We start from the raw sequence: 102243 nt of genomic DNA on the forward strand, positions 1-102243 counted from the left end.
CCCACTCTGAAGTCCTGGGTTTGCGCGGAGAAGTAAACTGTGCATCCCACGAGGCCTGTTTCTTTCCCTCTCTCTTTCTTTTCCTTTTTTTTTTTTTTTTTTTTTTTGTTGTTGTTACGAAAATTTTTGTGGTTTTATTGTATCATGAGGCATTGAAACATTCGAACCACTCTGTCTGGGTGAGGCAGCTGCTTTCTCCTTCTCTTTCTTTGGGTTACTAGAGCAACTTGTCAGATTTTTTTTTTTTTTTTTGGGGGGGACGGAGTCTTGCTCTGTCACCCAGGCCGGAGTGCAGTGGCGCAATGTCGGCTCACGGCAAGCTCCACCTCCTGGGTTCAAGGGAGTCTCCTGCCTCAGCCTCCCAAGTAGCTGGTATTACAGGCATGCTCCACCACGCCCGGCTAATTTTTATTTTTAGTAGAGACGGGGTTTCACCATGTTGGCCAAGATGGTCTTGAACTCCTGACCTCGTGAACCGACTGCCTCGGCTTCCCAAAGTGCTGGGATTACAGGCGTGAGCCACTGCGCCTGGCCAGATTTGTGTTTCTAAAAAAAGGACAACCTTTTGCATTAAGTCTTTCCGAGGCATGCGCTGGTGCAACACAAACTTCTCCCGTCAGATGCAGCTAGTCTAGTGTCCAGACATCACACACAACACCTCGGTGGCAGCAGCTCACTGTGCCCTCTCCCGCCGCGGCCCTGCTCATTTGTGCATCATATCTGGAGCATCTGGAGCAGTGGGAATAGTTCTGGAAAGAGGAGGGAGGAGGAGGCAGCGCAAGGGCTGGGTGGAGAGGAGGTCAGCTGAAGTTGTGCAGGGCAAGCCTGAACATGTCATTGGTGGAAACCCAAACATCATTGCCTCACTGATGTTTGGTTTGGTTTGGTTTGGTTTGGTTTTATTTTTGAGACAGAGTCTCACTCTGTCGCCCAGGCTGGAGTGCAGTGACATGATCTCGGCTCACTACAACCTCCACCTCCTGGGTTTAAGTGATTCTCCTGCCTCAGCCTCCCGAATAGCTGGGATTACAGGCGTGCTCCACCACACCCAGCTAATTTTTGTATTTTTAGTAGAGACACGGTTTCACCATGTTGGCCAGGCTGGTCTCGAACTCCTGACCTCAAGTGTTCCTCCTGCCTCGGCTCCCCAATTGCTGGGATTACAGGCGTGAGCCACCGTACCCAGCAGATGTTCTTCAACAGGAATATCTGATGGAAACCCATGATGGGGTCTTCATCCACCACGAAGCCTGTTTCTATAGAAAGGGATAGTTCCGGTGGCTCTTAGGTGTGGTCCCTGAACCCCACACTTTCCACATACTTACACACCAACCTCCTTCCCCCAGGAAAACAGGAAGTCAGTCTTCAGGGTATTATCCTGTAGCTCTGGTTCTATATGTATTCTGTGCCTTTATGTATAATCGTATGTATTTGCAATCATGTCTGTGGCCAGGTGTATGTTGTTAATGAATGTTTGTGTTTATGTTTTGGTTTTTTGGGTTTTTTTGTTTGTTTGTTTTTGTTTTTGAGATGGAGTTTCACTCTTGTCGGCGCCCAGGCTGGATTGCAATGGCGCAACCAAAAAAAGTAAAATAACAGAAATCAGAATGGGCTTCTAATACTCTTACCCCTCTCTCCACGCTGGACAGAAGAGTCAATTTTATACTTTTGTGGATGTTCTAACTTCACCTCTTTATCTGAACCATCTTTATGATGCAGACTAATGTCTATTTTTCTGCTGTTACAGAAGTGGGAACATTTTCTTCTTATCTTTCTGAGGTTATTTACACCAGTGAGGAGGGCCTGCAGTTCCAAGGTTAAGCACCAGCATTCCACCGTTATCATTGAGAGCAAACGGCAGGCCCTAGAAGTGAAAACAAAACCTTTACCACAGAAAGACAAGAGCAAAAGATGATGTTCTTGGGTGGCATATGAAGATGTACACAGCCACCATCACATACCTATCAGATACTTATGTGTATCATCTCATCAACTCCAGGAGGCAGAGACTAAGAGACTAGCCCCAGTCACAAAGCTAGAAATTGGCCAAGACAAGGTTCAGTCTCAGGACTGTCAAATCCAGAACTGGAATTTTGTTTTGTTTTGTTTTTTGTTTTTTGAGACAGAGTCTCGCTCTGTCACCCAGGCTGGAGTGCTGTGGTGCGATCTCGGCTCGCTTCAAGCTCTGCCTCCCAGGTTCAAGCAATTCTCCTGGGATTATAGGCGTGCGCCACCACGCCTGGCTAATTTTTGTATTCTTAGTAGAGATGGGGTTTCTCCATGTTGGCCAGGATAGTCTCGAACTCCTGACCTCATGGTCCACCCGCCTCGGCCTCCCAAAGTGCTGGGATTACAGGCATGAGCCACTGCACCTACCATTTTCTTTTTTGAAATGGAGTCTCACTCTGTCACCCAGACTGGAGTGCAGTGGTGTGATCTCAGCTCACTGCAACCTCTGCCTCCCAGGTTCAAGTGATTCTCCTGCCTCAGCCTCCCAAGTAGCTGGGACTACAGGGTTACACCACCGCGCCTGGCTAATTTTTGTATTTTTTATACAGATGGGGTTTCACCATGTTGGCCAGGCTGTTCTTGAACTCCTGACCTCAAGTGACCCACCTGCCTCAGCCTCCCAAAGTGCAGCGATTATGGGTGTGAACCACTGCGCCCAGCTCAGAGCTGGAATTCTTTTTTTTTTTTTTTTTTTTTTTTTTTTGAGAAGGAGTCTCACACTGTTGCCCAGGCTGGAGTGCAGTGGCGCGATCTCGGCTCACTGCAAGCTCCGCCTCCTGGGTTCACGCCATTCTCCTGCCTCAGCCTCCTGAGTAGCTAGGACTACAGGCGCCCGCCACCGCGCCCGGCTAATTTTTTGTATTTTTAGTAGAGACGGGGTTTCACTTTGGTCTCAATCTCCTGACCTTGTGATCCGCCCGCCTCGGCCTCCCAAAGTGCTGGGATTACAGGCTTGAGCCACCGCGCCCGGCCTAAGAGCTGGAATTCTTAACCATTCTAGTGGGATACCATTTTTTAAGTAGAAATAAAAGTCTAAGGATGGCAGTCCAGGTAAAGATTGCTAATAGAGCTAATGGTGAGAACACATCCCACAGTTCATTGGGTGGGTCGGGCAGATGAGATATCCCAAACTGTGTTCCCCACAAATAAGCGATCACAGTCATGAAAATGTACATAGACATGTTTACATGGACATGTACAAGCATAAGCACAGCCAGGCATGGTGGCTCACGCCTGTAATACTAGCACTTTGCAATGCCCAGCCAGATAACTTGTCTTTTTATTTATGTGATGCTAACCCATCCAGAGACACACCCAAGCCTGACTAATAGGTCTGGCTTGGCCAGGAGCAGTGGCTTACATCTGCAATGCCAGTATTTTGGGAGGCTCAGGTGAGTGAATCACGAGGTCAGGAGTTCGAGACCAGCCTGGCCAACATAGTGAAACCCCATCTCTACTAAAAATAAAAAAAATTAGCCAGGTGTGGTGCACGTGCCTGTATTCCCAGCTGCTCAGGAGGCTGAGGCGGGAGAATTGCTTGAACCTGGGAGGCGGAGGTTGCAGTGAGCTGAGAACACACCACTGCACTCCAGCCTGGGTGACAGAGTGAGACTCCTTCTCAAAAAAAAAAAAAAAAAAGGGTCTGGCTTGACCCCAAGAACCTGGTCTGACCTCCATGAACCTGGTCTGACCTCCAAGAACCTGGGTTCTTGTTCTTGGGAAGCAAGTATGTTCTGTGTTCAGGATCTACATATTTGTGCTGTGTAACAAAAAGGGTAGACTGTGTCAGAGACTGCTAATGTCTGCCCACAGCTATCGTTTCCATCCTCAATAGTACAATGGAAATCTTATTTGGAATAGTAAAGCACCCAGCTAGCTAAAGCACAACGTGGAGACCCAGTCTCCTTTGCAATGAGAGGAAGCCAATGACATGGAAATGAACATTGTTGGGCGGAGCTTCCAGAAAGGCTTCGTCGAGGCAGGGTGCAGGGGCTCACGCCTAGAATCCCAGCACTTTGGGAGGCCGAGGTGGATGGATCACAAGGTCAGGAGTTCGAGACCAGCCCGGCCAACATGGTGAAATCTCATATCTACTAAAAATACAAAAATTAGCAGGGTATGATGACGCATGCCTGTGGTCCCAGCTACTCAGGAGGCTGAGACAGGAGAATCGCTTGAACCGAGGAGGCAGAGGTTGCAGTGAGCCAAGATCTCGCCACGGCACTCCAGCCTGGGCGACAGAGCAAGACTCCATCAAAAAAAAAAAAAAAAAAAAAAAGGAACAGAAAGGCTTCATCAAAGGGGCTGATTCAGCTGAAGGCTGCCCATTTCTGGTCTTCTCTTCTGCCCTCCTCCTTCTTAGAAAGTGGACGTGATGGCTGCAGCTCGAGAAATCATGCTGTGCTCATCAAGTGACCTTATAGCTGGAAGTAACACAGAAGGGCAGAAGAAGCCTTATTTATTTATTTATTTTGAAACAGGGTTTTGCTCTGTCACCCAGGCTAGAGTGCAGTGGTGTGATCATAACTCACTGAAGCCTCAAACTCCCGGGCTCAGGCCATCCTCCTGTGTCAGTCTCCCAAGTACCTAGGACTACAGGTGCACACCACCGCATCTGGCTAAGTTTTTGTATTTTTTGGTAGGGATGGTGTCTCATTATGTTGCCTAGGCTGGTCTCGAATTCCTGGCCTCAAGCAATACCCTCACCTCGGCCTCCCAAAGTGCTGGGATTACAGGTAGAAGCCCACATCCCAGGCCAGAAGCTCAATTCTTTTTTTTCTTTTTTTTTTGAGATGGAGTCTCACTCTGTCGCCCAGGCTGGAGCACAGTGGCGTGATCTCAGCTCACTGCAAGCTCTACCTCCCGGGTTCATGCCATTCTCCTGCCTCAGCCTCCTGAGTAGCTGGGACTACAGGCACCCACCACCACACCCAGCTAATTTTCTTGTATTTTTAGTTTCACCATGTTAGCCAGGAATGGCTCAATCTCCTGACCTCATGATCCACCCGCCTCAGTCTCCCAAAGTGCTGGGATTACAGGCATGAGCCACAGCGCCTGGTCTCTTTTTTTCTTTTTTTATTTTATTTTTATTTTTTTGTTGAGACAGAGTCTCGCTCTGCCGCCCAGGCTGGAGTGCAGTGGCCGGATCTCAGCTCACTGCAAGCTCCGCCTCCCGGGTTCCCGCCATTCTCCTGTCTCAGCCTCCCGAGTAGCCGGGACTACAGGCGCCCGCCACCTCGCCCAGCTAGTTTTTTTTTTGTATTTTTTAGTAGAGACGGGGTTTCACCGTGTTAGCCAGGATGGTCTCGATCTCCTGACCTCGTGATCCGCCCGTCTCGGCCTCCCAAAGTGCTGGGATTACAGGCTTGAGCCACCGCACCCGGCCACGTGTCACTTTTTAAATGTGCTTTTGCATTTTGTGTGTGTGTGTGAGAGATGGAGTCCTGCTCTGTCACCCAGGCTGGAGGGCAGAGGTGTAATCTCGGCTCACTGCAACGCCCCCCCCCCCTCACCGTTCAAGCGATTCTCCTGCCTCAGCCTCCTGAGTAGCTGGGATTACAGGCACCACTATGCCCAGCTCATTTTTTTTTTCTTTTTTTTTTTGTAATTTAGTAGAGCTAGGGTTTCCTAGAGATGGCCAGGCTGGTCACGAACTCCTGACCTCAAGAGATCCTCCTGCCTTGAGCTTGGCAGTGAGCCAAGATTGCGCCACTGCACTCCAACCTGGGCGACAGAACGAGACTCCATCTCAAAAAAAAAAAAAGATCCTCCCGCCTCGATCTCCCAAAGTTCTGGGATTATAAGCAGGAGCCACCTCACTTGACCTGCTTTTGAATTTCTTTTTTTTTTTTTTTTTTTTGGAGACAGAGTCTTGCTCTGTCGCCCAGGCTGGGGTGCAGTGGCCGGATCTCAGCTCACTGCAAGCTCCGCCTCCCGGGTTTAGACCATTCTCCTGCCTCAGCCTCCCGAGTAGCTGGGACTACAGGCGCCCGCCACCTCGCCCGGCTAGTTTTTTGTATTTTTTAGTAGAGACGGGGTTTCACCGTGTCAGCCAGGATGGTCTCGATCTCCTGACCTCGTGATCCGCCCGTCTCAGCCTCCCAAAGTGCTGGGATTACAGGCTTGAGCCACCGCGCCCGGCCTGAATTTCTTAATTTGGATATACTTTACATATCATAAGATGTACCATCTAAAGGACAATTCAGAGTTTTTCAGTATATTCACAGGTTGTGCAACTGTCACCACTATCTAATTCCAGAACACGTTTGTCATCGAAAAAGAAACGCCATTCTCTTTAGCCGTCATCTCTACCCACCGTCCCCCAGCCCCTCAAAAACACGAACCTCCTTCCTGCTTCTATGGATTTGCCTATTCTAGAAAATTCATACAAATGGAATCATATAATATGTGGTCTTTGATGTCTGGTTCCTTTCGCTTAGTATGTTTTCAAGGTTCATGCATGTCACACCACATGTCAGCCCTTCATTCCTTTCTGTGGCTAAACAACATTCCACTGTGTGGATGAACCAACGTATGTTTATCAATGTATGTTCATCAGTTAATGAACATTTGAGTTGCTTGCCTTTAGGCTATTAAGAAAAATGCAGTGGGCTGGGCACGGTGGCTCACAGCTGTAATCTCAGCACTTTGGGAGGCTGAGGCAGGCGGATCACCTGAGGTCAGGAGTTCGAGACCAGCCTGACCAACGTGGTGAAACCCCGTCTCTACTAAAAATATAAAAATTAGCTAGGAGTGGTGGCAGGCGCCTATAATCCCAGCTACTTGGGAGGCTGAGGCAGGAGAATTGCTTGAACCTGGGAAGTAGAGGTTGCGGTGAGCCGAAATCGCACCACTGCACTCCAGCCAGGGTGACAGAGTGAGACTCTGTCTAAAAAAAAAAAAAAAAAAAAAAAAGCCAGACGCAGTGGCTCACACCTATAATCCCACCACATTGGGAGGCCGAGGCGGGCTGACCACCTGAGGTCAGGAGTTTGAGACCAGCCTGACCAATATGGTGAAACCCCATCTCTACCAAAAATACTAAAATTAGCCAGGCGTAGTGGCGGGCACCTGTAGTCCCAGCTGCTTGGGAGGCTGAGACAGGAAAATTGCTTGAACCCGGGAGGTGGAGGTTGTGGTGAGCCGAGATCATGCCACTGCGCTCCGGCCTGGGTGACGGAGCAAGACTCCATCTCAAAAAAAATAAAAAATAAAAAAATAAATAAAAATGCTGCGGCCGGTGCAGTGGTTCACGCCTGTAATCCCAGCACTTTCAAAGGCTGATGTGGGAGGATCACTTGAGCCCAGGAATTCAAGGCTGCAGTGAGCCATGATCACACCACTGCACTGCAGCCTGGGTGACAGAGCAAGACCCTGTCTCTAAAAATTAAAAATAAAGGCCAGGTGTGGTGGCTTAGGCCTGTAATCCCAGCACTTTGGGAGGCCGAGGCAGGCGGATCACAAGGTCAGGAGATCGAGACCATCCTGGCGAACATGGTGAAACCCCGTCTCTACTAAAAATACAAAAACATTAGCCGGGCGCAGTGGCGGGTACCTATAGTCCCAGCTACTCAGGAGGCTGAGGCAGGAGAATGGCGTGAACCCAGGAGGCAGCGGAGCTTGCAGTGAGCTGAGATCGCACCACTGCACTCCAGCCTGGGCGACAGAGCGAGACTCCGTCTCAAAAAAAAAAAAAAAAAAAAAATTAAAAATAAAAATGCTGCTAAGAAATTCATGTGCAAGCTTTTGTGTGGGCAAAGGTTCTTGGCTCTCTCGGACATCCATCTAGGAGGGGAACGGCTGGGTCCTGTGGAAAGGCTTCACTTGTTGAGGAACCGCCAGGTTGCTTGCAAAGCTGTTGCATTTTCCATTCCCACCAGCAGTGAGTGAAGGTTCAGTCTGCCATACTCTAATGATTATTATTGATGACACTCTTTCAAGCAATGGCGTGTTGGTAATAAGAAGTCAATGAACCACGAGAGACCAGCCGCATATCAACAACAATAACATCAGAGAACCCAGCAGGTGTCTGAGGGAAGCGTTTATTTCAAGCTACCGAAGGGACTGACACTCCCAGGCTTCCCGGGTGGGTAAGAGCAGGCCACTGTCCGGGGCGGCGTCCTCACTTCCAGCGGCCTCCAACGCGGCCCTTCCCTGCCCCCTTCCGGCTGTAGAAGAAGGAGGTGGTATCAGGAAGAAGGGGCCCCTCCAGCCTCTGAAATGGGCCCCAGGCCCTCAATTCAGGAAGCCCATCCCCCAAAATATTAGCCCTGTCTGCCCAGAGGAAGCCGTGTGCAAAACAGCTGTCATCTCTTTTGGGTTCTACGACTGGGGGGCAGCGGCTGGTGGCCAAAGGCCTCACTGACACGTGGGAGCTGACATTTGGGGGTGATGCAGGGTGTTCATGGCGGAGCTGATGAATGTTTATGAGTCAGGGGCCAGCGTAGGGGGAGGAAGGGTTGGGTGATCTGGGCCTGGGTAGGTAACATGCAGGAAGGGCTGGGGTGAAAGAGACAGGAAACAGGAGAAAAGGAGAAGGGAGAGGGAGAGGAGGGAGGAAGGAAGACATCAGTCGAGAAACAGAGAGAGAGATTCAGAGAAGACCTTCTCGGCCGGATGCGGTGGCTCACGCCTGTAATCCCAGCACTTTGGGAGGCCAAGGTGGGCGGATCACGAGGTCAGGAGTTTGAGACCAGCCTGACCAATGTGGTGAAACCCCGTCTCTACTAAAAATACAAAAATTAGCCGGGCACGGTGGCGTGCGCCTGTAATCGCAGCTACTGAGGAGGCTGAGGCAGGAGAATCGCTTGAACCCCAGGGAGGCAGAGGTTGCAGTGAGCTGAGATCGCGCCGCTGCACTCCAGCCTGGGTGACAGAGAGAGACTGTCTCAAAAAAAAAAGAGAAGACCCTCTCAACCTCAGCACCATAGACATTTGGGCCAGATCATTCTTTGCTGTGTGGGGCCCTGTCTTGGGCATTGTAGGACGCTGAGCAGCATGCGGGTCTCTGCATTCTAGATGTCTGTGGCCCCTCTCCAGTTGTGACAGCCGAATGCCTCCCGACGCTGCCCAGTGTCCTCCGGGGAATGAGACTGGCCCTCCCCTCCCCGGCCGTGGATTTAGAGGAACATAGGAAAAGGGGCTGGTCGCGGTGGCTCAGGATTACACCTGTCATCCCAGCACTTTGGGAGGCCGAGGTGGGCGGATCACCTGTGGTCAGGAGTTCGAGACCAGCCTGATCAACATGGGGAAACCCCGTCTCTACTAAACAAATACAAAAATTAGCCGGGCGTGGTGGCGCATGCCTGTAATCCCAGCTACTTGGGAGGCTGAGGCAGGAGAATCGCTTGAACCCAGGAGATGGAGGTTGCAGTGAGCTGAGATTGCGCCATTGCACTCCAGCCTGGGCAACAGAGCAAGACTCCCTCTCAAAAACTAAAAATAAGAAAGGAAAAAGACAAAGGGACTGAGACCCAGGATTCCGAGAGCAGAGAGAGGAAGACGGAGAAGGAAGAACAAAGAGAAAGGGGCAGAAACCCAGAGGCAGTGGGGGATGGAGCCCACAGAGGGAGGAAAGAGAGGCCTGAGAGTCCGCGGGAGGGTGGGGACGAGAGCAAGGGCTCGAGACAGGATCACACTCACAACTTCTGGGCATGGCTGATGCGGTTGTACAGCACGTTGATCTGTGGAAGCAGAAAGCAGATGCTGGGACAGCCAGTGGGGACGTCGGGACGGGCCACCCAACCCTGCACAGAACTTGCTGGTCCCTCCCAGCCCAGCCCTACCCTTCCTCCCTGCAGAGCTGGGTCTCACCTCATATTTCTGCTGTTTCAGCTTCGCCATCAGGTCGAACTTCTCAGACTCCAGCTGGTGGATCCAGTTCGACAGCTCCTGGGCTTTCTCCCTGGTGGGGCAGGAGGGCTGTGATGGAGGCAGCCAGGCAGGCCAGGCCCTAGGCCCAGGGACAGAGAAGAACTTGGGCCCAGAGAGGTGTGGGAACACCCAAAGCCACACAGCAAGACTGTGAGTTCAGCGTTGCCGGCACCATATGTTATTATTGGAGGCCAAGAGTTTTACGATCTGTGCCCGCTTTCTCCATATCCGAGCTGGAGCTCTCGCATTTCCCAAGGGGAGAGAAGGGTGTCACGGTTAAGAGACCAGGCTCGGTGGCGCACGCCTGTCATCCCAGCACTTTGGGAGGCAGAGGAGGGCAGATCGCTTGAGGCCAGGAGTTCGAGACCAGCCTGGGCAACATAGAAGACCCTACCTCTGCTAAAAATAAAAAAAAAATTAGCCGGGCGCGGTGGCTCACGCCTGTAATCCCTGCACTTTGGGAGGCCGAGGCGGGCGGATCACGAGGTCAGGAGATCGAGACCATCCTGGCTAACACGGTGAAACCCCGTCTCTACTAAAATACAAAAAATTAGCCGGGCGCGGTGGCGGGCGCCTGTAGTCCCAGCTACTCGGGAGGCTGAGGCAGGAGAATGGCGCGAACCCGGGAGGCGGAGCTTGCAGTGAGCCGAGATGGTGCCACTGCACTCCAGCCTGGGCGACAGAGTGAAGACTCCGCCTCAAAAAAAAAAAAAAAAAAAAAAAAAATTAGCCAGGCATGGTGGCATTCCCCTGTGGTCCCGGCTATTTGGGAGGCTGAGGCGGAGGGAACCTGGGAGGTCAAAACTGCAGTGAGCTGTGATGGCACCACTGTATTCCCGCCTGGGCAACAGAGCAAGATGCAAGAAAGGAAAGGAAAGGAGAAAGGAGAAAGGAAAGTGGAGAGGGGAGGGGAGAAGAAGGGAGAGGAGGGGAGGGGAGGGGAGGGGAGGGGAGGGGGAGGGGAGGGGAGGGGAGGGGAGGGGAGGGGAGGGGAGGGGAGGGGAGGGGGAGGGGAGGGGAGGGGGAGGGGAGGGGAGGGGGAGGGGAGGGGGAGGGGAGGGGAGGGGGAGGGGAGGGGGAGGGGAGGGGAGGGGGAGGGGAGGGGAGGGGGAGGGGAGGGGAGGGGAGGGGAGGGGAGGGGAGGGGAGGGGAGGGGAGGGGAGGGGAGGGGAGGGGAAGGGGGAAAGAAAAGGCAGAAAGAAAAGAGCAAACCCAGGCTCTGCAGTTAGAAGCCCGTGGTTCAAATCCCAGCCATGCCATTCTCTGGTTTATGAATATGTCAAGTGACTTCCTTTAGAATCCTGTTTCCTTCTCTAGAAGATATGGAAATAAAACTGTGGAAGAGATGGCTGCTTGCCTACCTGTTAGCCCTTCTCCCTTTCTTCTAGAAATAGAATCTTGTGCCATAGGCTGAGTTGAAAAACTACTCTTCCCAATCTCCCTTGCAGGCAGGGGTGGCTGATGGGATGAAACTAGGTCACTGGGTGGTGTGGGAGGCAAGTCACCGAGGTGCCGAGGCAAGACACCGAAGGCACGGGCCATTCCAGTATAATAAAATAAATAAAATAGGAATAGTTATACTAGATATAGATCATAGATGATTATGTATGAATATCATTAATCATTAGCTTGTAGCAATTACTCTTTATTCCAATATTATAATAATCCTCGCTCTATAATCATAACCTAGGAAAAACCAGGCCATATGGAGATAGGAGCTGAAGGGACATGGTGAGAAGTGACCGGAAGACAGGAGTGTGAGCCTCTGTTATGCCCGGGCAGGGCCACCAGAGGGCTCCTTGGTCTAGCGGTAACGCCAGCATCTGGGAAGATGCCCGTTGCCAAGTGGACCGTGGTCGAGCGGTAGCGTCAGTGCCAAGGAAAAGCACCCGCTACTTAGCAGACCAGGAAAGGGAGTTCCCCTGTCCCCGGGGAGTTTAGAGAAGACCTCCACCTCTGCAGTTATCCGGAGGCCTAACCGTCTCCCTGTGATGCTGTTCTTCAGTGGTCAGGCTCCTAGTCCGCCTTCACGTTCCATCCTGTACACCTGGCTCTGCCTTCTAGATAGCAGTAGCATAATTAGTGAAAGTACTAAAAACCTCTGATATGAAGAAATAATGGCATAGGCTGTGTCCTCTCTCTCTCTGTCTCTCCTCCTCGGCTGCCAAACAGGGAAGGGCCCCCTGTCCAGTGGACACGTGACTCACGTGACCTTGTCAATCACTGGAGATGGCTCACACTCCCTACTCTGCCCCCTTGTCTTGTATCCAATAAATAACAGCACAGCCTGGCATTCGGGGCCACTACCGGTCTCCACGTCTTGGTGGTAGTGGTCCCCCAGGCCCAGCTGTCTTTTCTTTGTCTTGTGTCTTTATTTCTACAATCTCTCGTCTCTGCACATGGGGAGAAATCCCACCGACCCTGTGGGGCTGGACCCTACAGGTAGGGCTTCCAAAAAAGACTGTGTGGTTCTTCTCTTACATCTTCTTTCTGCTGCTTGGATCATAAATGTGATGGCTGGAGCTCTAGCAGCCATATTGGACTATGAGTGATTTTGAGGATGGAACTATTGGGCTAAAAGTAGTGAGTGAGAAGAAAAAAATAGGCCGGGCGCGGTGGCTCAAGCCTGTAATCCCAGCACTTTGGGAGGCCGAGATGGGCGGATCACAAGGTCAGGAGATCCAGACCATCCTGGTTAACACAGTGAAACCCTGTCTCTACTAAAAAATACAAAAAACTAGCCAGGCGAGGTGGTGGGTGCCTGTAGTCCCAGCTACTTGGGAGGCTGAGGCAGGAGAATGGCGAAAACCCGGGAGGCGGAGCTTGCAGTGAGCTGAGATCCGGCCACTGCACTCCAGCCTGGGCGACAGAGCGAGACTCTGTCTCAAAAAAAAAAAAACAAAAACAAAAAAAAAAGAAAAAAATAGGAGTCTGGGTGTCTGATTTTGTAGAATTGCCAAACCAGCCCTGGACTAAAACCTACTCCTTCCTTTCCTTCCTTTCCTTCCTTTCCTTCCTTTCCTTCCTTTCCTTCCCTCCCTCCCTCCCTCTTTCCTTTACTTTCTTTCTTATAGGGTCTCACTTTGTCACCCAGGCTGGAGTGCAGTGACATGATCACAGTTCACTGCAGCCTCGACCTCCCAGGCTCTAGTGATCCTCCCACCTCACCCTTTTTTTTTTTTTTTTTTTTTTTTTTAGACAGTCTTGCTCTTGTCGCCCAGGCTGGAGTGCAGTGGTGCAATCTTGGCTCACTGCAACCTTCACCTCCCAGGTTTAAGTGATTCTCCTGCTTCAGCCTCCAGAGCAGCTGGGATTACAGGCGCAAGCCACCACTCCTGGCTAATTTTTGTATTTTTAGTAGAGATGAGATTTCATCAGATTGGTCAGGCTGGTCTCGAACTCCTGACCTCAAGTGATTCGCCCACTTCAGCCTCCCAAAGTGCTGGGATTACAGGCGTGAGCCACCGCGCCTGGCTGACAATACTTTACATGCATCATGTGCACAGGAAGGACGGCCCACCGCCCCCGCAGAGGCCTTCCAGGAGCCTGCGGTGCACATCTTTTCCCGACTCCACACTCAGTGTCCTCATACAATAGTTTGAAAGGAGCAAGGTGGAAGTATTTACACCATGGGAATGGGCACGTGCTAAATCTAGACGTTTTGCCCCCTGGAGAGCAGCTGTTAAACATTTACCATCAAGCCACATTACAGCACAGTAGCAAAGAGTATGGACTATTGCACCAGACTGCCTGGGTTCAAATCCCAGCTCTTCCACTTGTTAGCTGGGCAACCCTGGAAGGGTTACCTAACCTCTCTGTGCCTCAGGCTTCTCACTGTTAACACAAGGATAATAATAGTATCTACCTCACAGGGTTGTAAACCCTCCATAGGAAGCTGCTGCTGTAATTATTTTTTTAATGATTGGGTCTCACTACATTGCCCAGGCTGGTCTCCAACTCCTGGCCTCAAGCAATCCTCCCATCTCAGCCTCCCAAAGTGCTGGAATTACAGGCATGAGCCACCAGGCCCAGCCTGTAATTATTATTTCTATCTCACTGCCCTTTCACGGCTCTGTGAGGTCGATTATGTAATTACATCCTTATTCTGCCAGTGAGGAATGGGAGCCCTAGAGAAGTCAGATAACGTGCCCAGGATCACAAAGTAGCGGACGGAGCTGGCACTGAGCCCCGGGCAGGGGCTTTCGGTGCAAGCGGCAAACCCGATCACTGCGCCACTCTGCGGTGGGTTGAAGTTTCTGAGCCACAGCCCAGGCCAGAGAACACGGAGATGCAGGGGGGCTCCTGAAGCAAGCCCCCGTCAGCCTGCCATCCTGTGGCTTATCTTATCATGAGGCAGGCGGTCCTGGCTCTAGAGGCGAGGGACGCAGCTGGAACATTCTCACCGCATTCCTAGCTTGAATTTAGGTGAAAGGCACAGCCCATCCTGAGCTCCAGGGCACATCACAGAGTTAAAATCTCCTAAACTGGGCGGGAAGGAAGTCATCTTGTCCAGCTTCCCCGGTAACACCTGTCAGATGCTACAGGCCACGGCAGCCACGAAAAGTGGGTTCTCTGTCAGTGACACGTTTCACAGAGAAGGCAGCAGAGGCCCAGAGAGGGGAAGCCACTTGCCCAAAGTCACACAGCACCGGAGCTGAGACCCGGGGTATCTGCCCACCCAGATGTGGGTGTGAGCTCCTTTATCCCCCTGTCTCACACCCAGGCCCCTGCAGCCCCGAGCCCCCCATAGCACCTACCGGAGCTGTTCCTCCCCCATGTAGTCAATGTCCAGAGGCTTCTTGCGCTCAGACAGGATGCGCAGCTTCATCTCCCGCCCTGTCTGCCGCTTACCACGCTTCTGTTCTGCCTGAGGGTTGGGGAGGGGGCACAGTAAACTGGGGGTCACATCCCACAGACCACCCCCATGTCGGGACCCACAGGTCAGATCCCACAGACCACTTCCATATTGGAACCCACAGGTCTGCACCCCAGGCCCTCCTCCCTCAGACCCAGGAGTCCAGACCCCAGCCCCTCCTCCCTCAGACCCAGGAGTCCAGGCCCCCAGCCCCTCCTCCCTCAGACCCAGGAGTCCAGGACACAGACCCTCCTCCCTCAGACCCAGGAGTCCAGGACACAGACCCTCCTCCCTCAGACCCAGGAGTCCAGGCCCCCAGCCCCTCCTCCCTCAGACCCAGGAGTCCAGGACACAGACCCTCCTCCCTCAGACCCAGGAGTCCAGGCCCCCAGCCCCTCCTCCCTCAGACCCAGGAGTCCAGGACACAGACCCTCCTCCCTCAGACCCAGGAGTCCAGGCCCCCAGCCCCTCCTCCCTCAGACCCAGGAGTCCAGGACACAGACCCTCCTCCCTCAGACCCAGGAGTCCAGACCCCCAGCCCCTCCTCCCTCAGACCCAGGAGTCCAGACCCCCAGCCCCTCCTCCCTCAGACCCAGGAGTCCAGGCCCCAGACCCTCCTCCATTAGGAACCAGAGGTCTGGCCCCAAGCCTCTTCCCCCTCAGAACTTAGACCTCAGGCTCCTGCAGGCTGACTCACCTTGACCAGGTAGCCGCCGAAATGGGCCCCCATGTTGGACAGCACCTTCTTTTTCTTGGCATCATCCTCTGCCCGCTTCTTGGCCTCTTCCTCTTCCTTCCTCATCTTCTCCTCCTGTGGGAAGGAAGGGGTTAACCTCATGGCTGCCCCTCTGGGCCTGAGGGAGGAGGGCCCTGGGACGGGAAGGACGGGGGCTCAATTCAGTGCTGAGTGGAGCACAGGGATCAGCAGGCCAGGGACATCAGAACCAGCAGAGAGACAGGTGTCTCCTCCTGGGGGCCAGGTCTCCCGTGTGATCACCTGTACGTTCCTTCCCCTGTCTGGGCTTTTTTTTTTTTTTTTTTTTTTTTGAGACCAGGCTGGAGTGCAGTGGCACGATCTCGGCTCACTGCAACCTCCGCCTCCCAGGTTCAAGTGATTCTCCTGCCTCAGCCTCCCAAGTAGCTGGGACTACAGGCGCACACCAACACATCCCGCTAATTTTTGTCTTTTTAGTAGAGATTGGGTTTTACCATGTTGGCCAGGCCGGTCTCAAACTCCTGACCTCAAATGATCTGCAACACCTCAGCCTCCCAGAGTGCTGGGATTGCAAACGTTAGCCCGGCCCCCTTCCTGGGTCTTAATATCCCCCCAGAAAAAAATGGAAATGAAGGAGAAGGAGAAGGAGAAATGCCTGCTTTTTCTGCATGCCTCCAACCTGAAACAGCCAATAGTGAACTTTGCTATGTGACCTCACTCCAGATGCTCAGCCTGTCTGGGCCGCAGTTGCCCTTAGTCTCAGGAGATGAGAATGTCTGTTTTAAGGGGGTCAAGGAAGGTAACTGGTGATAAGTCCAAGGACTGGAGAGATTAAAGAGGCTGATGGCGGCCGGGCGCGGTGGCTCAAGCCTGTAATCCCAGCACTTTGGGAGGCCGAGATGGGCGGATCACGAGGTCAGGAGATCGAGACCATCCTGGCTGACACGGTGAAACCCCGTCTCTACTAAAAAATACAAAAAAACTAGCCGGGCGAGGTGGCGGGCGCCTGTAGTCCCAGCTACTCGGGAGGCTGAGGCAGGAGAATGGCGTGAACCCGGGAGGCGGAGCTTGCAGTGAGCCTAGATCACGCCACTGCACTCCAGCCCGGGCGGCAGAGCCAGACTCTGTCTCAAAAAAAAAAAAAACAAAAAAAACAAAAAAAAAATAAAGAGGCTGATGGCTTCGAGCCTGAGGAAGGGGTTCTAGAATATTTAGCAAAGGAATTACAACATTTGAGAAACTCTTCATTGCATGTTCCAGAAATAGTGGCTTGTCCAGGCTGAGCCCCCTCTCCTTATGGTGGACATGAGGCTTTTTGTACACCCAGTACTCCGTACCTGAATTAGTTTCCTTTCTTTTTTTGAGATGGAGTTTCCCTTTGTCACTCAGGCTGGAGTGCAGTGGTGCAATCTCTGAGCTGCTCACTGCAAACCCCACCTCCTGGGTTCAAGTGATTCTCCTGCCTCAGTCTCCCAAGTAACTGGTATTACAGACATGTGCCACCACGACCAGCTAATTTTTGTATTTTTAGTAGAGACAGGGTTTCACCATGTTGCCTAGGCTGGTCGTGAACTACTGGCCTCAAGTGATCCACTTGTCTTCCAAAGCGCTGGGACTACAGGTGTGAGCCACCGTGCCCAAGCTTAGTTTCCTATCACTGCTATAATTTGCAAACTTAGTGGCAGAAAAACAATGCAAGCTTGTTATCTTACAGTTCTGCGGATCAGACATCTGAAATTGGTCCCACTGGGCTGAAATCAAGAACCAATTTTCTCTGGAGGTTCTAGGGGAGAATTCATTCCCTTCCCTTTTCCAGCTGCTTGCCTGCACGTCTGGGCCCGTGGACCTACCTCCATCTTCAGAGGCAGCCATGTAGCATCTTCAAATCTCTCAGTATGACCCTCTGGCCTTCCTCTTATAAGGACCCTTGTGATGATCTTGCCCCTCCCCACAAATATTCCAGGACAACTGTCCCATCTCAAGATCCTTAACTTAATCACATCTGCAAAATCCCCTTCTCGGCTGGGTGACAGGCAGGTGGCTTGTGCCTGTAATCCCAGCTACCTGGGAGGCTGAGGCAAGAGGATCACGTGAGCCCAGGGTTTGGGAACAACGTGGGCAACATAGAAAGACCCTATCTCAAATAATAATAATAATAATAATAATAATAATAATGGCCAGGCATGGTGGCTCATGCCTGTAATCCCAGCACTTTGGGAGGCCAAGGGGGTGGATCGCCTAAGGTCAGGAGTTCGAGACCAGCCTGACCAACATGAAGAAACCCCATTTCTACTAAAAATACAAAAATTAGCCAAGCCGGATGGCGGGTGCCTGTAATCCCAGCTACTCAGGAGGCTGAGGCAGGGGAATCACTTGAACCAGAAGGCAGAGGTTGCAATGAGCCGAGATCACGTCACTGCGCTCCAGCCTGGGTGACAGAGCAAGACTGTCTCGAAAAAAAAAAAAGGAAAAAGAAGAAAATGGAGAATCCAGGCTGGGTGCGGTGGCTCATGCCTGTAATCCCAGCACTTTGGGAGGCCACGGCAGCTGGATTGCTTGAGCTTAGGAGTTAAAGACCAGCCTGGACAACATGGCAAAATGCTGTGTCTACAAAAAAATTGAAATAATAATTAAAAAAAAAAATACCCGGGCAGAGTGGCGCATGCCTGTAGTCCCAGCAATTCTGGAGGCTGAGGTGGGAAAATCGTTTGAGCCCGGGAGGTCCTAGCTGTAGTGAGCTAGGATCACGCCACTGCACATCAGCCTGGGTGACAGAGCAAGACCCTGCCTCCAAATAAATACATAGATAATAATAATAGGTCGGGTGTGGTGGCTCATGCCTATAATACCAGCACTTTGGGAGGCTGAGGCAGGCGGATCACCTGAGGTTGGGAGTTCGAGACCAGCCTGACCAACATGGAGAAACCCCGTCTCTACTAAAAATACAAAATTAGCCAGGTGTGGTGGCGCAGGCCTGTAATCCCAGCTACTCAGGAGGCTGAGGCAAGAGAATTGCTTGAACCTGGGAGGCGGAGGTTGCAATGAGCCGAGATCGCGCCATTGCACTCCAGCCTGGGTGACGAGAGTGAAACTCTGTCTCAAAATAACAACAACAACAATAATAATAATAATAGGCCGGGGCGCGGTGGCTCACACCTGTAATCCCAGCACTTTGGAAGGCTGAGGCAGGTGGATCACGAGGCCAGGAGATCGAGACCATCCTGGCCAACATGGTGAAACCCTGTCTCTACTAAAAATACAAAAATTAGCCGGGCGTGATGGGGAGCACCTGTAGTCCCAGCTACTCAGGAGGATGAGGCAGGAGAATTGCTTGAACCTGGGAGGCGGAGGCTGAAGTGAACTGAGATCACACCACTGCACTCCAGCCGGGGTGACAGAGCTAGACTCAGTTCCAAATAATAATAATAGTAATAATAATAACAACAACAACAAAATGGGCATCTGGCTGAAGAAGTAACATTTGGACTCCCAGGGCAGGGCAGGCACCCACCGCCAGCTTAGCCTGACGTTCGCGTTCCTTCTCAGTTCTGAAGCGCTGTTGCTCGGCTCTCTCCGACCGGCGCCGCTCCTGGGGAACGGAGAAGAATAAAGGGGTGCAGGGACGTACCCCCAGTCATCCCTCCCCAGAGTGGGTGAAGAGTGGAGATAAACAGGCTGGAGTGTGGCCACCGACTTGGATGAATTCCTGAAAGCCTCAGGCTCAGCTCTGTACTAGAAGGAAAACCATTATCTGCATCTCCCAAGATGCAAGGGAGAGAGAGGAAGACTGGGGGGCACCCGGTCTCTCGGCTCACAATGCGCTCTTTCAAGGCAATCAGCTCCTCTTCCTCCTTCTTCCGCTGCTCAAAATGCACGTCGATGAGCGTCTGCAGCTCCAGCAGGTCTTTCTCCATGCGCTTGCGGTGGATGTCCTGCAGGACACACGGGGAGTCAGTCCTGGGAGACCCTGGAGAGGGCAGCGGCCTCCCAGCGCCTCCCCCATGCAGGACGGTGAACTGGACCGTTTCCCAGGTGGTGTCCAGCAGGTGGCAGCAATGCCTCGTGTTTGACACTAATCAGCTCTTGCAAAGACAGAGCTGCCCAAAGACGGGAGTGGGGAGTGGGGAGTGGGGACCTTTTCTCCCAGGCTGCAGTGAAATGGCGTGATCTCGGCTCACCGCAACTTCCGCCTCCCGGGTTCAATCGATTTTCCTGCCTCAGCCTCCCGAGTAGCTGGGATTACAGACGGCCCGCCACCACGCCCGGCTAATTTTTGTGTTTGTAGTAGAGACGGGCTTTCACCATATTGAGCAGGCTGGTCTCGAACTCCTGACCTCAATTTCCCAAAGTGCTGGGATTACAGGCGTGAGCCACCGCGGCCCAGCCCGGCGCCTTTTCATGATTGAAACAAAAGCCCCTTGAAGACTAGCAACTGCGCCTGGGGAGGGGTCTCTGACACTTACATCGAAGTCAACACGCTCCCCTTCGGGGATCTTTGGCGGGATCAAAGGAGGCACCACGGGGCGGCTGGGTGGACGGAAACATAGAGACCATGAGTGGCCCGACCTCCCTGAGCCACCTCCCACCTCCGGGATGCGCTGCCTGGTGAGGTAGCCGCCAGCCCCCTGAACGTGGAGGGTCCCAACTGAGGCAGGCTGTCAGTGAAACGCACAGAATCATGTTTTATGCTGATTACATGTTGAAATGATAAAAATTTATGTAACAGATTTTTAGAACTGTGCTATGAAAATTAAATTTTCCTATGTTGTTGCTGTACTTTAAAAGTATGCCTAGCAAGCTTTTTTTTTTTTTTTTTTTTTTTTTTTTTTTTTTTGAGACAGAGTCTTGCTCTGTCTCCCAGGCTGGAGTGCAATGGTGCCATCTCGGCCCACCACAACCTCCGCCTCCCAGGTTCAAGCAATTCTCCTGCCTCAGCTTCACGAGTAGTTGGGATTACAGGCGCCTGCCACCACACCTGGGTAATTTTTGTATTTTTAGTAGAGATGGGGTTTCACCATGCTGGCCAGCCTGGTCTTGAACTCTCGACCTCAGGCGATCTGCCTGTCTCAGCCTCCCAATGTGCTGGGATTACAGGCGTGAGCCCCCGTGCCCGGCCTTTAGTAAGAAATTGTAAGTGATGTGTGTGTCTTGCCATCTATTCTATTGGGTGGTGCTGCTCTGAGGTTCAGCCTTCAGCCTGCTCTGATTTCCTGCCACTTCCTTGGAATTCTCTTTTCTGGGTTTCTGAGACAACCAAGAGCGATTCCAGGATGAAGGGGACAGGACTTAGGGGTCGCTGGGCAAGGGGAGGGAGGAGGTGAGGACAATCCCCAGTGGTCTCTGGGCCAGGCAGCCAAGTGCACAGTGGGGCTACCATCTCCATCTTGGAAAAGTTGATGAGCTCCTTCGGGGCGTCATGTGTGGGAAGACAATACGGCTCACCATATTTTACAGGAATAAATACTGGCTTGCCTCCCACCCCCGGGGCTGTTCCATCCCTGTCTCCTGGCCCCCCACACCCCCGTGAGCTGCCAGGGAGCCTCCCTTTTCCCTTTTCTCATCATCAATGCCATTCACTCCAATGACTTCTGGTATCGTCAACTGCTGAGGACTCGCCAAGTGTCTCTGGCCCAGACTCTCTCCTAAGCCCCAGACTCAAGTTAGCAGGTATCTCCTGAACTTTTCCCACCTTCCCACACACGACGTCCTGATGGAGCTCACCATCTTCTCTGAGAAGGAGATGGCAGCCCCACTGTCCACTCTGTTCCCCAGCCCAAGAGACCCTTAGGGGTTGCCCCCATTGCTTCCCTCCCCTTGCCCCAACAATCCCCAAATTCTGTCCCTTTGCCTTGGAATCCCTGTCAGTCCATTCCCTCCCTCCATTTTTTTTTTTTTTAGATGGAGTTTCACTCTTGTCGACCAGGCTGGAGTGCAATGGCACGATCTTGGCTCACTGCAACCTCTGCCTTCCAGTTCAAGCAATTCTCCTGCCTCAGCCTGCCAAATAGCTGGGATTACAGATGCCCACCACAATACCTGGCTAATTTTTTTTTTGTATTTTTAGTAGAGACAGGATTTCACCATGTTGGCCACGCTGGTCTCAAACTCCTGACCCCAGGTAATCTGCCCCCCTCAGCCTCCCAAAGTGCTGGAATTCCAGGCATGAGCCACTGCGCCCAGCCCCATTCCCCTATTTTTATTTATGTTTTAGAGACGGTCTTGTTCTGTTGCCCAGGCTGGAATACGGTGGTGCAATCACAGCTCACTGCAGCCTCCAAATCCTGGGCTCAAACAATCCTCCTTCCCCAGCCTCCTGAGTCGCTGGAATCACAGGTGTGTGCCACTGTGCCCGACTAATTTTTAAAAATTTTTTGTAGGGATGCGGGGGATTTCATTTTGTTACTTAGGCTGGTCTTGAACTCCTATCCTCAAGCGATCCTCCCACCTGTCACTATGCAGGCAGAGGGCACAGTGTGTGCAAAGGCTCGGGGTATAAAAGCACGGCGTGGCTAGAGAACCATGAAATACTGTGTGTCTGTCAGTGGGGAAGGGAGATGCTGGAGAGCTCGGCTGGAGCCAGATGGGGAAGGCTTTGAATGCAGGCTAGTTGCTTTGACTTGTCTTAAGGGTAGTGGGGAGTTGAGGAAAGATTCTGAGCAGAGGAGGGGCGGGGTTAGCGCTGGTGTTAAAGGTCTCTCTGGAGTCATGGAGGAGGATGAGCCACAAGCTGGAGGCGAGGAGGCCAGAGAGGAGGCTGGGGTGATGGTAAAGGCGCGAGGGGAAGAGGGACCATTGGGTGGAAAGAAGGAAACAGACTGGCTGGCCATGGTGGCTTGTGCCTGTAATCCCAGCACTCTGGAAGGCCGAGGTGGGAGAATTGCTTGAGGATAGGAGTTCGAGACCAAACTGAGCAACATAGCAAGACCTCAGCTCTACAAAAAGGAAAAAAAAAAAAAAAAAAGCCAGGTGTGGTGGCACATGCCTGTGGTCCCAGCTACTCGGGAGGCTGAGATGGGAGGATTGCTTGAACCCATGATGTCCAGGCAGTGAGCCAGGATTGGGTCACTGCAATCCAGTCTGGGTAATAGAGTGGAGACTATGACGATGATGAAGGAGGAGAAGACGAAGGGGAAGGGGAAAGGGAAAAAGAGGAAGAGGAGGAGGAGGTGGAAGGAGGGAGAGGAGGTGGAGGGAGGAAGGAGAGGGGAAGGGGGAGGAGGGGGAGGGAGGAGGGGGAGGGAGGAGGGGGAGGAAGAAGGAGGTGGAGAAATGTTGACTGCTGTTTCAATTTCCTCCCTCCATCTCTGCCTTTCTCACACCCTATCTCTGGGGATAGAGGGAATATTTAGGAAGATGTATGGTTGGGGCCCCCCACCCTGTAGGGTCTCACCTTGGTTTGGGGCGCTCCTCTTCTGTTGGTGGTGGGGGATACAAAGAGATAATTAGCAAGAGTTTAGAGGAGAGGGACTAGGCCTGACACACCCTGGGGAGGGACCCCCCAAGCCTCGGCCCCCAGGAGCCCAGGGAAGGACTCCGGAGTCCAGTTCCAGAGGAGGGGCATGGGAAGAAGAAAAGAGGGAAGGAAAGTCAGGGAGGCTGTAAAGGAGGAAGAGGGTCACACGCATCAGATATACATTCAGAACTGGTGTGGGGACCCCCCACCGCCGCTGTCTGCATTCCCAGGAGTGCAAACCCCCAGACCCTTCTCTATTTATATGCCCAGAGGGCCTGCCCTCCTCCATTAAGACCCAGCAGTGCGGGGAGGGCCAACCTCTGTCTTTATTCAGTGACCCCAGAGCTCTCTCCCCAGCTGGCCCTCCACCCCCACCTTGGAGACCCTGACTCCCAGGGCTAGCCTCCTCTGCAATCCTAAATTCCAAGCCCCAACCTTTGAATGTATATGGGGGAGAAAATAACAGGCAAGGTCGGAGGCGAAGATGAGGGTGACGGGGTGGTGCTTCTCCGCAAACATCCAACCCTTCTATAAAGATTCCTCCAGACTGGGGAAGAAGGCTTGGGTGTCGGTCCCTTTAAGAAGGAAGGGAACGGGTTAAAGCCTGTCTCAAAAAAAAAAAAAAAAAAAAAAAAAAAAAAAAAAAAAAAAAAAAAGAAGGAAGGGAACGGGTTAAAGCCACGGCAGGGCCATTTCCCTTCCCGGCCCCGAGAGGGCGCAGGAGCTCTCAGAGGCTTAAAGGACCGGGCCTGGGGGCGGGTTATGGGGGCGGAGGGAGGGAAGGGTGGGCGTGGAGGTTGGAGCCCGAGGATATCGGGGGTCCCCCCGGGCCCCCGACATCGGTCTCGGGAAGCGAAGCAGCCGCGGTTACCTGGCTCTGCCACCGGCTCCGGCTCTTCGGGGGCTGGGGAGGGGCGGGAGGAGCAGCGAGGGTGTGGGGAGCGAGGGGGGAGCGGCCACGCCCGGGCGCGGCGGGGGAGAGAGGGAGAGACGGGAGAGGCTGTTAGAGGACCTGGAGCCGAGGCCGTCGGGAGCCCCGTCCCGCCCCCTCCTCCCGGGCCCAGCGTCCCCGCCCCCAGCCCCCCGCCCCCAGCTCCAGACCTGCGGAGTCCGGGACCTCACCTTCCTCCTCCTCCGCAGCCTCCTCTGGAGATGGGGGCACAGAAGAGAAAACGTTAGGAGCTCGGGCAGGGGTGCGGGGAGTGGCCAGAGACCAAGGTTCCAGCCTCTGCTGGACCGGGGGTCCCTCTGGCCTCGGCTGCGTTGGGCATGTGCCCCCTGGCGGTGCAGGGATGGCACGGGGAGACGCTCCAGACCCGGAGAGGGCGGGCGAGGGCCCGAGGGCTGAGCTGCCCCTTCCCCGCCAGGGTGACACAAGCCTCGCCTCCCGTCCCAAGAGTTCCTGGGGGTGTCTCCATCCCAAGGGGCCGGCCCACTCCCTACTCACCTTCCGGCTGCTCCCTGCGGACGGGTGTGGGGAAAGAGGGAGGGGAGAGTTAGACCTGGGGTGGGAGAGCCTCTCCACCATTGCACGCCCCAACCCCTCCCAGTGCGGCACTCACTCCTCATATTCCTGCTCCTCGGTGTCCGACATCCTGGTGCGGCCTAAGAAACAGAGAGAAGAGGCCCAGTGGGGTGGGGCCCCAAGGAGGGGGCGACCTAGACTCCTGGGTCTGAGGGAGGAGGGGCTGGGGGCTGGACTCCTGGGTCAGAGAGGAGAAGCTGGGGGCCTGGACTCCTGGGTCTGGACTCCTGGGTCTGAGGGAGGAGAAGCTGGGGGCCTGGACTCCTGGGTCTGGACTCCTGGATCTGAGGGAGGAGGAGCTGGGGGCCTGGATTCCTGGGTCTGGACTCCGGGGTTTGAGGGAGGAGGAGCTGGGGGCCTGGACTCCTGGGTCTGGACTCCTGGGTCTGAGGGAGGAGGAGCTGGGGGCCTGGACTCCTGGGTCTGGACTCCTGGGTCTGGACTCATGGGTCTGAGGCAGGAGGAGCTGAGGCCTGGACACCTGGGTCTGAGGGAGGAGGGGATGGAGGCTTGGACTCCTGGATCTGAGGAAGGAGGGGCCAGGGGCCTGGACTCCTGGTTCTGAGGGAGGAGGGCTGGGGGCTGGACTCTTGGGTCAGAGAGGAGGAGCTGCAGCCTGGACTCCTGGGTCTGGACTCCTGGGTCTGAGGGAGGAGGAGCTGGGGGCCTGGATTCCTGGGTCTGGACTCCGGGGTCTGAGGGAGGAGGAGCTGGGGGCCTGGATTCCTGAGTCTGGACTCCCGGGTCTGAGGGAGGAGGAGCTGGGGCCTGGACTCCTGGGTCTGGACTTCTGGGTCTGGACTTGTGGGTCTGAGGCAGGAGGAGCTGGGGCCTGGACACCTGGGTCTGAGGGAGGAGGGGATGGAGGCTTGGACTCCTGGTTCTGAGGGAGGAGGGGCCAGGGGCTGGACACCTGGGCCTGAAGGAGGAAGGGCTGGGGGTCTGGACTCCTGAGTCTGAGGGAGGAGAGGCCAGGGGCTGGACTCCTGGGTCTGAGGGAGCAGGGGCTGGGGTCTGGAATCCTGGGTCTGAGGGAGGAGGAGCTGGGGCCTGGATTCCTGGATCTAAGGGAGGAGGGACTGGGAGTCTGGACTCCTGGGTCTGAGGGAGGAGGGACTGGGAGTCTGGACTCCTGGGTCTGAGGGAGGAGGGACTGGGAGTCTGGACTCCTGGGTCTGAGGGAGGAGGGGCTGGGAGTCTGGACTCCTGGGTCTGAGGGAGGAGGGGCTGGGGGCCTGGACTCCTGGGTCTGAGGGAGGAGGGGCTGGGAGTCTGGACTCCTGGGTCTGAGGGAGCAGGGGCTGGGGTCTGGAATCCTGGGTCTGAGGGAGGAGGAGCTGGGGCCTGGATTCCTGGATCTAAGGGAGGAGAGACTGGGAGTCTGGACTCCTGGGTCTGAGGGAGGAGGGACTGGGAGTCTGGACTCCTGGGTCTGAGGTAGGAGGGACTGGGAGTCTGGACTCCTGGGTCTGAGGGAGGAGGGGCTGGGGGCCTGGACTCCTGGGTCTGAGGGAGGAGGGACTGGGAGTCTGGACTCCTGGGTCTGAGGGAGGAGGGGCTGGGGGTCTCGACTCCTGGGTCTGAGGGAGGAGGGGCTGGGAGTCTGCACTCCTGAGTCTGAGGGAGGAGGGGCTGGGGGTCTGGACTCCTGGGTCTGAGGGAGGAGGGGGCTGGGGACCTGGACTCCTGCGTCTGAGGGAGGAGGGCTCAGGTCTGGACTCCTGGGTCCGAGGGAGGGGGCTGGCTGTCCTAAAGCACGCATGAGGACAGACCTTGGTAGGTGTGGTCCTGGCACAGCCAGGAGGCTGCAGACCCTGCCCCCTCCTCACAGCTGTCCTCTTTTGTCTTATGACAAGTCCATGGGAACCTGATCCAGCTGGGATTAGGAGGAGGCATTTGAGAAGGGACAGTGGCCTGAAGACAATAGCTGCCCCACCCCCAGGAGCTATTTCGGGGGGATGTCATAGATGGTGAGACAGAGGACATTTCCTAAGAAGGGATTTGAGGAAGGGGGGCTTCTGGGAGAATTAGTCACCCTCATCCCCTCTCCCACTCACCCCTCCCCGCTGGCTGGCTTCCTCCCCACCTGTCTCCCCTTTCACCTTCCCATACATCATGCAGGGGGCAGGAGCATAAAGGGCACCTTCTGTCCACAGACCTCACCCGGACCCCTATATTCTTGGACCTCAAAGTCTTTGAGATTCCCTAGGCCACAGGGTGCCTAGCCCCAAATCCCAATACCCACAGATTCTGAGACCCCAATCTGTGATGCCCATGTTTCTGAGACCAGCGAGTCCTCACAGCTGTTCTTGATAGTCCAGATATGGGCCGGGACATCTTAAGACCACTCCCAGGTCTTGGGACCTAAATTCTGAAACCTCAAGAATATGAGACCCCCAAAATCTTGATACCTAACCTCGGAGGCCCAATTCATGATACCCAGATAATGACAGTCCAAGTTCTCGTGCTTTCTATCATAATACCTCAGATTCCGAGGCCTCCACTCCTAAAACCCCAGATTGTGAGACCCACCCCCAATTCCTGATACCCTCAGAGTCTGAGTCCCCAAATCCTGACACCCAGACTGTTTGACCTCCAAGTCCAGATATCCCTGACTGCTGAGATTTCCCCCAGATTCCCAGAACCCCAAGATCCTAGGAGGTTTTGTTCTGGGACACCCAAGTCCTGGCAACCCCGGGTTCGGATCTGTGTGACCCACAAATCCCAGTATTTTCCCCTCTATCCTGAGTCCCCCTGAAGTCTGAGCCTCTCAAGTTCCCAGACTTCCAGTTGTCTGCCCCACCTACCTCTGCACCATTTCTCCATACCCCACATCTTCCCCACCCACCTCCTGCCCCCTCCCGCAAGGACACAGTCTTTGGAGACCACAGGGCCCCGCAGAGCCCCTTACCTAGGCTGTGTCTGAGATGCTGGGAAGCTCGTGGCTGAGCCTTGCTGAGGGCACTGAAGCTACCGGGAGTTTATAGCTGGCCCTGGGAGGCTTGGCCCCGCCCCGAAGGGAGAGGGAGGGGGAGAGAATTCCATTGCTCAAACACAAGTCTGGGAGCTCAGAGACAGCCCCGCTGCCCCTGGCTCCACACTCAGAGTCCAAAAGCCTCCGCAGGCCCCTCCCCAACCCCATGCTAACCCCATCTGCACGGCCCAGGAGCCCCGCTCCCACCCCCACCCCACCCCCAGGTCTCATGGTGCTGCAGCTACCTCCCTTATAGCTCCCTGTGCTTTGACGTCCCCACGCCCGGCCCACAGTAGGTCCTTGGAGGACCTACTAATGACAAATGGGCTATAAGGAATGTTTTCTGTTTTCTTCTCTCCGTTCCCTCTTTCTACCGTGGTCTCTTTCTGGACCCCCGTTTCTGTTGTGTCTGTGGCTCTCCATCTGTGTATCTCTGTGTGTCTGTCTCCACTTCTTCGTCTCCCCCTCTGTCTCTGTCCATCTTTTTGTCTCCCCCTCCCCACCCCCACCCTTTTGTCTGCCACCAGGATTCCATCCTGGTGACAACAGGCACTAAAGCCGGGAAGCAGGTGTGGGGAGGGGGAGGGAGAGGGGGTGTCAATTAGGGTGAAACCTCCCCTCCCTCCCCACCTCCATCTAACACTGATCTTTTTGGTGTCCCCCTCGCGCTTCCTAGCCAAGCCATGACCTTGAGTTCTGGGTTCAAGCCGGCCCTGGAGAGCAGGCCTCCTCCCCTCCCCGCCTCGCCTCTCAGTACCTCTCAGTACCTCTGCCTCTCGTGGTCCGTCTCTGTGTTTCCTGGGGCCTCTCGCTGGGGTCTGTCTTGGGCTCTCTCTGCATCTGTCTCTTTCTGGGTCCCTCAGTGTGTTTCTTGGCATGTGTCTCTAGGTGGTTTTGTCTCTGCATTTCTGTGGCTGTCTCTGCATGTCTGCCCCTCTCAGCGTTTGTGTCCGTGGAGGCTCACAGTTTCTCTGTGCATTTCTGTCCACCTGTGACCCCATTTCTGTCTCTTTTTGGCTCTGGGTCTCTGTGTCCATGTTCATGTCTCTGTCTTTCTAGTTCTCTCCATGTCTTAGTGCCCGCAGTTCCCGCTCTGTGGCTCTCCATTTCCCTCTCTTATAGGGTCTCCACGTCTCCGCACCTTGCTGTGATTATACCTCTGCCTCTCTTTTCTCCTTTCTTTGCACTTCCTTCTATGCATCCATGGTATTTTCTCCCTCTCTCTTTGGGTCTTTGTCTGGCTCCTTCTCTCTCTACTCCCAACTCAGTCCCTCTGTTGCCAGTATGTCTCTCTGCCTATCTGTTTCTCTGTGTGTCTCTCTCTTTGAGCTTTAGTCTTGGCATCTCTGTGCACTCCACATGGGCCAGAGGTGCTGTGACAATAGAGATCAGAAGACTGATGGAATGAACTGTTTGTGGCAATAAGATACCAAATTATAAACAAGACCTGAGGCCATGCCAGGCAAGGGTTAAGTCACGCATCCCTACACTTATATAATAAACTATGTTCTAATTGCCACAAGGCTTTTCCTTTTTCTAGCAGCTAAACAAACACTGGCCTCAAGATATGCAATATTACAACAATTGCAGCCATCCATTGCCAGATGCTGACTAACTGAACCCCCTGTTCCACAACGCATAGCTACAACATTAGTTGAATGAGAGACTGATTTCAGTAACTTTCTCCTGATAAGATACCACGGACCACAGACTGGTTCTGACTTTTGACAGAGGCTGTGCACTGGGTGCCTTCATATGCCTGCTTCATGTTTCCATACGAATGCATTCAATGGGATGCACTTAAATATTAAGCCTCCACCACCATGTAAAATGCATAGTTGTCGTCAGTCACGATGGCTCACGCCTGTAATCCCAGCACTTTAGGAGGCCGAGGCTGGTGAATCACGAGGTCAGGAGTTCGAGACCAGCCTGGCCAACATGGTGAAACCCCGTCTCTACTAAAAATACAAAAATTAGCTGGGCCTGGTGGTGCATGCCTGTAATCCCAGCTACTGGAGAGGCTGAGGCAGGAGAATGGCTCGAACCCAGGAAGTGGCGGTTGCAGTTAGCTGACATTGTGCCACTGCACTCCAGCCTGGGTGACAGAGCAAGACTCCATTTCAAAAAAAAAAAAAAAAAAAATGCATGTTTGCTTGTCACACATGTGTGTGTCCACCTGTCCATGAATATTCATAGCTCCTTCTATAACCAGTTGAATACGTGCACGTAGCCAACCCACTCAGCGTAAATTCCTGCCTTGCCCTTCCCTCCCTTAAAGTGCCTGCTTCTGTTTTTTGGCAAGAAGCCACGCTTCCAGTTTGCAGGTTGTGATCTGCTTCTTAAGAAACAAAGCTCCCCTCTCCAAATTCATGAACCCTGGAATTCTTTTTGATAACAGAGCCAAGAGTGCTCCACATGGGAGATCCATCTGGTCCCCGACCTGCTGTGTGACTTTGGGGGAGCCCTGCCCTCAGTTTTCCCATCTCTCTCCTGCCTAAGCCCTGGGTAATAGACATGGAGTCACTTTCAGCTCAGAGAGAAGCTTTATTCCTCAGGGCCCTCCTCAGGGCGGGGGCAGTAGGTAGGAAGACTCAGCCCTCAAACTTTTTCTTGCGGCCCTCCATTCCACTCAGTGCATCGATGTTCTTGCGCCAGTCTCCCACCTCCCGGTTTTCCTGGAGGATGGCGATAGAGTCAGAGATTAGGGTCTCTTCCTGGTCTCCAGTCTCTCAAGAATCCCTGTCTTCCCTCCAGCCTGTGGGGCCACTCTACCCTGGATGCCTGTCTAAGTGTCTAGTTCTGGAGCACTTCCCATCTTTTCAAGATAATCCCCGCCAATTTTCCCCATAACTTCCTGTCTCCCTCATGCACTTCCTGTCCCCCTCATGCACTTCCTGTCTTTCCCCAGCACTTCCTGTCTTTTCTCATGCATTTCCTGTCTTTCCCCATGCACTTCCTGTCTCCCTCATGTACTTTCTGTCTTTCCTTATCCACTTCCTGTCTCCTTCCTGCACTTCCTATCTTTCCCCTACACTTTCTGTCTGCCTTATGCACTTCCTGTCTCCTTCCTTCTTATTGTAGTAGTTCATCCTTATCTGCAATTTTACTTTATGTGGTTTCAGTAAACCATGGCCCAAAAATATTAAATGGAAAATTCCAGAAATAATTCATAAGTTTGATGGATTCTCATAGGACATAGCCTAATGCTAGGTCACAATGCCTATGTCATCCACCTCACTTCATCTCAGCACATAGGCACTGTCATTTCACATCACAAGGAAAAGAAGGGTGACTACAGGGCCATAGGATATTTTGAGAAAGAGACCAATTCATATGAGTTTTATTACAATATGTTATAATTGTTCTATTTTACTATTATTATTATTATTTGAGACAGGGTCTGGTTCCCTCACCCAAGTTGGAGTGCAATCTCGACTCACTGCAGCCTCAACTTCCTGCGCTCAAGCTATCCTCTCACCTCAGACTCCTGAGTAGCTGGGACTACAGGTGTGTGCCATCATGCCCAGCTAACTTTTTTTTTTTTTTTTTTTTTTTGAGATGGAGTCTCCCACGGTTGCCAGGGCTGGAGTGCAGTGGTGAGATCTCAGCTCACTGCAACCTCTGCCTCCCAGGTTCAAGCAATTCTCCTGCCTCAGCCTCCCAAGTAGCTGGGATTACAGGCATCCACCACCACACCCAGCGAATCTTTGTATTTTTACTAGAGATGGGGTTTGACTGTGTTGGCCAGGCTGGTCTCAAACTCCTGACCTTATGATCCACCTGCCTTGGCCTCCCAAAGCGCTGAGATTACAGGTGTGAGTCACCACACCTGGCAACTTTTGTATTTTTTGTAGAGACGGGGTCTCGCCATGTTTCCCAGGCTGGTCTCGAACTCCAGAGCTCAAGCAATCTGCCCGCCTTAGCATCCCAAAGTGTTGAGATTACAGGCATGAGCCACCATGCCCAGCCTTCTTTTATTATTATTTATTGTTAATCTCTTACTGTGTCTAATTTAGAAATGAAACTTTATCATAGGTACGTAGGTTTGTATAGGAAAAAAATTATATATAGGGTTCAGTACAATCCATGGTTTCAGGCATCCACTCCTGTCTTTCCTGTCTTCTTCTTTAAGATAGGGTCTTACTGTGTTGCCCAGGCTGGAGTGCAGTGGTACAGTCATAGCTCACTGCACCCTCGATCTCATGGGCTCAAGCGATCTTCCTGCCTCAGCCTCCTGAGAAGCTGCATGCCACCACCATGACTAATCAATTTTAAAAAGAAATTTGTAGAAATTAAAACAATATCGTGGTGGTGTGCACCTGTAGTCCCAGCTACTTGGGAGGCTGAGGTATGAGAATCACTTGATCCTGGGAGGCGGAGGTTGCGGTGAGCCGAGATGGCGTCACTGCACTCCAGCAGCCGAGATGGTGTCATTGCACTCCAGCCCGGGCAGCAGAGACTCCATCTCAAAAAAAAAAAGGAAATTAAAAAAAAAATTTTTAAATCTCAAAGATTACAGGCATGAGCCCCTGCACCCAGCCCTTCATGCACCTCTTTGCTCTTACATGGACTTCCTGTAGCCCTAATGCACTTCCTGTCTTCCTCTTGCATTTTGGAGGACCCCATACTAGCTAGCTGCTTCTACCCCCAACTTCAAGCACCGTCTGCCCTCCAGCTAGGCCCCAGGGTTGTTGGTACCCACAGCCCTTCCCCTCAGCATTCTCTTTCCTGGCCTTAGCCCACACTCACCTTCTCGGTGTCCTCCTTCTTCACCTGCTTGAGGTGGGCCCGCAGGTCCAGGGACTCCTTAGCCCGGGCCCCCAGCAGTGCCTGCATCATGGCATCTGCAGAGATCCTCACTCTCCGCAGGGTGGGCCGCTTAAACTTGCCCCGAAGGTCAAAGATCTTCTGGGTCAGATCTGCGATCTGGGGGGAGGCAGTATACAGGGGTGTGGATACTCCTGCCTCCATTTCCCCCTCACCCAACTCTTCCACCCTACACTCCTTTTTTATTCTCCTTATCTCATCTTCCAGTACCAAGGCCTCATCCAGTCTCTTCCCAGCTTAGGCTCCCAGTCTAAGCTTCTAATCCTGGAACTGAATCCCCCTCTTCATACGCTCCAGCCTCACCTCACAAAACCACTGGCATAACCTGGTCCAGCTACATGCAAATCACAATTCCCTGGCCAATGCCTGAGCTAATTTACCAACATGTGATGCCCTGAAAATGTTCACTAAGATATTTTCTGTTTCCCAACCCATGGCCTTCCATGTGCTGTTCCCTCTGCCTACAACAGCTTTCCTTGACTATATTGTACTCATCCTTCTGCCCCAGCCCTGCCAGGCTCACAGTTGTCCTGGGTCTCCTGGGATGTGCAGCCAAAAGCAGCTGCAAGGGGTCAGGCAGAGACCAAATACCAGGTATCTCACTACCCCGAAGGTACCCGAGCTGCCCATGCGTCCCACCTCTGTGATGTTCTTGGTGACTTTTGCCTGTATGTCATATCTCTCTTCATCCACCTTGTCCACACGGGCATGGAGCTGTCGGCACAAGTCCTGGAGGAGGAACGTGGTGTGTGTTTTTGGGGGAAGCCTGGAGGCCTGGAGACCTGAACCCCTGGGTCTGAGGGAGGAGGGGCTGGGGGCCTGGACTCCTGGGTCTGAGAGAGGAGGAGTTGGGGGCCTGGACTCCTGGGTCTGAGGGAGGAGGGGCTGGGGCCTGGACTCCTGGGTCTGAGGGAGGAGGGGCTGGGGCCTGGACTCCTGGGTCTGAGGGAGGAGGGGCTGAGGCCCTGGACTCCTGGGTCTGAGGGAGGAGGGGCTGAGGCCCTGGACTCCTGGGTCTGAGGGAGGAGGGGCTGGGGCCTGGACTCCTGGGTCTGAGGGAGGAGGGGCTGGGCCCTGGACTCCTGGGTCTGAGGGAGGAGGGGCTGGGCCCTGGACTCCTGGGTCTGAGGGAGGAGGGGCTGGGGCCTGGACTCCTGGGTCTGAGGGAGGAGGGGCTGGGGCCTGGACTCCTGGGTCTGAGGGAGGAGGGGCTGGGGCCTGGACTCCTGGGTCTGAGGGAGGAGGGGCTGGGGCCTGGACCCTGTCTGGGGTAGGAGGGCCACATGATCCTGAAGGAGTAGGTTGGAGCCAAGACTCCAGAGACCTGCACACAAAGGGTGTTAGGGGCCGGGAGTCCCACGAACCATATAGAATTGGGTAAGGACAGACATATTGGACGCCTGGGTCCCGAGCAGAAGAGGGGACAGAGGCTGTTCTGCTGAATTCCGGGGACTAGAAACCTCGGATCCCAGGCTGGGCAGGAGTACCTGCCTTGGGAGCCGGTACCTGCAGCTCCGCGAAGCCCAGCCCAGCCAACTCCAGCGGCTGGCAGCGCGTGCTCAGAGCGCGCCCCTTCTCTCCGCGCCGCTCCTCCGCCTCTCGCTCCAGCTCCTGCTTTGCAATCTGCAGCAGCAGGGTCTGCGGAGGGGTGGGAGGGAAGCGTAGCCCACCCGGGGCATCAGGAAAAAGACCAGGCGTAGGGAACCCCGTCTGCCCTTCTAAACCCTCGAGTTTCGTCTCCACCTTTCCAAGGCCCCGCCCCACCCGGAGCAGGACTCCCCGATAAAGCCACGCCCCGAGCGGCCAAACCCCCGCCCACTCCCGCCCACCTACCCCGAAAGCCCCACCCACTCTCAAGCTCCGCCCCCTGAGCACGTGCCTGCTCCTTCCCTGGACCTCCCGTGCTCACCTTCAGCTGCAATTTTCTCGAGGCGGAGATCTTAGATTTTTTCTGCCAGGGTGAGATGGAGCAAGGAAGCATCATGGAGGGGGATCCGGAGACGACGGTGGAGGGGACCTCAAGGCACCCCCAGCAACCCCAGCCGGTCCAGATTTGGGCCCACTTCCAACTTGCGCCCTGAGTCTATGACAGGCCACGCCCCTCATTCCCATCCACCAATCCGGGTCTCTGGCTTTGGATAGGCACTTCCCATCTATCCCTAAGGAAATCCAAGGGCAACGGAACTACGCCCACAGGCGGCTGTCACCAATCCGAGTGTGACCCTTTGCAAAACTCCGCCCCTGAAGCCTCTCCGCGTAGTCCCCGCCCCCTTCGTAGCCTTGGCTCCTCCCCCCACTCCTAAGGTCTCGGGTCCTTCCAGCGCCTGTACTCGGCCCCCAGGAAGCCCCTTCCCACCTTGGCGTGTGGCTCCGTGGCGTAAGCGCGGTAGTTGGAGGAGCGGCGTCTGATTGGGGCTGGTGCAGGGCGAGGTTCCCCAGCCTGGGTTTGGAGGAGTGGGGACCCCATCACCACCAAGACCCCACCCAGCCCTTACCGTACCGCACCCTCTGCTAGGGCTGCAGCCTCCCGCCCCAGACCCCTCACTGCAGCGCCCACCCTGGCCCTGGGGGTCCCAGCCACGCCTTAGCCTGCTGCTCTCACCGCATCGCTGCTCCTGGAAGGAGAGAAACCGGGGATGGGGGTTAGTGGTGGGCTGTGTCCTGTCTGTCTCCTAAGGGACCCCCGGAAGCCCCTCTGACCAAGAGGTCGGGGGACACCGCTTCCCCTTCCTCTGGTTCCAGGAGTCTGACTCGCAAACCCGCTTCCTTTCTTCAACCAAGAGCCCCTACCCCTACCTCACAGGCCAGGGGTCCAGCCTCTCAGCTCTGACCCCTCTTGGGAACCTGAGAGGTCGCCCCCAACTCCCACTGCCTTGGGGCATCACTCACTTATCTGCCATGCTGAGACTCAGGCCGGGAATGGCAGGAGGTGAGGACAGGGGCGTTTGGAGGGTCGGTGAGGGGACCGCCTGGGTGACCTTCAGGGTCCCAGGGACCGTCAGTCTCCTCCCGGCTGCTTGAGACTCCCCGAGGACACTGAGATAAAGGGCGAGGACAGAGACTAAATATACTGTCACCTCCTCCTCCCCTGCCCACCATGCGAGATAACGGGGCACGTGAGGGGTGGGGTGGGCCCTGCTCCAGCTGGATCACCAGCCACCTCGGGGCACAGGACTCCGGACCCTCCTCCCTCTGATCCTGGAGTCCTAGACCCCTCCTCCCTCAGACCCACAGAATGCCCAACCTCCCAGCCCCCTCCTTCCTCAGTCCTAGGACCCTGGGAGACCCCAGCCACTCCCTCAGACAAGGAGTCCAGGCCCCCAGCCCCCTCTTCCCTCAGACCCAGGAGTCCAGATCCCCAGCCCCTCCTCCCTCAGACCCAGGAGTCCAGGTCCCCAGCCCCTCCTCCCTCAGACCCAGGAGTCCAGACCCCCAGCCCCTCCTCCCTCAGACCCAGGAGTCCAGGCCCCCAGCCCCTCCTCCCTCAGACCCAGGAGTCCAGACCCCCAGCCCCTCCTCCCTCAGACCCAGCAGTCCAGACCCCAGTCCTGTCCTCCCTAGACCCACTGGTCAAGTCCCGGAAACCCAGGAATCTGGTTTCTGGCTTCCTCTGTCCACCACTCCTGGGTCTTTCTCTCCCAGCCCTGGAGACGGACATAGGACAGGAAAGACACTTGGACACACAGAGAGGTGGACATAACTTGCTTTACTTGAACCATCTGGGTGCTGACCAGGCCCTGGTGAGGAGACACCCCAGCCCCCAGCCAGCCACAGGGTGCCTGGGAACAAGGGGGCCAAAGTCAAGGGCTTGAGACTCAGGGTCCGATCCTAGACTGGGTTCAGGGCCTCAGAAGTGGAATTTGGAATTCTGAGAGAACAATCTAGAATTCTAGAAATAGAATCTCAAAAATAGAATTTGAAATTCTATCAACACTCCCAGGGTGGGGGTGGCGGGTACTGAGTGGGAATGATTAGAATAAAATTGGGGACTCTAGCAGCCAGCTTAGGATGGTATCAGCGGGTTCTCATCCTACAACCTGACTTTGGAAGTTGGAGATAAGGGGTATCTAGGGGTTGGGTCAGACTCCAGTGTTGGAGTGTGACTCACAGTTGGACAGAGCCAAAGCCCCTTGGGGCTGAGCCAGAACCTCTGAGAGTGAACCTGGAGACTCAGAGGGCAGCTGGCAGGGCTCCCAGTGTGGGGTCCCGCCCTCCAGAGGCTGGGTCAGGCCCTCAGGGGCTGGGCTGCTGGCTTCAAGAGGCTGGGCCAGGACGTCAAGGGACGGAGTTCTGGGTTCCACAGCTGGGTCAGTGCTGCCCAGAGCCGAGTCCTGGGACTTGCAGAAACGTGCGAAGGTCTCTGAGGGCCTGGCCCCGGTCTGTGGAGCAAATCCCGCTGCCTGAGCTCGCTCCCCGACCTGGGTGTTGAATCCCTGCAGCTGCTCCTGCCGCACGTCCACCAGGTATCTGCAGATGGGAAGCGCCATGTCAGGGACCCAGATTTTGATCCCCAGCCGGGATGTTCCCCGCCCTCCACCCCACTGGCTCACCGGGCTAATTCCACAATCAGGTTCCCTCCAGGTGCCACACAGGCCCCAAGCTCGGGGCTGAGAAGATGGACCACCCTGCAGTGAGGACCGAGGACAAGCCGAGACTCAGCTGAGGGAGGAGGGGGCTCTGGGAACCCAGACACTGAGGGAGGAGGGGCTGCAACACTGGAGTCTGGGTCCTGGGAAAGAAGGGAGCAGGAGGTCTGGACTCAGGGACCAGGGAGGAGGGGCTGGGTCTGGACTCAGGGACCAGGGAGGAGGGGCTGGGTCTGGACTCCTGGGTCTGAGGGAGGAGGGGCTGGGTCTGGACTCCTGGGTCTGAGGGAGGAGGGGCTGGGGGCCTGGACTCCTGGGTCTGAGGGAGGAGGGGCTGGGGCCTGGACTCCCGGGTCTGAGGGAGGAGGGACTGGGGGCCTGGACTCCTGGGTCTGAGGGAGGAGGGGCTGGGGCTGGACTCCTGGGTCTGAGGAAGGAGGGGCTGGACTCCTGGGTCTGAAGGAGGAGGGGTTGGGGCACCCGGACGCCTGGGTCTGAGGGAGGAGGGGCTTGGGTTCCAGAGTCTGAGGGAGGAGGGGCTAGGGGCCTGGACTCCTGGGTCTGAGGGAGGAGGGGCTTGGGTTCCAGAGTCTGAGGGAGGAGGGGCTAGGGGCCTGGACTCCTGGGTCTGAGAGAGGAGGGGCTGGGGCTTGGGTTCCTGGGTCTGAGGGAGGAGGGGCTGGGGGCCTGGACTCCTGGGTCTGAGGAAGGAGGGGTTGGGTGCCTGGACTCCTGGATCTGAGGGAGGAGGGCCTGGGGCTTGGGTTCCAGGGTCTGAGGGAGGAGGGGCTGGGGGCCTGATCCTGGGTCTTTGTGAGCACAGACGCCTCCTGCTTACCCACAGGCCACATAGAGGAGCTGGAACCGGCCATTGTAGCAGCTCTTGTGGTGGAGAGTCTCAGCAGAATTGAGCGGCAGGAAGTGGACAGTGAATGATTCCGGAGTGGGGGCTGCCGGAGGAAGGGGATAGAGGGGTCACCTCTGACGGGCAGAGCCATGAGGGCAGAAAGCCAGAGAGATATATAGAGCTGGGCAGAGCTGGGCAGGCACACAGGACTTGGAGATAACACTTTTTGTCCTCTTGAAGCTTTTAAAAAAATCTTTCCTCTGAGGTGGATTCCTGGAAAATTCTGGGAAGATCAGCCCAGCAGGCAGAGGCTCACTGTACAGATCAGGCAACTGAGACTAGAGAGGGAAAGAGGGTGGGTGGCCAGGGCCACATGTGACATGCCCTGTCGGACAGACACTCAGGGAGGGCCAGGTTGGAGGATGGCTGGAAGGAGGCCCAGCGCGGATCCGGGGTGCAGGATGGTGTTCAAGGGAGGGCTGGGACCCAGCACCCTGTGAGAATATTCTTGGATAGCTTAGCCCTTTGCAGATAAGATTGAATTCTACTAGTGGAATTCAGAATCCTAAGCATGCTCTCAGAATTTAGGAAAGGGAGAGAAAGAGAAGAGAGGAAAAGACAGAATATCAAGAAGCCGTCACTTGCCCAGGCATTCCAAATCATGTCAGTCCACACTCCAGTGTGAAACACTTGGAGGCTGGAGTCCCTGGCTTACCTGTTGTCCCTGGCCTACCCGGGACTTACCTGGAGTCCTGGCTTACCTGTTGTTATCCCTGGCTTACCTGTTATCCCTGGCTTACCTGTTGTCCCTGGCCTACCTGGGACTTACCTGGAGTCCTGGCTTACCTGTTGTTATCCGTGGCTTACCTGGAGTCCCTGGCTTACCTGGAGTCCTGGCCTACCTGGGACTTACCTGGAGTCCCTGGCTCCGGGCTTGCCTCCGAGCGCTGCTGCTCCTCCGGGTCCCCCCGGCTGGCTCTCGCGCGCCCCCAGGCGGCCACCTCGCGGAGCAGCTCTGTCACGTTGTGTTGCGTGATCTCCCCGGCAGTCTAGGGGTAGAAGGGGCGTGGCCAGACGTCGGGGCCGGGATGGCGGGGCGGGGCTTAGAACGCGGGGAGTCCTCGGTCCAGGACTAGAACTCCCGCAGCTGCTTGGAGGATGTGAAGTGGGGCGAGACCTATCCCGCGGGGATGGGGCCTGTTCCCTGAATGGAGTCGTCCCCGCCCAGCGACGGGTTGGGTCTGGAGCTGGGGCGGGGCCTGCGGTGGAGGCGGGGTCTTGCGCACCCACCCACCCCCAGCTCCACCCCACCCCCAGCCCCACCCCCACCCCCAGCCCCACCCCCAGCCCCACTCCCACCCCCAGCCCCACTCCCACCCCCAGCCCCACCCCCACCCCCAGCCCCACCCCCAGCCCCACTCCCACCCCCAGCCCCACTCCCACCCCCAGCCCCACCCCCAGCCCCACCCCCACCCCCAGCCCCACCCCCACCCCCAGCCCCACCCCCAGCCCCACTCCCACCCCCAGCCCCACCCCACCCCCAGCCCCACTCCCACCCCCACCCCCACCCCCAGCCCCACCCCCAGCCCCACTCCCACCCCCAGTCCCAGCCTCGCCGCGCACCTTGACCGGCTGTCCGTTGCTGGTCCGCAGAAGGCTCTCGTCGTCGGCTTCGATGCCGAAGGCCACGAAGGGCCCTGTGGCGATGTCCCCCCAGTACCCGCGCGCTGCCACGCGCTCCCCGCGCTGGAAAAGGAGGGAGAGAGGAGGCGGGTGAGGTCGAGGCTGGGGACCCTGACTCCTGGGTCTCCGAGAAGCAGCAGTGGGCCAGGACAGGCAGTGGACACGCACGTAGCTCAGGAGGCGACCCGACGCCAGGGTCCGGTTGGGCACGTGATAGGCGCTGGAGTCCCTGAGTTCAAAGGCGACGCCTGTGTCCCGCCAGCGTCGGAACTCCTGGGTGTGAATGACTTGGGCCTGGGGTGGGGGGCAGGAAGAAGGGACCCCTCAATGAACCCACCATGGAGGGACCCCTACACCATCCTCCCTCAGACCCGGGAGTCCAGGCCCCCAGCCCCTCCTCCCTCAGACCCAGGAGTCCAGACCCCCAGCCCCTCCTCCCTCAGACCCGGGAGTTCAGGCCCCCAGTGTCTCCTCCCTCAGACCCAGGAGCGCAGGCCCCCGGTCCCTCCTCCCTCAGACCCAGGTGTCCAGACCCCCAGTGTCTCCTCCCTCAGACCCAGGAGTCCAGGCCCCCAGCCCCTCCTCCCTCAGACCCAGGTGTCCAGACCCCCAGTGTCTCCTCCCTCAGACCCAGGAGCCCAGGCCCCCGGTCCCTCCTCCCTCAGACCCAGGTGTCCAGACCCCCAGTGTCTCCTCCCTCAGACCCAGGAGTCCAGACCCCCAGCCCCTCCTCCCTCAGACCCAGGAGCGCAGGCCCCCAGCCCCTCCTCCCTCAGACCCGGGAGTCCAGGCCCCCAGCCCCTCCTCCCTCAGACCCGGGAGTCCAGGCCCCCAGCCCCTCCTCCCTCAGACCCGGGAGTCCAGACCCCCAGCCCCTCCTCCCTCAGACCCGGGAGTCCAGACCCCCAGCCCCTCCTCCCTCAGACCCGGGAGTCCAGGCCCCCAGCCCCTCCTCCCTCAGACCCGGGAGCCCAGGCCCCCAGCCCCTCCTCCCTCATCCCAGGAGTCCAGGCCCAGCCCCTCCTCCCTCAGACCCGGGAGCCCAGACCCCCAGCCCCTCCTCCCTCAGACCCGGGAGCCCAGGCCCCCAGCCCCTCCTCCCTCATCCCAGGAGTCCAGGCCCAGCCCCTCCTCCCTCATCCCAGGAGTCCAGACCCCCAGCCCCTCCTCCCTCAGACCCGGGAGCCCAGACCCCCAGCCCCTCCTCCCTCAGACCCAGGAGTCCAGACCCCCAGCCCCTCCTCCCTCAGACCCGGGAGTTCAGGCCCCCAGTGTCTCCTCCCTCAGACCCAGGAGCGCAGGCCCCCAGCCCCTCCTCCCTCAGACCCAGGTGTCCAGACCCCCAGTGTCTCCTCCCTCAGACCCAGGAGCCCAGGCCCCCGGTCCCTCCTCCCTCAGACCCAGGTGTCCAGACCCCCAGTGTCTCCTCCCTCAGACCCAGGAGTCCAGACCCCCAGCCCCTCCTCCCTCAGACCCAGGAGCGCAGGCCCCCAGCCCCTCCTCCCTCAGACCCGGGAGTCCAGGCCCCCAGCCCCTCCTCCCTCAGACCCGGGAGTCCAGGCCCCCAGCCCCTCCTCCCTCAGACCCGGGAGTCCAGGCCCCCAGCCCCTCCTCCCTCAGACCCGGGAGCCCAGGCCCCCAGCCCCTCCTCCCTCATCCCAGGAGTCCAGGCCCAGCCCCTCCTCCCTCAGACCCGGGAGTCCAGACCCCCAGCCCCTCCTCCCTCAGACCCGGGAGCCCAGACCCCCAGCCCCTCCTCCCTCAGACCCGGGAGCCCAGGCCCCCAGCCCCTCCTCCCTCATCCCAGGAGTCCAGGCCCAGCCCCTCCTCCCTCATCCCAGGAGTCCAGACCCCCAGCCCCTCCTCCCTCAGACCCGGGAGCCCAGACCCCCAGCCCCTCCTCCCTCAGACCCAGGAGCCCAGGCCCCCAGCCCCTCCTCCCTCAGACCCGGGAATCCAGGCCCCCAGCCCCTCCTCCCTCATCCCAGGAGTCCAGACCCCCAGCCCCTCCTCCCTCAGACCCGGGAGCCCAGACCCCCAGCCCCTCCTCCCTCAGACCCAGGAGTCCAGGCCCCCAGCCCCTCCTCCCTCAGACCCGGGAATCCAGGCCCCCAGCCCCTCCTCCCTCATCCCAGGAGTCCAGACCCCCAGCCCCTCCTCCCTCAGACCCGGGAGCCCAGACCCCCAGCCCCTCCTCCCTCAGACCCGGGAATCCAGGCCCCCAGCCCCTCCTCCCTCAGACCCGGGAATCCAGGCCCCCAGCCCCTCCTCCCTCAGACCCGGGAATCCAGGCCCCCAGCCCCTCCTCCCTCAGACCCGGGAGTCCAGACCCCCAGCCCCTCCTCCCTCAGACCCAGGTGTCCAGACCCCCAGTGTCTCCTCCCTCAGACCCAGGAGTCCAGGCCCCCAGCCCCTCCTCCCTCATCCCAGGAGTCCAGGCCCAGCCCCTCCTCCCTCAGACCCGGGAGTCCAGACCCCCAGCCCCTCCTCCCTCAGACCCGGGAGCCCAGACCCCCAGCCCCTCCTCCCTCAGACCCGGGAGCCCAGGCCCCCAGCCCCTCCTCCCTCATCCCAGGAGTCCAGGCCCAGCCCCTCCTCCCTCATCCCAGGAGTCCAGACCCCCAGCCCCTCCTCCCTCAGACCCGGGAGCCCAGACCCCCAGCCCCTCCTCCCTCAGACCCAGGAGCCCAGGCCCCCAGCCCCTCCTCCCTCAGACCCGGGAATCCAGGCCCCCAGCCCCTCCTCCCTCATCCCAGGAGTCCAGACCCCCAGCCCCTCCTCCCTCAGACCCGGGAGCCCAGACCCCCAGCCCCTCCTCCCTCAGACCCGGGAATCCAGGCCCCCAGCCCCTCCTCCCTCAGACCCGGGAATCCAGGCCCCCAGCCCCTCCTCCCTCAGACCCGGGAATCCAGGCCCCCAGCCCCTCCTCCCTCAGACCCGGGAGTCCAGACCCCCAGCCCCTCCTCCCTCAGACTCGGGAATCCAGGCCCCCAGCCCCTCCTCCCTCAGACCCGGGAGTCCAGGCCCCCAGCCCCTCCTCCCTCATCCCAGGAGTCCAGACCCCCAGCCCCTCCTCCCTCAGACCCGGGAGTCCAGGTCCCCAGTCCCTCCTCCCTCAGACCCGGGAGTCCAGGCCCCCAGTCCCTCCTCCCTCAGACCCAGGAGTCCAGGCCCAGTCCCTCCTCCCTCAGACCCAGGAGTCCAGACCCCCAGCCCCTCCTCCCTCAGACCCGGGAGTCCAGGCCCAGCCCCTCCTCCCTCAGACCCGGGAGTCCAGGCCCCCGGCCCCTCCTCCCTCAGACCCGGGAGTCCAGGCCCCCGGCCCCTCCTCCCTCAGACCCGGGAGTCCAGGCCCCCGGCCCCTCCTCCCTCAGACCCGGGAGTCCAGGCCCCCAGGCCCTCCTCCCTCAGACCCGGGAGTCCAGGCCCCCGGCCCCTCCTCCCTCAGACCCGGGAGTCCAGACCCCCGGCCCCTCCTCCTGTGCCCCTCACCCCGCGGTCATGCAGCTTCATGCGCAGGTCCCAGTCGCTGACACCGTGCCGGGCGTCGTAGCGGGAGCCCAGGTAGTGGCGCAGCCGCGAGTCCCAGAGGCGGCTCATGGGGAAGGCCTCCGGCCCTTTCTCGCCGCCCGCCCAGAAGCGGAACACGGCCTCCAGGGCGTCCCGCTCGCGGAACTGCGGGGCGAGGCACGCGTGGGGAGAGAGGGAAGCAGAGAGGGATGCAGGGAGAGCGGCTTCTAATTGACCCTCTCTTCCATCCCAGAACAGGGGAACGATTCCCCCGTTTCTCGGATGGAAAAACTGAGGTTCCGAAAGCAGAAGCCACCTGCTGCCCCCAGGCCAAATCCCACAGTGGGAGTCGGGGACTGGGACTCGAACTCCCGAACCCGCCGCCTGCTCCATCAACGCAGGTCCTTTGGACTGCGCACTTCCATTCTTCCCGCGGCCACCCGATCCCAGATGGAGGCCGGGCGGTGGCACCTTGAGGGCTCGGAGGCTGAGCCAGGGCAGCTGCTCCTCCAGGCGGTCGGGCTCCGGGACCAGGTGAGCCAGCAGGTCGGCCTGGGCGCGCACGAAGGCGGCCACCGGCGGGCGCAGCAGCGCGTTCCCCCACACCTCCAGGAAGGTCTCGCTCCGCTCTAGGGAGAGGGGGAGATAATTGGGGGAATGTGCGGAGGAGGGAGCCCAGGAATTAGACCGTTAATATGTTGTTAGGTCATAGTCATATAATGAAGACAATGAACCCCTGCAAACTCCCCACGCATTCCAAAAACTACATGAAGAACAGGGCCGTGGGCGAGGTGGCAGGCGCCTGTAGTCGCAGTTACTCGGGAGGCTGAGGCTGGAGAATCGCTTGAACCCGGAGGCGGAGGTTGCAGTGAGCTGAGATCGTGCCATTGCACTCCAACCTGGACAACAGAATGAGACTCCGCCTCTAAAATAAATAAATAACTACCTAGAAGAGGGAATTAGAGTTGCAGATTCCACACTCACCGCAGACACAGAATATTTGGGGCAAAAGATAACAATACAACAGTAAAACAAAAATACAAATTGTAAAATATGGTGTAAGCATTTACATTGTATTACATATTATAGGTAATCTTTTTTTTTTTTTGAGACGGAGTTTCACTCTTGTTTCCCAGGCTGGAGCCCAATGGCACGATCTTGGCTCACCACAACCTCCGCCTCCTGGGTTCAAGTGATTCTCCTGCCTCAGCCTTCCGAGTAGCTGGGATTATAAGCATGGGCCACCATCCCGGCTAATTTTGTTTTTGTTTTTGTTTTTAGTAGAGATGGGGTTTCTCCATGTTGGTCAGGCTGGTCGAGAACTCCCGACCTCAGGTGATCCACCCACCTCGGCCTCCCAAAATGCTGGGATGCCAGCATTGGCGTGAGCCACCATGCCTGGCCTATATTATAGGTAATCTAGAGATGATTTACGGTGTATGGGAGGATGTGTACAGGCTATTTGTGAGTATATCTTTTTTTGTTTTGAGACAGTGTCTCACTCTGTTGCCCAGGCTGAGTGCAGTTGTGCTGTCATAGTTCACAGTAACCTCGACCACCTGGGCTTAAGGGACCCTCCCCCTCCAGCTTCCCAACTAGCTGGGACTAGTCATTAGCTACCACACCCAGCTAATATTTTATTTCTTGTAGAGACGGGGTCTCACTATGTTGACCAGGCCAGTCTCAAACTCATGGTCTCAAGCAGTCCTCCCACTTCAGGCTCCCAAAGTGTTAGGATTACAGGCGTGTGCCACTGCCCCTGGCAGTACTACACCATTTTGTGAGGGACTTGAGCATCCTCGGATCTTGGTATCTGCAGGGGTCCTGGAACCAGTCCCCACTGTTACTGAGGGATGAGTGTATATACCTTTCATTGTATATAATATATATATACACACATAGACATAGAAATAGTTTCATGTGCCGGGCGCGGTGGCTCAAGCCTGTAATCCCAGCACTTTGGGAGGCCGAGACGGGCGGATCACGAGGTCAGGAAATCAAGACCATCCGGGCTAACATGGTGAAACCCCGTCTCTACTAAAAAATACAAAAAAAAAAAACTAGCCGGGCAAGGTGGCGGGCGCCTGTAGTCCCAGCTACTCAGGAGGCTGAGGCAGGAGAATGGTGTAAACCCGGGAGGCAGAGCTTGCAGTGAGCTGAGATCCGGCCACTGCACTCCAGCCTGGGCGACAGAGCGAGACTCCATCTCAAAAAAAAAAAAAGAAATAGTTTCATGTTAGTTGTTTAAGAACTTAATAGAAGAGAACTGTGTGCCTTTTAGTAAAATAGATCAGTTTAGTTCTAGCTGTTTAAGAACTTTGAACAATCTGTACTCTGAATTCTCTGGGTTATTAATGACTGATATGGTTTGGATCTGTGTCCCACCTAAATCTCATGTTGAATTGTAATCCCCAAACGTTGGAGGTGGGGCCTGATGCGAGGTGATAGGGTCATGGGGGCAGATTTCTCCCTTACTGTTCTCGTGATAGTGAGTTCCGACAAAATCTGGTTGTTTGAAAGTGTGTGACTCTTCCCCGCTGCCTCTCTTGCTCCTTCTCCTGCCATGGAACAGGTGCCTGCATCCCCTTCACCTTCTGTCGTGATTGTAAGTTTCCTGAGGCCTTCACAGCCATGTATGCTCCCTGTACAGCCTGTGGAACTGTGAGTCAATTAAACCTTTATTCTTGGGGCCAGGTGAGATGGCTCATGCGTGTAAACCCAGCACTTTGGCAGGCCAAGGTGGGCAGATCACCTGAGGTCAGGAGCTCGAGACCATCCTGGCCAACATGGTGAAACCCTGGCTCTACTAAAAGTACAAAAACTTAGCCGGGCATGGTGGTGCATGCCTGTAATCCCAGCTACTTGGGAGACTGAGGCAGGAGAATTGCTTGAATCCAGGAGGCAGAGGTTATGGGGAGCCAAGATTGTGCCATTGCACTCCAACTTGGGCACGGGGCAAGACTCTGCCTCAAAAAACAAACAAACAAACCTGTTTTCTTTTTCTTTTTCTTTTTTAGATGGAGGTTTTGCTCTTGTCACCCAGGCTGGAGTGCAATGGCATGATCTTGGCTCACTGCAACCTCCGCCTCACGGGTTCAAGGGATTCTCCTGCCTCAGCCTCCCGAGTAACTGGGACTACAGGCACCCGCCACCACGCCCGGCTAATTTTTGTATTTGTAGTAGAGATGGGGTTTTACCATGTTGAGCAGGATGGTCTCGATCTCCTGACCTCGTGATTCACCCGCCTCAGCCTCCCAAAGTGCTGGGATTACAGGTGTGAACCACTGCACCCAGCCTCTCCTGGAATTTTCTAAGTGGTTCTAAGATGTATTATATTTAACCCCATTTTACAGGTAGGAGAAGCTGAGGCTCTAAGATGGCAAATTACATCAGAGGGGACCATCATCAATAAATATATATGATTTTTTTTTTTTCCATCAGAGGTACCACACTGGAAAATACCAAACATTTTTGGTTTTTAGATGGAGTTTTGCTACCGTTGCCCAGGCTGGAGTGCAATGGCGCGATCTCGGCTCAGTGCAACCTCTGCCTCCCGGAAAAATAACCAAACTTGTTAATTGTACCGTTGAAATGCCAGAATCCCTCTAGGGAGGGGGAGGAGACCAGCAGTCAGAATTCCTGGGTCCTAGCAACAGACCTTGCAGCCCCATCTTCTCTGGATCCTCTAGGGCTAAGCTGAAGATCAACATGTGTCGGGCCACAGCTTCCAGATTATTCTCCAGCACAAAGAACTAGAAGGATGGACAGGGTAGAATAATTCTGAGACCTGTTTGCCTGGGCCCTAGGAGACCCAGGAGAGCAGGCCCTCAGCTCTCTCCTTCCACACACCCAGGAGTTCTGTACCAGCCTCTTCCTTCAAACACAGGAGTCTGGGTCCCCAGAGCCCTCTTTCCTTCCATTCCTCAGAAGACGTGATCTTTGAGCTCTTCCTCACTACAGAACCCACGAGTCCCAAACCCCAGCCCCTTCCTTCCCCAAGACGCATGAGTTCGCTCCCAACTTCCACCTCCCTCAGATCTAGGAGTCTCCAGCCCCTTCATTCCTGGACCTGAGGTTTTAGAATTCCAATCCCTTCCTCCCTCAAGGACTCGGGAATCTGGGCTCTCATCTTTATCCCAGCTCACGTTGAACCTCCTGCGAGGCCAGAGCTTCGCTCGGGACAGCGTCCGCAGCAGGTGCCGTCCATCCACAGAGCCCAGAAGCAGCACGTCTAGCTCGGGGGTGCTGTGCACCGTATCGGCCTGGGAATCTGGGTCCACAGGAGGACCTGGCAAGATGAAAGCCGGCTGGGGCACCATGGTGGTTGGCAGACCGAACACCGTAGCATCCCCTGCAACAATGGACTACAAATCCCAGTAGGCGTCGCGCCTGCGGCCTAGGTTCTAAGGGGAGGTGTTTCCTTCGAGTATTCTGGGATTCATAGTCTGCAGACAGGACCTCGGGGCTGCCCCTGGGAGCGCGCCCTCCGCCGTTGGATCCTTGGAGAACGTTAGCGCGCCCCCTGCCACCGACGCTGGGACTACGAGCTCTAAAAGGCCGTCTGCTCAGGCTGGGAAGGCAGACGGTGTATCAGACCTTGCGTGCTGGGACTCACTTTCAGCCTGCAGGTCCAGCGCCGGGGACAGGCCCCACCAGGATACGGAGCCGAAGCCCCTGCCGGAGCCGGCAGGTGTGGTCATCACCCTGCGGAAAAGACATTCTGAGAATCCCACATATTGCCCGCCCCGCTCCCCTCCCACCGCCCCGCACTTCTCGCCCCTTTGCCTCCACATGATACCCTGCCCACACCTTTATCCTCCAAATATCCCGGGACGCCCCTTCCTCTCTGCTCGGTGCAGCACTGTGGACCCGCGGCACTCCGCAACTGCTGCCCAGAGTCCCCGCCCTTTTCGATCAATCAACCAATGGGAGCATGGGGGATGGGACCACAGCGAGCAACTGACCAATGAAAGTGAGCGAGGCCCGCCCCCTACAAACTTTTGGCCAATGGGAGCACTGAGGGCCAGGCTTCCCCCACCCCTAGGGGAAGAGGACGTGCGGACGCGGTTGTCATGACGACGGCGCTGACGGGAGAAGGGGCGGGGCTGAAACAGGTTGGGGCGGAGTCAGGGTCGGTCCAAATTTCTGGAATGGAGGGGCCCTGGGCTGAGTAAAATTGAGAGTGAACGGAGCATAATCTTATTTCCTGTTTTTTTTTTCTTTTTTCCATCTGCTGCCTTTGCTCCTACGTAACTGAATTTTGAGCAACCCAAATAAAGTGAAGTGTCTAGACTTTAGACGGCAGGCTTCTGAGCCCGCTCCCCGCCCCAGCACAACGTGGGCTCTACCACCCAGAGCTGCCCACAGGTGGGGCGCTGATGTGCAGGTCATTAAATATTCAGGGATTTTGTAAGCTGGTTATTGTCGCACGAAGCAATAATTTATTTATTTATTTATTTATTTATTTATTTATTTATTTTTTGAGAGGGAGTCTGGCTCTGTCGCCCAGGCTGGAGTGCAGTGGCCGGATCTCAGCTCACTGCAAGCTCCGCCTCCCGGGTTTACGCCATTCTCCTGCCTCAGCCTCCCGAGTAGCTGGGACTACAGGCGCCCGCCACCTCGCCCGGCTAGTTTTTTTTTGTATTTTTTAGTAGAGATGGGGTTTCACCGTGTTAGCCAGGATGGTCTTGATCTCCTGACCTCGTGATCCGCCCGTCTCGGCCTCCCAAAGTGCTGGGATTACAGGCTTGAGCCACCGCGCCCGGCCACGAAGCAATAATTTAAACTTACAGCTATATCCTTTTGTAGTTTCTAGGCGGGATGATTTGGTGTTCACGCGCATGTGTGAGATGTGCCTCCTTCAAACCTTGTTACGACATCGGCACATTACCCTTCTGACATGAATTTTAAAAAACTACAGGTAAATTCTGTAATCGTACAGTTAAATGCACTGCATTAAAATAAGGGTAAGTCGGCCGGGCTCTGTGGCTCACACTTGTAATCCCAACACTTTGGGAGGTCGAGGTGGGCAGATCACTTGAGGTCAGGAGTTGGAGACCAGCCTGGCCAACATGGTGAAACAGCGCCTCTACCTTAAAAAATACAAAAATCAACCGGGCGTGGTGACACGCACCTGTAATCCCAGCTACTCTGGAAGCTGAGGCAGGAGAGTCTGTTGAACCCGGGAGGCGGAGGTTGCAGTGAGCTGCGCCTCTGGACTCCAGCCTGGGCAACAGAGCAACACTGTCAAAAAAAAAAAAAAAAAAAAAAAAGCAGAGTCTGAATGAGGCACATCTCTAGATCACCCCAGCACTCCGCACTGGGCTCAGCGCCCAAGGAAACTTGGCTCTCTGCCTCCTTTCCTTGCCCAGACACATGAGCTTAGACCAGTCACCCTTTCTGAGCCTCAGTCTCCTGCTCTGTGAGATGGGAATGTAGCGTGTAGCTGGCAGAGGGACAGCGGATCTGCCTCCTGAGGGCAGATCTGGGTACTGGGAAGACAATACCCACTGGGGAAATGAAGGCTGAGACCTCAGCAGTTCCTGTAGAATCAGCCTGGCTAACCAGCCTCTCCCAGGCCAGCTCTAAGCCTGCAAGAGCCCCAGATCCTGGCTTTCTCTCTGGAGAATTAATGCCTTTCCTCAGCAAATGAGCCAGAGTGATTTTTTGAGACGGAGTCTTGCTGCGACGCCCAGACTGGAGTGCAGTGGCGTGATCTCGGCTCACTGCAACCTCCACCTCCCAGGTTCAAGTGATTCTCCTGTCCCAGCCTCCCAAGTAGCTGGGACTACAGGCGTGTGCCACCACGCCCCGCTAATTTTTGTATTTTTATTTTATTTTGTGTGTGTGTGTGTATGTTTTTTGTTTTGTTTGTTTGTTTGTTGAGATGGAGTTTCACTCTTGTTGCCCAGGCTGGAGTGCAATGGCACCATCTTGGCTCACTGCAACCTCCGCCTCCCAGGTTCAAGTCATTCTTCTTCCTCAGCCTCCCGAGTAACTGGGATTACAGTCATGCGCCATGACTCCCGGCTAATTCTGTATTTTTAGTAGACACAGGGTTTCTCCGTGTTGGTCAGGCTGGTCTCCAACTCACGACCTCAGGTGATCTGCCTGCCTCGGCCTTTCAAAGTGTTGGAATTACAGGCGTGAGCCACTGAGCCCGGCGATTTTTTTTTTTTTTTTTTTTTTTTGAGACGGAGTCTTGCTGTGTCACCCAGGCTGGAGTGCGGTGGCATGATCTTGGCTCACTGCAACCTCCGCCTCCCAGGTTCTAGCAATTCTTCTGCCTCAGCCTCCTGAGTAGCTCGGATTACAGGTGCCCACCACCAAGCCCTGCTAATTTTTGTATTTTTAGTAGAGACGAGGTTTCACCATGCTGCCCAGGCTGGTCTCGAATTCCTGAGCTCAGGAAATCCACCTGCCTTCAGCCTCCAAAAGTGCTAGGATTACAGGCGTGAGCCACCATGCCCAGCCCCAGTGATTTTTTTGTATTTTTAGTAGAGTCGGGGTTTCACCATGTTGCCCAGGCTGGTCTCAAACTCCTGACCTCAAGTGCTCCACCGGCCCAAAGTGCTTGAATTACAGGCATGAGCCACCGCACCTGTCCCAGAGTGATCTTTAACATAAATAAAATAATGTCTCCCACCTCTTCAAATCCTCCAAATGTTTCCCGCCGCACCTGGACACATTCCCAGCTCCTTAGCTTGGCTCCCTATTCCCTATGCAGTTATCCACCCCTGAAGCCACACCAGCCTCTTGGCTCCTTGAAGAACACACCATGCCGTTTGAACCCCAGGGCCTTTGCAACTTGGGGTTCTTTTGCCTTGAATTCTCCTCCCCCTCATCTTTAGTAGCTGGGACCACAGGCAAGTGCCGCCATGCCCGGATATGTATGTATGTATGTATGTATGTGTGTGTGTATGTATGTATGTATGTGTGTGTGTATGTATGTATGTATGTGTGTGCATGTGTGTGTATGTATGTGTGTATGTGTATGTATGTGTGTGTGCATGTGTATGTATGTATCTCTGTGTGTATGTGTATGTATATGTGTGTGTATGTATATATGTGTGTATATGTATGTGTGTATGTGTATGCGTGTGTGTGTGTATGTATGTGTGTATGTGTGTGTGTATGTGTGCATGTGTATGCATGTGTATGTATGTGTATGTGTGTGTGTGTGTGTGTGTGTGTCTGTATGTAGCGAAAGGGTCTCACTAGTTGCCCAGGCTGTTATTTATTTATCTGAGACGGAGTTTCACTCTTGTTGCCCAGGCTGGAGTGCAATGTCGCGATCTCGGTTCACTGCAACCTCCGCCTCCCCGGTTCAAGCGATTCTCCCACCTCAGTCTCCTGAGTAGCTGGGACTACAGGCATGCGCCACCACACTCAGCTAATTTTGTATTTTCAGTAGAGATGGGGTTTCTCCGTGTTGGTCAGGCTGTTCTCAAACTCCTGACCTCAGGTGATCTGCCTGCCTTGGTCTCCCAAAGTGCTGGGATTACAGGCATGAGCCACCGCGCCCGGCTTTATTTATTTATTTAAGACAGGGACTTTCTCTGTTGCCCAGGCTGGAGTACTTCAGCCTGAAACTCCTGGGCTCAAGCAATCCTCCCACCTCTGCATCCCTAGTAGCTAGAACTACAGGCACATTCCCCCATACCTAGCTAACTTTACAAATTTTAAAAATAGAGATTAGGTCTCACTTTATTATCCAGGCTGGTCTCAAACCCTGGGCCCCAAGCAATCCTCCTGCCTCCCAAAGTGCTGGGATTATAGGCCTGAGTCACTATGACTAGCCTGTTTTGTTTTTCTTTTCTTTTCTTTCTTTCTTTTTTTCTTTTTCTTTTTTTTTTTTTTTTTTGACAAGATCTCCTTCTGTGGCGCAGGCTGGAATGCAGTGGCATAATCACAACTCACATCAGCCTCTAAATCTTAGACTCAAGCAATCCTCCCGCCTCAGCCTCCCAGGTAGCGGGGTCTACAGATACGCATCACCATGTCCAGCTGATTTTTTTCTATTCTTTTGTAGAGACAGGGTCTCACTATGTTGCCCAGGCTGGTCTGGAACTCCTGGGCTCGAGCAATCCTCCTGCCTTGGCCTCCCGAAGTGCTGGGATTAAGGCATGAGCCATCGTGCTTGGCCTTGTTTTCTTTTTAAATTGGTGTAAAGCACACACACTATTAATTGGGGATGACATTCCATACACTCACAATGCTGTGCAACCATCACCACTATCTAGTTCCAGAACTTTCTCTTCACTCCAAAAGAAAACCCATACCCCACTTATCTCCCCATTTCTTTCTCCTCAGTCCCTGACAACCACGAATCTTTCTGTCTGTATGAATCTGTCAGTTCAGGAGGTTTCTTTTGGAAGGAATCTTGCACTATGCAGCCTTCTGTGTCCGCTTCCTTCACTTGGCATAATATTTTCAGGACTCATCTATGCTGAAGTAGGAATCAATGCTTCCTTCTGTTTTATGACCAAATAATATTCCACCATTTTTCTCCCTAACCTTTGCAAGCTTCATTCCTCCTTGTCATTCAAGTCATGGCCCAGACGGCACCTCCTCAGGAAGGCTGCCCCTGTCCACCCTCCCTAAATTATCTCAGCCCTTTTACGTTTTGGTCCCAGTGTGGACTGCCATTTGTAATGGTTTTGTTCTTCTACCGCTCTGCTTTCTTGTTGAGACGGAGAACCAAGGACCCCATTGTCATCACCTAAATCAATCCCAGGATTTAGAGGCAGGCTTTCTGGCTGTGTGATTCTGAGCATTTCACAGGAATTCATTCTGTCTCTCTCTCGATGGAGTTTTGCTCTTGTTGTCCAGGCTGGAGTGCAATGGCACGATCTCGACTCACTGCAACCTCCGCCTCCTGGGTTCCAGCGAGTCTCCTGCCTCAGCCTCCCTAGCAGCTGGGATTACAGGTGCCTACCACCACACCCAACTACTTTTTGTATTTTTAGTAGAGACAGGGTTTCAGCATGTTGGCCAGGCTGGTCTTGAATTCCTGACCTTACGTGATCCGCCCGCCTCAGCCTCACTTTTACAGGTGTGAGCCACCACGCCCAGTCCCAAATTCTCTAAAGCATAGTTTGGGCTCATTTGTCAACCGGGAATAATGATCATGTTTCTTTTTTTTTTTTTTCTTTGAGACAGAGTCTCGCTCTGTCACCCAGGCTGGAGTGCAGTGGCTGGATCTCTGCTCACTGCAAGCGCCACCTCCTGGGTTTACGCCGTTCTCCTGCCTCAGCCTCCCAAGTTGCTGGGACTACAGGCGCCCGCCACCTCGCCTGGCTAGTTTTTTGTATTTTTTTTTTTTTTTTTTGAGACGGAGTCTCACGCTGTTGCCCAGGCTGGAGTGCAGTGGCGCGATCTCGGCTCACTGCAAGCTCCGCCTCCCGGGTTCCCGCCATTCTCCTGCCTCAGCCTCCTGAGTAGCTGGGACTACAGGCGCCCGCCACCGCGCCCGGCTAATTTTTTGTATTTTTAGTAGAGACGGGGTTTCACCGTGTTAGCCAGGATGGTCTCGATCTCCTGACCTCATGATCCACCCATCTCGGCCTCCCAAAGTGCTGGGATTACAGGCTTGAGCCACCGTGCCCAGCCGATCATGTTTATTTCATGAGTTTGCTGTGAGGATTATTATTGGCAGTAATAATAGTAACATAAAGAGCTGTCTTCATAAAGACATGCTCTACACCAATACACACACACACTCACACACATGAAAAGTTACTGAATTCCTTTGGAGAAAAATTTAAAATCTCATGGATATTATAATCTGTGTAGCTGTTCTATTTTCACTTTCCCCATTGGTTACCAGGAAGCTTAGGAGCAAGTTTGTTTGCTGCCTCCTTTTTCGGTACGTGGGGTAATTTTTGCCTCATTCTCCACTTAATCGGCTGCTCAGAGAGTTCTCTGGCCAAATCTTACAGGTCTTTGTTCACCACCCAAAATTCTGTATGGGATGAGATAAGGTAGAAGCCAATGGAACTATCATCTTTGCTTGAAACAGAGTAGGAGGCAGCATTCGTTGAAAGAACAATGAGGTTGGTGTGGCGGCTCATGCCTACAGTCCCAGTTACTCAGACAGGAGGATTGCAGGAGTTTGAAACCAGCCTGGGCAACATAGCAAGACTCCATCTCTCTAAAAAAAAAAAATACCCAGGCATGGTTGCATGTGCCTGTGGTCCCATCTACTCAGGAGTCTGAGGCAGGAGGATCCCTTGAGCCCAGGAGGTTGAGCCTGCAGCGAGCTATGATTGCACCACTGCACTCCAACCTGGGGACAGAGTGAAACCCTGTCAAAAAAAAGAAGAGGCCGGGCGCGGTGGCTCAAGCCTGTAATCCCAGCACTTTGGGAGGCCGAGATGGGCGGATCACGAGGTCAGGAGATCGAGACCATCCTGGCTAACACGGTGAAACCCTGTCTCTACTAAAAAAAAAAAAAAAAAAAAAAATTAGCCGGGCGAGGTGGCAGGCGCTTGTAGTCCCAGGTACTCGGGAGGCTGAGGCAGGAGAATGGCGGGAACCCAGGAGGCGGAGCTTGCAGTGAGCTGAGATCCGGCCACTGCACTCCAGCCTGGGCAACAGAGCGAGACTCCATCTCAAAAAAAAAAAAGAAGAAAGAAGAGGGTAAGGCAGGAGAATCGCTTGAACCTGGGAGGTGGGGGTTGCAGTGAGCCGAGATTGTGCCACTGCACTCCAGTCTGGGCAACAAGAGCAAAACTCCGTCTAAAAAAAAAAGAAAAGGAAAGAAAAGAAAAAAAAGGGCTGGGCGTGGTGGCTCACGCCTGTAATCCCAGCACATTGGGAGGCAAGGTGGGCATATCACGAGGTCAGGAGATCGAGACTATCCTGGCTAACACGGTGAAACCCCATCTCTACTAAAAATACAAAACAATTACTCGGGTGTGGTGGCGGGTGCCTGTAGTCCCAGCTACTCCAGAGGCTGAGGCAGGAGAATGGTGTGAACCCGGGAGGCGGAGCTTGCAGTGAGCCCAGATCACACCACTGCACTCCAGCCTGGGCGAAAAAGCGAGACCCTGTCTCAAAAAAAAAAAAGAAAAGAAAAAAGAAAGGAAGGAGGGAGGGAGGGAAGGAAGGAAAGAAGGAAGGAATGGAGGGAGGGAGGGAGGAAGGAAGGAAGGAAGGAAGGAAGGAAGGAAGGAAAGAAGGGAGGCAGGGAGGGAAAGAGAGAGAAAAAGAAAGAAAGAAAGAAAGAAAGAAAGAAAGAAAGAAAGAAAGAAAGAAAGAAAGAAAGAAAGAAAGAAAGAAAGAGAAAGAAAGAAGAAAAAAGAAAAAAGAAGAGGGAAGAAAAAAGAAAAAAGAGGGAAGAAAAAAGAAAGAGGTGAAGTTGAAATCATTGGCTTTCCTTGCTTAACTCCATCCTCTCTCGCAGGCTCTGGAGATTTTATTCCCTGGCTCCGTGCCTCTCCTTTGTTTTGATGACAGTAAGTCGCTTGGGGGGTCAGGTCTGTCTTTGCATCTATTCTGGGGCCCCAGCACTCAACAGAAGACCTCAAGGAATATGGAATGGAAGGAAGAAAAAAAGAGAGGGAGGGAGGGATGCAGAAATGGGTCTGAAAATCGATGTGAGTCATGGGTGAGCAAGCGAGGGGATAAATTCATGGACAAGCAAGGGAATTCTCGCGGACTCCTCACAGCTAACGTGTGGCAGGAGTTATTATTACCCCAACATTCTCCAGAGGAGGAAACCCAGGCTCAGAGTGGTGAGTGAGGAATGAACGGGTGAGAGTGTGAGGGAGTCCATGGGGCCAGGCCAGTCTCTCTCAGCGGCTTTCAGGACGAAGTGCACGTTGCCCTGCGTGCGCCCATTCCTGCAAACGAGGTTTCCTCTTGGGCCCCAGCCCATGCCCACCCCCATCAAGGAGTATGGGCCCAGGCCACCGCAGTTGCTGAAAATTTATTTGGCCCCAGGAGCAGTGCAGGAACGGGCTGTGTTGGAAGAGAGAGGAGAGCAGACGAGGATGGCTGATTGTCAAAGCAGGGAGCAGGACCCGGGGGCAGGAGAAGCCAAGCTGCCTTCCCTTCCCAGGGGTCCCTGGGGCGTCTGGGTGTGTCCGCGGGGGTCGGGGGAGTGTGCTGGACCGTGGTCGTGATTGGCACCGTTGGGGGTGAGAAGACAGGAATGGTTCAGATGATTGGGGTGGAAGGTGGGGGGAGGGTAATGGGGAGAGGAAGCTTACGGGTAGGGCTGGCTTGGCTTTGGCCGGTCTCGGGAGTCTGGGGTCAGGGGCTAGAGTCCAGGCTTGGCCAGCGGCTTCGGGTGGGAGTCAGGGCGCAGGCAGCAGCCTCACTCGGTCCGGCGGCCGCAGCGAGTGCCACTGGGCAATGGGCCGCCGCGGGTTGGCCAGCATGTCCGCCCAGTGGCGCAGGCCAGCCCCCCCGGCGGCCGCCCCCACGGCCACCCTCCCGATGGCCTCGTTCTTGCCCAGCTTGTCGTAGTCCAGCACGGTCAGCTCCACCTGCACCTTCTGGGGTGGGCGCGGGAGGAGGAGGAGAGAGGAGCGTGAGGGGAGGAGGCCCGGAAGGGGCAGTGGCCACCTTCACAGCTGAGGGTACCTCTCGCTGCCCCCCGAGGGCTCGGGACCCTGGAGCTCGGGACGGGCGAGGGGGACGGGAGGGACGGAGCCTGCGGTGAGGAGGCGGCTCTGGAGCCTTTCTTCCTGAGCAGCCAGGTTTCTAAGGAGATGAACCCTCAGGACAAGGTTGCAGAGCGTGTGTTCGGCGCCTCTTGGGGGAGCAGCCTCCTAAGAGCCGCAAAGCTGCAGAACTTTAACAGGGGCCGAGCTAGGGTAGGCGCCATCCCTAAAGAGGTAAGGGGAGGTCTCTTTTTCTTAGACCCATATTCCTGAGGAGGGTGGGGCATCCTGGTGCCGCGTGGGGGGCGGGGCATCCTGGTCCCGCTTAGGGGCGGGGCATCCTGGTCCTGCTTGGGGGCGGGGCATCCTGGTCCCGCTTGGGGGCGGGGCATCCTGGTCCTGCTTAGGAGTGGGGCATTTTGGTCCCGTTTTGGGGCGGGGCATCCTGGTCCCACGTGGGGGGCGGGACATTCTGGTTCTGCTTGGGGGCGGGGCATCCTGCTCCTGCTTAGCGCGGGGCATCCTGGTCCTGCTTGGGGTGGGGCATCTGGTCCTGCTTAGGAGTGGGGGCATTGTGGTCCCGTTTGGGGGCAGGGCATCCTGGTCCCGCTTGGTGGGGCAGGGCATACTGATCCTGCTTAGGGTGGGGCATCTGGTCCTGCTTGGGTTGAGGCATCTGGTCCTGCTTAGGGGTGGGGCATCCTGGTCCCGCTTAGTGGGTGGGGCATCTGGTCCTGCTTAGGGGTGGGGCATCCTGGTCCCGCTTAGTGGGTGGGGCATACCGATCCTGCTTAGAGCAGATAGGATGCCCACATCCAATTTTAAGGAGTCTCTTTTGGAGTAGAGGAGGCTTCCTGGTCCTCATAAGAGGAAACAGACGGAGGGCATAACTTCAGAGCCCCTCACCTGGTTTCTAGGGAGATGCTAAAAAGTCTCCCTCCGCCTAGCAATGGCGATTACTAAGGGTCTGGGCTTTTGGAGAACGGCAGGTTGGAGCTCACCTGGACTTGGTCACAGGGCACCTCGAAGCTGAAAGCTTCGTTGTAATAGGGGTTCAGAGTGTTCTTCTTGATGGTGGTTTTCTTCTTCCGCACCTTTTTGCCGCCCTGAAGCAGGTGGACCTTAACGTATGGATCTGGGGAGAGGAAGGAGGAGTCTTATAGCTCTCCACTGCTGAGTTCTTGGGCCAACATAGAAACACCGCCTACACCCTTCGGGTCTCCGTAGCTCTATCCCAAAATCCATGTCTTCCACGGCAGCCTGGGCCTCCCTGTCCCCGAAGAAACCTTCGGGGCTCAGAAACTGCCAGAACGAGAACTCACCCCACGCCATCCCCACACACCCCACTCCCTTACTTCCCACACACCTGACAGTCCTCCTACGTCCATCTTCTTCAGGTTTTTAGCCTCCAGGACGATGACGGTGAGTTTCCCGGCCGTGGGGACATAGCGGAGGGAGAAGCAGATGTCCCCAAGTTTCTCCTGCTGAAAGAAGGAGAGGGGCCCATCGTCAGAGTCCCGGCTCCACATCCATGCCCCCTCCATTTGTCTTTTCTCCCCACACTTTGGAATGGAACGGTCCACAGTTAAGGACCCAAGGGTACAATCCACGCCGCCCCGAGGGTCTGGAAGGCCTATGATCTGATTGGCTCAAGATGTTGTGGGCGGGGCCTGGGGCGTGGCCCGGGGCGTGGCCGCGCATGCTCACCTCCTCCCGCGGAGCAGCCTGCAGCTCCCGCCAGGTCTGCACCGGCCGCCCCAGGTCCACGGAGCTCATGGGGACCCGCACCTCCCCGATGGCATCGTTGCGAGAGAAGCGGTCGAAGTCGTACACCGCCATGACCAGCACCCTGCCCCCCAGCTCCACGTAGGGGACCTGGAGTGCACAGAGAATCCGCAGTAGAGAGCAGGAAGTCAGACATAGGGTTAGGCGCAGCACATCCATAAGGCAGGCGTGGAGTGAGGCAGCGAGGGTCCAAGCGAACAGTTGGGGGAACTCAAATGGGGAAGTCCAGGGATCCATGGGGAAAAAAAACACGGGTCAGTGGAACCCAAATGGTACTGCCCAAGGACCAGGCTACAGCCCAGGAGTCAGCAGTGCCCAGAGTCCAGTGGAATAATAGCCCCAGAGCGGGTAGCTGCCACCTGAGCTGTGGCCGCCTTCAGGAAAGGTGGAAGGGGTCGGTCCTCAGTGTTCCAGGGACCGGGCGCAGGCTATGGAACACGGGGCCTGAGGGCAGGAGCTCACCTTGAAGGCAAAGGTCTCCCCAAAGTGAGGGTTCAGCGTCTGCCGATGCACCTTGGTCTCGTACCGCCTCCGTTTGTCCGGCAGCAGGTAGACCCGCACGTAGGGGTCCGAGGAGCCACCCAGATCCAAGGCTGCCAATCCCTCTGCTTGCAGAATGCCCACCAGCAGCTGCAGGGCCCAGGCACAGTGGGGGAGGCGGGGAACACTAGTCTTAGCCTCCCTTCCATGGCTCCTTTCAGAAGTGGTTAGAACCCCTGGGACCCTCCCTCCAAAGCATCCCCTTCCTCCACACCCACCTGGCCACTCTGGAAGTCATAATCCAGGGAGTACTGCAGTCGTCCTAGCTCATGCTTGTCTGCCACCTGCTGCCCTGGCCCGGATGGTGCTGGCTCCAGCTCCTCCACTTCTGGCTGCACCTTAGGGAGCCAGGGGTAAGGGTAGGTGAAGTCTTCCCCTGATTTCAGTATCCTTCAGGTTCAGAAGCCAAGAGAGGCTCACAAGTCCCTTGGGCTATACCTGAGCGCTCACAGGCTAAGCAGAGTCAGTATTTGACTAGAGATGTCTGCCACAGGCAGGAAATAGACATGATAACACAGATGCAGTATGTTTGTGAATGTTTGATTAGTGGTGTCTGCTATGGGCAGGGACTAGACATGTGTTTGTCATGCTTAGATTAAAACAAGTACTGATAGTGTCCCATTGCCCACAGGAATAATGCAGGTTGTATTTCACATGCTAATGGATGTATCGGGGTGCTAGTCCAAACTGCCATGTTTACTTGTGATCTTAGCACAGCAAAACATGGAGGAGAAATGGCATATTTACTGTGTATTTGCTATTCTAAAGTAGAATGAAAAAGCAGAAGGTCTCCTTAACCTAGGACAGCAATTCTTAAAATTCAATGTAAACCTTAATTCCCCTGAGTCCTGTGACAAAACGCCTGAGGTCACCTCTTCAGGGATGCTGACTCAACAGGTAAGGTGCTAGCTCCAGAATTTGCATTTCAACAAGTACCCTGTGTGATTCTGCTGCAGTCTTTGAACATCACTGGTTTAAGGGATAGGGATGGGGCTAGACACCAGGACCCTTTATGGATACTAATTGTAACAGCTCCTTATTGAGAAGGAAGGAGGGGAAATACCAAGTTAGTGACTGCAAACTTGAGGTTCAGAGAGGGACAGTGAATTCTCCAAGGTCACACAACCGGGAAATGGTCTCTTTTGGTTGGAAACCTAGGGCTGTCTGGCTCCCAGGCAAACATTGCACTCTGCACTGAGAGACTTAATTTTCAGACCTTGCAGTGACCACTTTCCATTCCAACAGCCTCGTCCAATGCAAATCTCTTTTATCCTCTCTGGGCTGCTGCTGCACTGGCCTCCTCCCTGGATTCCTCGCCACAGATCTGTCCTACACGGGGGTTCCAGAGGAGTCATCCTAACACCATCTGACCCTGTCCCTCTCATGCTCAAAACATATTTGTAGCTTTCATCACCCTCATGACGTAGATACTGCTGAGTTCTCCAGACACTTCACTCCAGAGTGCAGCTATTGTGAAAAATGACTCTTTGTTCCCCAAATAAGCCTCAGAATCTGGATATGGGGCCTGAATCTGGATATGCGGCCTCAACACATGCTCCAACTTGGACTAGAATGTCCTTCTCTCTGGTCTCAGTTAACTCTGTTCCTTGGGTCTCAGTGCAGAGGTCACCTCCACCATGCTCCTGTGTCTGACCCTCGGTTTTAAAATTTTTCTTACTGTAAATATGTCTCATTCTCCAAAAGGAATCAGCACATTTTAAAGTATTCTGGCACAAAGCTGGTTTTCAGCTTTCAAAGACATTTATTTATTTATTTATTTATTTATTTATTTATTTATTTATATATTTATCGGAGACAGAATCTTGCTCTGTCACCCAAGTTGGAGTGCAGTGGCACGATCACAGCTCACTGCAGCCTCCACTTCCCCGTTTCAGTGCCTCAGTCTCTCGAGTAGCTGGGATTATACCACGCCACCACGCCTGGCTAATTTTTTGTATTTTAAGTAGAGACAGGGTTTTATCATGTTGCCCAGGCTACTCTAGAATTCATGACCTCAGGCAATCTGCCCACCTCAGCCTCCCAATTGCTAGGATTACAGGTGTGAGCCACCGCACCTGGCCCAGAGCCAAATATTTATACGTTTCTGTAGATTTCTATACAGTGGGATGCCTTTTCTGCGCTCCTATGAGACCCTGTAGAATGGCACATATTACCCTGTGTGGTGAGTGTCTGTGTCAGTGCCTGACTACCCCACCGGACTGGGAGGTTCTTGTGAACAGCAGCTAGTTCTGTTCCATCTCCAGGTCCCCAGAGTCCAGTTGAGGGCTAGACACACAGGGAGGATGAGCCAGTAAGGTGGGTTCCTATAGGAGGGAAGGGAGCAGGGACTGGGACCCGCTGGGCCATTGAGAGGAGCAGGGTGCGGGAAGGGGCCGGGTAGAGGGGCTGGTCTGGGCCACACCTTGTCTATGTAACTCTGGCCCAGCCCCTTCACTTCCTGAAGGTGGACCTGGGCTTGGGCCTGGCTCTTCTTGCCCGTCCGCCTCCGACAGCACTTCCGGTAGAGACAGAAACAGCAGCTCAAGACGAGGAGGCTTGAGACCAGCACGATGGTGGCCAGGGCCCAGGGGGGCACTGCAGAGGGGTGGAGACAACACACACTGAGGCCTGGGCAGCACGCGGAAGCTGGAATGCTGGCGTCCTTTTCCCTCCAGCCATTTTCATTCCATTTCTTTCCGCGTTTTTCTTCCACCTAATGTGGCCTATAGAGAGATTCGATGCCCTAACCCAGGCTGATACCATCTGGATTTGCTTGCCTGTTAGTTCTGCCTTTCCTTACCCGCCCCCGCCCCCCATTTCTGCTCAACTCCTGATGCTTTTTAGAAGAAGCCCTGCTCCTCATCGGGCCTCAGTTTCCTTATCTGTAAAAGAAGGGCTAGGCGGACCTTCCAATTCTAAGATCCCATTCCATGCAACACCCCTCGATCCGGTTTCGATTTTTGTTGCAATTTTGTTCCTTCCTTTTTATTTATTTATTTTTTTTTTTTTTGAGACGGAGTCTCGCTCTGTCGCCCAGGCTGGAGTGTAGTGGCCGGATCTCAGCTCACTGCAAGCTCCGCCTCCCGGGTTCGGGCCATTCTCCTGTCTCAGCCTCCTGAGTAGCTGGGACTACAGGCGCCCGCCACCTCGCCCGGCTAGTTTTTTGTATTTTTTAGTAGAGACGGGGTTTCACCGTGTTAGCCAGGATGGTCTCGATCTCCTGACCTAGTGATCCACCCGTCTCGGCCTCCCAAAGTGCTGGGATTACAGGCTTGAGCCACCGCGCCCAGCCTGTTCCTTCCTTTTTCCCGATTTCTTTCGCGTTCTAGTCCAGGATGACGACCCGGAATCCCAGCCGGATTTTCCAGCCCGCCTGCCCGAGTACACCCGTCCGAATCCTGCCCCTCGGAATCCTGGCCAGGCTTTCTCTCTGCTCGCCCCCCCCCACCCCCCCCCCACCGTCTTCCCCCGGGTCTTGCTCACCGGGGCTGTGGCTGATGCGACTGGAGTCGGGAGGCGTGTCGGGCGATGGAGGCCCCGGGGTTGGGGGCTCCGGGAACATGGTGGCGGGTTCCTAGAGTCTTTTCTGCAGAGGCACTCAAGCACCCTAGTCCCCCATTCCCACCCCAGACGTCCATTGAGCCCCACGCACAACAAAGAACTCCAACTCCCATGAGGCCCATGCACGAACAGCCGCGCAGAAACCGGACAGCCACCGCGAGTCATGCTGGGAGTTGTAGTTTCAGCCTCCCTGCGCTTGAGAGGGGGGTGTCCAGGACCTAGTTGAATCCCAAAGGGATACCCTCTTCCTCCACGGCCCCACAGGCATCCCGCTGACTTCTGCCTTGTCCTCGCCCCTCCGCAGGGCCTGAACCGGAAGCGGGCGAAGGCAGGCGTGGGAACCAGCAGACCGCGTTGCCCAGAGCAACAGCCTGGCTCCTCTCGAGCGGGGTGGGAGCAAAGCTGGTTGCCCGGGCAACGGTCTGTTGCCAGGACAACGGGCGGGGCTGACGCACAGACGCGGAGTCCCGGCGGGGCAGGCTCGCTCCGGGGCCCACTGGTGCCTGGGAACCCCCCGAGAGCCCGACTGGGATCCTGAGGTCCCGCGAGGTGGGGAGGGGCAGCCTGTGGTCCGAGCGGCCACAGCCGACTGCTCCCTCCGCACCTGGTCCTGGGAGCTGAGATGCAGGTTCCCTCTTCCCTCTCCCCCGTTTTGCTGGAGGGCGGGTCGGGGGCTGCCCGGTGCCTGTGCTGAGCCCCCCTCATCCTTCTTGGCCTGTTGGTCTCTCCACGCATCCGTGCTGTCTTCACACAAGCTCTCGTGACCGCCTCGGTCTCCACGCTGTCTCTTGACCCCAAATAGGCGTCTTCCCTGTGTTTGCCTCCCCATTCTGCCCGTCTCTCTTGCCTATTGCCTGGCCTCTGTCCCCAGGGTCTCTCCCCCTTCGTTGCGCCTGCGCCCCCTTCCGCGCCCTCGGCTCTTTGTCTTCTTCATACCTGACTCGCGTCCCCAAATCTGTGTCTCTCCGCTTCAGGCTCCAGCCCTCCCACTGTCTCTGTTGGTCCCCCCAGTGCCCCAGCCCCCACTCCCACACCCCTTGCCTCTAGGGATGCGGATGCGGATGGGCTGAGGGCGGGGGTCCCAGCAGCTCCTACCTGCTAGGCGGCTGGAAGGGACGCTCCCGGGAGACGCGGAGGCGCCAGCCCCGCCCGGACCCCGCCCCCCGCACGTGGGCGGTGGCGCTGTCCCGGGTGCTGATCGCGGAGCTCGGCCGGGCGGGGGAGCCGCGGAGCGAAGCCGGATCCCGTGCGCGCGTGTGTGCCCGTGTGCGTGTGCGCGCGTGTGTGGTGTGTATTGTGTGTGCCCGTATTTGGTCTCGGGTAGGCGGAAAGCCCCGCCCCGCCCCTCCTCCCGCCTCCACCGGGGAACCTCGGTGACGCCCACAGATATTTATCCTGGTGCCTTAGAATTTTCTGCCTTCTGGTCCAGTCTTTGGCCGTCCAGACCACTCCACTCCTCCCGCCCCAACACACACGACACACACCCTGTATAGCCCGAAGAACGGCATGCCAGAATACTCAGTCCTAGGACCTAGGAGACCCTAGACGCTCACTGGAGACCCAGACTCTGTGGGGTTCAGCCTCAAAGTACCCAGCTATCAGCCCCCAGACATCGCCCTCTAAGATCGCCTAACACCAGTCCCAAGAGGCGGCCAGTGCGGTGACTCACACCTGTAATCTCAGCAGTTTGGGAGGTCGAAGCAGGAGGAATGCTTGAGCCCGGGAGCTGGAGACCAGTCTGGGCAACACAGCAAAATCCCGTCTCTACAAAACTGAGTCTGGCGTGGTGGTGCGTACCTGTGATCACAGCTACTCTAGAGGCTGAGGTGGGAAGATAACCTGGGCCCGGGAGGTCAAGCCTGCGGTAAGCCACTGCACTCCAGACTGGGCAACAAAGCAAGACCATGTCTCAAAAACAAAAACAAAAACAAAAACAACAAAACAACAACAACAACAACAAAAAGAGTAAAAGAAAAGCTCAGAAAGCAAGTCCCCAAGCACCTAGCTCCAGCGAGCCCTGTCCATGCTGCCCAGATCCTGGACACAGACGTCTGGACTCTGCCTTCTCTGAGAGACTCAACCACCCAAACCTACATTTTTTCATGTGCCAATGTATGGGTCCCTCTAGTCCCCTCCTGGACGTTTGCCTCTATCCCTAGATACCAGGAACCCGTCCCTACTCCCAACCCAATATTATTTCCGGACCCAGAAATCCATGGGACAACTGTCTCTGGGGAGAACAGTGATTTAATAAATTATGGGATAGAAGGAAAAATATATGTGGATGGTGGGGTGCAGGGAGACCTTGGGCACAGGGACTCCCTCCGACCTCAGATTATAGAAGACTGATTTGGTTTCTGAAGTAAAAGCAGGGCAGGATCCTGCCTGCCTTTGGTCCTCAAGTAGCCAGAACTCCAGACCCAAATTCCTTCCTGCCTCAGAATCCAGGCTCCAGTCTGTTTCTTCCCGTATCCTGGACTCCCAGCTTCCTCCTCCCTGAAAGACCTAGGAAATCCAAGCTACCATCTCTCTCCTTCAAGGAACCAGAAATCCAGATCCCCAGCTCCCATAGGGTTCATCTGAAGCCCATCAGACCACTCTCTCCTGGGGAAACCAGAGTTTGGGATCCCAATCTCCTCCTCCCACAGCACCTAGGAGTCTGGGAACCCAGCCCTCTGCTCTTCTAGGAATCTGGGCTCAAGTGGGCGTTCAGAGCTTGAGGATGCCTGGGCTGCCGACCCAGCCCTCTCGTCACTTAGACCTCCAACTTGTGGGCCTGGATGGCGGCCACATTCTCATAGATGAGATTTTCGACACTCTCATAAATGACTTCCTTCTTGGCTGGGGCCTGGGCTGACTGTTGGAGGAACCGCAGGATGCACTGGTGCAGGAACACGTACTGAGCCTGGGAAACGGGTATGGGAGTGAGGGGCCTCCCCCCAAATCTGGGCTGTGTGGAGCCCCAGGGTACCTCCACCCACCGACTCCCATCCTGTGTGGCTGAGGGGCTGCCTCACCTCAGTCTGCACCATCAACGGCCGGCTCTCTCTCATCTTCCTCACAAAGCTGAAGGGCCCAAGGAGACCCTGGGACTGCAGCTGCCGGAGCAGGACGTCCAGGGCAATGAGGGTACCTGTGCGACCCACGCCAGCGCTAGGCAGAACAAGGGAAGGGTCAGACCAAGGCGGCAGGAGTGCGAGGGTCCGGGGTCATGGCTGATTGGAGGGATCTGTGTTTGAATGATGACAATAACTATGCCTGCTCATACCTGTAATCCCAGCACTTTGGGAGGCCAAGGCCAGTAGATCACCCAAGGTCAGGAGGTCGAGACCAGCCTGGCCAACCTGGCGAAACACTGTCTCTACTAAGAATACAAAAATTAGCCGGGTGTGGTGGCGCACCCCTGTAATCCCAGCTACTTGGGAGGCTGAGGTGAAGAATTGCTTGAACCCAGGAGGTGGAGGTTGCAGTGGGCTGAGATCGCACCATTGCACTCCGGCCTGGGTAACAAGAACAAAGCTCCATCTCAAAAAACAACAACAGCAACAACAGCAATAACAACAAAACTATGCCTAGAGTTCCTTCCATCTGTTAGGCTCTGTTCTAAGTGCCTGATGGGCCTTCTTCGCTCCTCCGAAACCTAAGAAGTGGGATGTACTAGCACATCCTTTGTACAGATGGGGAAATGGAGGCTGAGTGAGGTGAAGTCCCATACCCCAGGCCACTCAGCTAATAAGTGACAGAGCTGGGGTTCAAACACAGGAAGAAGAACTCTCCAGCCAATCACTGAATAATTCCTTTAAACACAAAATTAGTCTTTCGTTTTGTTTTGTTTGTCACGCAGGCTGGAGTGCAGTGGCATGACCTCGGCTCACTGCACCCTTGACCTCCTGGGCTCAAGTGAACCTCCTGTCTCAGCCTCCTGAGTAGCTTGGATCATAGGCACACACCACTGCATCTGGCTAACTTATTAAATGTTTTTATAGAGACGGGGTCTTGCCATGTTGCCCAGGCTGGTCTCAAACTCCTGGACTCAAGTGATCCTCCCACCTCAGTCCCCCAAAGTGCTGGGATTACAGGCATGAGCCACCGTGCCCCGTGAAAACATTAGCTGTTTTAGGTTGGGCACAGTGGCTCACGCCTGTAACCCCAGCACTTTGGGAGGCCGAGGTGGGTGGATCACGAGGTGAGGAGATCAAGACCATCCTGGCCAACATGGTGAAACTCCATCTCTACTAAAATACAAAAAAAAAAAAAAAAAAATTAGCCAGGCATGGTGGCATGCTCCTGTAGTCCCAGCAACTCGAGAGGCTGAGGCAGGGGAATCGCTTGAACCCGGGAGGCAGAGGTTGCAGTGAGCCAAGATCACACCACTTCACTCCAGCCTGGGTGACAGAGCGAGACTCCATCTCAAAAAAAAAAAAAAAAAATTTAACTATTTTAGGCTGGGCACAGTGGCTCACGCCTGCAATCCCAGCACGTTGGGAGGCTGAAGTGGGCAGATCACCTGAGGTCAGGCATTGGAGACAAGCCTGGCCAACATGGAGAAACCCCATCTCTACTAAAAATACCAAAATTAGCCAGGTGGGATGGCAGGCGCCTGTATTTCCAGCTACTCAGGAGGCCGAGACAGGAGAATCGCTTGAACCCAGGAGGCGGAGGTTACAGTGAGCTGAGATCAAGCCATTGCTCTCCAGCCTGGGTGACACAGCGAGACTCTGTCTCCAAAAAAAAAAGAAAAAAAATTTAGCTATTTGAATGCAAGCAATTTACCACACTCACAACATTGTGCAGCCTCCACTTCTATCTACTTGCAAAACACTTTCATCACCCCTAAAGCAGACACCACGCCCATTAGGCTGCCTCTCCCCATTCCCTGTCTCCCTCCAGGGCCTGGAAGCTACTAATCTGTTTAGTGTCTGTTGCTTTGGCTGTTCTAGATATGCTTCTGGACACGTATACTAATGGAATGATGTAATGATATCCACTCAACTCTAAAATTGGGGGACATTGCCGGGCGCGGTGGTTCACGCCTGTAATCCCAGCAATTTGGGAGGCTGAGGTGGTCGGATCACCTGGGGTTGGGAGTTCGAGACCAGCCTGATCAACACGGTAAAACCCCGTGTCTACTAAAAATACAAAATTAGCCAGGCGTGGTGGCACACGCCTGTAATCCCAGCTACTCGGGAGGCTGAGGCAGGAGAATCGCTTGAACCTGGGAGGCGGAGGTTGCAGTGAGCCGAGATCGCTCCATTGCCCTCCAGCCTGGGCAACGAGAGCGAAACTCCGCCTCCAAAATAAACAAATAAATAAATAAATAAAATAAAATGGGGAGGACAATTTTGCCATGAGGATTTTTTTTTTTTTTTTTTTTTTTTTTTTTTTTTGAGACGGAATCATGCTCTGTCGCCCAGGCTGGAGTGCAGTGGCCAGATCTCAGCTCACTGCAAGCTCCGCCTCCCGGGTTCACGCCATTCTCCTGCCTCAGCCTCCCAAGTAGCTGGGACTACAGGCGCCCGCCACTTCACCCAGCTAGTTTTTTGTATTTTTTAGTAGAGACGGGGTTTCACCGTGTTAGCCAGGATGGTTTCGATCTCCTGACCTCGTGATCCGCCCGTCTCGGCCTCCCAAAGTGCTGGGATTACAGGCTTGAGCCACCGCGCCCGGCCTGCCATGAGGATGTTATGAGAAACAGTAGGAGTGTGTAAAGGTTCACTGTCACTGAAACCAGAGCCCCAGTCTCAGGGGCTGTCACTCCTCCTCATCTCTCTAATAGTTACCGTTAGGTGAAATCTGACCTACGGGACTTCAGCATAAATATCAGGAAAGCGTCAGGTGTGGTGGCTCACGCCTGTCATCCCAGCACTTTGGGAGGCCGAGGCGGGCGGATCACGAGGTCAGGAGTTCGAGACCAGCCTGGCCAACATGGTGAAACCCCATCTCTACTAAAATTACAAATATTAGCCGGGTGCAGGGGTGAGCATCTGTAATCCCAGCTACTCAGGAGGCTGAGACAGGAGAATTGCTTGAACCTGGAAGGCAGAGGTTGCAGTGAGCTGAGATTGTGCCATTGCACTCCAGCCTGGGCGACGGGGCAAGACTCCATCTCAAATAAAATAAAATAAAATAAAATAAAACAAAAATAAGTATCAGGGAAGCAGTTGACGGGGGAGGCCCTGCACTCCAGTACAAGGAAATGTGTCCAATGTTTCTCAGAATCTGTGACCACATCTCCATCCTGCGTCTTCATCCTTTCTCCCTTCTCTTCTGCATTCAACTTTCTCTGCCTTTACCTTTTCATTTTTCTTTTTTTCCTTTTTTTTTTTCTTAAATTGAGACAGAGTCACCCAGGCTGGAGTGCAGTGGTGTGACCTCGGCTCACTGCAACCTCCGCCTCCCGGGTTCAAGCGATTCTCCTACCTCAGGGTCCCGAGTAGCTGGGATTACAGGTGCCTGCCACCACACCTGGCTAATTTTTGTATGTTTAGTAGAGACAGGGTTTCGCTATGTTGGCCAGGCTGGTCTCAAACTCCTGAACTCAAGTGATCCACCTGCCTCAGCCTCCCAAAGGGCTGGGATTTACAGGCGTGAGCCACCGCACCTGGCCTGCCTTTTCATCTTTCATTCCCATCTTTTCATCCTTATCTTCCTTTTCTTTTTTTTTTTTTTTTGAGACAGAGTCTCACTCTGTCGCCCAGGCTGGAGTGCAGTGGCAGGTTCTCGGCTTACTGCAAGCTCCGCCTCCCGGGTTCACGCCATTCTCCTGCCTCAGCCTCCCCAGGAGCTGGGACTACAGGCACCCACCACCACGCCCGGCTAAATTTTTGTATTTTTAGTAGAGATGGGGTTTCACTGTGTTAGCCAGGATGGTTTCAATCTCTTGACCTCGTGATCCGACTGCCTTGGCCTCCCAAAGTGCTGGGATTACAGGCGTGAGCTACCGCACCCGGCCCCTCCTTCTTTCCTTAACTGCTTCACATCCCCCTTTATCTTCTGCATCCACCTCCTCCTTCTCTCCCTCTTCCACCTCCCCTGTAAGTTCCCAGGGTCCCATCTAATAACATCGTCTGAGCCCCAAGGGAGCGGTTCTCTCAAGACCAAGGGTCCTGGGCTGGTCCCCACCTGCAGTGTACAATGGGTGGGCCTCCCTCCGTGGTCTGATCCAGCCACTGCCGGAGCATCCTCCAGAAAGCCAGCAAGATGTCTGGGGAGGAGGGAACGCCGTGGTCTGGCCAGGCCTGGTAGTGGAATTGCCGCATGGATAGCGTCTTCTGTTCCTCCACCTGGAAGGAGGGAGCGCTCACAGGCTCTGGAGATGAATGTAAGGAGGACCCGGCTTCTACCACTAGGAGTGGGTTCCCTGGGGCACACTGCAGCTCCTCAGAGGAGTGAGTGGAAGGTTGGAGTTGGTGGAGGGTCCTGGAAGCATGGCATATGTCATAGGAGAAGGCTGAGGGCCAGGACGGGGCTGGACACACGCACCTGGAGGAGCTGCAGTTCCCGCACCGTCCAGTTCTCCATCACTTCCTCACCCACCAGGGTTACCTGCAGGTGTCCATGGGTGCAGGGCTGCGAGTCCAGAGGCCAGTAATGCTCACACTTCACCTGGGGGCGGAGGAGGGGTCAGAGAACAGAACTCCTCTTCCCCAGATCTGTGGGGTCTGCTTTAGGCCCCATATGTGAACCAGCAGATGGGCTGGGGGGAGAGTGGGGAACAGGTCTACACCGAAGACACCTGGGGTCACCCTGGAGGAATCCGTGAGGTCTGGGTGTGGGGTCTACATTGGATCAGTGTTCGGGGCAGGGTCCTGCACCCAGTCAGCACCCAGGACTCAGATCTCTCACCCGGCCGGCCTCCATGCAGTTGGTCAGCATGACCAGGGTGTGGCTCTGCTGTTCCCACACCAGGCGCCAAAAGTCACCCACCGTCTGTGGCAGGGGACCCTGGGTGGCGATGAACTCCTGGGGGCTCCGGAGACCCTGGTTGAGGAAGGCAGGCGGGTCAGGGGGGCCTCTAGATGACCCCCGGCCAGCTCTGATCTCTCCAGGCCTTCTGGGCACCCTTTCAATCCCAACCACGACCTTACGGGAATGAAGCTGGCATTGATGTAGTCAGAGCCTGGCTCCTCGTGGATGGGCTTCAGGGGCACCCGGGACCAGTCATCTAGGAGAAGAGGCCAGCATTAGCCAGGCAGAGAGACCCAGAGAGGCACAGAGACAAGACCAAGACCCATGGACAGAAGTCATGCTGAGATGCCGGCAGACGCTGGGAGCCATGCAGGGATTGGGAGGGGCGGAGGGACCCCAGCTGCAGGGAGCAGGCCAGGAGGACTCTCAAAGGGACCCACAGCCGGGTACAGTGGCTCACGCCTGTAATCCCAGCACTTTGGGAGGCTGAGGTGGGTGGATCACCTGAGGTCAGGAATTTGAGACAAGCCTGGCCAACGTGGTGAAACCCAGTCACTACTAAAAATACAAAAATTAGTCAGGCATGGTGGCGGGCCCTGTAATCCCAGCTACTAGGGAGGCTGAGGTGGGAGGATTGCTTGAACCCGAGAGGTGGAGGTTGCAGTGAGCTGAGGTGGCACCATTTCGCTCCAGCCTGGGCAACAGAACAAGACTCTGTCTCAAAGGAAAAAAATGGGGAGGGGGGCCCAGGCACAGTGGCTTACACCTGCAATCCCAGCACTTTGGGAGGCCGAGGCGGGTGGATCACAAGGTCAGGAGATCGAGGCCATCCTGGATAACACGGTGAAACCCCGTCTCTACTAAAAATATAAAAAATTAGCCGGGCGTGGTGGCGGGCGCCTGTAGTCCCAGCTCCTCGGGAGGCTGAGGCAGGAGAATGGCGTGAACCCAGGAGGCGGAGGTTGCAGTGAGCCGACATCGTGCCACTGCACTCCAGCCTGGGCGACAGAGTGAGACTCATCTCAAAAAAAAAAAAAAAAAAAGAAAAGAAAAGAAAAAGAGAAAGAAAAAGAAAGAAAGAAAAGAAAAAGAAAAAAGTGTGTGTGGGTTCCCACGGTAGGAGGCAGGTCTTGTCTCTCAAAGCAGGTAGGAGAAGGGGACCGGGATGGGGAACTGAGTAGATCGGGGCTGGGACGAAAGCAGCAGAAGCCCGAGACTCACAGGGCAGTACATTTCTGTAGCGGTTCTTGCCGTTGTTCTCCGGAGCTGACGCCACCGTCTGAGACTGGCTGTGGTCCACCAGGGACAGTTGCTGGGAGTGCAGGCAAAGGCAGTACCTGGTGTTGGATTTTCTCTACTTTCCCTCAAGGGTAACCCCCAAGCTCCCCTTGCCTTCTTCGACATCACCCCTTGTCTATTCCTTGCACCCTGAGATTCTATGGCACCCACCAAAACAGAACATATGTGTGCCACCTGCCCTGTGGGGCATTCAGGAGGATTTAGGGAACCGTGGGACTTCCTCAGGCAGGCAAGAAAGCAGGTGTCAGGGGAGAAAGGACTCACTTGGTGGGAGCGGAGAGAGTTACTTTAGGACTGACCCGCCATTATTTTAAGATGTCAGTGAGCGGAAAGAAAACATGCCTGGGAATCTCTGCACAATCCAGTGACGTATGCGATGCTGCTTTTGCTTAATCCTGAAAGCCATGAGGTCTGGCCAAGGGGTGGGGATTGGGGATTAGGCCACCGGAGGGAGGCTGAGCTCAGCCCTTCTGTCCCATCCCCACCTGGTACTCGTCTGCAAAACCACAGTTGCTGTCCTTCTCATTCTTCCTGACGTGATCAGCGAAGTCTTCAGCCAGGATGTCCCCTGGGAAGCTACGGGTTTTGGGGGAGCAGGGAGAAAAGACCGTAACCTCTTTTAATCTTGTGCTTTTGAGGGCTGGGCACGGTGGCTCACATCTGTAATCCCAGCACTTTGGAAGGTTGAGGCGGGCGGATCACCTGAGGTCAGGAGTTTGAGACCAGCCTGACCAACATGGAGAAACCCCATCTCCACTAAAAATACCAAAATTAGCCAGGCATGGTGGTGTCTGCCTGTAGTCTACTAGCTACTCAGGAGGCTGAGGCAGGAGAATCGCTTGTACCGGGGAGGTGGAGGTTGAGTAAGCCGAGACTGCACCACTGAACTCCAGCCTGGGCAACAGAGTAAGACTCTGTCCATCTCTCTCTCTCTCTCTATATATATATATCTCTATATATAGATAGATATAGATATAGATATCTATCTATATATAGGTAGATATAGATATCTATATATAGATAGATATAGATAGATATCTATATATAGAGATATATAGATATCCTTTCCACTCACCGAAATCTTATAATAATGGCATGTAGGCCGGGCGCGGTGGCTCAAGCCTGTAATCCCAGCACTTTGGGAGGCCGAGGCGGGCGGATCACGAGGTCAGGAGATCGAGACCATCCTGGCTGACACGGTGAAACCCCGTCTCTACTAAGAAATACAAAAAACTAGCCAGGCGCGGTGGCGGGCGCCTGTAGTCCCAGCTACTGGGGAGGCTGAGGCAGGAGAATGGCGTGAACCCGGGAGGCGGAGCTTGCAGTGAGCTGAGATCCGGCCACTGCACTCCAGCCTGGGCGGCAGAGCGAGACTCCGTCTCAAAAAAAAAAAAAAAAAAAAAAAAAAAAAAAAATGGCATGTATATATATGTATACATATATATGTGTGTGTGTGTATGTGTATATATATACACGTATATTTTATATATATATAGTGCTTTTGGGATCAATGAAAAGGTATTTTTGATCCAGCAATGCCACTCCTGGGTATATCCCCAAAATAACTGAAAGCAAAGACTTAAAAAGCTATTTGCATGCCCATATTTATAATGTTCAGGATAGCCCAGAGGTGGACGCAACCTAAACCTCCATCTATGGGGGAACGGATAAACCAAACGTGGTCGAGCCATACAATGGACTATGACTCAGCCTCAAAAACAAGGGAGGCTCAGCGCGGTGGCTCATGCCTGTCATTCCAGCACTTTGAGAGGCTGAGCCAGAAGGATTGCTTGAGCCCAGGAGTTTAAGACCAGCCTGGGCAACACAGCAGGACCTTGTCTCCACAGAAATTTAAGTATTAAAAAATCAGCCAGGCATAGTGGTGCACAACTGTGGTCCCAGCTACCTGCAGGCTGAGATGAGAGGATCACTTGAACCAGGAGGTCAAGGCTGCAGCGAGCTGTGTTTGCCACACTATACTCCAGCCTAGAGTGAGATCCTGTCTCAATTTTTAAAACTAAAATTAAAACATTTAAAAAAGTTGCTTGACTTCATGGAACTTCAGCTCTTTCTCACTCTTCCTCTTGTAATATAATTTTTTTTTTTTCCTTTGGAGACAGAGTCTCATTCTGTCGCCTAGGCTGGAGTACAGTGGCATGATCTCGGCTCACTGTAACCTCTGCCTCCCAGGTTCAAGCAATTCTCCTGCCTCAGCCTCCCGAGTAGCTGGGACTACAGGTGCCCGCCACCCCACCTGGCTAATTTTTTGTATTTTAGTACAGATAAGGTTTCACCGTATTTCCCAGGCTGGTCTCAAACTCCTGATCTCAGGCAATCTTCCCACCTCGGCCTCCCAAAGTGCTAGGATTACAGGCATGAGTCACTGCGCCCAGCTTGTAATAGAATTTTATAAATGCTGTCTCGACGGGCGCGATGCCTCATACCTGTAATCCCAGCACTTTGGGAGGCTAAGGCAGGTGGATCACGAGGTCAGGAGTTTGAGACCAGCCTGGCCCACATGGTGAAACCCCATCTCTACTAGAAATACAAAAATAATCTGGGCGTGGTGTTGCACACCTGTAGTCCCGATTACTCAGGAGGCTGAGGCAGGAGAATCGCTTGAACCCATGATGCGGAGGTTGCAGTGAACTGAGATCACACCACTATGCTCCAACCTGGGTGACAGGGCGAGACTTCATCTCAAAAAATAAAAAATGAAATAATAATAATAATAAACCTACTCAGACAGCTCTACACTCAATCTTCTCATGCAGACCAGTGTTTCTCCTTCCTGTTATCCCATCACCATGGCCTGGAGTCTGTATCTACCACTCCAGGGACCACCTTTCTCCAAAATCGTCATGACCTCCCTGTCTGTAATTGCAAAGGCCATGTTTCAGCCCCCACCAGCCTGACTGCTCAGCATCGTTTAGCACCACCGCCTGTGCCTGCTTGTTTCCTGGATCTGCACTGTTCCTGAACACCGGTCCTGGCTTGGCCCCCACCTACCCAGCTGCTGCTCGTCCATTTCCTGGGCAGGCCCCTCCTCCTCTGTCCGTCTTAAAAGGTAACTGTTCCCCAGTGTCCAGCCCCAAGCCACTTTTCTCACTGGACACACACTTCTTACAGGGTTTGGCCCATTCTTGTAGTTTCACTTTCTTTCTTTTTCTCTCTTTTTTTTTTGAGACAGAGTCTCATTCTGTCGCCTAGGCTGCAGTGCAATGGTGTGATCTCGGCTCACTGCCACCTCAGCCTCCGAAGCTCAAGCGATTCTCCTGCCTCCGCCTCCTGAGCAGCTGGGATTACAGGTGCCCACCACCATGCCCGGCTAATTTTTGTATTTTTAGTAGAAACAGGGTTTCACCATGTTGGTCAGGCTGGTCTCGGACTCCTGACCTCAAGTGATCCTCCTGCCTCAGCCTCCCAAAGTGCTGGGATTACAGGTGTGAGCCACCGCGCCTGGCCTCTTGTCTGGATTATTACAAATCTCTTCCCTTTGCTTCTTACACCTGTTAGACTATGTCACTAATCTATTCAAAATCTTTTAAGAACTCCCATCTCACAATAAATCCAAAGTCCTAACTTTCATCTACAAGCCTGTGCCTGCTCTGGCCCCACTGATGTTGCTCTGATCTCATTTCCCACCTCCCTCCCTTTCCTCGCTCTGCTCAGTGGGAGATGCACGATGTTCTCCGAACCTCACGTGTGCTGCTGCCTCGGGCCCTCCACTCGCCTGTCCCTGTCCTCGGAACGCCCTTCCCAGATGCGTGCACTGCTCCTCTCCCACTTGTGTAGGTTTGTACTCAGATGACTGCCTCTTAGTCATCTCGTTAGCAAGGCTTTCCTTGAATATCCTGCCTAAAATATTCCTGCGGGGTGTGGCGGCTTACGCCTGTAATGCTAACACTTTGGGAGGCCGAAGTGGAAGGATTGCTTGAGGCCAGGAGTTCGAGACCAGCCTGGGCAACCTAGTAAGACTGCCCCCTCCCACTCCCATCTCTACAAAACATTTAAAAATTAGCCAGGCATTGTGGTGCATGCCTGTGGTCCCAGCTACAGGGGAGGCTGAGGTGGGAGGGCCACTGGAGCCCAGGAGGTCGAGGCTGTGGTGAGCTATGATAGGGCCACTGCACTCCAGCCTGGGCCACAGAGTGAGACCCTGTCTTGACAAATTAATACATAAAATAAAATAAAATAATTCTTCTGATTTTCTCTCTAATTTCTTCTAATTTTCACATTAGAAGAATATCAAAATAGGCCAGGGGCCATGGCTCACACGTGTAATCCCAGCACTTTGGGAAGCCAAGGTGGGTGGATCACAAGGTCAGGAGTTCGAGACCAGCCTGGCCAATATAGTGAAACCCCGTCTCTACTAAAAAACACAAAAATTAGCTGGGTGTGGTGGTGCATGCCTGTGGTCCCAGCTACTCAGGAGGCTGAGGCAGCAGGAGAATTGCTTGAACCCGGGAGGCAGAGGTTGCGGTGAGCCAAGATCGTGCCACTGCACTTCAGCCTGTGCAACAGAGCAAGACTCCACCTCAAAAAAAAAAAAAAAAAAAAAAAGAATATCAAAATATTCCTCTACCCTTCCTATCCCCTCCTCTTGCTTTGTCTCCAAGTTTATTCTATATATATATGGTACAATCTCGGCTCACTGCAACCTCTGTTCCTGGATTCAAGTGATTCTCCTGCCCCAGCCTCCTGAGTAGCTGGGATTACAGGTGTGCGCCACCATGCCTGGCCCCGTCTGAAAGTTTATATCATATTTTTAATGACCTTGTGTATTTATTTATTTATTTTTATTTTTTATTTTTTCAGATGGAGTCTCCCTCTGTGGCCCAGGCTGGAGTGTAGCCGCGGGATCTTGGCTCACTGCAAGCTCCGCCTCCCAGGTTCATGCCATTCTCCTCCTCAGCCTCCCAAGTAGCTGGGACTACAGGTGCCCACCACCAAGCCCAGCTAATTTTTTGTATTTTTAGTAGAGATGGGGTTTCACCGTGTTAGCCAGGATAGTCTCAATCTCCTGACCTCGTGATCTGCCCGCCTTGGCCTCCCAAAGTGCTGGGATTATAGGCGTAAGCCACCGTGCCCCAGCGATCTTGTTTATTGATATCTCCTGTACTAGGGTATAAGCCCCTGCTGGGCAGGAATCTTGGTTTAATTAGCTGTTGTTTGGCACCTAGAACAGTGCCTGATACATGCTGGTGCTCAGCTGATATTTGCTGAATGAATGAATGAATTCTGCTGAATGAATGAATGAAAGTCCAGGAGTTGAGACCAGAACTGAATTCACTGGCCCAGGCTGCTTGGGGAGTGAGTCGAGATGGAAGGGCTGTGGTCCCTGTCGCAGAAGCCGCAGGGGCATGGGTCCCTTCTGAGACCTTTGTGGGTAGATGCACTGATCCACCCTCTGGCGGTCTTACTAGGTTGCCCAGGCTGGTCTCGAACTCCTGGCCTCAAGCAATGCTTCCACTTCAGCCTCCCAAAGTGTTAGCATTACAGGCGTGAGCCGCCACACCCCGCGGGAATATTTTAGGCAGGATATTCAAGGAAAGCCCTCTGACCTAGCCGGCAGCCGGCAAACACCCCTTGATTTGACCAGATTCTTTCCGACGCGCCCCCGAGACCTTCTGCTCACCTGAAGACCAGATCCCCAAGTTCTGGTTTCTGCGGTTTCTTCTTATTCCTGGGAAAAGGACGTTAGGATGAAAGGCTCAGGGGTGAGGCTGCAACCAGGGATCCTCCTCCTTCTTCTCCAGCCCCCACCCTCCAGGCGGTCAGCCCTGTGCGGAGTCTCACCTCCTCTTCAGGAAGAAAAACAGCAGGCCCACCAGGATGAGAAATAGGAGGATGCCCACGATGGCTCCGGCAATGACCCCTGTGGGGAGGAGGCGTTGGGAACTCTTAGAGCGCAGGTCTTATCTGGTCATCTGTCTCCAACCTTGCCCAGCCTTTCCTCTTCCCCAGGAGCCTGGTCCAACTACAGCTGACTCTTTAACATCACGGGTGTGAACTGCGTGGGTCCAGTTATACTTACACACTTATCCATGGATTTTCCTCTACCCCTGAGACAGCAAGACCAGCCCCCCTCCTTCCTCCTCGTCCTCTGCCTACTCAATGCGAAGACCACAGGGATGAAGACCTTTATGATGATCCACTTCATAAATAGTGAATACATTTTCTCTTCCTTAGGATGTTCTTAAGAACTTTTTTTCTCTAGCTACTTGATTATAAGAATACAGTATATAGTACAGCCAGGCGGGGTGGCTCACGCCTGTAATCCCAGCACTTTGGGAGGCCAAGGCAGGTAGATCATGAGGTCAGGAGATCGAGACCATCCTGGCTAACACGATGAAACCCTGTCTCTACTAAAAATACAAAAAAAATTAGCCGGGTGTGGTGGCGGGCGCCTGTAGTCCCAGCTACTCGGGAGGCTGAGGCAGGAGAATGGTGTGAACCCGGGAAGCGGGTCTTGCAGTGAGCAGAGATCGCACCAGTGCACTCCAGCCTGGGTGACAGAGCGAGACTCCGTCTCAAAAGCAAACAAACAAAAATAATACAGTATATAGTACATATTACAGACAAAATATATGTTATGTTATTGGTAAGGCTTCCAATCAAGAGTAGGTAGTAGTAGTTAAATTTTGGGGGAGTCAAATGTTATATGCAGATTTTTTTTCTTTTTCTTTTTTTGAGACGGAGTCTCGTTCTGTCGCCCAGGCTGGAGTGCAGTGGCGCGATCTCAGCTCACTGCAAGCTCCGCCTCCCAGGTTCATGCCATTCTCCTGCCTCAGCCCCCCGAGTAGCTGGGACTACAGGCGCCACCTCGCCCGGCTAATTTTTTGTATTTTTAGTAGAGGCTTTCACCATGTTAGCCAGGATGGTCTCGATCTCCTGACCTCATGATCCGCCTGCCTTGGCCTCCCAAAGTGCTGGGATTACAGGCGTGAGCCACTGCGCCCAGGTGTTATATGCAGATTTTCTACTGTGTAGGGGACCATTGTTCAAAAGTCAACTGTCCATCATTTTCACAGGTGACCTGGGTGCTGAAGAATGACTCCTGGCCAGGTGCGATGGCTCACGCCTGTAATCCCAATGCTTTGGGAGGCTGAGGTGGGTGGATCACTCGAGCCCAGGAGTTTGAGACCAGCCTGGGCAACATAACAAAATCCCGCCTCTACTAAAAATACAAAAGTTAGCTGGGTATGGTGGTCCACACCTGTCATCCCAGCTACTAAGGAGGCTGTGCATGAGAATCACTTGAACTTGGGAGGTGGAGGTTGCAGTGAGCTGAGACTGCACCACTGCACTCCAGCCTGGGCGACACAGCGAGACTCTTCTCAGAAAAAAAGGACCCCAACAAAATAGCTGGGCATGGTAGTACATGCTTGTAGTCCCAGCTACTCAGGGGACTGAGGCAGGAGGATCACTTGAGCCTGGGAGGTGGAGGCTGCAGTGAGCCGTGATCGTATTGCTGCACTCCAGCCTGGGCAACAGAGTGAAATCATGTCTCAAAAAGTGACTCTCACCTTCCTTAGCTTAGACTTGTGGTTCTCAACAAGAGTGATTTTGTTCCCAAAGAGACACTGGGCAATGTCTGGAGACATTTTTGGTTGTCACAGCTGGGAAGTGGGAGTGCTACTGGCATCTAGTTGGTGAGAACCAGACGTGCGGCTCAATATCCTACAATGCACAGGACGCCCCCCCACCCTCCCCCCCAACAAAGAAGGATCTAGCCTGAAACATCTGTAGTGCCAAGGCGGAGGAAACACTTCGCCGGTTGTGAAATCGTCCCCAGCATGGACGGCTTCTGTTCTCCCCAGAATTGAGGCTTCATCTTCTCAGAGGTCCTGCTGGCTGGGGAAGGGCTCCCCAGCAGAGGAGCCTACTGAGATCTGGTGGTGTCTTTTTTTTTTTTTTTTTTTGGTTTGTTTTTTGAGACAGAGTTTTGCCCTGTTGCCCAGGCTGGAGTGCAATGGCACGATCCCGGCTCACTGCAAACTCCACCTCCTGGGTTCTAGTGATTCTCCTGCCTCAGCCTCCTGAGTAGCTGGGATTACAGGCACACGTCGCTACGCCCGGCTAATTTTTTGTATTTTTAGTACAGACAGGGTTTCTCCATGTTGGTCAGGCTGGTCTCGAACTCCCAACCTCAGGTGATCCGCCCGCCTCAGCCTCCTAAAGTGCTGGGATTACAGGCGTGAGCCACCGCGCCCGGCTGATCTGTGGTGTGGTGTCTATGGCTGCTCTCAGGCTGACGGCACAGCTCTTCCAAGACCTGTCATTAAATGTCTGGTCTTAGGGTAGACTCAAGCCTATGGCCCATCTCCATCAGCCTTGAAGGCCGCCGAGCTGCAGCTTCTCAACAATCCTGGGAAGAGCGTGCTTGTTGACAGGGAACTGCAGAATCTTACAACCTATAGGGGAGACTCGTTCATGGACTTGGGCTCACAGAATTGGACTAGAGGACCTGTTCTCTCAGGGATCCTTGTTACTAAGGCAGAGAACTTTCCAGACAATGGAGTCTGGCAAAGCCCAGTTCAAACAGCATCCATTGATCGCCGCGTCAACCCACAGTCTCTCTCCAGATTGGAGACCCAATCTCATAAGTAACCCTATTCCTAGGGAGTGATCGATGGGGCAGAGTGAGGCTTATGGCCATGGTCTTGGCACATGGCCAGGTCTTTCCAAAGTCTAAACTCCAAACTTCTTCAAGTATCCCATTGATTAATGCAAGATGATACAACCACATTAGGAAAAATAAAAAGGAAGGGGGCAGTTAGACATATAGTTCCCATGTGATCCCTCAGTACCACTACCGGGTATAGACCCAAGAGAAATACAAACATACGTCCACACAAAACCTGTCCACAAACATTCCTAGTGGCATTACCCGTAACAGTCAAAAGTGGAAACTACTCAACTGATCCATCAACTGGATCAGGGAATGGATAAAAATGAATGGATGGACCAGGTGCGGTGGCTCACGCCTATAAATCCCAACACTTTGGGAGGCAGAGGCAGGAGGATTATTGAGGTCAGGAGTTCGAGACCAGCCTGGCCAACATGGCAAATACTCTACTAAAAGTATAAAAATTAGCTGGGTGTGGCAGCAGGCGCCTATAATCCCAGCTACTCAGGAGGCTGAGGCAGGAGAATCACTTGAACCCAGGAAGTGGAGGTTGCAGTGAGCCGAGATCGCACCACTGCATTCCAGCCTGGGTGACAAGAGTGAAACTCTGCCTCAAAAATAAATAAATAAATAAATAAATAAAAAGTTAGCCAAGCATGGTGGCACATGCCTGTAATCCCAGATACTTGGGTGGCTGAGGCACAAGAATTGCTTGAACCCTGGAGGCAGAGGTTGCAGCGGGCAGAGATTGCACCATTGCACTCCAGCCTGGGTGACGGAGTGAGTCTCAAAACAAAAACAAAAACAAAAACAAAATAAATTACGCTAAGTGAAAGTGGCCAGTCACAAAGAAACACATAATTATGATGGCATTTTTTTTTGTTTTTTTGTTTTTTTGTTTTTTTGTTTTTTGAGACGGAGTCTCGCTCTGTTGCCCAGGCTGGAGTGCAGTGGCGCAATCTCGGCTCACTGCAAGCTCTGCCTCCCGGGTTCATGCCATTCTCCTGCCTCAGCCTCCCGAGTAGCTGGGACTACAGGCGCCCGCCTCTGCGCCTGGCTAATTTTTTCTATTTTTAGCAGAGACGGGGTTTCACCATGGTCTCGATCTCCTGACCTTGTGATCCGCCTACCTCGGCCTCCCAAAGTGCTGGGATTACAGGCGTGAGCCACCACGCCTGGCCTTGTTTTGTTTTTGAAACAGGGTCTCGTTCCTTCACCCAGGCTGGAGTGCAGTGGCCCCGATTATAGTTCACTACAGTCTCAAACTCCTAGGCTCAAGTGATCCTTCTGACTCAGCCTCCCTTGTAGCTAGGACTACAGGCGCACACCACCACGGCTGGCTAATTTTTTAAAAGGTAGAGATGGGGTCTCACTCTGTTGCCCAGACTGGTCTCGAACTCCTGAGCTCAAGTGATCCTTCCACCTCAGCCTCTCAAAGTGCTGGGATTCCAGACATGAGCCACTATGCCCATTCTATGATTGCATTTTAATGAATGTCCCGGAGAGGCAAATCTATAGAGACTGAAAGTGGATGAGAGATTTCCGAGGGCTGGGGGCTGGGGAATGGGAGAACTAGGGGGTGATGGTTCAGCGGGGTGAGCTTTCTGTTGGGGGTAATGAAAATGTTCTAAAACTGATAGTGATGATGGTTGCACAACGTTGTGAATATAAGAAGAGTCATTGATGGGCCGGGCGCGGTGGCTCAAGCCTGTAATCCCAGCACTTTGGGAGGCCGAGACGGGCGGATCACAAGGTCAGGAGATCAAGACCATCCTGGCTAACATGGTGAAACCCCGTCTCTACTAAAAAAATACAAAAAACTAGCCGGGCGAGGTGGTGGACGCCTGTAGTCCCAGCTACTCGGGAGGCTGAGGCAGGAGAATGGCGTGAACCCGGGAGGTGGAGCTTGCAGTGAGCTGAGATCCGGCCACTGCACTCCAGCTTGGGTGACAGAGTGAGACTCCGTCTCAAAAAAAAAAAAAAAAAAAGAAGAGTCATTGAATTGTACCTTTAAGTGGTGAGTTGTAGATGGGGGTGGTGGCTCACACCTGTAATCCCAGCACTTTGGGAGCCTGAGTCGAGTGGATTACCTGAAGTCAGGAGTTCGAGACCAGCCTGGCCAACATGGTGAAACTCCATCTCTACTAAAAATCCAAAAATTAGCTGGGCATGGTGGCACGTGCCTGTAATCCCAGCTACTCAGGAGGCTGAGGCAGGAGAATCACTTGAACCCGGGAGGCAGAGGTTGCAGTGAGCCAAGATCATGCCACTGCATTCCAGCCTGGGCAACAAGTGCAAAACTCCATCTCGAAATATAAAATAAAAACAATGTTTCAAAGGAAATGAGAAACAAAAGAGTCCCATTGATTTCCTCACAACGGGGCCTGATGGGGTCTACTGAGCATTTCATCGTAGCTGCCTGGCCCACAAGGCTCCGCTCACCTGCACTCTCAGTGTGGCAGGTCACAGAGGGAGACGCAACCCTCATTCCATCCCAGATGGTCGTGATAGTGGCTGGGTAGGACTGAGCCGGCCCAAGACCTGATACAGACACACCCTTCCCACATGAAGATCTGTCCTGGGAGCCCCGCTGTCCTCGCACCTCCAACTCAAAGGCCTCGTAGCCTCCCTGGGGGCAGGACCAGGTCAAGATGACTCCATAACCCCCTGAGGTGCTGACGCAGGAAGTGATGGTGACTGCGTCTGGGTCTGGGTGAAGGAAGCAAGAGGTCAGCAGCACCATCCAAGGGGGTTTTCCACCCCCTCCACCCCTACCCCCACTACTCAGGCCAGTTTTCTGAGAGGAGCCCATCCCTTCCTCCCCAAATCCAAATTCTTCATCTTCCCTCCTTTTCTGTCCTCCCCAAACGGACACAAGTCCCTCCAAACTACAACTCCCATGAGGCATTGGGCTCCTCCATCACTGCAGCTCATGAAGTCATGGCCCGTGGCCTGATGGGATTTGTATTCCATTCATCTCTCAGCCCTCAAGGCCTGAGCTAAGCCCAGTTCACCACATGAAGGCAGGAAGGGGAGTCTCACATGTGGACGCACGGAGGCTCTGCATGGAACTGGCTACGTCATTCCTCTCTGCCCACACGGTGAAGTTGTACAGAGTCCCGGGTTCCAGCGCCTCCACCTTGTACTGTGTCTCATTGGTCCTGCGGGTCTGGTTGGCCCAATTCGCTCGGGGATATTGCCCCCTCTGGGGACGTCCCTCACTGGCCCACTGGACGCAGTATATGTACAGCTGAAAGTGGGGGTCTCCAGGGGCCTTCCACCACAGCGTGACTGAGTTCTTAGTCTGAGTTTTATTCTGGAGATCTGTTACCTCACTGGGAGCTGAGAAGTGAGAACAGAGGCCTAAGGGGGTATCCTCGAAGACCCTCCTACCCTAGCCCGCCTGCCTCTCTCCCACAGCAAAGCTGAGATACCCATTATCAATGGCTCCAGTGACTAAGGTGGCTGAACCACAGGAAAGAGCCTAGACACCCAAAGATTGTGGGGACCAGAATCTCCTAGCCCTCTCCGTCCCCTGGCTACAGCCCTGGGTCCCACCCTGTCATCTTTTTGTTCTTCCCAAATGCACACCAATCTCACCCACTGAAACTACAACTCCCATGATGCCACAGACTCTCTGTATCGCTGCAGCTTATGAAGTCATGGCTCCATGGTGTGATGGGATTTGTAGTCCACCACCTCTCAGGGCCCTTGAGATCTGATCTCTGTATTTTCTTTTCCACAGGAACCCCAGGTAGGGTGCCTTCTCACTCTAGACACACCACCTTTCTAGAGGGAGCTGACAAATTTCATCTTTTTAGCCCAAATGACCAAGGATTGAAGAGTTCCAGGTTCAGGCTAGGCATGGTGGCTCACTCCTATAATCTCAGTGCCTAGGGAGGCCAAGGCAGGAAGATCACTTGAGCCCAAGAGTTTGAGACCAACTTGGGCAACATAATGAGACCCTGTCTCTACAAAAAATAATGTTTTAAATGAGCTGGGCATGGTGGCTCACGCTTGTGGTCCCAGCTACTCAGGAGGTTGAGATGGGAGGATCACTTGAGCCCAGGAGGTCGAGGCTGCAGTGAGCCATGATCACACCACTGCACTCCAGCCTGGGCAACAGAGCAAGACCCTGTCTCAAAAAAAAAAAAAAAAAAAAAAAAAAAGAATGAAGCTAGTCTCCAGAGTGATTTTGAATTTTCTCATGAGTGGGACCCAGTGTGCCTAGGCTGAGAGATGGGGGCCTCTTGGTTCATCTAATTCCCTGGGACCAGCTATTGGCTATTGTCCAGCTGGTGCCTGTCAGCTCCTGAGAGGTGGTTCTGGACAACTGAGGGCTCTCCCTGACCCCAAAGAGCCCATTTCCGAAAGGGAGAAGAAACAGGTCCCATAGCTTGGAAAGCCCTGTCTGCTAAGAAATGACACCCACTAGGAACGGGGCCTATAGGTTTAAGCTCCGGCCGGTGAGGCTGGAGGAGCCCATGGGAACTCTTCGTCTCCCAAGGAGCTCCCAAAGTCCCTTCACATTCTCCCTTCCCCCATCCTAATAGAGTTGTATTGAGAACTGACTGTGTCTTACCAGTGGCTGCAGTGAGGGTGCTGTTATAGCCTCTGACCTCATTCCTCTCGGCCCAGACGGTGAGGTGGTACAGGAGGCCAGCTTCCAGTTCCTTTAGGATGAGTTCAGTATCTGAGGTGTTTTGGGTCCTGGGGTCAGTCATGCCCTCCCCAATCCATGAGACCCAGTAGGTGTAGGAAGCCTGGCCTGGGCCCTGGGGAGCTGTCCAGCGCAACGTGATAGAGCTGTTGGTCCTGTCCTGCCTGCTGAGGCTTCTCACTGCGTTGGGGACTGGGAGAGGGAGCAGAGTCAGGATTTCCACGTCCCCTAGTCCCCAAGAGTCCAGAACACAGTGATATGCCCTGTCCTTGTGCAGCCCAGCTCATTAAGAAATATTCCTGGCAGGGCACGGTGGCTCAGGCCTGTAATCTCAGCACTTTGGGAAGCTAAACCTGGAGGACTGCCTGAGCCTGGGAATTTGAGACCAGCCTGAGCAACATAGTGAGACCCTAGCTCTACTGAAAATTAAAACAAATTAGCTGGGCACAGTAGCACATGCCTGTAGTCCCAGCTACTAGGGAGGCTGAGGTGGGAGGATCGCTTGAGCTTGGGAGGTTCAGGCTACAGTGAGCTATGACTGTGCCTCTGCACTCCAGCCTGGGAGACAGAGCAGGATCATCGAGAGAGAGAGAGAGAGAGAGAGAGAGAGAGAGAGAGAGAGAGAGAGAGAGAGAGAGACCAGGCGCAGTGACTCTCGCCTGTAATCCCAACAATTTGGGAGGCCAAGGTGGGTGGATCACTTGAGGCCAGGAATTCAAGACAAGTCTGGGCAACATGGCAAAACCCTGTTTCTACTAAAAATATACAAATTAGCTGGGTGTGGTGGTGCGTGCCTGTAGTCACAGCTACTTGGAAGGCAGAGGCGGGAGAATTGCTTGAGCCCAGGAGGCTGAGTTGCGGTGAGCTGAGATTGTGCCATTGTACTCCAGCCTGGGTAACAGAGAAATCCTGTCTCAAAAAAAAAAGAAGAAAGAAAGAAAAAGAAAAGAAGGAAGGAAGGAAGGAAGGAAGGAAGGAAGGAAGGGGGAGAGAGAGAGAGAGAGAGAGAGAGAGAGAGAGAGAAAGAAAGAAAGAAAGAAAGAAAGAAAGAAAGAAAGAAAGAAAGAAAGAAAGAAAGAAAGAAAGAAAGGAAGGAAGGAAGGAAGGAGGGAAAGGAGGAAGAAAGGAAGGCAGGGAGGGAGGGAGGAAGGAAGGAAGAAAGAAAAGAGAAAGAGAGAAAGAAAGAAGAAGAAAGGAAGGAAGGAAGGAAAAAATAAAGAAAGAAAAAGAAAGAAAGAAAGAAAAGAAAGGAAGGAAGGAAGGAAGGAAGGAAGGAAAGAAAGGAAAGAAAGAAAGAGAAAGGGGAAGGAGAAGAAAGAAAAGGCCTGTGCCCCCGAAGCCCCACGCTCAGCGGCAGGAGACGTCTGCACGGGCTGTCTTCTTCTTCAGGGCAGAGCCAGCTCCCAGCTGTGATTACATCTACCTGTGAACTTGGAGAGGGGGGTGTCTGAGCTCAGTGAGGCTGAAGAGCCTACGGACTACAGAGCCAGAGCCCAGAGGAGGTGCCACGCCGCTGCTGCTGGTTCTGAATCTCTCGCCAAAACAGGGAGTGGACACTGGGGGTTCTTACCTGTGGAGATGCTGAGATTCTGCCTGGAGCCACGTGCTCCATTTTTTTCTGCCCATACAGAGAATGTGTACAAGGTTCCGGGTTCGAGTCCCTCAGCTGTCACACTGGCCTTTGCTGTGTTTCGGGTCTCAGTTCCACCACCGTCTGCAGTGTACTCTACCCCGTAGGTGTAGTCCTGAGGGTCTGGGCCACTGGGGACGTCCCAGCTCAGGGTGATGGAGCTGTTGGTCTGAGTCTCCATATGGACATTTGTCACTGGGTTGGGGGCTGAGAAATTAGGAAGAAGATCCTATGTGGGCAGACATACAGAACAAAACGGGGCAGGAGTGGGCCCCTCACTGCCCTCCATGGTCTTAGCTCTTGTTCAACTGCTGGTGCCAGCAGACGCAGGGTGTATGTTCTAGACCGTGTGTCTCAAACTTTAATGTGTCGGGCGCAGTGGCTCGCGCCTGTAATCCTAGCACTTTGGGAGGCTGAGGCAAGCGGATCACCTGAGGTCAGGAGTTCAAGACCAGCCCGGGCAACATGGTCAACGGGGTTTAGTAGAAACGCTGTCTTGGCCGGGCGCAGTGGTTCACGCCTGTAATCCCAGCACTTTGGGAGGCCGAGGCGGGTGGATCACCTGAGGTCGGGAGTTCGAGACCAACCTGGTCAACATGGTGAAACCCCTTCTCTACTAAAAATACAAACATTAGCCAGGCGTGGTGGCGGGCACCTGTAATCCCAGTGACTTGGGAGGCTGAGGCAGGAGAATCGCTTGAACCCAGGAGGCAGAGATTGCAGTGAGCCGAGATCGCACCATTGCACTCCAGCCTGGGGGACAAGAGTGAGACTTCATCTCAAAAAAAAAAAAAAAAAAAAAAAAGCAACGCTGTCTCTACTAAAAATACAAAAGTTAGCCACGCATGGTGTGGCGTTTGCCTGTAATTCCAGCTACTCGGGAAGCTGAGGCATGAGAATCGCTTGAACCCAGGAGGCAGAGGTTGCAGTGAGCTGAGATTGCACCACTGCACTCCAGCCTGGGCAACAGAGCAAGACTCTATCTCAAAAAAAAAAAAAAAAAAAAGAAAAGAAAAGAAAAGAAAAACAGGAAAGAAAAGAAAAAAAGAAAAAACTTTAATGTGTGCACATCTCACGGGGGATCTCGTTGAATGCGGGTTCTGAGCAGTAGGTCTGGGGTGGCGCCAACTCATTTCCAGTCAGCTCCCTGTAACACTGATGCAGCTCACACGTGGGTCATAATTTGAGTAGCACTATAGCCTCCATATGTGTGTCCCCTTCCACAAATCCATAAGCTGAAACCTAATCTCCAATGGAATAGCATTAAGAGGTCGGGCCCTTGCAAGATTATATCATAAGGTGAAGCCTTTATGCCTGGAGTCACTGCCTAAGAGAGGCCCCATGGCCCAGCACAATTGCTCACGCCTGTAATCTCAGCAATTTGGGGGGTGGAGGTTGGGAGACTGCTTGAGGCCAGGAGTTAGAGACCAGCCTGGACCACATAGCAAGACCTCATCTCTAAAAAAAATAAATTAGTCAGGCGTGGTGGCCCACGTCTGTAGTCCCTGCTGCTTGGGAGGCTGAGGTGGGCGGATGGCTTCAGCCCAGGAATTTCAGGCTGCAGTGAGCTACGATCCTGCCACTGCACTCCAGCCTGGGTGACAAAGCGAGACTCCGGCTCTAAAAAAAAAATAAAAAAATAAGAGAGAATCAAGGGAGCTTTGTGTGGTGGTGAAGATGGCCTCTGACTTTCCAATATGGTAGGCATTAGCACAGTGGAGGATGAAGGGGGAACTGGGAGCCCCTCAACAGGCCTTTTGAGCACACGAAATGTGAAACTGAATTTGCAATTTCATGCAACTTTAATGACTTTAAATTTAATAGCCACGTGTGGCTAGTGGCTACCATATTGGACAACGGAGGTGTAGACACAGGGAGCTGACCACATCAGGGTCATGGAGCTGGCGATCTGAGTTTCCAGCCTCAATATGTGACACAGTTGGGAACTAGAAGAAGAGTCAGAGGGTCAGAGTGTCCCCACTCACAGTATCTCATTCCTTGAAAGCTCAGGTAATATGCCTTGGCCCCTACACATTCCTGTCGGTGCAGGAAGATGCTCCTGGGCATTATGGTCCACATTCTAGAGAGTTCTAGACACAGACCGGCCCCAGCTTCACAGCTGGAGGTACCATGGACATTCATTCCTTCTTCATCTCTTGAGCTGAGACTGCCCCAGATGTGGACGTGGGTACCTGGCTCAATGTGGCCCAGAGGGACTATGGACTGGACAATCGGCCCTGTTCTCCTGCCTACTGTCCCTTAAACAAATAAGAGATCAAACAAATGGCGACTGCCTCTCACCTGTGGTGGCATTTCCAGTCTCCCGGGAGCTGTTGATTCCATTCTTCTCCACCCACACGGAAAACGCGTACAAAGAACCGGGTTCAAGTCCATCCACGGTGATGTTGGTGTCTGTTGTGCTTCGAGTCTCGCTTCTGCCACTGTCTCTGGTATACTCAACCCAGTAGGTGGAGTTCTGTGGGTCTGGGCCCTCGGGGGCCTCCCAGGTCAGGGCGAGGGAGCTGTTGGTCTGAGCCTCCACTGTCAGGTTTCTCACTGGGTTGGGAGCTGAAAACCAGTACAGGAGGGGAAATGAGTTGTCGTTTCTGGCCCTCGAACTTTCCGGCCCTTCCTTAACCACTGGATCCAGCAGGTGGAGGCAGGGAGGCCCAGCTCTGCACCATCCAATGTGGCAGCCACGAGTTCCACGTGAGTGTTGAGTACTCGTGATGTGGCTTTTGTGAAATGAGATGAGCCATTAGTGTGAGATCCACACCGGCTTTTGAAGAGCTGGTGTCAAATTAAGAATGTCAACTATCTCATTGATCCTTTTTATATATTTTTTATTTTTGTGGGTATATTCGGTGTATATATTTAATGATCCTTTTTATATTGATTACATGTCAAAATGATAATATTTTGTATCTGCTGGGCGTGGTGACTCACACCTCTAATCCCCGCACGTTGGGAGGCCAAGGCAGGTGGATCACCTGAGGTCAGGAGTTGGAGACCAGCCTGGCCAACATGGCAAAACCCTGTCTCTACTAAAAATACAAAAGTTAGCCGGGCATGGTGGCATGTGCCTGTAGTCCCAGCTACTCGGGATGCTGAGGCAGGAGAATTGCTTGAACCCAGGAGGTGGAGGTTGCAGTGAGTCAAGATCACACCACTGCATTTCAGGCTGGGAGACAGAGACTCCGTCTCAAGAAAAAAAAAAATGTGTCTGATCGACTACATAAAATGTCTCATAGTAATTTAGTTTATTTGTTTCTCCTTCCTTTCTTCCTTCCTTCCTTCCTTCCTTCCTTCATTCTCTCCCTCCGTCCCTCCCTCCTTCCTTCCTTCCTTCCTTCTCTCCCTCCGTCCCTCCCTCCTTCCTTCCTTCCTTCCTTCTCTCCCTCCGTCCCTCCTTCCTTCCTTCCTTCCTTCCTTCCTTCCTTCCTTCCTTCCTTCCTTCCTTCCTTCCTTCCTTCCTTCCTTCCTTCTCTCCCTCCGTCCCTCCCTCCTTCCTTCCTTCCTTCCTTCCTTCTTTTTTCTTTTTTTTTTTTTCAGACAGGATTTCTCTCTGTTGCCCAGGCTGGAGTGCAGTGGTCCAATCAGAGCTCACTGCAACCTCTGCCTCCTGGGGTCAAGAGATCCTCACACCTCAGCCTGCCGAGGAGATGGAACCACAGGAACACGCCACCACAGCTAATTTTTTAACTTTTTTGGAGAGACAGGCGGACTAGTTTCTTTTTACTTATTTTTATGTGGCTGATAGAAAACTGAAATTCTCATGTGTAGCTTCCACTGTGTTTCTTTTTTTTTTTTTTTTTTTTTTTTTTTTTTTTTTTTTGAGACGGAGTCTCGCTCTGTCGCCCAGGCTGGAGTGCAGTGGCGCGATCTCGGCTCACTGCAAGCTCCGCCTCCCGGGTTCACGCCATTCTCCTGCCTCAGCCTCCCGAGTAGCTGGGACTACAGGCACCCACAACCGCGCCCGGCTAATTTTTTGTATTTTTAGTAGAGACGGGGTTTCACCGTGGTCTCGATCTCCTGACCTTGTGATCCGCCCGCCTCGGCCTCCCAAAGTGCTGGGATTACAGGCGTGAGCCACCGCGCCCGGCTCACTGTGTTTCAATTGGACTAAAGAACCTGTCGCATTTTGTCAGCTCTCAACCCACCGCCTACCACTGCCCTTACAAAAGAAATAAAAATAAAACAGTGGCTGCCTCTTACCTGTGGCAGTAGTGACAGTCTCCACAGAGCTGTTTGTTCCGTCTTTCTCCACCCACACAGAAAACGTATACAATGACCCGGGTTCAAGTCCATCCACGGTGACGTTGGTGTCTGTTGTGGTTCGTGTCTCGGTTCTACCACAGTCTCCAGTGCACTGAACCCAGTAGGTGGAGTTCTGTGGGTCTGGGCCATTGGGGACCTCCCAGCTCAGGGAGATGGAGCTGGTGGTCTGAGACTCCACTCTCAGGTTTCTCACTGGGCTGGGGGCTGAGAAATTAGGAAGAAAGATCTAATATGAGCAGGACTACAGAACATAATGGGGGCAGCCAGTGAGCTTTTTGTTTGTTTGTTTTTTCGAGACAGAGTCTCCGTCTGTCACCCAGGCCATAGTGCAGTGGCACGATCTCGGCTCACCACAACCTCCGCCGCCCGGGTTCAAGCAATCCTCCTGCTTTAGCCTCCCGAGTAGGTGGGACTACAGGTGTGCACCACCACATCTGGCTAATTTTTATATCTTTTCACCATGTTGGCCAGGCTGGTCTCGAACTCTGGTCCTCAAGTGATCCTCCCACCTCGGCCTCCCAAAGTGCTGGGACTATAGGCGTGAGGCAATGTGCCCGGCCAAGTGGCCATTTTTGATCATCAAACTTCCTAGTTCTCCCTCAACAGCTGGTGCCAGTAGATGCAGGGTGTATGGTCTAGACCAGTGCTTCTCATTCTTCGCTGTGTGTCCATCTCACAGGGGACCTTGTGAAAGGCAGGTTCTCACTCAGCAAGGCTAGGATGGAGCTGAGAGTCAGCACTCCCCCACACCCTTTTTTTTCCCACCAGTGTCACTTGCCAATATATTTCCAATCAGATCTCAGAAACATGGATGCCACCTACACACGGATCACGTTTTGAGTAGCAAGGACCTGAGTCAGCACTTTCTAACTGAGCTTCTTCAATGACGAAAATGTTCTCCCACCTTCAAGTACGGTAGGAGAACAGAGAAAGAAATGGAAGCTGTTCAACAGGGCTTTTTTTTTTTTTTTTCATTTTTTTTGTTTTTGTCACCCAGGCTGGAGTGCAGTGGTGCCATCTCGGCTCACTGCAAGCTCCGCCTCCCAGGTTCCCGCCATTCTCCTGCCTCAGCCTCCCGAGTAGCTGGGACTACAGGCGCCGCCACCTCGCCCAGCTAATTTTTTGTATTTTTAGTAGAGACGGGGTTTCACCGTGTTAGCCAGGATGGTCTCAATCTGCTGACCTCGTGATCCACCCGCCTCGGCCTCCCAAAGTGCTGGGATTACAGGCGGAAGCCACCGCGCCTGGCCTCAACAGGGCTTTCAAACATATGAAACATGAAATTGAATTTGCAGTTTCATGCAACTTCAATGAGTTTAAATCTAATAGCCACGTGTGGCTAGTGGCTACCATATTGGATAATGGAGGTGTAGACACAGGGAACTGTCCACATCAGGGTCATGGAGCTGACGATCTGAGTTTCCAGCCTCAATATGTGACACAGTTGGGAACTAGAAGAAGAGTCAGAGGGTCAGAGTGTCCCCACTCACAGTATCTCATTCCTTGAAAGCTCAGGTAATATGCCTTGGCCCCTACACATTCCTGTCGGTGCAGGAAGATGCTCCTGGGCATTATGGTCCACATTCTAGAGAGTTCTAGACACAGACCGGCCCCAGCTTCGCAGCTGGAGATACCATGGACATTCATTCCTTCTTCATCTCCTGAGCTGAGACTGCCCCAGGATATGGACGTGGGTACCTGGCTCAATGTGGCCCAGAGGGACTATGGACTGGACAATCGGCCCTGTTCTCCTGCCTACTGTCCCTTAAACAAATAAGAGATCAAACAAATGGCAACTGCCTCTCACCTGTGGTGGCATTTCCGGTCTCCCGGGAGCTGTTGATTCCATTCTTCTCCACCCACACGGAAAACGCGTACAAAGAACCGGGTTCAAGTCCATCCACGGTGATGTTGGTGTCTGTTGTGCTTCGAGTCTCGCTTCTGCCACTGTCTCTGGTATACTCAACCCAGTAGGTGGAGTTCTGTGGGTCTGGGCCCTCGGGGGCCTCCCAGGTCAGGGCGAGGGAGCTGTTGGTCTGAGCCTCCACTGTCAGGTTTCTCACTGGGTTGGGAGCTGAAAACCAGTACAGGAGGGGAAATGAGTTGTCGTTTCTGGCCCTCGAACTTTCCGGCCCTTCCTTAACCACTGGATCCAGCAGGTGGAGGCAGGGAGGCCCAGCTCTGCACCGTCCAGTGTGGCAGCCGCGAGTTCCACGTGAGTGTTGAGCACTCGTGATGTGGCTTTTGCGAAATGAGATGAGCCATTAGTGTGAGATCCACACCGGCTTTTGAAGAGTTGGTGTGAAATTAAGAATGTCAACTATCTCATTAATCCTTTGTATATCTATATTTTTTGTGGGTATGTACTTGGTGTATATATTTAATGATTCTTTTTTTTTTTTTTTTTTTTTTTTTTTGAGAGGGAGTCTCGCGCTGTCGCCCAGGCTGGAGTGCTGTGGCCGGATCTGAGCTCACTGCAAGCTCCGCCTCCCGGGTTCCCGCCATTTTCCTGCCTCAGCCTCCCGAGTAGCTGGGACTACAGGCGCCCGCCACCTCGCCCGGCTATTTTTTTGTATTTTTTTAGTAGAGAGGGGGTTTCACCGGGTTAGCCAGGATGGTCTCGGCCTCCCAAAGTGCTGGGATTACAGGCTTGAGCCACCGCGCCCGGCCTTAATGATTCTTTTTATATTGATTACATGTCAAAGTGATAATATTTTGTATCTGCTGTGTGTGGTAACTCACACCTCTAATCCCCGCAATTTGGGAGGCCAAGGCAGGTGGATCACCTGAGGTCAGCAGTTCGAGACCAGCCTGGCCAACATGGCAAAACCCCATCTCAAGTAAAAATACAAAAGTCGGCCGGGCATGGTGGCTCAAGCCTGTAATCCCAGCACTTTGGGAGGCCGAGACGGGCGGATCACGAGGTCAGGAGATCGAGACCATCCTGGCTAACACGGTGAAACCCTGTCTCTACTAAAAAATACAAAAAACTAGCCGGGCATGGTGGCGGGTGCCTGTAGTCCCAGCTACTCGGGAGGCTGAGGCAGGAGAATGGCGAGAACCCGGGAGGCAGAGCTTGCAGTGAGCTGAGATCCGGCCACTGCGCTCCAGCCTGGGCAACAGAGCAAGACTCCATCTCAAAAAAATAAAAAAATACAAAAGTCAGCCGGCCATGGTGACACGTGCCTGTAATCCCAGCTACTTGAGAGGCTGAGGCAGGAGAATCGCTTGAACCTGGGAGGCAGAGGTTGCAGTGAGTCAAGATCATGCCACTGCACTCCAACCTGGGCGACAGAGCGAGACTCTGTCTCAAAAAAAAAAAAAATGTATCTGATGGACTACATAAAATGTCTCATAGTAATTTAGTTTATTTGTTTCTTTCTCTTTCTTTCTTTCTTTTTTTGTTTGTTTGTTTGTTTGTTTTTGAGACAGGATTTCTCTCTGTTGCCCAGGCTGGAGTGCAGTGGTCCAATCAGAGCTCACTGCAACTTCTGCCTCCCGAGCTCAAGTGATCCTCTCACCTCAGCCTCCCGAGGAGATGGAACCACAGGAACACGCCACCACAGCTAATTTTTAAATTTTTTTGGAGAGACAGGAGGACCAGTTTCTTTTTACTTATTTTTATGTGGCTGACAGAAAAATTGAAATTCTCATGTGTAGCTTCCACTGTGTTTCGATTGGACTAAAGAACCTGTCGCATTTTGTCAGCTTTCAACCACCGCCTACCACTGTCCTTACAAAAGAAATAAAAATAGGCCGGGCGCGGTGGCTCACGCCTCTAATCCCAGCACTTTGGGAGGCCGAGGCGGGCGGATCACAAGGTCAGGAGATTGAGACCACGGTGAAACCCCGTCTCTACTAAAAATACAAAAAATTAGCCGGGCGCAGTGGCGGGCGCCTGTAGTCCCAGCTACTCAGGAGGCTGAGGCAGGAGAATGGCGGGAACCCGGGAGGCGGAGCTTGCAGTGAGCCGAGATCGCGCCACTGCACTCCAGCCTGGGCGACAAAGCAAGACTCCGTCTCAAAAAACAAAAAACAAACAAACAAACAAACAAACAAAAGAAATAAAAATAAAACAGCAGCTGCCTCTTACCTGTGGCAGTAGTGACAGTCCCCACAGAGCTGTTTACTCCGTCTTTCTCCACCCACACAGAACACGTACACAATGACCCGGGTTTAAGTCCATCCACGGTGACGGTGTATGTTGTGGTTCGTGTCTCGGTTCTACCACAGTCTCCAGTGCACTGAACCCGGTAGGTGGAGTTCTGTGGGTCATCGAGGACCTCCCAGCTCAGGGAGATGGAGCTGGTGGTCTGAGTCCCCACTGTCAGGTTTCTCACTGGGTTGGGGGCTGAGAATTGGGAAGGAGGGTCTGGTGAAAAGGGAACCAGGTCAGTGCCATCTCTCCCAACCCCTTGAGCTCGTGCCCCGAGTCCAGAAACAACAGCGCTCATAAGCCCTACCACGGACCACTGGGCCCCACGCGGACCCCCCAGAGGTTCATGGCAGTTGCGGTCCCACCTCTTCGAGTGGGCAGTGAGTTCAGGCAGGGGTCACTCACCGGTCGCCCTGGTCCCCGTCCAGCTGCACAGGCCCTGGAGGGAACCCAGAGAAAACGGAGTCAGCCTCTCTACCACTCCTCCGCCCAGTGAGGCTGCGGGGCTGGGAGGAGCGGCTGGTCCCCCGCCCCATGAGTCACCCTTGCACGGGAGGGTGGGGCCCCCGTTAGGTTGGCTGTCACGAAGGTCACCCAAACCATCTTTCCTGGGTCGAGAAGCGGGAGCACGGCAGGGGCGGAGTCAGGGGCTGGGGTTGGCTCCACCCAAGAAGGCCGAGAGATAAAATTAATGATTTCATTTCCCGAAATATATGGCCTTGAAAACCGAGGGCAGAGAGCAATGAACACACTGGGAAGAGAGAAAAAAACCAAGGTTGGGGAACAGGAACCTTGGCCTGAGGGTGGAGGGCCTGGGGGCCTGGGTCTGAGGGTGGAGGGGCGGGGATCTGGACCCCTGGTTTGAGGGAGGAGAGGTTGGGGGCCTGGACTCCTGGTTCTGAGGGAAGAGGGGCTGGGGTCTGGACTCCTGGGTCTGAGGGAGGAGGGGCTGGGGTCTGGACTCCTGGGTCTGAGGGAGGAGGGCCTGGGGTCTGGACTCCTAGTCTGAGGAAGGAGGGGCTGCTCCCTGTCCGTCAGTCATTGTGAGCACAGTTGTGTGTCGCCTGAAGCCAGTGTCCCGTGCAGCAGACACAACAGCGTCTAAGAGCCCAGGTGAAGCCGGTGTCCTCGCAGCAGACACAGCAGTGTCTAAGAACCCAGGTGAAGCCGGTGTCCCCGCAGCAGACACAGCAGTGTCTAAGAGCCCGGGTGAAGCCGGTGTCCCCGCAGCAGACACAGCAGTGTCTAAGAGCCCGGGTGAAGCCGGTGTCCCCGCAGCAGACACAGCAGTGTCTAAGAGCCCGGGTGAAGCCGGTGTCCCCGCAGCAGACACAGCAGTGTCTAAGAGCCCGGGTGAAGCCGGTGTCCCCGCAGCAGACACAGCAGTGTCTAAGAGCCCGGGTGAAGCCGGTGTCCCCGCAGCAGACACAGCAGTGTCTAAGAGCCCGGGTGAAGCCGGTGTCCCCGCAGCAGACACAGCAGTGTCTAAGAGCCCGGGTGAAGCCGGTGTCCCCGCAGCAGACACAGCAGTGTCTAAGAGCCCGGGTGTAAGACTCTGCTACAGTTTCTGCCAAGCCTGAAGCCCTCTTCCTTCTCCAGGGGATCTTTGGCACCTAATTCCTCAATATCGAGGTGCAGGGACCCAGCTCCTTCTCCCTCAGACCTGGGAGTCCCTGCCTTGGGAGCCCGCTCTGGGTGGGGAGCACTTACCAGCAGCACCAGGTTCCCCCAGACCCTGAGGCCCCCGCCAGCCCCAGCCATGCCTCCAGATACTGCTGGGGACCCAGGAGTCCCAGGCCTGGTCCTTCCACCTGCTGGACTTTATACTCAAGGATTTCCCCTTTCCCAGATCATTGGTGAAGCCAGAGGCCAGGGCGGGAAGGGGAGGAGGAGGAAGTGGAACCCAGCTCCCAGCCCTGCCCCGCTGGCCCTCACCTTCCTCCCTCACCGCTGCCTCTAGCTCTGACACTGGAGATGCCTCCGATCCTTTCTCCAGCCCCACTCCACTTTGTCCCCTGAAATCTCCCTCTGCATCCGAGGTACTGGGTGCTGCGTCCCACTGCTGCACGAACGTGGGTCGTGGGGCACAGGATGAGAGCGGGAGGTGTTGAGAGAAAGGCCAGCTGACTCCCTTGTCTCCTTGCTGGGTGATCACATATCAAGAGCAGCCTGGGGCTTAGACCTCACGCCCCTCGTCCCTGGAGCACGCTCTTCCATTCAGGCTCTGAGGCCTTTCCCCTCTCCGTCTCCCACAAGCCCCTGCAGCTCTCACAAAATGAGCCCAGCGGGCTCCCACCTGCTGGCCTTTGCCTAGACTGTCTGCCCCACCAGTCCTAGGTGCACCTGCCTACTTTCCCCCCAACAGTCTCCTACCTACTCCTCCATTAGGATTCAGCTTGGAAATGACCCACGCTGGGCCCGGGGCCTTTCTAGCCCAGTCAGGACCCTGTGCGCTGTCTTCCACACCACAGATTCTTCTAATTTGCATATCATCTGCATATTCATATTCATCATCAGATATTCATCTGACCCTGGGCAAATGACTTAAGTCCTCAGTGACTCAGATTCGTCATCTCTAAAGAATGGGCACCCTTGTAAATATGCTAAGATAAATAGATGAGTTACTACGTGGACAGTCTTGGAACAAAGCCTGGCCCGTTTTAAACACTTGATGAATCTTAGTCACATTTATTTTTAGTTCATCCCTAGGTCACCTGTGCTCAGAAGGGGCCTGACACCCAGGGCTTTTCAAGGTGTTTTTGTTGACTTATAATTATGTGCACAGGTGAACTGCCTTAATCTCACATGTAGTCTGGAAGTTAAGAATACAAACCCCAGCCGGGCATGTTGGTGTGTGCCCAGCTACTCAGGAGGCTGAAGTGGGAAGATCACTTGAGCCCAGGAGTTTGAGACCAGCCCGGGCGATATAGCAAAACCCCATCTTTTGCAAAGAAAAACAAAAAGAAAGAAAAAAATTACCTAGGCATGGTGCACGCCTGTAGTCCCAGCTACCCGGGAGGCTGAGGTGGGAGGATCACCTGAGCCTGGGAGGTCAAGGCTGCAGTAAGCTGTGATTGTGCCACTGAACTCCAGCCTGGGTGACAGAGTGAGTCCCTGTCTCACAAAAGAAAACAGCTGGGCATGGTTACTCATGTCTGTAATTCCAGCAATTTGGGAGGCTGAGGCGAGAGGATCCCTTGAGCCCAGGAGTTCAAGACCAGCCTGGGCAACATAGGGAGACCCCGTCTCTATACAAAGTAAAAGTAAATTAGCAGGCATGGTGGTGCATGCCTGTGGTCTCAGCTCCTCAGGAGGCTGAGGAGGGGGAATCAGTTGAGCCCAAGAGGTGGAGGCTGCAGTGAGCTGTGTTTGCATCACTGCACTCCAGCCTGGGGGACAGAGAAAGACTCTGTCTCAAAATAAACAAAATAAATAAATAAGTTCTCACACCACTGCTCTTGGGAAGTCAGTTTCTCTGTCTCTGAGAGCCTCGGTTTCCCCATCTGTACACAGAAGGGTTTGGTTGCGAGAAGTTTCCTTTCAGTAGGCACCGGATGTCATTCCTGCCAGGCACTTGTGTTTCTGTTCTAAACTTTCTCTGTTTCTCTCTTATATCTTAAATTTCTCTTTTAAATAGAGACAGGGTCTTGTTATGTTGCCCAGACTAGTCTCGAACTCCTAGGCTCAAGTGATCCTCCCACCTTGGTCTCCCAAAGTCCTGGGATTACAGGCATGAGCCACCACACCTAGCTGTCTCCCTTATACTTTTTGATCTCTCTCTCTCTCTCTCTCTCTCTCTCTCTCTCTTTCTCTCTCCCTCCCTCCGTCTCCCTCTCCCCCACTCACTCTCTCTCTCTTCCCTCTTTCTTTCTCTCTCCCTCCCTCCGTCTCCCTCTCCCCCACTCACTCTCTCTCTCTTCCCTCTTTCTTTCTCTCTCCCTCCCTCCGTCTCCCTCTCCCCCACTCACTCTCTCTCTCTTCCCTCTTTCTTTCTCTCTCCCTCCCTCCGTCTCCCTCTCCCCCACTCACTCTCTCTCTCTTCCCTCTTTCTTTCTCTCTTCCCTCCCATCTAGATCTCCAACTTATAAACATGCTCACCCTCCCTGTCTGAAAAAACCACATTACTTATGTTGACTCCACACCCACCATCCTACCACACTCGACTTGCCTTCTCTTCAAAACCCAACTCCTTGGCCAGGCATGGTGCCTCACGGCTGTAATCCCAGCACTTTGGAAGACCGAGGTGGGCGGATCACCTGAGGTCAGGAATTCAAGACCAGCCTGGCCAACATGGTGGCCAACTCTACTGAAAAATACAAAAATTAGCTGGGCGTGATGGTGCATACCTGTAATCACAGCTACTCAGGAGACTGAGGCAGGAGAATCACTTGAACCTGGGAAGCGGAGGCTGCAGTGAGCCGAGATCACACCACTGCACTCTAGCCTGGGTGACAGAGGGATACTCCATCTCAAAAAACAAAAAGCAACAACAAAAAAAATCAACCACTCCACAAAATGGCCCACATTCCCCAGCTTCCAAAATCCTCATGGAGCAGCTGCCTGTGTGTGGGGAAGGCACACTAAAAACAAAACCTGGCTGGGCGCGGTGGCTCAAGCCTGTAATCCCAGCACTTTGGGAGGCCGAGACGGGCGGATCACGAGGTCAGGAGATCGAGACCATCCTGGCTAACACAATGAAACCCCGTCTCCACTAAAAATACAAAAAAATTAGCCGGGCGTGGTGGCGGCGCCTGTAGTCCCAGCTACTCGGGAGGCTGAGGCAGGAGAATGGCGGGAACCCGGGAGGCGGAGCTTGCAGTGAGCCGAGGTCGCGCCACTGCACTCCAGCCTGGGCGACAGAGCGAGACTCCGCCCCAAAAAAAAAAAAAAAAAAAAAAAAAAAAAAAAACCTGTAGGACCTTGGATGTGGGCCCTCCAACTCCCAGTCCAGTCTTCAGATGAATGCAGCCCCAGCCAACATCTTAGCAGCAACCTCAGGAGAGACTCAGCCGTGCTCCTCTTTCCCCCTTAAGAGCAGAAATTCCCAAGGAGCCACTGATGAGAGACCCTGTTAGCATGACCCTCACCACCTGAGTTCTTTTCAATTCCTCTTACCAGTGTGATAAGAAGCACCAAGACAGTGTTACTTGGTGTATATGATACCATCTCTAGCTCTGGTGAGCAGGCACCAGAGTCACCACAGTGGGGCAGCACAGGGCCTTGGCTCAGGTTTCCCAGAAGCAGAGCCTGAGGCAAGGGTTCAGACACTCATAAACGTTTGAGGGTTTGCTTTCACAAGAAAGAGAGTGATGAAAGCAGTATAGGGCAGAGGAAGGAGCCAAGGGAGGCTATCACTTCAGAGGGATCCCATCACAGAGACAGGATCTGAACTTTTAACCTCTAATCTTTGTCTATGGGCTTCTCCAGGGACGAGAGTTTCATGACTTTCTTAGCTAGTAAAACACATCCCTCTCAGGTCAAGAGCAAGAGCAAGTCTCTATTTTCTTTTTTCTTTCTTTCTTTTTTTTTTTTTTTTTGAGATGAAGTCTTGCTCTCATTCTGTCACCCAGGCTGAAGTGCAGTGGCACCATCTTGGCTCACTGCAACCTCCACCTCCCAGATTAAATGATTCTCCTGCCTCAGCCTCTGGAGTAGCTGGGATTATGGCACCTGCCATCACACCCAGTTACTTTTCGTTTGTTGTTGTTGTTGTTGTTTTGTTTTGTTTTTTTGAGACAGAGTCTTGCTCTGTCGCCCAGGCTGGAGTGCAGCGGCACAATCTCGGTTCACTGCAATCTCTGCCTCCCAGGTTCATGCCTTTCTCCTGCCTCAGCCTCCCAAGTAACTGGGATTACAGGCACCCGCCACCATGCCTGGCTAATTTTTTATATCTTTAGTAGATACAAACACGGGGTTTCACCGTGTTAGCCAGGATTGTCTCGATCTCCTGACCTCATGATCCGCCCGCCTTAGCCTCCCAAAGTGCTGGGATTACAGGCGTGAGCCACCGCGCCTGGCCAGTTTTTGTATTTTTAGTAGAGACAGGGTTTCACCATGTTGGCCAGGCTGGTCTCGAACTCCTGACCCCATGTGATCCACCTGCCTCGGTGTCTCAACGTACTGGGATTACAGGTGTGAGCCACTGCGCCCGGCCAACAGCAAGTCTCTTGAGAACGTGGCATCTGCCAGCAGCCGACACACTGCTTAGGAATGAGTGTTCAGTGCCTGCAAAGGAGATCTGGGTGAGGCACCAGCACGTCCACCCGTAAAGCCTCGCACCTGTTAGCAGTCTTGAGCCAGTTCTCGGTCTTGGAATCCCTTCCGTGTAGGGGATGCTTTTCCCCCAGGGAGGACTCACTGATAATAGTCAAAGCATACACTGTAAACCTTTCTCCCAGTTTTTCCTAAAGGCCAATGTCCACAGTCGCTGGGGATTAGAGAAAGAGAAAAGATTACTGGACTCTGACTCTGACTCAATCCTAATTTGTAGGGACACAAAGGTCGCTGTGAATCCTGGTCTGACTGGTGTGCTTGGGGGAGTCAGGTAACGAATGGAGGATTTACCTAAAGACCATCGCACAGTGGGTCAAGGGGGCTCTAAAGACCCCGTGTGGCTCCTTCCTCAGGCCTTGAGAGTGAAGTTGAAATCGACCTACTCATAAAATGGCAGACACAACGCTTTGGCTTCCCTGATCTGTAATGTGAAAGCTTTGATGGTGGAAAGAAGAAATGGAAGCCCCTGGAAATCGCCCCATCTATATTAGGCCAGTCTTTCATTGCTATAAAGAAATACCTGACGGGGGAGGGATAGCATTAGGAGATTTACCTAATGTAAATGACAAGTTAATGGGTGCAGCACACCAACAAGGCACAGGTATACATATGTAACAAACCTGCACGTTGTGCACATGTGCCCTAGAACTTAAAGTATAAAAAAAAAAAAAAAAAAAAAAAAAAAAACCTGGCCGGGCGCGGTGGCTCAAGCCTGTAATCCCAGCACTTTGGGAGGCCAAGACGGGCGGATCACGAGGTCAGGAGATCGAGACCATCCTGGCTAACACGGTGAAACCCCGTCTCTACTAAAAAAAATACAAAAAACTAGCCGGGCGAGGTGGCGGGAGCCTGTAGTCCCAGCTACTCAGGAGGCTGAGGCAGGAGAATGGCGTGAACCCGGGAGGCAGAGCTTGCAGTGAGCTGAGATCTGGCCACTGCACTCCAGCCTGGGCGACAGAGCGAGACTCTGTCTCAAAAAAAAAAAGAAAAAGAAAAAAAAAAAAGAAAGACCTGAGACGGGGTAATTTATAGAGAAAAGAGATTTAACTGGCTC

General features: G+C 54.1%; 5 protein-coding genes, 2 long non-coding RNA genes and 1 other non-coding gene across 65 annotated transcripts; 3 read left to right on the plus strand and 5 right to left on the minus strand.

Moving 5' to 3' along the window:
* Positions 1 to 8035: 8035 nt before the first annotated feature.
* Positions 8036 to 27395, minus strand: TNNT1 (troponin T1, slow skeletal type). Of its 45 annotated transcripts, none has more exons than XM_028839966.2 (14): positions 27342 to 27395; positions 24468 to 24510; positions 24353 to 24366; positions 24028 to 24051; positions 23777 to 23809; positions 22843 to 22864; positions 19916 to 19979; positions 19268 to 19384; positions 18964 to 19041; positions 15435 to 15548; positions 14640 to 14749; positions 9823 to 9913; positions 9652 to 9692; positions 8036 to 8177 (listed from the first exon to the last, which is right to left on the minus strand). In XM_028839966.2, the coding sequence occupies exons 2-14, from the start codon at positions 24497 to 24499 to the stop codon at positions 8132 to 8134; spliced, it is 786 nt and encodes a 261-aa protein (XP_028695799.1). In that variant the 5' UTR covers positions 24500 to 24510; positions 27342 to 27395; the 3' UTR covers positions 8036 to 8131. The 45 variants fall into 45 exon arrangements, with proteins under 45 accessions (XP_028695799.1, XP_077838073.1, XP_077838111.1 ...); XM_077981947.1 differs by having other exon boundaries at positions 9823 to 9961; XM_077981985.1 differs by lacking the exon at positions 23777 to 23809 and adding an exon at positions 26203 to 26297 and having other exon boundaries at positions 27342 to 27387.
* A 2533-nt stretch (positions 27396 to 29928) lies between these two features.
* TNNI3 (troponin I3, cardiac type) lies at positions 29929 to 35282 on the minus strand. The gene is made up of 8 exons (XM_001085820.5): positions 35121 to 35282; positions 34834 to 34846; positions 34588 to 34671; positions 34141 to 34182; positions 33738 to 33869; positions 32871 to 32960; positions 32154 to 32330; positions 29929 to 30079 (listed from the first exon to the last, which is right to left on the minus strand). Exons 1-8 carry the CDS (start codon positions 35129 to 35131, stop codon positions 29996 to 29998), a joined length of 633 nt encoding a protein of 210 aa, XP_001085820.1. The 5' UTR covers positions 35132 to 35282; the 3' UTR covers positions 29929 to 29995.
* DNAAF3 (dynein axonemal assembly factor 3) lies at positions 29929 to 47650 on the minus strand. 2 transcript variants are annotated; one of them, XM_077981905.1, is made up of 17 exons: positions 47473 to 47650; positions 47003 to 47145; positions 46516 to 46609; positions 43329 to 43486; positions 42840 to 43022; positions 39516 to 39641; positions 39288 to 39410; positions 38578 to 38713; positions 37656 to 37767; positions 36782 to 36856; positions 35101 to 36698; positions 34588 to 34671; positions 34141 to 34182; positions 33738 to 33869; positions 32871 to 32960; positions 32154 to 32330; positions 29929 to 30079 (listed from the first exon to the last, which is right to left on the minus strand). In XM_077981905.1, exons 1-11 carry the CDS (start codon positions 47648 to 47650, stop codon positions 36311 to 36313), a joined length of 1716 nt encoding a protein of 571 aa, XP_077838031.1. In that variant the 3' UTR covers positions 29929 to 30079; positions 32154 to 32330; positions 32871 to 32960; positions 33738 to 33869; positions 34141 to 34182; positions 34588 to 34671; positions 35101 to 36310. The 2 variants fall into 2 exon arrangements, with proteins under 2 accessions (XP_077838031.1, XP_077838032.1); XM_077981906.1 differs by lacking the exons at positions 29929 to 30079; positions 32154 to 32330; positions 32871 to 32960; ... (1 more) ...; positions 34141 to 34182; positions 34588 to 34671 and having other exon boundaries at positions 35919 to 36698; positions 36782 to 36960.
* On the plus strand, positions 36511 to 48837 carry LOC144337353 (uncharacterized). Its single transcript, XR_013410394.1, has 3 exons — positions 36511 to 36694; positions 45875 to 48290; positions 48631 to 48837. It is a non-coding gene; the product is annotated as an uncharacterized LOC144337353 (long non-coding RNA).
* On the plus strand, positions 42870 to 45868 carry LOC144337358 (uncharacterized). Its single transcript, XR_013410399.1, has 3 exons — positions 42870 to 42911; positions 43111 to 43391; positions 45430 to 45868. It is a non-coding gene; the product is annotated as an uncharacterized LOC144337358 (long non-coding RNA).
* LOC114674260 (small nucleolar RNA U13) lies at positions 48654 to 48757 on the plus strand. Its single transcript, XR_003725275.2, has one exon. It is a non-coding gene; the product is annotated as a small nucleolar RNA U13 (small nucleolar RNA).
* A 6936-nt stretch (positions 48838 to 55773) lies between the features above and the next one.
* Positions 55774 to 63621, minus strand: SYT5 (synaptotagmin 5). 5 transcript variants are annotated; one of them, XM_077981907.1, is made up of 9 exons: positions 63449 to 63621; positions 62276 to 62399; positions 61215 to 61387; positions 59011 to 59124; positions 58715 to 58882; positions 58175 to 58342; positions 57834 to 57948; positions 57469 to 57602; positions 55774 to 56359 (listed from the first exon to the last, which is right to left on the minus strand). In XM_077981907.1, the coding sequence occupies exons 2-9, from the start codon at positions 62352 to 62354 to the stop codon at positions 56159 to 56161; spliced, it is 1152 nt and encodes a 383-aa protein (XP_077838033.1). In that variant the 5' UTR covers positions 62355 to 62399; positions 63449 to 63621; the 3' UTR covers positions 55774 to 56158. The 5 variants fall into 5 exon arrangements, with proteins under 5 accessions (XP_077838033.1, XP_028694684.1, XP_014980414.1 ...); XM_028838851.2 differs by having other exon boundaries at positions 57834 to 57951; XM_015124928.3 differs by having other exon boundaries at positions 59011 to 59130.
* A 961-nt stretch (positions 63622 to 64582) lies between these two features.
* On the minus strand, positions 64583 to 96782 carry PTPRH (protein tyrosine phosphatase receptor type H). 9 transcript variants are annotated; one of them, XM_015124926.3, is made up of 20 exons: positions 96627 to 96782; positions 95322 to 95355; positions 94854 to 95111; positions 92568 to 92834; positions 90698 to 90964; positions 88784 to 89050; positions 86423 to 86689; positions 84775 to 85044; positions 83235 to 83534; positions 82635 to 82901; positions 77360 to 77438; positions 77199 to 77246; positions 72046 to 72136; positions 71483 to 71573; positions 70441 to 70517; positions 70199 to 70333; positions 69836 to 69958; positions 69476 to 69636; positions 65371 to 65506; positions 64583 to 65258 (listed from the first exon to the last, which is right to left on the minus strand). In XM_015124926.3, exons 1-20 carry the CDS (start codon positions 96675 to 96677, stop codon positions 65109 to 65111), a joined length of 3339 nt encoding a protein of 1112 aa, XP_014980412.3. In that variant the 5' UTR covers positions 96678 to 96782; the 3' UTR covers positions 64583 to 65108. The 9 variants fall into 9 exon arrangements, 7 of the variants coding, with proteins under 7 accessions (XP_014980412.3, XP_077837985.1, XP_077837987.1 ...); XM_077981859.1 differs by having other exon boundaries at positions 72046 to 72154; XR_013410323.1 differs by lacking the exon at positions 70441 to 70517 and having other exon boundaries at positions 71483 to 71598.
* Between the last annotated feature and the right edge of the window lie 5461 nt (positions 96783 to 102243).

Source organism: Macaca mulatta, chromosome 19, assembly GCF_049350105.2.
Source record: "Macaca mulatta isolate MMU2019108-1 chromosome 19, T2T-MMU8v2.0, whole genome shotgun sequence".
Lineage (NCBI taxonomy): Eukaryota > Metazoa > Chordata > Mammalia > Primates > Cercopithecidae > Macaca > Macaca mulatta.

What these genes read in the sequence shown, in the direction of transcription:
- TNNT1 (XM_077981943.1), bottom strand. Translation starts at nt 26,192, where the DNA reads ATGCGTGCTTTAGGACAGCCAGCCCCCTCCCTCGGACCCAGGAGTCCA. An exon ending in CCTCAGACGCAGGAGTCCAG is followed by an intron (nt 24,511 to 26,108) that starts GTCCCCAGCCCC and finishes TCTGTTTCTTAG; the next exon opens with GCCGCACCAGGATGTCGGAC. An exon ending in GGCTGCGGAGGAGGAGGAAG is followed by an intron (nt 23,810 to 24,027) that starts GTGAGGTCCCGG and finishes GCCCCTCCCCAG; the next exon opens with CCCCCGAAGAGCCGGAGCCG.
- TNNI3 (XM_001085820.5), bottom strand. An exon ending in TCACCAAGAACATCACAGAG is followed by an intron (nt 32,331 to 32,870) that starts GTGGGACGCATG and finishes GCCTCCCCCCAG; the next exon opens with ATCGCAGATCTGACCCAGAA. An exon ending in AGAAGGAGGACACCGAGAAG is followed by an intron (nt 30,080 to 32,153) that starts GTGAGTGTGGGC and finishes GCCATCCTCCAG; the next exon opens with GAAAACCGGGAGGTGGGAGA.
- PTPRH (XM_077981859.1), bottom strand. Translation starts at nt 96,677, where the DNA reads ATGGCTGGGGCTGGCGGGGGCCTCAGGGTCTGGGGGAACCTGGTGCTG. An exon ending in GACCGGAAATGCCACCACAG is followed by an intron (nt 90,965 to 92,567) that starts GTGAGAGGCAGT and finishes CTAATTTCTCAG; the next exon opens with CCCCCAGCCCAGTGAGAAAC. An exon ending in CTGCCACACTGAGAGTGCAG is followed by an intron (nt 77,439 to 82,634) that starts GTGAGCGGAGCC and finishes TCCTCCCCACAG; the next exon opens with GGGTCATTGCCGGAGCCATC.
- SYT5 (XM_015124930.3), bottom strand. Translation starts at nt 63,088, where the DNA reads ATGCGTGGAGAGACCAACAGGCCAAGAAGGATGAGGGGGGCTCAGCAC. An exon ending in ATGACTTCCAGAGTGGCCAG is followed by an intron (nt 58,883 to 59,010) that starts GTGGGTGTGGAG and finishes TGGGCCCTGCAG; the next exon opens with CTGCTGGTGGGCATTCTGCA. An exon ending in TGCCCTGTGACCAAGTCCAG is followed by an intron (nt 56,360 to 57,468) that starts GTGAGCTCCAAC and finishes CGCCCACCCCAG; the next exon opens with AAGGTGCAGGTGGAGCTGAC.
- DNAAF3 (XM_077981905.1), bottom strand. Translation starts at nt 47,650, where the DNA reads ATGTGGAGGCAAAGGGGCGAGAAGTGCGGGGCGGTGGGAGGGGAGCGG. An exon ending in TGAAGCTGCATGACCGCGGG is followed by an intron (nt 39,642 to 42,839) that starts GTGAGGGGCACA and finishes CCCCCACCCCAG; the next exon opens with GCCCAAGTCATTCACACCCA. An exon ending in CTCCTCTATGTGGCCTGTGG is followed by an intron (nt 36,857 to 37,655) that starts GTAAGCAGGAGG and finishes TCCTCACTGCAG; the next exon opens with GGTGGTCCATCTTCTCAGCC.